The sequence below is a fragment of the Pinus tabuliformis genome, chromosome 7 (assembly GCF_031772625.1).
Source record: "Pinus tabuliformis cultivar Carrire ecotype Pingquan chromosome 7, CPIR1, whole genome shotgun sequence".
NCBI lineage: Eukaryota > Viridiplantae > Streptophyta > Pinopsida > Pinales > Pinaceae > Pinus > Pinus tabuliformis.
In genome coordinates this window covers 1,591,615,947-1,591,760,125 of record NC_142293.1, presented here as the reverse complement: position 1 = coordinate 1,591,760,125, position 144,179 = coordinate 1,591,615,947, and the positions used below count along the sequence as shown (strand labels likewise).

At 39.5% G+C, this 144,179-nt stretch overlaps 1 protein-coding gene across 1 annotated transcript; it reads left to right on the top strand.

Moving 5' to 3' along the window:
- Positions 1 to 37,503: 37,503 nt before the first annotated feature.
- LOC149254190 (uncharacterized) lies at positions 37,504 to 100,404 on the top strand. The gene is made up of 4 exons (XM_089460074.1): positions 37,504 to 37,893; positions 99,306 to 99,423; positions 99,688 to 99,922; positions 100,034 to 100,404. The coding sequence occupies exons 1-4, from the start codon at positions 37,742 to 37,744 to the stop codon at positions 100,060 to 100,062; spliced, it is 534 nt and encodes a 177-aa protein (XP_089316200.1). The 5' UTR covers positions 37,504 to 37,741; the 3' UTR covers positions 100,063 to 100,404.
- Positions 100,405 to 144,179: the final 43,775 nt, after the last annotated feature.

The following is a 144,179-nucleotide window of genomic DNA, read 5'->3' as shown; positions in this document are numbered from 1 at the left end:
GAGCTCCTCTTCAACTATTGCTAGCTAATCACAGAGTTCAGTAATCTTCATCAAGTAGACAACATTGGTATCTATCTCACTCATCCACATGGCTCTAGGCTCACTCAACCACATCTTTTGATTGATGTTCTCTCTCCGATAGAGTCATTAGAGCATCAAACATGTCCTTTCTCATGGTCTTCTTTGTAATATGATGGATCAAATGATCCTTCTCAAAGTCAAGGATGATTCGCTTAACCTTTGTTAGAATTTCAAGCCCTAGGTGACTAATGTCCTTATGATCTCAATTAAATAAATAAATCATTGAATTTAATAAACACAGATTTATTAAATTTCATACCATACCATCAATCATACATAGCTAGAAGTTAAATAACATAAGCATAAAAATTAATTTCTCACACACATAGGTAATTACTCCTTAAAATCATCGTTTGTTCCTTCGAAAATTTACAAGGAAACCTCCACACATTGCCCAAGAAAAATAACATGCACAGTTACCAAAGTTGCCTTCAAATTGAGCTTGTACAACTTGTCGAAAAACCTAAAAACAACATAAAACTTCCATAAGACCTGCATGACACCCTATATGGTATGTTTGTATGACTGTACAAACTTTTTCGTACCAATGTACAAAATTGTACGGATTGTTGTCTCGAAGAATGCCTCTTCTTTGGCTTCCTTCTCTCTCCCTTGTGCTCAATTGCACAAGTGTATGTGTAAAAGGCTTTACCTTTCCCTAGCTTTATAGGTTTAGCAGAGAATCTATTTTTAAGATAACTCGTAGTCTAAATACAATTTTAGACTCAACTGCTAAAAATAACTTTCATGCTTTTATTAAACTGAGTTACAAAATAAATTTTTCCTTCTAAAAATAGAATTACTTTTCGAAAATGTTTTTTTGAACATATCTCGAACTAATTATCTCATGTTCACACTAAACATATGTGGAAGTTCTTATCCGAGCTATAATTCTCAACACCACCTCCGAGGGAGGAATGAAATTTGCCCCAATCCAAATTTGTCTTTGAAAACCTCAAACTTCCCTTTTCTAAGGGCTTGGTCAGAATATCAACTACTTGCTAATTCGTGGAAATATGTTGGAGCTTCATTGCTTTCATTTGAATCTTGTCTTGTATGAAGCTATCTCTGGCAGTTACTGAGCTAAGTGCCACAAAAGTCTGCTTCTTGCTAAACCTGGATACCATCATTGATCCCAAGCTAAAGCAACAGCTTGAGGTGCTCTTCCTGTCTGCTACATTGCTTGCCACTTTATCATCCCCAAAATCTCAAAGGCCATACTCCTTCATGCCTCTTAATTTTGGAGTGAACCATTGAGGTCTTTTGTTAGAAGTTAGAACTCCCCCTCTTTACTTGAAGGCTGTTGTACTGCCCTGACAATCACTAACGACCTTGGCTCAACCTTCAGAGCTTCCTACTCCTCATTCTTTGCCACTAGGTCTATTGTCTCCTTAGACCTATCCTTGTTGCTTGTGAAAGCAACTTTGGCATGGTTGCTAAGCATGCATCCTCTACATACACATTGTTGCTCAATACTAAACTCTAAAAGATCTATGACTATCTCCCTCAAAATATGCATCACCTTGTGATGAAGGTGCTACATTCTTTTGTGCCACAACTTGCACAAGCTCTCACTTTTATGCATCAAGGCTCCAATGGGTTTGCCTTGCAACTTGTACACATTGCCTTCTCTAACCCCTATTATCTGAGCTGTATGTGGGCTGGAATTTTTTGACTTGATGAAGACTTGTTGGTTCTTGAACTCCATTGCAAAGTCCTTATCCTCCGTGTCCGACATTGAAGCAAATTCTTCTTGAGACCTAGAACAAACAAGACTTTGTCAAAATCTAAAAAGTTACTTGACTTGAGTTGGAAGGGAGTAACACTAACTTTTGCCACTAGGTACTTGGCATCATCACCAAGCTCAACTTATGTTCTTGAGTCTTGCTTCTTTAGACTAGAGAACAACTTCCGAGTTGATGTCATATGTTGAGATGCCCCACTTTCCACATACCATGCATTCTTCAAAATCGTGTTGGTAGAAAGGCAAAATGCCCATGAGAAATATTTCTCGAACTTGGCTTCAAAGTCGTTCACTGTCCACATACCATGCATTCGTCGAAGTCATCCTAGTAGAAAGGCAAAATACCCATGAGAAGTCTTTCTCAAACTTGGCTGCAAAGTCATTCATCTGAGTTTCTGCAAAGGTTGCTACCCGCTTATGTTGCTGCTACCACACCCCCGCCCTTCTTCTTCTATGGACATCGTAATATGTATTGATTGTGCTTGTGACAAATTAAACACTTGATTTTACTCAAGTCGTTCTTCCTTGATTGTGAGGCTGACTCTTCACTCTTTCCCTTAGCCTTGCTGGGGTCCTTTACCTCCGCTCTTATTTGATCGACCAAATAGAGCTAGGTTCTCATCACCATCCTCCTTGCTAGCCTTCGATTCCATTTGAGTCTCCTCTTGGATACAGTAAGCCTCTCAAAGTTGGAAAGGTTTTCTTGAGCACAAATACCTTTGACAATTGATTATTGTTATTGTAAAATCTAGTACCTTAGTGCAAATCCTCACTAAGCAACCTAAATTGAGAGCGATAGTGCGAGTTTTACCACTGTCACCTTTCCAACAACTCCCCTCATTTTAGTGATGGATACAATCCACCACAAGGGAGGCTTCTCCCGTAGATCTTAGGGATCATGTAACCCAATTTGACTTAAGCTAAATGCCCCCTAAGGGTTTTACAACAAGATCTCACCTAGGAATAAGTATGCAATCGCTAGGGTTTTGGTAGATTAAGGAATAATTCCAAGAAAGTGAGTTCAAAGGTTGATATGGCTCAATCTAGAGGCTTAGGTCAACAAATAGAGGCTCAAAAAGTTCCCATCCATAAACAATCAGGAAATTATACTTGGCTGCCATAAACTAGGGTTTCAAACCAGAAGTTGCAGCCAAAGATCTCTAGGTGATAAAATAGGTCTTGGTTATGAAGGCACATCTTCAAGCAAGGAAGACACAAGCTCCAAGCCTTTGAAGGAGGAAATTAAAAGGGAATTTAGAAATGGTTCTACTTCAAGAAGTTCTGCTAATGTTTCTAGGAACATCCAAGATCAACAATGGATTGAACCACCTCCAAGATAGAACAACTTCAAAAGATCATCCTACTCTCCTAGGTATGAAAATATTTTTTGTGGACATTTTTACTCCTGCGAAAATTTTGGGCATAAAGCAATCCATTGTAAAATCAATACAAGATACAATTATGCAAGAAGCATGAATGATTTTGGAAGGAACAAATCAAAAAATGTTCCTGGATCTATCAATAGAAACTACATTCCATTTGAACCACTAATGAATTAGAATATTGTGTGCTGCAAATGCAATAATCTTGGTCATAAGGCATAGGATTACAAGCTTGGAAATGCTCCAATCATAAAGACAAAATAGCCAACTATGAAATGGGAAAGGAAAAATAAGGAAGATTGCAACTTAGCATAGATTGTTGAAGATAAAGAAGATGAATGGTACATAAATAGTGGATGCTTGACACATATGACTAGAGATCAAAACAAATTTGTCAGCTTAAAATAAAAGAGTGGCAATGTTGCATTTGGAGATAACTCTTTTGTTAAGATACTTGGAAAAGGTGTAGCAAGTCTTGGAAGTGAACATATGAAGGCACAAAATGTTTTGCTAGTTAAGGATTTGAAGCACAATCTTCTCAGTGTTGGAAAGATGTGTGATCAAGGGTATAATCTCTTGTTTGACTCTCGGAAGTGCGAAATCAAAGAAGAAGACTCAGGAAGATTGGTTGCAACAGCCACAAGAAGACCAAACAACATATACATTCTAGACCAAGCAGAGTGGAAGAAAATTGCAGCCAAGCAAAAGAGTCGTAAGAATGACAAAGAAGGAAAGGATAAGAAGACAAAAGTCATGCTGAGTGCCATATGTTCAAGGGGAGCAACCCCAAATACATGAGTCACCCTTTGCCATTGATGTCAAAGGGGGAGAGAAAAGGAAGTGCAACATGGAGATGAAGGAAATGAAGCATGGAGATAGGGGGAGCATGATGATAGGGGAAGCATGCATGTTAACATCAATGACAAAGGGGGAGATTGTTGGAAAAATTGTCATTGATGTCAAAGGGTGAATGGGCCAACATTCGTTTGATGATTTGCGTGCACAAATCAAGTGAATTTGGTTGCAAGGACCTCCTAGTTTGGTAGCCCTTGTCAAGCCATTTCGTTTGATAGGTGGCACATTTTGTGGGTCCTCTTGGTTGGAGAGATATTAATTTTTAAAGATTGATGCCCCAATCAATGGGTTTCACACCAACACATTTTCCCCAAGGGTTTTTGGCCTTAACATTCATTGCTGCCCTAAAAGGAAGGTCAAAATTTATAAATTAAGAAGCCTAAATTCATTGGTTCAAATCTGCCTTGAAAGGAGATTATAAGAAAGGAAAAATTTGATTTTTTAAGTGTTCTAAAGCCTCCTTGTATAGGTCAGCTTGATAAGAGTTCAAGTTGGCTCCAAGAACAATCATGTCCATTCATAAAAATATTATTATGTGCTCAAGTCAACCTTAGTTAGGCCAGCTATGGAGAACAAATGAATAGAAAATTCATGAATCTAAGGTAGAAAACCAAGAAGATACAGTTTGGGCCAGAGGAAAAAGTTATTGGTTCATATCTCATGAATCTTGAGGCAAAGTAAAGGAGAAAGCACTTGAATTTTTGGTTTCTTTTCTTGGGATATGGTTGTTGGTAATCTTTTGATGAGTTTGGTCATTGCCAATCCCAAGCTAAAGCTGTGACACACTTGACCACCAAGGTTAATTTATGGAGATGGGACATCAATTTTTTTTCCTTCCCACGACTATCTCATGCCACTTTTTTGAAGTCACCATTGACTTTTGCTTGTCGGGGGATTTCTAACGATAAATTTTACTTCATTTTGAATTTTGAGCACAAAGTTATGGCCCTCAAAAGATTTGCCAGTTCATGTCCTGTTAGTATTCTACGGTTGACATGTGCTAGTCCTGCCATGTATTACCACTATGCTACACCACGTCACTAAGTCATGTGGCTAACCTGTGGCGGTCACACGCCCACATGTAGCCACCTTATCTAGTCACCTTCGTAGGCAGGGCATGTCAGATACAATATCACATTCGAATCCATGCTTTTTGTAAAGGTGTCTTTTATAAAAGTTTTGCATTAACAAACTTCTTCAGAGGATGGGAAAACATAACGGGAATGGGAATTAGTGGATTCTAGATTCCCTGCTATTTGGAATTTCTCTGATGATGGGGAAGGTTTCTGGCTCCCAATGGTATGTTCAACTATTGGTCCCAATCCAATTTTTGTCAACATCTGGGTTTTTCCCAAAAATGCTTATTAATAGAAGTTTCGAGTTTCCGAACTTCTATTATGGTCAACAGGTCAAACTTTTGGATTCCAAGCGATGTGCGGATCATGCCACATCATCCAACTCTACCATGTTGCCATGTCAACATGCCACATCACTAGCGACACGTTAACCCACGTCATGAGCTACGTCACCTTCCCCAATGGCATCCGAATTTGGGTTTTTCAGAAAAAGGGTATTTTCCAAAGTTTTGAATTTTTAGATCTGGTTTTTATTAACATACGAAAAATATTGACAAAAGGGGACAACTATCGAATCTAGTATTGATAGACATTCGAATTTTGTTTGACAGCACGACAAGTTTCGTCAATAGTTAATCATCTGGATCAGGATAAATCTTGAAGTGTTTCTTTAGAGGAAAAGCTAGATTTTTTGATCTCCACCCCTTTATCCCTCTTTCGGCTATAAGCTCACGGCCCTGGCCTCGCTGGTCCATGTGACCTAGGTTTGGGCTAAAGACTTCCAAAATCTGAATTCAAAGAAAACCCATAAGTTTTCCTTATGAGGAAAAGCCAGATTCCCAAATCTCTCTTCTCGTTAACTGAGCCATCGGGAGATTGAGCCACTGAGAGAACCAAGCTATGATCCTTGTCCCTTTATTTGGTCGGGTTGATGGATGTCAACTAATGGGCACAACACTAAGGATTCTTCAATTGATGGTCTTGTTAACCAGGCTATGGGCCATCAAGAGAATTAAGAGAAGACCTCGATGACTTACGGTCGGTCCGATTAATTGACTTCGACATTTCATTCCGGCTTTGCAGCTAAGCCCTTGGTCTTGGCATCTACCATCCCATGTGACTATGGGCTGAGGCTAAAAACCTCAATCACCAAATTCCGAACTCAATCCTCGATTTTTACAAGATCTATAGATATTCACCTTAAGGATAGCTAATTGAAGAAGTCCTTAAAGGCATCCCAGACTCTTGAGTTTAAGCCATTACTCAAACATTTTTCTTGGAGATAAGAAAGGCCACAAGCCACTTGTTTGTTTTTGCACCCTAAGTAAATATTTTTTCCCACTCAAGCTTCATCAGGTGTACACAAAGTTCCAACCCCTTACAATATCAACTAAGGACAACATTATAATCTATCTTTTGGAGGTTCTACCTTCATGGTTTCTTTGTGCACCTTTTCAAGCATAATTATAGGAAACATCCTAGTCTTCCTAGAGTAAGCTCTATAGGTTGCTTCTTAGGGAACACTATGTCCTCAACCTATGATTAGTTGTTAATTCAATTATAAATGCTTACTTATGCATCAATTCTATGCAAGCTAATACTTTTGGGCCTTACACATGGGTTTATCTTAAGCGCAATGGTTGAAGCTAGCCAAGGTATTTACCCCAATCCCCCAAGGCCTCCTTTGGGGAATGCCTCCACGTATTTTCATCCCCAAGGGACACATCATAATTGCTCAATGACACAACAATTCCAGGTGGAATCCTGAAGTTTTTCATCTTTTGAAAGGACTATAGGCATATTCACTAAGAGTTCAATACTCATGATTACCCTACACCATTATCCATGATATGTATCATTTAGTTTGCTTAGATTAGTCTCACCAGCAAGCATAAAAACATATATGTATGACAACATATACAGATCCGAATGTATTCAACATTCAATAGAATAATTTAATAATGATATATATATATATATATATATATATATATTCAACATTAAACACAAGTAATTTATAGAAGACATACATAACAAGTGTACACAACTATAAGTGACATACATGATTTAATCACATAATTGAGGAGAGCATTTCTTCTTTAATTATCACCAACTGGTTGCAAACCTAAGATGTTTCTCCCAACCATAGACCACATTGCTTTATGACTCTCAACAGTGGGTCACGCCCAAGATGGGGCCATAACTGTAAAAGGGTAAAGGCTCACCTAGAGCCAACTACAACATTCAGTCAGTACTGTACAAGCACTGGGCCAAGTGCTGACTTCAACAACTTACCTAATCATAGTCCCGCCTCCCCCACCTTACACACTTAAGATAAGGCACCCTTTTATTGCCTTTGCATTCATTCAAGCTGTGCTAATACTCCTCTTGGGCTTCAAGTGCAAAATGGTCAGTGATTCTCAAAAAACTGTGGCTTTGGGTGTTTCGGTTGCCTTTGGAAGTCTCTCAGGCACTCCTACATCCTTATGCCGAGAAATTCTAGCCAACATTTTCCTTTCCAAGCTCCAGCCTTACCCCAAGCAAGCAAGCAACCTTGACCATGGCATTATATCAAGGTTTTTCACGTTTGATTACCAGGTCATAGGGAGTGTCTAGGGTGGACTCTTACCTTCAGGATTGTAATTTGATCTTGTAGCACGAATCATAGATTCCCCCATGTACACCTTTCTTCCTTAGACAAAGAGCTTCAGTTGTAGACAATATGGGTCGAATGGGACATGGTTTGATGGTTAGAACAAGGGAAGGACACTTTTTTGTATGCATGTGTGAAACCCTCCTAGTGTCAAATAGAAATCTCCCCTCCCCATCACGTGAATACTTTTGCTTCTCCTGTATCTACCTAACCTAAGTTTTATGTGCATAAGTCACTTTTGGAATGTCATTGTGTGAACACTTTCTTGGGTTCCAATCCTCCCTGCCTTTCCTCTTGTGGAGTTCTAGCACCACATTACTCATGTTTGACTAGTTTTGTAGCAGTGGTATATTTATTATTCGTGAAATGATTTACAATATACCCTTATCCTCATTGGCCTTAATCTCATAGGAAATCTGGCCTCAAAGCACATACATAGGTATGTAGGCCAAAAATAATGTATTCACATGGGCACACAAGCCCAATGATACTTGACTCACCAACCTGATGGAAGTATTTATAACACAATACAGGGTATTCTTGGGGTGTTACAAAAGTAATGCCATGAGGTGCTTTTCTTCCATGTTGCACTACCTACCCAATTTGAGTTTGACTACCCCTACAACTTCACTTCACCATCTCCAAGTTATCTTCAGACCATACTCCACTGTGCCCCTCAAGTATTTGAGCACATGTTATTTTGCAACCCAATTCTCTTGCCTTGGCTCCACCATGAATTGACTCAAGGTGTTCATTGTTAAACATATATCTAATTTGGTGTTGACCGAATACATCAAGGAACCTAACCATTGCCTGTATAATGTGGGATCCACCAACTTCGAATTTGAAGTTGACACCTTCTTCATGTTAGTGATCATGGGTGTGGCCATAGGTTTGTAGTGCTTCATCCTATCTTTAGGATGTCAATTGCATACTTATCTTTCCAAGGAAGAATCTCCCCTTGTATTTGGTAAACCTCCAAGCCCAAGAAGTAATGCATCATGCCAATGTTCTTCATCTCAAGCTCAGTTGCCATGTCTACTTTGAACCCTGTAATGAGCATCTCTACACTTATAGGGAACAAATCATCTACATACAATACCAAAACAAATAGATCTATCCCAACAAATAAATAATATATATCAATATTTGCTTCACTTTTGGTGAAGCCCATACTTTACAAATATCCATGTATCCTGGAATACCATGCTCTCGTTGCTTGCTTGAGTCCATACAAGCTTTTCTGTAGTTTGCAAACATGGGACTCCTTCCCATTTACCTCAACTTCAAAGTCTTGAAGTTTCTCTATGTACATTTCTTCCTCATTGATCCCATTAAGGAAAGTTGTCTTCACATCCATTTGATTTATCCTCTATCCCATAAATGAAACTAAGGACATTATTGCTTTAATGGAAGTGAACTTGGCAACTGAAGCTAATGCCTTATCATAGTCCACTCCCTTTTTCTGGGAGAACCCTCTCGCCAAGAACACTGCCTTGAACTTCTCAATGTTGCCATCTGCTATAAGATTGATCTTGTAGAGCCACTTGGAACTCACTATTGACATCCCCTTCAATGTTGACACTATGTCTTGAACATCATTCTTCATGATGGAGGTGTACTCCACCATGGCATCTCGCCATACTTGTTGGTCTGTTGCCTCCCAAAAGCTATAAGGCTTAGAATATATGATGTTGCTTAGTAATTCCATGTTGTCTGGAAATTTCTTCTTAGATTTGTTCTCTCTAAATGTGCTCCTAGGAGCCTCAACATACTCTTGAGCATCCATTAATGTTTGAGTGAACCATCAAGTTCTCCCTACAAAAGTGAAAGGGGATACTGCCTCCTCCTCTTTGCTTGAAGGTTGCCATATTGTTGTTGAAGTCACAGGTGATGCAAGCTCAACCTTTAGAGCTTCTAGCTCCTCATCCTCTGTTGTTGGAATATGCTCATGGGACTTCCTGGATGCAAATTATTCCTCAAAGTTTGCATTCCTGTTGTGGTTTGTATGAAACAATTAGCTCCATCTTGATTTCGCTTCCTTGTAGAAACCCCCAAATTCCTTGGAGATATGCTCACCCCCATTGTTTGATCTTTAGACTTCAATCTTCTTTCCTGTTTGGTTTCCAACTAGAGCTTTGAACTCTTAAAACTTGCTAAAGACCTCATCGTTGGTCTTTACTAAGTAGATCCAAGTTTTGTGTGAGATGTCACCAATGAAGGAAACATAACACATGCTTCCGAAAATTGATTCTACTAACATTGGTCACAAACATTTAAATCCACTAGGTCTAGAATCTCCTTATACCTACGCTCACTACTTGGGAAAGGAGCCTTGATCCAAGTTTTGTGTGAGATGTCACTAGTGGAGGAAACATAACACATGCTTCCTAAAATTGATTCTACTAACATTGGTCACAAACATTTAAATCCACTAGGTCTAGAATCTCCTTATACCTACGCTCACTACTTGGGAAAGGAGCCTTGGCATGCTCACATGCACCATGCTGTTTAATATTGAACTTTGGTAGATTTATGACTGTCTCCCTTAGAATAGATAGTGCTCTATGATGTAGGTGCCCCATTTTCTCATGCCACAACTTGCACACTTGTCATTGTGATGAACTAGGGCTTGAACATGTTCACCTTGCAAGCTATAACTATTTTTTTCTCTAACCCCTATTACCTAATCTGCATTTGGGCTAGATTCCTTTCGTTTGATGAGGACCTACTGGTTCCTGAACTCAAGTGCATAGCCCTTATCCTCCATCATTGAAATTGAAAGCGTGTTCTTTATGAGACCTAGAACATACAAGATATCATCAAAATCTAAAGAGTCACTTGATTAACTCTTGCTATTGGGATAGCGGGAACTTAGAATCACCATCAAGCTCAACTTGTTCTCTCGAGTCTTGCTTTGTTAGACTAGAAAATAACTATCAAGTTGATGTCATATAATGAGATGCCCTACTACCCACATACCATGCATTCTTAGGAACCATGTGGGTAGAAAGAGACAAGATACTGTTGAGAAATCCTTCTAGAACATTTTTGTCTACTTTTAAAGTAGCTAGTGTAGACATTCTTTGGAGTAGGGTATTGCATACTAGATGCAAACTCGAGTGACATTTTTGGAAGCCATTACTTGTGCAAGACTTTGTGAAGACTAGAACCAGACTTTGAAGAAATCTTTGGAAACATTTTTGGAGTAGATAAAAATTCATATTTTGAGAAGTCTAGAAGCATTTGTCAAAGACATCTTACAACAATGTTTTGAAGGCATCTTATGAAGAAATTTTGAGGACAATTTGGGCTATGCTTGGTACATCTTGAAGAGAAGCATTACCAAAGCATTGTCAAAGTCACATTGAGAAGTTGACTTGAAGGCATTAGTAAAGATCATGATTCATTGTTGAAGGCTCTCATGGAGTGAAATTAAAGGGACTTATATTGGGTATCATGAAGAGCTTTGAAGACTCTTTCAGTGATTGGTAAAGTTGTCATTGATGAACAAAGGGTTATTGAAGACTAAGTGAAGACATTATAGAAGGCATTCTTATAGAAATCATCAAGGCTTGTTGCGGAAGAAATTGGAGGCCTTGAAGGACCTATTGAATCCATATTGAAGATCTAAAGTAGTGGGTTGGAGCCCTAGAGGATTGGAGTCCTCAAGAAGACTAGGTTGGAGCCTGAACCAGCTAAGAGGGTTGGAGCCCTAGAGGATTGGAGTCCTTAAGAAGACCAAGTTGGTGCTTGGTGCCTGGTAGATTGAAGATTGGAGTCTTCATTAAGGGTTGGAGCCTTGAAGCAATATTGTACTTGATTCGTTGTAAAGAGGATTAGAGTCCTTGTCAATCTTATTAGTAAAATTATGTATTTTTATTGTTCATTTTGTGTTCTGTTTTATAAGTGATCTCAATTGGCATAAAAAATAACAATTGTAAAAGAAACACTGATTCACCCCCCCCCCCTCCTCAATGTTTCCAACAATTGTTATCAGAGCCAATAACTTCACAAACAACCTAACAACTAGAAGGTAGAATACAAATGGAAAAGCCAAGGAAGAAAGCCTCCAATCCTTCTAAAGATGTCTCTTCTTCAACCGTGAAAATAGAAGCAAATCAAGTTGGGAAAGCTCCATTGTTCGATGGGACAAACTATGAGTCATGGGGATAAAGAATGAAATTCTTTTTGATGGCTCAAGGACTTGAAATCTAGGAATCAGTGATTATCAGAAGCACAATGGAAGAGGAGTCCAAGGAATATAATGCAAGAGCAATTAAGGCAATCTTGAGTAGTCTACCATATCCTATAAAAGTCAAAATGGAGAAATATTCGTCAGCGAAAGAGCTTTGGGAGAATCATCAAGATCCTCACTCAAAAATTTTGTTTGTCGTGACCTATGGTTAAGAAGAGAATGGGATAAATCTCAAAGATGAACTAGAGAAGACAATTGAAAGCAAATATGAGAGCACCAATTGCATAAAGGAAGATGATGAAGAGATCTCTAAAGTTGAAATTGAAATAAATCTCAAGACAAAGCTTGTAGCTGCCCTAGAATAAATAAGCATTTTGAAAAAGGAAAATGAGGAAGTCAAGAAGCAAGTACAAGATGTTGATCATGATCTTGACAAGACAAAAAAGGAAGTTGTCCTTTTAAGGCATCGAATACAAGAAAGGGATGAGGATCTCAACAAGCTTAAGGAAGAATTGTAGGAAAACAAGAAGAAACATCATGAAGAAGTCATATCCATGACAAATCAATCAGACAAAGCAAAAAGAAAGGAAGACAATTTGGCAAATCATCGTAAACAAAGGTCTGAAGAATTGAGCAAAGCTGAAGTAGAAATTGGCCAGTATAATGAAGAAGTTGCTTCCCTTAAACCTCAGCTAGAAGAAGCGAAGAAACAAGCACAAGGAGCTGCAAATATAATGGAAATTTTGGTCCTCCTGGAAGGACAAATTGATGAAGTAGAAAAGGAAAGAAATGTCATGGCATGCCCACTAGAAGAAAAAGATGAAGAGATCTTCAAATTGAAATTAGATGTCATCTCTCTCTAAGTCCAAACATGTGAAGCAACAAGGATGAAGAAGAAATGGAGAACCAACTAGCAAAGAAAGATGAAGAATGTGAGAAGATGAAAGAAGTTGACTAGCTGAGCAAAAATCTAAAGAGTTCTCAAACCTTGGATGACATCCTAAGTCGCCAGAGATCCCTCCTTGACAAATCTGGTCTTGGATATGTAGGTGAGTCTTCTAGCAAAAGTGATGCAAACCCTAACGCATCAAAGGACAAGAACATGGAGAAGCTTCAAAGTTGTTGTATTCCCCTCAGCTCCAACAGAAGCAAGAAAAGGAGTCAACATAACATTGGAAGATCCTTTGCCCCAAGAAATGTTGATGTTTCAGGTAGCAATAAATATCATCAAAGAACCTCAAGGCAAAAATGTTTCAGAGAAGCACAAAGGAAATCCTCAGTTTCCAAGTATCAAACTATATTTTTTGGTTATTGTTACTCTTGTTCAAATTTTGGGCACATGGCAAACAATTGCATGACATATAATAAGGACATTTATGAGGACTCCAATCAGTTCCCTAGAAGTAAAGTTGCAAGAAGATACTTCAATAGAAATTATGTTCCATCATTCATGTACGTAACTGAATGCTTCAAATGCCATAATGTTGGACATATAGCTCGAGATTGGAAATTGAAGTGGGTTCCCAAACAATCTGAAGAGTTGTCAACCAAGAAAGGAAAAAGAGTCACAAAGGATTGGAGAAGAATGCAGGTTACACCAGAACAACATATTGAATGTGTCTTGAATGCTCAAGACATCAATACTTCTTGTTGATTAATTTAAGGGCATCAAAAAGAAGATCACGCATACTATTAGGGGGAGCATATGTCAAACATTATGATAGCAAAAGCAACTCTATGACATGACGACCAACATATTGTTAGGGGGAGTTGTCCTTGATAAAGATAGGGGGAGCAACCTAATGAAAAATCAAGGATGATGACAAGAGGAGCAACAAATGACGGGGGGAGCACCTTATGAAGAAGTTTCCATTGATGTCAAAAGGGGAGAGAATGCTGAAGGAAGGAGAGTATTGCCATCAATGACAAAGGGAGAGATTGTTGGACAAAGTTGTCATTGATGTCAATGCATTGGAGCATTGTTGAAGATTACAAAACCCTAACACTAAGTGCAAACCCTAATGGATGTTGAAAATCCTAATACTTTGCTACCCTAAACCCTAAAAGGATCATATATCTTAAGTGCACAAATGAAGCACTTAGTCGTAAATGATCAAGCCCTAAAACATAGATGCTTATATGATGCCCTAGTTGTGTTGAAGCAAGACCTAATGTATTAAAGATGCCCTAGCTCTAATATGCATTGATGGATAAATAAAGAAACCTAGGTCTATGCCCTAGCATGATGAAACCCTAAAAGATGCCTATATTGACCTAAGCTATGTATACTGCCTATGTTTACCTAAGCTATGTATACATGAATGAAGCCCTAAAACTAATTCTATTACCCTAATCCCAAGGAGCTCTAATTCAAAAGACCATGCCATAAAACTCTAAAAAGGCTGTCATAAAAGAATTTCCTTAAAAGAAAATTATTATTCTTGGCATTAGAGGTGACATCTTGAAAATGTCTTTACACCAGCTTATAGAAGACTTTATGATCTTTCAAATGAGTGCTCATACACCTCCTAATTCCTTGTCATTGAAGAAAAAATAATTTTTGAAGACAAAACATAAAAGACTGCTAGCCGACCTAAGGAGGCTCACATGATCAGATGTGCCCCTTCAAAAGTTGTGTCCCTTCACTTCATGTTGAAACAACTATAAATACAAGTATGGGCAGTTCGATCAAGGGTGAGTTTCAGTTGAGATAAGCAGAGATATAACGCAGAACAAGGAGACAAAAAAGAAATCGCAGAACAAAGAGACAAAGAAGGACGAAAATTTGAAGATAATTGCCTTGGACAAATTCTGTTTGCTTTCTTCTGTTCAGGTGTTCTGTGGTGATTTTTTTGTTTGGAAAAGTGTTTGTTCAGACCTCAGTATCCTCAAACCTGAAGAGGATAAATCTCAGACCTATATAGCTCAGATCAATTGACTTACAATTCAGTAAAAGACAGAGAGATAAGCACGGATCTGAGCCTATATTGATGTAAAGTCTCTGAAGAAGGAGCTTCATCCTGAACCTGTGGTAACTATTTCTAGACCTGTGATAATTACTTGGTCCTATAGCGTAAATCTGTAGCTCAGATCAGTGCATAAACATTACAGACCTGTGATACTTAGTTTGGAGTTTGTAGCATCATTTGAGAAGAAGCCTTTGAGCATTGTTCTTGAGAGCTTTTGAGAGCAGCTTATTGGGCACTGTTTAGAGCAGACATGGAGCAACTGTTAAGTGTTTTTTGAAGACAGTTCTAGAAGGTGATTTTGAAAGTATCTGAAGCTGTATTTAAAACAATTTTTGAAACAAAATTGAAGTAGTTTGGGCAGTTTGTGGAAATCCCCTTTTGGAGCAGTTTATAAAGCGTATTTGAGACATTTTTGTCTACTTCTAAAGCAGCTGGTGTAGAGATTCTTTGGATTAGGGTATTGCAGACTAGACGCAAACTTGAGCGACAATTTTGGAAGCCCTGAAGACAAGAACCGGACTTTGAAGAAATCTTTGGAAACATTTTTGGAGCAGATCAAAAAGCATCTTTTGAGCAGTCTAGAAACATTTGTCAAATACATCTTACAGCAGTGTTCTGACGACATCTTATGAAGAAATTTTGAGGACAGTTTGGGATATGCTTGGTACATCTTGAAGAGAAGCATTACCAAAGCATTGTTAAAGTCACGTTGAGAAGCTGACTTGGGGGCATCAGTGAAGATCATGATTCATCGTTGAAGGCTCTCATGGAGTGAAATTGAAGGAACTTATATTGGGTGTCATGAAGAGCTTTGAAGACTCTTTCAGTAATTGGTAACGTTTTCATTGATTAACAAAGGGTTATTAAAGACTAAGTGAAGACATTGTAGAAGGCATTCTTAGAGAAGTCATCAAGGCTTGTTGCAGAAGAAATTGGAGGCCTTGAAGGACATATTGAATCCATATTGAAGATCTAAAGTAGTGGGTTGGAGCCCTAGAGGATTGGCATCCTTAAGAAGATCAGGTTGGAGCACTAGAGGATTGGAGTCCTCAAGAAGACCAAGTTGGTGCTTGGTGCAAAGTACAAGTTGGTGCTTAGTAGATTGAAGATTGGAGTCTTCATCTAGGGTTGGAGCCTTGAAGCAATATTGTACTTGATTCGTTGTAAAGAGGATTGGAGTCCTTGTCAATCTTATTAATAAAATTATTTATTTTTATTGTTCATTTTGTGTTCTGTTTTATAAGTGATCTTAACTGGCATAAAAAATAACACTTGTAAAAGAAATACTGATTCACCACCCTCTCAGTATTTATTTTTATTGTTCATTTTGTGTTCTGTTTTATAAGTGATCTTAACTGGCATAAAAAATAACACTTGTAAAATAAATACTGATTCACCCCCCTCTCAGTATTTCCAACACATCTTTGATCAGCCTAGGTCCTTTTGCCAAAACATGATGGTAAACCTCATCTCTCCACAAAGAATTGAAGGTTGACAAAGAGCTAGACTCTCGAGCAAAAACAAACTTACACATGGTTTCCACAGAATAAACAAATTGATATCCAAAGACAATGCCAAATCCCGATTCAAGTATCTCGGACAAGAGAGTGGCAATCACCAAACGAAGTAGCACATCATTGATATTTACTCTGAAGTAAGACAGAATGCTGATCCTCAAAGGAACTTCAACAATTCTTGGTGATCTGGAACCTTTAGAAGAAATGCTTGATAGTTTTTGTGCACTAGCAAACAAGACAAAAGCGATTTAAGAGACCAGTCTTGGCCAACTCGGCCTTGGATAAAATCCCTTGACTGATCACCAATTGATCAAAAACTCTTAGCTTATGAGACAACCAAACATACCAAACATTGTGAAGACAACAAACCCAATGCTTCTTTGAATCCTTGGATACCAATGAGCATTAAGGATCAGAGAGAGGATGTCTATGAGAAAATCTGAGTACTACAACGAAAGTCATATTGAAGATGTAGATGACCAAAACTCCACCTTGAATCCCTCCAAATCTGCCCAAGCATAGTAATATTTATGTTAAATAACTCGATCTTCGGAACAAGGGCTTGCAACTTCATAATTGAGAAATAGTTAGAGACAAGGAGACCATACTCCTAGGCAAGAAGGTGCCACTCTTAGAAGTGAGTACTGGGATCCCCGAAATCTCTATAGAAGAAGATGACCTTCTTGCTCAGCCTGCATGTTTGGAGGCTGTTGAATTTTGTTTAACTAAGTGAGAAATTTCCCTAGAAAAACACTCTATGAGTTAACCCCTCTCACCCTTGAAGCGATATTTCTAAAGAGCAAATAATTTTTATAAGTGCAAAAGTTATTTCAAAATTGTTTTATAAAGTTATTTTGACATGTGCAAAATAAAATCACTTAAGTGATCTAATTCGACATGTGCAAAAATGGATCACTCTAGGAGCTTCCAAAAACCTAATTCGAGTTAGGGATTTTGTCTCAAAGATTCCTATATATTGAAGAGAAGCCTTCATTTGCAACACATAGAGTTTTCTCTCTCTTGCTTTGGTGATCTAGCTCTCGAATTGGTGATTAAGTCCTCACATCAGTAATTCATCTCTCTTATTGTTAGTAGATCTATTATAGATTTGCAAGTCTCTGATTATCAGTGGAAAATCTTTTATCATCATTGGCAAATCTCTTATTATGAGTGGCAGATCTCTGATTATCAGTAGCAGATCTGTTATCATCTGTTGACACCTAATCCTTGTGATTGAGTAAATATATGTAAATAAATAAATGAGAAATATAAACAGTCATTGGGAGATGAACTGAACAGTCTCTCCCTCATGTATATAATAGACCTACCTGATGGAATAGAATATACGAATCAGTTTTTGCTTTGTGGAGTTACTGCCTGGCCTGACATGGTATTAGAGCCAGCTCCTTTTTTTAGCTTTTAATGCCCTTTGTAACTCCCTATTCTGCTCCTCTGCTCCTCTGCTCTCCATTCAAAAATGCTGCCTGTTCATAAATGTGGTAGCCTGCTCCACACTGTCACCTGAACGCTGCTGCCTGACACTGCCTGCGCCCTCTGTCTACCATATTCCATATTTACAGTCCTGACCCCTGCATTACCTGCGCTCTCTGGACTGTCAACATAATGTTTTTTGCCATAACGTGAAACATCTCTGCGAGCATGCCATGAACCACTTGTCATTCTTTATGGTCTTAATCAGCTGAGTCTATCGAGAAAACTTTTCCACTGTTTGTTGGATTTCTCAAATTCCAGGCCTGGTTCACTGTAATACATTGTCACAGCAGCGTAATTAATCTGCACCACGCAGAAGGACCGCCTTAAATTCTGTCATTGTCCCCAAAGTTTCTACTGTTCTCTGTGTCGTGTCAAAGTCTGGATGGCATTCATTGTAAGATCCAGCGCCATCTCTAAGCATTGATGGGTGGATACGGGAATCCATATCATCGATACCAATGACCAACATAAAGAAAACTAAGCTGCGTACGCTGTCGTTCTGATGTTCGCTCTCTTTGGCATCGCAAAGGTTGCTGAAGCACCGTCTCCTAGCCCCATTACTGGTGCGGGTTCCATGAACTTCGTTCCTTCTGTCAGCGCTTCTTTTGTGGCTTCCGTTGTTGTGTTCTTGGCTTACATGTTCTTCTGAGAGCCATATTTTCATATGATATACCTGGAGATGTAGTCTGATACTTTAAACGGGTTTTGTTATTTCATTCATTGTTCTGTGGCTCGCCTGTTTACATTTTTTTGTACAGAAATTGGTCTTGTGACTGACGGACTGGAAACTTCTTTGCTCAAGGCTCATCCTTCAATGGCGATATTGACATTTGATTGTATTAAGCAGAGAGTCGTTGTCACGTGAATGGCCGTAAGTGATATATGGTATGCTTGAAGACGGTGTTCCATTAGTGTCATTTTAAAAGGAGGCACATATATTTTATGAAGACCATGTTCCATTATTGAGTCTTTTATAATAAAAATAAGGCATATAATGTATGGTAAAAAAAAATGGTGAATGGTATATTGAATAGCACCAGTAAGTGGCCGCTCATTAATTGGCAACGTGATTTTCATGGTAACGCTTGGTGATTTGAGATCAGTCTCTGTCTTGTACTTCTCAATTCCTATAGCTGGGAGATGAGCATACTTGTCAAGCTTTTAGTTCTAAGAGGCTGGTATTGTGGTATATTAAAGCTGCTGTCTTTGAAGTTCCTGGCATTATATTAACAATAGTCTTATTGAACGGTGAAAATTTTTGGCCATACGTTGAAGTTTTTTTGGCCAAGCGTGGTATACAAGTTGACTTTGCTATCCCATCATATCAAATGTATATTGTTTCCCATTAAGAGTAAAATTTTGCAGCAAAAGTATTTTTTTGTTACAGTATGCATTCAAGAGGAAGAGGAAGATATTTCAGAGGCAGGGGGGCAGACATTCTCAAAGAGAAAAGGCAGATTTGCACTGCATTCTTTGCAAAAGAAATGGATCACATGATGCCTCTACATGCAAGCTACCATGGGACAAAATTGAGCAGAAAACAAACCAACAGAAAAGTAAAACTAATGATACAGACAAAGGTAAAGCACCTGAATCCGTTCACTATGTTGTGGCACAATGTAACATTGGAGTAAATGAAGATTTATTTAATGCTTCACTTGCTTCTTGGAAAAATGATTGGTTGCTTGATTCAGGAGCAACCTGCCACATGACTCATAGAAAAGATTTTTTTGAAGATTTCACTGACAATGTTGATGGAACAGTATACTTTGCTGATCAATCAAAAATCAAGCCATCAGGGCTTGGCACAATCAAGCTTAAACTGCCTGGTCTTCCAGACTTTCTTCTGCATCATGTTCTATATCTCCCACAGCTCAAGAGAAACTTGCTGTCCTTGGTCCACATCCGCTAGCAAGGTCACTCCATTTATATGTTTGATGGCAAGCTTGAGGTAAGAAAAGCATCTGACCACTCACTTGTCATGAGGGGAATAGAAGAAGAAAGGCTTATCAAGCTGCAAGGAACCTCTGCTCATGCACAACATTTCTCATACAATTCTCATCATGAAGAAGGTACATTTCCATCAAGTTTATTATGGCATGCTAGATTTGGACATTTGAACTATGACAGTCTCCGCTTATTGAAGAAAAATGGTGTTGCTGGTTTGCCTACAATTCCTAGGAAACTTAAGCAATGCGATGCTTGCATTCTAGGAAAGCATAGCAAACAGTCTTTTCATGATTCACATTCAAGAGCACATAGAAAACTTGAACTCATTCATTCAGATTTATGTGGTCCAATGCCTATTCCTTCTGCAAATGGAAATAAATATATCATGACATTTATTGATGACTACACCAGAATGTGTTGGGTTTATTTATTGAAGAACAAATCTGATGCTTTTCAAACATTCAAGAATTTTCATAAATGGATTGAAAACGATGCACAATCTCATATTGGATCTATTCGCACTGATAATGGAAAAGAATACACATCAAATGAATTTGAAAACTATCTTCGCCAACATGGGATCAAACATCAAACAACTGTGTCTTATAATCCCCAACAGAATGGTGTAGCTGAAAGAATGAATAGGACAATCTTAAATATGGTACGGTCCATGCTCTTCTTAAAAAATGTAAAGATAATATTTTGGGCTGATGCTGTTCTATGTGCTGCATATATAAAGAATAGATGTCCATCTAATGCTATAAGAAACAAGACTCCATATTAAATGTGGTATGGACATGTTCCTTTGGTAAAGCATCTCAGTGTCTTTGGTTCCACCTATTATGCCTTGATACCAAAGGTACATAGAAACAAACTTTGTGCTAGAAGTCGTAAGTGTATCTTTCTGGGGTATTCAAACAATTCCAAAGCATACCGCCTCTATGATGAAGTAAATAAGAAATTTGTTGTATCTAGAGATGTAATTTTCCTTGAATCAGCCAAAACTGACAATGTTGTTGAGCGGCAACTTGATTGCTTGGATAGATTCGCAAAAGCAAAATCATTTCAAGAATTTGATAATCAGATTCCACATCTTGAAGGGGGGATTCCTATACTAGATCAACATGTGGAATCTTCTTCTGAAGAACACTCTCCCCCGCATGAAACTCCAACAACGGATGATGCTTTAAGTGATGTAATTGATAGAATTGGGAGACTCAATCTTGATTCAGTCCCAACTCAATCAACAGAGCAGCCTGGACCATCTGAGAAAGGTCCCCCAAAGTGGCTGACAAAGACACTTGAAAGTGTTCATCCTGATGAAGTTGGAAAGACAGGAACCAGAAATTCAAACCGGCAAAATGGAGGTGATGTAGATGACTCTAATTCACTTGTTGATATGGATGTTTCTTATGATTGTGAATTGAACTTGTCTACAGATTTTGAACCAACTTCCTTCAAAGAAGCTGCTTCTCATGATGAATGGAAAGAAGCGATGCAAAAGGAGTATGATGCCCTCATAAAGAACGACACTTGGAAGCTGGTTGATCCTCCATTAGGAACCAAACCAATTGGCTGCAAGTGGGTCTACAAGAACAAGTTGTTGAAATTTGGTACCGGAGGACAGGTGGTTCCCTAAGGCTTTGATCTTTGGCCTAGGGAAAAGTGTCCAAAAGAATTTAATTTTTCTCCTGAAGTAACTTTATAATTTTTTATAAAGTTAAATCTAATTTGAAAGTGACTTTAAGTGATAAAGTTACTAAGTCTAATTTTAAAGTGACTTTTATAAAGTCAATGAAAAATTAGAAAGGAAAAGTGACTTTGGAAATAAATGACTAAGTGGGTCTTTATTAAAGTGGGGTGAATTAAAAAAATAGAAAGTGAGATTTAAATGAGCATTTAATCTCAGCCATTGATCTAAATCTATTTCAGCCATTGGATTTAGGGATCACCCAAAAGTCATTTAGGGTTGGGTTAAGGGAGGAAAATGAGGAAAAGATCATTCATTCTTTCATGAGCAGATTGGGAGAAGGAGAGCAAGAGAGCAAAGGAGATTTCTGGACAAGGAGGAGAAAGAGGCAGCAGTTTGGCACACATACCAAGGCAGCACTTCAGCAAATCCGTACAGCTCAAAGAACAAGCAGAAAAAGGCAGATTTAGTGAGCAAAACAGTGAAAAAATTGATTTTCAGCACGAATATCGAGGAGGCGATTTTCTGCACGAATTTCGAGGTCTGTCCGTACAGTCCGCACGGACGTTCGTACGGTCCGTACGTCCGTACGGTCCGTACAGCTCGTACAGCCATTTTCCAGATTGTCTGTTAGCTGAAAAACAGATAAGTTTGCTTGCTGGAAAAATTTCTGTTTTGCTGAAAAATTTTCTCTGTAAAAGGCATTTTCCAGAAATAAAGAAGAGCTCTCAAACTGGTTTTCCCCAAGAGTTGTAGGGGGTTTTTCCAGGGTCAAGTTGACCAAAAATCACTGAGTTTAAATGTGTTTTTATGGCTGTTTTTAATTGCTGATTTTTATTTCTGCAATTTCCAGCATTCTGAAAATTTTCCAGAATTTGTGTTTTCAGCAATATTTATTTTTTTCAGTCTGTTAAATGTATGGTTATGGGAATGGGCATTTAACTACATGGGAGAAATAAGGAGAAACTGAAAACCGGGGTGGGAAAATAGAAATTTTTACATGGTATCAGAGCTTGAGTGCTGAAGGGCAGTTTGGGACAGCAAAAGGAAAAATACAGCTGCTGATTTTTTCACTCAGAAAATTCCAGCAAGCTGATTTTTTCATAAACAACAGTTTTATCTTTACCACAGCAGTGCTATTTTTCAGTTTTAGGACAGCAAGATGTCATTGGAATTGAGGGTGGAGGATAGGTTGGATGGGCATACAAATTACAGCGTTTGGAAGGAGAGAATGCAGAGTATCTTTGAGGAGGCAGAAGTCTGGGATATCATGGTGCATACAACACAGTACCCTATTGTTGTGCCTACTGATGCTACTCAGTTGGCAGCTTATAATAGAAAGAACAGCAAGGGTAAGAGGCTGATTCTAGACGGAATCAAAGACCATTGCATTCCTCATGTGAGAGGAAAGAGCAATGCCCATGAGATGTGGACAGCATTGTCCAATCTCTACCAGAGTACCAATGAGAACCGGAAGATGGTCCTGAAGGAGAAGCTGAAGAACATTAAGATGGGGAATGATAGTGCAGTTGGATATCTCACAAAGATTACCAATGTGAGAGATGAGTTGGCAGCGATTGGAGAGGCCATTCCATCCACTGAGTTGGTGCGTATTGCAGTGAATGGCCTCCCCCGTTCATGGTTGAACTTTGCTGATGGGGTTTGTGCACGTGAGACCCTTCCCACATGGGAGAGGTTTTGGGATGATTGTATTCAGACAGAGATCAGGAAAGGACAGCTTGGGGCAGCCAAGCCAGTTGAGCAGGATGAGGACGTAGCACTGGTGGCAGGAGGCAAGAAAGGCAAAGGGAAGAAGCAGGCTTCCACAAGCGGTGGTGGAGGCAAAGGCAAAGGTAAAGGTAAACAGGGTAACTCACAGAAGGACTATTCCAAAGTGAAGTGTTGGAATTGTCAGAAGATGGGACACTATGCAGTTGTGTGTCTGGAGAAGAAGAAGAAGAAGGGGAAGAACCAGGATGTGGCAGCTTCAGCTGAGATTGAGGACTTTGCAGGTCGTTTTGACCGGGAGTTTGCGTTCATTACATGTGAGTCCTCTAGTGCAGGATCACCTGCCACACAGGTTCAGAGGGAGCATGCTTTTCCCTCGATTAGCGGAGCATCTACAGGTATCTGGTATGTGGACAGTGGGGCTTCACGTCACATGACAGGAGTCCGGGAGTACTTCTCAGAGCTTTCAGAGAGTGGCACTGATATTGAGGTAGTACTCGGTGATGACAGAGTTGTTAGAGCAGTCGGGGTGGGTACACTGACATTTCAGAGGGAGTCCAGACCTCCCTTGAAAGTGTCAGATGTTCTTTATGTGCCAGGGATGAGGAAGAACCTCATATCCGTCTCAGCTTTGGAGGACAGAGGATATGAGGTACTGTTCAGGGAGGACAGGTGTTGATGTATCCCAGGGGCACTCCAGCTGATTCAGCTAGAGTGATAGGTGTACGCCATGCAAAGGTGTACAAGTTTGCATTCCAGCCCCTTTTGGCATTGAGCAGTAGTACCGACAGCAGAGCTAGCAGTTCTGAGCTGTGTGAGATTTGGCACCGCAGGATGGGACACATGTATCATGGAGCCTTGAGGACATTGCGGGAGATCACTACAGGTGTGCCAGATTTCAGTACTGATCACTTTGATACTTGCAGAGGTTGTGCGATGGGCAAGTTTGCCAAATCCCCTTTTCCCAGCAGTGACAGCAGAGCGACGGGGATACTTGATTTGATTCATTCTGATGTGAGCGGTCGGATGTCTCATGTTTCCTTGAGTGGATATGAGTACTATGTGTTATTCATTGATGATCACTCCAGGAGGACCTGGATTTATTTTTTGAAGACCAAGAGTGAGGTCTTCAAGCGGTTTCAGGAGTTCAGAGCTCTTGTGGAGACTCAGACAGGTCGAAAGATCAAGTCCTTGAGGTCGGACAATGGAGGAGAGTACACCCTTGGAGAGTTTGTTGACTATTGTGCGGAGGCAGGCATTAGGAGGGAGTTCACTGTTCCTTACAACCCCCAGCAGAACGGAGTTGCAGAGAGGAAGAACAGATCCATCATAGGGGCTGCTAAAGCCATGTTACATGATCAGGGGTTGCCATTGTTCTTGTGGGCAGAGGCCTGCAACACAGCTGTTTACTTGCAGAACAGGAGTCCGCATCGTGCCTTGGGGCACATGACTCCGGAGGAGGCTTTCTCTGGGAAGAAGCCTGATCTTGGTCATATTCATATCTTTGGATGCATTACATACTCCTATATACCCAAGGAGAAGAGGACCAAACTAGAGCCCACCGCAGAGAAGGGTATCTTTGTGGGCTACAGTGAGACCTCAAAGGCTTTTCGGATTTACATTCCTGCACAGAGGAGAGTTGTTGTCAGACGGGATGTGAAGTTCGAGGAGGACAGGGCCTTTAGGAGGTCACGGGAGTTAGAGTATCTGGATCAGCCAGACCCTCAGCAGCAGTTGAGTCAGTCGCAGGGATCCAGTGGGCAGGGATCAGGAGGATCCGGAGGTACATCTATGAGGATGTCAGGTCCATCAGTGAGCAGTGGCTCGCCGAGCCAAAGGGGTGGTGCTCCGGGCAGCATGCAGAGCAGTTCACTAGGGAGTTCACTGATGGACAGTTCACACGGTACCTCAGCTTCTACAGGTTCAGGTGCAGGCAGGAGGACAGCAGACAGACAGTCAGGAGTTCAGGCTATTGATGGTGATGAGGAGGAGGAGTTTCATTCTCCTATGGGAGAAGCATGCTCAGGGAAGAGGAAGCCCAAGTGGCTTCAGGACACCTTGAGAGATGCCACATCTGTTGCTGAGCCGAAGAGGCCGGTCAGAGAGAGTAGACCACCTGAGAGGTTTTGTAGTTATATGGTGATGGTTACCAGCATCCTTGACTCTGAGCCTTCTAGCTATGAGGAGGCAGCTAGCCAGCAGGTCTGGAGAGAGGCCATGCAGGAGGAGTATTCTTCTATCATGAAGAATGATGTTTGGGAGGTGGTGCCGAGGCCTGAGGGCAAATCCGTGGTTACTTCCAGATGGCTTTACAAGGTAAAGCATGCTGCAGATGGCAGCATTGAGAAATTCAAAGCGAGGTTTGTGGCTAGAGGGTTCTCCCAGGTAGAGGGAGTTGATTATGAGGAGACCTTCGCTCCCGTGGCTCGATATACTTCGATCCGCTCCATTATATCGATAGCAGCAGAGATGGGTTGGAAGATCCACCAGATGGATGTGAAGACCGCATTTCTCAATGGCTTCATACAGGAGGAGGTGTACATTGAGCAGCCACAGGGCTTTGAGGTGCATGGGAAGGAGTCCCATGTGTGCAGATTGAAGAAGGCCCTTTATGGCCTGAAGCAAGCTCCCAGAGCTTGGTACTCCAGGATAGATGCATACTTGCAGGGGATGGGTTTCACAAAGAGTGAGGCAGATCCAAACCTTTACTTTATTGTGATTGGTGAGGAGCCTCTCATTCTGGTGCTGTATGTGGATGACTTGATCATTACAGGTGCAGAGAGACTCATAGAGCACTGCAAGAGAGATCTTGCGGCGGAGTTTGAGATGAAGGACATCGGCTTGATGCATTACTTTTTGGGTTTGGAGGTGTGGCAGGAGGAGGGGCATTTCTTCCTGGGGCAGGGGAAGTATATTGTGGACATCCTTAGCAGATTCCACATGGAGGATTGTAGACCCATGTCGACACCGATGATCACCAACTGGAAGAAGCTTCATGCTTCGGATTCCGAGTTGGTGGATCCCACATTGTACAGGCAGCTGATTGGTTCCTTGATGTATTTGGTCAACACTAGACCAGATATCTGTTTTGCAGTCAACACGATGAGTCAGTTTATGTGTGAGCCTAGGAAGGTTCACTGGGTGGCTGCAAAACACATTTTGCGGTACTTGCAGGGGACAGTGGATTATGGTCTGGACTACAGGCAGAGAGATGGAGTGAGATTGGCAGGATACACTGATTCTGATTGGGCAGGTTGTGCTTCTGATAGGAAGAGCACTTCAGGGTGTTGTTTTGGGTTGGGTTCAGCAGTAGTGTCATGGTTCAGCCGGAAGCAGCAGTCAGTAGCACTGAGTTCAGCGGAAGCAGAGTATATGGCAGCCAGTCTAGCTAGTTGTGAGGCTATCTGGCTTCGCAAGATGTTGTTTGGCTTATTTGGTCAGCCGTTGAGACCTTCAGTGATTTACTGTGATAATCAGAGTTGCATTAAACTCACGGAGAATCCAGTATTTCATGACAGGTCAAAGCATATCGGGATCAAATATCATTTCATCAGAGACTATGTTCAGAAGGGAGCTGTGAAGCTTGAGTATATTTCCACTGATGAGCAGGTTGCAGATATTCTTACCAAAGCCTTACCACGGGGCAAGCATGTCTACTTCAGAGACAAGATGGGTGTGGTGAGGAACACCTTCCTCGGTAAGAGGGAGTGTTGAAATTTGGTACCGGAGGACAGGTGGTTCCCTAAGGCTTTGATCTTTGGCCTAGGGAAAAGTGTCCAAAAGAATTTAATTTTTCTCCTGAAGTAACTTTATAATTTTTTATAAAGTTAAATCTAATTTGAAAGTGACTTTAAGTGATAAAGTTACTAAGTCTAATTTTAAAGTGACTTTTATAAAGTCAATGAAAAATTAGAAAGGAAAAGTGACTTTGGAAATAAATGACTAAGTGGGTCTTTATTAAAGTGGGGTGAATTAAAAAAATAGAAAGTGAGATTTAAATGAGCATTTAATCTCAGCCATTGATCTAAATCTATTTCAGCCATTGGATTTAGGGATCACCCAAAAGTCATTTAGGGTTGGGTTAAGGGAGGAAAAAGAGGAAAAGATCATTCATTCTTTCATGAGCAGATTGGGAGAAGGAGAGCAAGAGAGCAAAGGAGATTTCTGGACAAGGAGGAGAAAGAGGCAGCAGTTTGGCACACATACCAAGGCAGCACTTCAGCAAATCCGTACAGCTCAAAGAACAAGCAGAAAAAGGCAGATTTAGTGAGCAAAACAGTGAAAAAATTGATTTTCAGCACGAATATCGAGGAGGCGATTTTCTGCACGAATTTCGAGGTCTGTCCGTACAGCCCGCACGGCCGTACATCCGTACGGTCCGTACAGCTCGTACAGCCATTTTCCAGATTGTCTGTTAGCTGAAAAACAGATAAGTTTGCTTGCTGGAAAAATTTCTGTTTTGCTGATTTTTTTGCTGAAAAATTTTCTCTGTAAAAGGCATTTTCCAGAAATAAAGAAGAGCTCTCAAACTGGTTTTCCCCAAGAGTTGTAGGGGGTTTTTCCAGGGTCAAGTTGACCAAAAATCACTGAGTTTAAATGTGTTTTTATGGCTGTTTTTAATTGCTGATTTTTATTTCTGCAATTTCCAGCATTCTGAAAATTTTCCAGAATTTGTGTTTTCAGCAATATTTATTTTTTTCAGTCTGTTAAATGTATGGTTATGGGAATGGGCATTTAACTACATGGGAGAAATAAGGAGAAACTGAAAACCGGGGTGGGAAAACAGAATTTTTTACACAAGTATAAAGCTGATGGCTTACTTGACAAGCACAAAGCTAGGCTTGTGGCAAAAGGTTTTGCATAGAAGGAAGGGGTTGATTATGAGGAGACTTTTGCCCCCACAGCAAAATGGGCTACCATCCGGACACTCTTTGCATTAGCAGCTCAGAACGGTTGGAAAGTCCACCAAATGGACGTAAAAACTGCTTTCTTAAATGGAAATTTAAAAGAGAATGTTTTTATCATTTATGTCCCAGCCTGAAGGATTTGCTGTGAAAATAAAGTATGCAAACTTGTGAAGTCCTTGTATGGCCTCAAACAAGCACCGCGAGCCTGGTATGAAAAACTAACTGAGCATCTTCTGAAACTCAATTTCAAACATTTTGATCTTGATGATGCAACTTTATTTGTCAAGAAAGTTGGCAAAACAGTTGTATATCTTGTGGTATATGTAGATGATCTTTTGATGACAGGGAACAATGAAAGCTACATTGCATCCATAAAGAAGGAATTGGGGAAAAGTTTTGAAATGACTGATTTGGGCTATGTTTATTACTATCTTGGCATTGAAGTAACCCAACATCCAAAGTCCATATTTCTTTCTCAAAAGAAATACATTGGAGATCTGTTGAACAGGTTTGGCATGACAGAGTGCAATCCTCTTACTACTCCAATGGAACAAAACTTAAAGCTCACATCTATTGAAGGAAAAGAATTTGAGAATGCAACAAAGTATAGACAGCTTGTAGGAAGTCTCAACTACCTAACTACTACCAGACCAGACATTTCGTTTGCTGTTGGAATCCTCTCTAGGTTTATGCAAAAGCCTTGTGAGGGACATTGGTCTGCTGCAAAAAGAGTTCTAAGGTACTTGAAGGGAACTCAAGACTTTGGAATCAAATATACACAGGTGGACGACTTCAGCTTGATTGGATACTCTGATTCAGACTTCGATGGAGACAAAGAAACTGGGGTATCAACTTCATGATATGCTATGAGTCTTGGATCAGGAGCTGTCTCCTGGAGATCACGCAAACAATCAGTTCCAGCAGATTCCATAACAGAAGCATAATACGTGGCAGCAGCTGAAGCAACAAAAGAAATTGTGTGGCTCAGGAAAATTCTTGAAGATTTGCAGGTAAAGCAAGTACAATCAACTACACTCATGATTGACAATACCTCTGCAATAAAGTTGGCCAAGAACCCAAAGTTCCATGATCGAACGAAGCACATCAATACTAAATATCATCTGATTCGACACCATGTTGAGGCCAAAACAATCCATCTCTGTCATTGTTCCACAAATGAGCAAATTGCAGACATCTTCACCAAAGTGCTTGGAAGAGAAAAGCTTGAACGATTCAGAATGATGCTTGGACTCACCAACATCCCTTCAGATTAAGGGGGGGAATGTTGACACCTAATCCTTGCGATTGGGTAAATATATGTAAATAAATAAATGAGAAATATGAACAGTCATCAGGAGATGAACTGAACAGTCTCTCTCTCATGTATATAATAGACCTACCTGATGGAATAGAATATACGAATCAGTTTTTGCTTTGTGGAGTTACTGCCTGGCCTGACATCATCATTGGTGATCTTTTTCGCATTGGTGATAAAGCCCTTGCATCAGTATTTTATCTGTCTCATTGTTAGCAGATTTATTGGAAGCCTGTTATTTTGTTTCATCATTGGCAGATCTAGTGGAGATTTCTCTCTCGCATTTTTGGAGATTTCTTTCTTGCATTATTGTTTGGCAGATTTTGTATTATTGGCAAGATCTCTATCTTGTATTATCATTGTGGTAGATCTCCCTTGTATCAGTTTTTGCAGATCTCATCCTCTCACACCTGGAGGATATTTACTTATTATTTGTGGCCAGATCATCTTATTGTGAAGGCGTATTGTCTTGGATTTCTAGCACGCATCTAGAGACTTGTCTATCTCATTCGTGAAAGCTAATCTTCTTCTTGCACTTGCAATTTTGAAGCTGATTTTCAATTCATTAACACTCATCTTGAAGCACGATCTTTGGAAGATATTTTTCTCATATCTGTGGCTAGATCACTTTGCACTAAAGGCTTGTTTTCTTTTGGTTCGCATTGAGGCTTATTTGTCATCTGCTGGCAGACCTATTGTAGATCTCCTATGCGCACTTGTAATCTTTGCTGAAGGATTGAAGGATTTTTTATTCTACATTTGTGATCAGATCTCACACTTCAGAAGATCTGTCCTAGTTTGAAAAGGGGTAATGTTGCTGTCATTGAGAAAAGGGTTTTGTACTCTACTTATGTATCTCTGTTGAACATTTGATGAAGATCTAATAGAAGAATATTCTTAAAGGGTTTTCCCCCACAGTGGGGCTTTCCCTACATTGGGGTTTTTCCTTAGTCTTGGACCAAATCTGCTGTCTTATTGTTCATTGACTGTCTTTGATATGGTTATTGGCTACTATCTGCACTTAAAGGTTGAAGATCTAAGATAATTAATTTAAAAATTGCAAAATTTAACATGCTATCAGAGTTGTGGTGAAGATAAGCTCAAGAACAGTAAGTTGAAGGCAATTATCTGCTGAAAGACCTTATTTGCTGCTCAAAATACAACAGTAGATCAGTTCAGATGGCTACATCCTTCTTCAAGGACAGCGAGAAATTGACAGGGGCTTCAAATTATGTTGCTTGGAAACTCAGGCTGGACACCAACTTGGATGGAGAAGATGTTCTAGAGTATGTCCAAGGAGGTGTACCCCAGCCTCCTGAAAATGCCCCTGCTGCTGCTAAAGCAAGATACAAGAAAGGTGAGATCAAAGCCCGCAAAATTATCATTGATTCTTTGAAAGATCATCTTCTTACCTGTATCTCCAAACTGAAGACATCTAAGGAAATGTATGACAAGATTGACATGTTCGAAGTTCAAAATTTGAATCGCGTTTTTGAATTGATGAAACATCAAAGATATCAAATTGAATAACGAAGATTCTATTCAGTCTTATTTTATAAGGATTATTGAATTCGAGGACCAAATTTTGTCTGTTGGTGAGCCCCTGTCTGATAGGGAATTGGTACACACAGCCCTTGATGGACTTCCTGTAGCTTGGGAAGTATTCATTATTACTATCAACAATAACAATGTTCTACCAATTTTTGATGAATTGATCGGAAGATGCAAGCAAAAAGAATCAAGGATGATTTCAAGGGGCAAAATTCAGAGACATGAAGGAGAACCATCTGCCTTCGCTGCACAAGAAAAGAAGAAGAAAGGAAAGGGAAAATCTTCTAATCCAAAGTCCAAGCCCAAGATTTTCAAGAAGAGCGTGAGGAATGTTGAATGTTTTAACTGTCACAAGTATGGGCACTATGCTCAAGATTGTCCAGAAAGAAGATCCTCTTATAATCAAAGGAGTAGCAACAACTACAATAATCGGTCTCTTGATCGAAAAAGGAGGAATTATGGAGGAAGAAGATATGAAGGAAGAAGCAATGTTCACAGTGATCATGATCAAGAGCCTCGTCCTCAAAAGAGATACAAAAATATAAGGTATGAAAATACTGTCGCTGCTTCTCAATCTGAGTACTTTCTGATTTCAGCTTTTGTCTAGTGCTTCTCCTAGAGATTCTTTAGACAACTGGTTAGTGGATAGTGATGCCTCTAGGCACTTCTTTGGTTATAAAGAAGTCCACTCTAATTTGGTTGAGAGGGAGACTGGTTTAAACATTATCCTTGGAGATAACACTACATACCTTGTAAAAGGGTTTGGTCCAATTTCGTTTCATTTGGATCTTGGAGAAACTATTTACCTTCAAGATGTTTTATATGTACTTGGTCTAAAGAAAAATCTTGTATCTATATTTGCTCTAGAAGATAAAGGAATGAAGGTGGCTTTTATAAAAGGAAAGTTGTTAACCTTGCTAGAGAAAACAAACATGAAAAATGCTTTTACTCTTGGATTGATAGTCGAAGGGCTTTACAAGGTCATTGGGAGACCTATTAAATCTATGGCCCAAGAATGCAATTTCAATCAGATCGAGTTATGGCACCGTAGATTTGCTCATCTTCATTATAAGGCACTAGCCAAAGTAAAGAAGATGGTTTATGGAATGCCAGAAATCCAATCAAAACATGATGGTGTTTGCCCTGGTTGTGAAAGTGGAAAGAAAATGAGAGGGCCTTTCCCCTCTAGCAGTACTAAAACTCATGACATCTTGCAGCTAATTCATTCTGATTTGTGTGGACCTATGCCAGTGGCATCCATAGGTGGATATTTGTATTATATCACCTTTGTGGATGATTTCTTTAGAAAAACACGGATATACTTTCTAAGGCACAAAGATGAAGCCTTTGATATGTTTAAACATTTCAAAGCATTGATTGAAAATCAAATTGGATAGAAAATCAAAGTCGTCAGATCAGATAATGGAGGAGAATTGATTTCAAATGAATTCATTGACTTTTGCAGAGAAGCCGTTATCAAGAAAGAGACTGTTGTACCATATAATCCTGAACATAATGGTGTGGTAGAAAGAAACAATAGAACTATCATGGAGGTTGCTCGTGCCATGCCAGATGATCAGAATGTGCCAAGGTTCTTATGGGGAGAAGCTGCCAACATTGTCGTATATGTACAAGATAGGACTCCTCATCGACCATTATATGACAAGACTCCTGAAGAAGTATTCACAAGCAAGAAACTTGATGTCAGTCATTTAAGGATCTTTGGCTGTCCTGTTTATTTTCATGTACCAAAAGAAAAGAGGAACAAGCTTGAGGGTTCAAGTAAGAAAGGTATGTTTGTGGGCTATTGTGAAGATTCTAAAGCATTTAGAATTTATATACCTGGTCAAAGAACAATAGACTTCAACAGAGATGTAACGTTTCATGAAGATGCAGTTCCTTGAAAAAGTAAGAATTAGTCCTCCTATCTCTTCTAAAGAAACAAATGATGATGTGGATCCCTCTACTCATGAACCTGATCATGAGGACCTAGATGAACCTGTTGAAGGTTTCTTTGTCTTTGGGAGCTTGTGTTGTATCGGTTTCTGCTTCCTTCCGAATCAGAGGACAATCTCTCATCAGATGCCCATGTTCATGACATTTGCGACAACGGAAGGGAATCTGTTCATAATCTATGGCCTGAAAATAATCCTTGTCCCTGTATTCCAGCCAGAGCCCCTCATGCAGTGCCCCGGAAACATCCATTTCAACACAAATTCTGGCATAGGATGTATATCTCTTTTGCAATGTTGCTTCTGAGGCCTTGATAAATGTTCCCAACTGGTCACCTATTTGTTTCAAGGCATTTAGACCCCAATAATCTATAGGGAGAGAGAACAATCGTATCCAAACTGGGACTTGGGTGAAAGACTCTTTTTCTGGGGTGAAGTTTGGTTTCCATGGTCGCATATACAGACCAGTTGAAGCCAGAAAGTAAGGACCACCCTCAAAAATTCTATCCTTATCTTCTAGGCTGGAGAAAACAACTGTGAAGAAGCCCTTGGCTCCCAAATGAAGCTTAACATCCCCTCTCGGCTTCCATTGTTGTCTGATCCAATGACAAAGAGTCCTTTCAGATGGCCAAATACCCATAAATTTACAAATGACAGCATGCTCTGCCATATGCTCTCTGTAAGCTGAATCTCTGGGTCAGTAATTACTACCCTAAGGTTATTGGTCTTTTTGGGTTTGCAGGCCCCAGTTGAAGCAGAGGTTATATTGGGTCTTGTGCTTGTCTCCCCTTCTTTTTCCGGCATTCCTTGCCTATTGTCAGTTTGCTCCCTGTCTTCTTCTGCTGGTCGCTCCTCGTTTTCTGATGATTTAATTATTGAGGTTACTTTGTATTTTGTTCCTGTCAGGCTTTCACCCACTGTGCCATTGCCTTCCGTTGTGCGGTCTGGCTTGTCAGTTTCTCCTTGTATTTTCTCCTTGTTTCTTCTGCCATTCGGCTTGTTATTATCAAGCCCTGAGATTCTTACCCCTTCATACTTCTTTGGTCTTTGCTTCTGCATAATTATCTGTTTGAAAGTAGGGGTCCCACTGGACCCCTCTGCCCCCATTCGGTCAGTCAGCTCTTGACCTTTGCGATACAGTGCTGAGAGTCGATAGGTGATTGCTTCCAGCCCTGCACAGTAGTCAGCACATAGGAAACCCTAAAATCGCCCTTGGATGCCACCAGATTTCTCCATCTACACAATAAGGAATTTTCCTGTCTCCTAATCTATAGGATTTACTGTACATCTCGCCATACTATGGTCAAGGATCCCTAGGCCATATCAAGATTCCATCTCTAGGCTTTACCGTATATCCTGCCATTCACTGACCAAGGATTCTTAGGCTTGATCAAGGGCACACACCTCTAGGCTTTACCGTATATCTCGCCATTCATCGGTCAAGGATTCCTAGGCCCATTGAGGTACACAAAATCCAGCTTTTCCACAATCCAGAGTCCGATTCAGGGATTACTAGGCCATGTGTTCTTTCTTTCAGAGACCACCTCACTAAGTTTCAAATCCACCCGACAATCTAGCTCAAGTAAAATAAGAGAATCCCATCACACCATGGCTATTCAGAAATGGAAAGGAAAGGCTGAAAAACATTGTCACACTTGGAAAACCCCATGCCAATGACAACAAGAGAACCAAAACCACACATGCATGTACCATGCATGCCAAATCTAGCAAGGAAATCACACATGCAAATTGATACTTGCAAGTAAACCCATTGTAGCTACTTGATCCTGCTCTTCCTTGCTTGATTTTTGCTTCCTCTTGCCTTCTTTGTCCTTGTTTAGCCTTTATCCAATGCTGGAGTGCTCCAAGAATGCTCTAAGTGTCCAAGAGTGTCTGTGAGATAGAGAGAATAGAGAGAGAGCTCCAAAATTGAATTGACAAAAGGTTACACTGACAAAAGGTACCAGCTGAGCCTGAGAAGCCTTTTTATTAATGAGGCCTCTATTTTCTCCATTTTCTATTATTTTCCTCCTCACATGCAACCCATGGCTCTTCATCTTCCTTTTCTCCTATTTTCCATTATTTTCATAAACAAAATGTCAATTAATGCCTCGTTTCTTTCCAAAGCCTTTGCCATAATAAATCGAAATAAACACCCACAATATGATGTTCTGCCCAACATTCAACTTGGAATAAGTGTCCCATAACCATGGTTATTATATTTGCCTTTATTAACTTTATTACATGAAGTTTTTAACTCGGGGCTATTACAAGAATCCTCCAATTCAAGCATTCCTCTTCATCCATATTGAAATCGTAGCCCTCATCGACCTCTTTTCGTTGCACTAGTTCTTTCTCATTGACTGATTGTAATATATCCACCACTTATCGAAAAATTTAGGGAAGACACTGCATGATTCCATCAAAGACTACTTATATCCACCGAATGAAATTTGTTGCTTATGCAGAACCAATTTTCCTATGCATTTCTGAAATTGCAATTGGAGGGTTGCATTTGAATATGAACAATTAATTAATAACAATGGTAATTAGAATTTGACGAATATCATAACAAAAAAAATTGCATATAGAAAAGAATTTTCTCCCCATTTAAGTATTTACCTCTCTCAAGTGAATGGATCACCAATATTATTATAAGAAGAAGAAGGGCGCATATCATGAAACTCCGGTGTCTCGAACTAATTGCGTTGTGCATCTTCGCCATTTCTGCAAGTCATGAGATTATAAAACAAACATTTCCGATGCCATTCAATTAATTCATCACATTTTGAGGTATTCGAACAAAGAAATTGCAACGACATTCATCTGTGTAAGTTGTATTAATATGGTTAGGTCGCCAAAAGATGATCCAAATTGAATGTTGAAAGCGGATTACGAATCTGTTGTTTGCTAGGGTTGATGATTGCAAGTGGATCCGTGCATGGTTGCAATTGAAAAACACATCATTTGGGAGCAAACAGAATGGGTTAATGTCCCGATTGTAACATGGAACGACAACTGAAGTGAATGCATAATGTGGCCACCTCGGGGAGACGAAGCACCACCCTGTGTTTCGCTCCATGCACGAGGACTACTAAATGTTTCAAATATATTATTAAAATATTTATTAAATCCTTTTGTAATGCAGAAGACGAAGCAGGTCACAGAAATCACAACCGTGGAAGGCTCTACCAAACAAAGAATATTCCATTGACATGAAATCTAGTCCATTCATTAAAAAATTAAATTAAATTCTACACGCCTACATCCACCGTGAGTTGAAATAGATACGCCTATCGGCCTAATTAATTTATATCTAATTAAAAAAATAAAAAAAATCTTAAAAACATTTCTTCGTATTATATAAAAACAGTATTTATAGGAAGCTCATCAACATAAATTTTTGTTTGTTTGTTATGTGGTTTGAGTTGATCAAAGATTACATCAGGCTTGACATGTGGCTTGAGAAACCATGATCCAAGGGCATCTATGCCATCAAAATCATCTGGGGATCGCACGTGGCGTGGGGCACACTAGCTCTTAACATGGCTGGATTTTTGCCCACATGGCTGGATTTTTGCCCACAGAGTTTTGAACCGATAACTTTCACATCGCATTGTGACTTAACAATACACCCATCACCATCTATTTTACGCCCCGAGGGCAACTCATCATCATAAATGATTTTTATTTCAAAAAATAAAAAACCTTAGAAACATTTATTTGTATCATAAATAATATCTATAAAAAACTCAACATCATAAATTAGAGAAAACTTATTATAATTGGTTTTTTTAGAGCATTTTTCGAGTTAATTTTAATTAAAATTCAACAATTTTTTTTTAAGAACTTGAATAAATTGTTTAATACCATTTCAATCTGTAAATCAAATGAAATTAAACTATGCCTAAATTAATGCCTTTATATATTTTTTGAGAAGAGTTTTTGGCGAAAATCACATCACAATTCATTTGTGGATGTATTTTGAACCATACTTGTTGGTTCGAAACGCGTTGACAAATGAATTGTTATGCGATTTTTGCCAAAAACTCTTTTTAAGACATGTTTTGAATCACACTTGTTGGTTCGAAATGCGTTGACAAAATGAATTGTTATGCAATTTTAATTTTCAAAAAACTTGATATGAATCACAAAAGCCTAAATTCAACCTTTATATATTTTAAACTTACCAAAAGCCTAAATTCAACCTTTATATATTTTAAACTTCCACTTGGTAAGTGAAAGTACGCTTAAATTAATACACTTATATATTTTATAATTTTCAATTAGTAAAATGGGCCTGTTTACTCAACATATCAATGGCCCTTCGTTTTCTTAAATATTATAACCTGGCAAATCCCGTGAGACTGGTTTTAATCAAGGGTTCATTTAAAAAATTAGGCAAATTGTATTAATCTGCCCATAGATATATTGGTTAACGCGAAAACAGGTATCCATTAATTTTAGACGGTTTAAACCAAACAGTACTTCATCTACAGAAAAAAGCCAGGCAGGAGGAAAATAATACATGATGCAGACATCTGTTAGAGCGAGAGAGCCATTGTAATAAGGTGAAGAGTACGCTCTCACAAGCATCACTGGAATTTGTGCAAATCACGGAGAAGAAATACATTCGAGAGGAAAATTGATCACAAAATCACCCAAAATAAACGGAAAAAATGGTCAGGGAAGTATCTGAGAGTTGCGTGGACAGCGTGACAATGGAGATGGTGGCTGCTTACTGTGGCAGATTCTATGCCAACAAACAAGAGCTTGCTGCCAGGTGGATCGAAGCCATTGGATATCAAGTTGGCCTCCAACTTGCTGAACGGTAAGAATTTTCAATCGTCAACCCCAAAATAATCTTGTTTTCATGCACTGTTTGCTATCTCCGGGGTTATAGTAGCGTCTGAATCCTATATTGACTCTTTTTTGTATCCGTCGAACTTGTCTGTGATTTGGGTCATGTTCTGTTCATTTTAATAGAAATGATTCCGATGTTAAATTGGAAGAATTATGTGCCCTTTAAAGTGGGTGTTCAAGACGGACATGCTCTGTTTTGGGATTTCTTATACAAAATTTTAATTATTTGGAGTGCGATTCTGCATTCAGCGGGAGAATTGGATACAACAAAATATAGGGCATTGAGTCGGAGAAACATTTTTTTGGCCTGTACAGTATCTTCATAGGCGATAGCCATAATCCCCAACAATTGATACTTTGCCTTTTAGTAATAAGATTGCAATTAAGAATACATTACACATATAAGAATCACAAGGAAGGGTAAAACACACAGCATACAGACACCAGAATGGAATTCAGGAAATAAGATCACCCGCATAAGAAATTCAGAAGGAAAAAGGAAAGTGATACTACGAGAGGACATACATAAATCGATTAAGAGTAAAGAGATTAAATCCAAAATGAAACTCAAAATCTCTATCATGCTCCATGGGACATCGTCTATCTGTTAAATAGAACACCTTGCTTGCTTTCGCCAGAATCCGGCTGATCATAGATCTGCAAATTCTGAGAGATACATTGTTCGATTTGCGATTTTGATGATCTGGGGCGATTCATGGCCCCCGAAACCCCTTAAATTGTGGTTAAGGATCAATGAAATTGCAACTTCGATTTGGTGGGATTGCAGTTTCAGATTAGCGGTCAAGAATATGCGGGAAGAATCACCTGAAAGGACAAAGAAATGGCCGGGATGTGGGGAGTTTTAGATAACGCTTAGTCCATGCAGCTCTATGGAGCTTTCCTCTTTTCCATACACTTTTTTATAATAGGATAATGACTTAGTGACATGCATGTTCACCATTAGTTACTAAAATATTTGTGAATGCATGTTCTATGTCAAGGATTCATGCATGTTCCCATGAAAGTTTTAGTTCGAGATCCTAACCAAGCTTTTTATGTTTTTCAGCAAGCAACTCCAATAATTTTTTCCTTTGTTCTTAACAAGGAATTCACACCTCACGGTTAGTCTAAAATAGCCTGATTTTCCATTTATTGCATTTTGTGGACAGCATCAAAGCACGGGCTACATCTTTATTCCAACACTTCCATTGACAGAATACTTAAAATTCCTTCATAAACTGATGAATATTTCTAACACATGCAAACAGATTTTGCTCCTACCGGAAACTAACAAGTCTGAATTTAAAGGCCAATAAAAACTGCCATCTGAATCTCTCCAGAATCTATAAACACACATAGTTAGAAAACATGCAACAGAACATGTAGATCACTGTCAAAAATCTCTGTTACTGCTATTCCATTACAGCTGAATAAAATCTGCCACAGGAAAAATTGCTAGACAGAATTTTATGTGTAATAAATAAAATTTAAAACTCTGTGCAGATCTGTACCCTCTCCCATATCTTATAATCTGAGATGAGTCGCCTAGGGTTGCAAAAATATATCTGCATGCAAAATAAGGTAAAACTGTAAGACTGTAACATCGGACATGAACTTCCGCACAAGTCTAAGTGTCTAAACGTGTGGAAGTTGTCCAAAGCCCTCAACCTTAGCAAATTCACTTTAATTAAAGGATTAATTAAAGTGAAGTGTTTTTTTTTTTATAAAAAGTGAGTTCATTCTAATGAAATGCAAATGTTTTTGCATTATTGAATTAGATGTATTTAACCATTTGGCATTGACAAGTTAGGTGAGATCTAATTTCAGTTTTCAATCACTTTCAAGATTAGGTTTAGGGATTTGGTCAATAACTCAAGATTATAAAAGCAAGGCTAGCTGAAGAAGAAAGAAAAAATTAGAGACATTAATTGATTTACGGAGGACAGTGTTTCAAGAACATCACAAGGGTGATAAAGGATCTTCATCTAATGTTCATGCCAATGGAGGAAAGGAAACATTTCAGCAGTGAGGATAATCCCAGCAGCAGAAAAACAGGTGGAGGCTGTACAGCACAAATGGAGGCTGTACCATATCTCTGAGCACAAATTGCAGGAGCTGAAGGGTACTGTACTCAGCTGTACAATTAGCAGCATGCAGCAACAACTGAGAGGAAGGTTGTATGCGGGATATACCAGGTCATATGCAGGTTGAGAAGCTGAACACGGGCCGTACAAGGCAATATGCGGTAGGGAGAGTCTGTACTCTGGTTGAGGAGACCATACATGGGCTGCGGGGTTGCTGGAAGTTTTTACTAGACCATACGAAGGCCGAGGGAGCAGTATAGGTGTAGATTGGATATCTTCAGGATCAGATTTGCCAGGTTCTAAATTGCTATAATTTCCAGTTTTCTCCGTGGGCCATTTTCTCAGTAAGGGAGCCTTTAACAGCAGATTTGAAGGGCAGAAAATTTATGTGTATTTGTGTAAAATTGGTTTCGTTTGTTTCCACCGTAATTTTTATTTTCTAGTTAAAATTTTAATAGTGCATTTTATTCAGTAAGTTGCAATTTAATTAATTTATAGTAAGTAAATTACTATGAAATAACTTGCCAGTTGCTGGGGTTAAGGAAATTTAACATGGTACTAAAGCTTTCACTCTTAAGAGGAAGGCTGAATTTAATGTTGCATAACAGATCAATCAGTAGTCAGACTGGTGGAGGCTGTACGCTTTAGAGGAAGAGAGGGAGGCTGTACCAGTCATTTCATTTGGTAGCAGTAAAATTTTTGTGGGTGTTTAAAGGGCCAAACACAGATCCACAATAGTTTTCCGATCTATTAGATTTGCGAAGAGATCTTAGCAGATCTATAAACCAACAATAGTAAAAGTCTTGTGGTTGCTTGAAAGAATAAACACAGGTAGTAGCTAGAAATGGTAGTAGCTAGTCTTAGGTCTGAAGACAGGCCGGATGTGCTTTAAACTTCTTTCCTCAGTTGGCAAGGGTTACCTTGCTATTGAAGGAAAATGATCTCTGGGAGATTGTGGATAAGGTAATTCCTTCATTGATAGACCCGGTGCAGTTCGCAGCTTATGAAAAGGATATTGGAGCTTAGTGGATTATTATGGATGTCGTGAAGGATCATTTGATCCGTCACTTGGTGGAGAAGAAGTCAGCTAGGGAGATGTTTAAGGCTCTTGTGGATTTGTTCTAGAGTGACAACTTGAATAGGAAGATGATCTTGAAGAACAAGCTAAGATCCATGCAAATGTCAAGATTTGGCAGTGTTATTGGCTACCTCATAAAGATCACAAAGATACATGATCAACTTGCAGTGATTGGAGAAAAGGTGGATGATGCAGAAGTAGTAAATATGGCACTGAATGGTTTCACCAAGTCGTAGGAACCATTTGTCAAGGGGATTTGTGCTTGGGAGCATCTTCTCAATGGGGAGAGGCTTTGGGATGATTGCATTTGGGAAGAGGCTCGGAGGAGTATAAAGCCAACAAGCAAGGGAATTGAGATAAGAACTTGACCTTGGTTAGTTAGGCCAAGAAGGGCAAAGGAAAGGGTTCCAAGGGTAATATTAAGGGGTCAAACTCACAATCAGGGAAGAAGAAAGACTTGAGCAAGATCAAGTGTTTCATATGCCACAAGAATGGGCACTAGCATCTCAGTGTCTGGAGAAGCGGATGGGGAAACAACAATAGATAACAACATTAACAAAGATCCACCTAGATGAGTTTGCGACAAAGTTTGAGGACTTCTCACTAGTCTCTTGCCTTTCTACCAACATCATCACCAGGAGTGCATGGTACTTGGACAATGGTGCATCATGTCACATGACAGAGGCATAGGAGCTATTTAGTAGTCTTATGGAGAAAGATTCAGGGGTTCATGTGGAGCTTGGTGATGATGCCAAATATGTAGTGAGGCCAGAGGGAACTATCTTTTTCCAACTCAAGTAGGGAGGATCATTAGAATCCAAGGATGTGCTATATGTACTAGGACCGAGGAAGAATCTGTTCTCAGTCTCAGTTGCGGAGGATAGGGGCTTTGCCATCATGTTTTAGAAATGGCCAGTACTCATTTGTCCCAAGGGATCAACACAACAGTGGTCATTGGGGACAAAGAGGGCAATTTATACAAGTTGCAGTGTAAGCCAATTCAAACCTTAGTACATGACAATGACAACCTATGTGAGTTATGGCATAAGAGGATGGGAAACCTACAATACAGGACGCTGCGGATTTTGAGGGAGATTGTCATTGGTCTCCTAGATTTCAGTATTGAGAAGCATGGCATGTGCAAAGGTTGTGAACTTGGCAAGAATGCCAAGGTTGATTTTCTAAGCAACGAGAGTAGGTCCAAGGGGATCTTGGATCTTATACATTAGGATGTATGTGGACCGATGCTAGTGGCATCTGTGCAAGTTGCATTGTATTATGCGATGTTCATTGATGACTACTCCAGGAAGACATGGATTTACTTCATGAAGACCAAGGATGAGGCCTTCAGTCGGTTTCGAGAGTTCAAGGCTCTCGCGGATAACTAGATAGGAAGTAAGATCAAGGTCTTGAGGTCCAACAATGGGGTTGAGTAACTTCCATTGACCACACATTTCTACAGGGAGGCAGGGATAAAGAGGGAGGTGATAGTGTTGTACAACCCTTAATAGAATGGGTTTGCATACAAAGAGAACCGATCCATCATCAATTCTACCAAGGCTATGATACATGATAAGGAATTGCCAATATTTCTTTGGGTAAAGGCATGTAACGCGACAACATATGTGCAGAACATGAATCCTCATAGGCTATTGGGGGACAAGACTCCAAAAGAAGCTTTCATTGGGGTGAAGTTAGAGACAAGACATTTAAGGATCTTTCATTGTCCATTATACATCCATGTGCCTTGGAGAAGGGGATGAAACTGGATCCTTCAAGAGAGAAGGGCATATTTGTGGAGTACAACGAGACTTCAAAGGCTTATAGGATCTTCCTTCCAACAAGGAGGAAAATAGTTGTGAGCAGAGATGTGAAGTTCGAGGAACACTTAGCATCTAGGAAATCTCATGAACCACTACCAGTGATAGAGGAAGAGGATCTTAGGAACACATTCAAGGAGAGTAAGTCTCTGAAGAAGTTTTCGAACTATATGGCACTAACGAGTAGCATCATTGAAGAGGCAATAAACGAATGGGTTTGGAGGAATGCCATGTTGAAGGATGATGCATGGGATATTGTGCCAGGATCGAAGGGAAAGGCAGTTCCAGGTGGCTCTTTAAGAAAATTTTTCCTCGCTAAGAGGGAGTGTTGATGACTATAGCATTAGATAGGAACTTCGACACAGGTCCAAGTGTCTACACATGTGGAAGTCATCCAAAGCCTTCAACCTTAACAAGTTCTCTTTTATTAAAGGATTAATTAAAATGAAGTGCTTTTTATAAAAAGCGAGTTTAGTCTAATGAAATGAAAAGGTTTTTGCATTAGTGAATTAGTTGAATCTCAAGTGAGGTGAGATATAACCTCAACTATCAATTTGTTTGGAGATTAGGGTTATGGATTTGGTCAATATCTCCAGATTATAAAAGCAAGGCTAGGTGAAGGACAAAGATAACAAAGAGACATTGAGTCATAAAGGACAATGATTCATGAAGAACACAACAAGGGTAATGAAGGATATTCTTCTGTTGTTTAGGCTAAGGGAGGAAAGGAAACAAGGAAACAATGAGGATAATTCCAGCTACAGAAAATTAGGTGGAGGCTGTACAACAAAAGTGGAGGCTGTACCTTATTTTTGAGCACAAATTACAGGAGTTGAAGGGTACCGTACTTAGTCGTATAGGTAACAACATGCAACAACAACTGAGGAAGGCTATACGTGGGACGTACCACATTTTATGCAAGCCAAGAAGTTGAACATGAGCCCTACCAGGACATATGCAACAAAGGTAGGCCGTATTTGGGTTGAGGAGACCATACACAGGCCATGTGGTTGCTAAAAGTTTTTACTAGACTGTATGAGGGCTATATGGAGCATCATAGGTGTAACTTGGATATCTTTAGGGGCAGATTTGCTAGGTTCTAAATTGCTGTAGTTATTTCCAATTTTCTCTGTGGGCCATTTTTCCAATAAGGGAGCCCTTGTATGTTGAGATATTATTTTGATGAACAACAAATTTCTTTGTTTGTGTGAAATTGGTTTTATTTGCTTCCACCATTATTTTTATTTACTAGTTAAAATCGTAGTACTACATTTTATTAAGACAGTTGCAATTTAATTAATTTATAGCAAGTAAATTTATAGGAAATAACTTGCTAGTTGCCGGGGTTAAGGAAATTTAACAAAAGCGTCACCACCTTGGAATTTGTGCCTTATCTATCTTCTACACAACATAAATTATGGTGTTGCTGAAAAGGACAATACCTAGGATAGTCTCATGTTTGTTGATGGAAAATATTTCTTCGAGGTACACTCTCTAACACTCCTTCTACTATGGAAAGTGTTCTCAACTAATCCAAGTAGCTTTCTAAGAATCTTGAGCTTCCCTTTGGCTAAGGGTTGAGTCAAAATATCCACAATTTGTTGGAATGTACTAAAGAGCCCCAACTTCCTTCTGAACCCTGTCTTTGATGAAATGGTATCTGATTGCGATATGCTTGGAGCGATCATGAAATGTTGGATTTTCAGCGAGTTTAATATAACTTTGCTTGGTACAAACAATAAATCACAATAGTGTCCAAAATTTGATATATCAACACTGCTAGTAACTTGCCAAGCTAGATGGCTTCACAACAACATAATTGGCTTCCATATATTCTGCCTTTGCCAAATTGGGTGTTATAGAAGTTTGTTTCTCATTGAATAAAAAATCCTACATGAACCTAAACTGAAAAAACACCCTAACATGCTCTTCTTGTCACCAACACTACTTGCCTAATCAAAATCTGAAATACCTTGCAGTGCCACCTCCCCACCACCAACATATCTCAATCCAAAATGCATTATGCCCTTCAAGTAGTAAAGCACATGTTTTGCAACAACCCAATGAACTTGCTTGGGCTGCACCATGTACTGAATCAAAATGTTGAGTACCAAAAATATGTTAGGCCTTGTTTACTAAATACATGAGGGAACCTATCAATTTCTTGTACACAGATGGATCAATCAAATTTCAATTAGGATCAACAAAGGACTTCAAATTTACTATTGCAGGAGTACTAGTAGCCATGGGCTTGCAGTCCATCATTTGAAATCTCTTTAGAATCTCGATTGCATACTTACCTTGTCTAAGGAAAACTTCACTTGGACTTTGCCATACCTCTAGACCTAGTCAAGCCAATGTCCTTCATGTCAAATTTTCTCACCACCTCTACCTTGCACCATTCTATGAGTTTCTCCGAACTTCTTGTAAGTATAAGTTTGTCTACATGTAATACTAAAACAAGCAAATTAGAATGATCAACCAAATTGTAAAGATTAGAATCTACATTTGACTTCATGAAACCCAAACCTGGAAGATACCCATGGATTATGGAGTACCATGCATGTGGTGCTTTTTTCAACCCATAAAGGGCCACCTTCAACTTCCAAAGACAAGTCTCGTGTCCATGCACCTCAAAGCCTATATCAACCCATCAAGAAATGTTGTTTTACATGCATTTGATATAAACTCCAATCAAACACTGCTACGAAAGACATAACAAATTCGATATAGGTAATACCTAGTAATAGGAACAATTGTCCTCTTCATATTCAACTCCCTCTTTTTGGGAGAACCCTCTAGCTGCAAACTGAGCTTTGTATTTCTCTATGTTGCCATTTTTCGCACACTTAACCTTGTACAACCACCTAGCGTTAATCACTCACTTCCCATTTACTTTAGGCACCATCTCCCACACATCATTCGTCATGACAAAGTTGTACTTCCGTTGTGGCATTCTGCCATACTTGCTTCCTTGTTGCCACCTCATAATTGGAAAGTTTTGTGTCAATAATGGAAGACATTAGTGCAACATAAGTAGGAGGATGGATTACTTGAAAGGAAGTAGATGGAGCACCAACTTGCTTTGTTGCCTCTTGCAATGTCTAGGTTAGCCATCTAGGTCTTCCGATTGAATTGAAAGGTAAAGAGGCACCCCCTCACATTCGGAAGCTTGTTGATCTAAATATGTTTTTCTCGATTTTTTTGATTTTTGCAGATCTATTCTTGGGACAACAAGCTCTTCTACCTCCATGGTCACTGTTGGAGGTTCTTGAGACTAAGAGGATCATGCATCTTCATCAAAATTTACATCTCTGCTCACAATTGCCCTCCATTGAGATGGAATGTAGACTCTGTAAGCTTGTGAGGTCTCATTGTAACCTACAAAGATACTCTTCAAACTAGAAGGTTCTAACTTTGTCCTTTTCTCATTAGTAATATGATTGTAGACATGACAACTAAAAACACGAAGATGTGAGACCTGAGGCTTCTCACTTGTGAATGCCTCCTCTCTTGTCTTGTCCTTCAAAACTCTCTTAGAACACCTGTTCAGAATTTATATAGTTGTCGGACATGTTTCTTCAGAGAGGCATATGGGCAGACTAGATCATGAATCATGGATTTGGTTGTTTCTGCAATAGATCTATCTTTCATCTTTGCAATGTAATTTCACTGAGGGTTGCATAGAATTGTTAGTTCCCTCTTATTTCCTGCTCTCTTGCAAAAGATATCAAACTCCTTGGAGGTATACTCTCCTCCATTTTCAAACCTCAACACCTTAATCTTTTTACATGTTTGATTTTTCTATAAGAGCCTTAAACTCTTGAAACTCCCCAAGACCTCATCCTTGGTCCTCATGAAATAGATTTAGGACTTCCTAGGAAATAATCAATAAAAGGTACATAGTAAATGTTACTTGATAAAGAAGCTAAAGACATGGGTCCACATGCATTTGAGTGGGTTAGGTCAAGAATCTCTCTTGACCTATGCTTATTGCTAGGAAAATCAACTTTCACAATCTTGCCAAGTGCACAACCATTGCACACTCCTTTCTTCTCAACCTTGAAGTTTGGCAATTCCTGCACCATGTTCTTCAAGACTAGTAACACTCCATAGTGTAGGTGACTTAGTCTCTTGTGCCAATTTCCAAATCTCACAAACGTTGTCAATTTATTGCACTATAGCTCTCGTAGGATTCACTTGCAATTTGTATAGACCACCCTAAGAAACACCTCCGGTCAACACCTGACCAAGATCCGAGCATCTATTATGAATGAGGACTTGTTGATTGTCAAACTCAACCATATATGTGAGATTTGTCATCATTGAAATTGAAAGGAGATTTTTGTTAATCTAGGTACACACAAAACATTGATAAGTTCAAGGATATCACCCGATGGTATTTGGAATGAAATGGAGTCGACTCTTGCAACTAGATACATGGCATCATTACCAAGTTCCATTTGTATGCTTGTTTTCTGCTCTTGAAGTTTTCTGGAGGTCTTCTTGTTAGAGGTCATACATTTGGAGGTTTAATTGCCCACATACTAGTTGAAACTTGACACCCAAAACAGTGTTAGATGATAGGCATGAGATCATAGAGAAATGTATCTCAAGCTTGGATGGAAGCTCATCCACTTTAGCTGATGCTTTTGCACTCCTTGTAAAATACTTTTGCTACTACAAATAAGTGTGTCTCAAGCTTGGATTGAAGCTCATCTACTTTAGCTGATGCTTTTGCACTCTTTGTAAACTGCTTCTGTTACTGTTGCTTTCCCTTCTTCTCATAATATTGAGAAGCAAAGTGCCCAAACTTTTGACACTTGAAGCACTTGATATGGCTCAAGTCCTTTCCTTGGTTAGAGGAACTTGAACCTAAATCCTCTTTCTTCTCTTCTCGACCCTTTCCAAGTCCTCCTTTCCTGTTGCCCTTCTTCATCTCCCTGATGATTGCAGGATTCTACTCTTCCTCTTTTATATTTGCATTAGTCTCTAATCTCGTCTCCTCTTGGATGAAGTCATCCTATAGCCTCTCAAAAGTGGGAAGGTTTTTTTGGGCATAGACAAAAGGTTGTCAAGAAGTGTTACTAGAATTGAATTGATTTTTCCAAATTAGCTGGTTTAATTGGTTTACAATGGTTGTCAATAAAAATCAAGGATCTAATTTTGAAATGCCCAATTTTGTATTGAACTGGTTGATTTTTGATGGAATTGATTGGCTATATATAGAATCAACCTTAAATGTCTAAATTGGTTGGTTTCATATAGAAGTTGTTGGTTCCATACTAATCCATATGTGGGCATGTGGGATGACAAAAATAGCCCCCCTTCCCCCAAGAAAGAAAATGAAAGAAAAAAAGGAAAAAGAAAAGCAAAACCCTAGTAATTAGTGGTAATATTAAATTCTTATAGTAAAAGTTGACATTCTCCTTTATCTTTCCTTTTCTATCCTTTTACTTATTTTTAAGATTACCTTTAAATGTTTCAATATGCTTGAGAGTGGTTCGAACCTCATTGGACTTCATATGGAGATAGTAGAATTTTAGATCCCATTCAAAATTCAATGGACTTAACAATTTCTAGGATTTTAGGATTGCTACGATTGCAACATTTCCATCGGATTCTATGATGTATAAGGGTATGGAAGTGACATTTAATCAAGAACAGGAAGCCCTCTATGTACCTTGATACTGGTGCTATAGATTGTTTAACTCCTTTGTCATGACCTTAATAAAAATGTACCCTTCAGTCAAGCAATTAGGTAGGTTATTATGTTTTTACCTTATTTTGATGCTTAGAGGGTGATATTGAAGATGAGGATTCCAATATAGGCAATGATTTCAATGATATGTAGTTATTTGTTGTATAATTTTTTGGACTCTAGAGGCCATTTAGAGCCTCTTTGTTAATGTATTTTGGTTTATATATGGATTGCATTCAATGTTATTTTCGTTATATACACCCTTGCTATATACATGAGAACTTTACATATTTGTTTCTAATGGTTTGGATTCAAAAGGACACACACACACATACACAAACACAGACACAGACACACATACGTAGATGATCAATATTTTTTGGTCATCCATTTTTTCCTTGTGTTTCCTGTTTTGATTTAGGTTTCTAGTTTTAGGGGTCCATCAGTTCTATGATTGATTGGTTCTTATAACATTGTTGCCAAGTAGAAGAGAACCCATTTAATGTGATTGGTACTAGATCTTCACCCTCGAGCTCCTCTTCAACTATTGCTAGCTAATCACAGAGTTCAGTAATCTTCATCAAGTAGACAACATTGGTATCTATCTCACTCATCCACATGGCTCTAGGCTCACTCAACCACATCTTTTGATTGATGTTCTCTCTCCGATAGAGTCATTAGAGCATCAAACATGTCCTTTCTCATGGTCTTCTTTGCAATATGATGGATCAAATGATCCTTCTCAAAGTCAAGGATGATTCGCTTAACCTTTGTTAGAATTTCAAGCCCTAGGTGACTAATGTCCTTATGATCTCAATTAAATAAATAAATCATTGAATTTAATAAACACAGATTTATTAAATTTCATACCATACCATCAATCATACATAGCTAGAAGTTAAATAACATAAGCATAAAAATTAATTTCTCACACACATAGGTAATTACTCCTTAAAATCATCGTTTGTTCCTTCGAAAATTTACAAGGAAACCTCCACACATTGCCCAAGAAAAATAACATGCACAGTTACCAAAGTTGCCTTCAAATTGAGCTTGTACAACTTGTCGAAAAACCTAAAAACAACATAAAACTTCTATAAGACCTGCATGACACCCTATATGGTATGTTTGTATGACTGTACAAACTTTTTCGTACCAATGTACAAAATTGTACGGATTGTTGTCTCGAAGAATGCCTCTTCTTTGGCTTCCTTCTCTCTCCCTTGTGCTCAATTGCACAAGTGTATGTGTAAAAGGCTTTACCTTTCCCTAGCTTTATAGGTTTAGCAGAGAATCTATTTTTAAGATAACTCGTAGTCTAAATACAATTTTAGACTCAACTGCTAAAAATAACTTTCATGCTTTTATTAAACTGAGTTACAAAATAAATTTTTCCTTCTAAAAATAGAATTACTTTTCGAAAATGTTTTTTTGAACATATCTCGAACTAATTATCTCATGTTCACACTAAACATATGTGGAAGTTCTTATCCGAGCTATAATTCTCAACACCACCTCCGAGGGAGGAATGAAATTTGCCCCAATCCAAATTTGTCTTTGAAAACCTCAAACTTCCCTTTTCTAAGGGCTTGGTCAGAATATCAACTACTTGCTAATTCGTGGAAATATGTTGGAGCTTCATTGCTTTCATTTGAATCTTGTCTTGTATGAAGCTATCTCTGGCAGTTACTGAGCTAAGTGCCACAAAAGTCTGCTTCTTGCTAAACCTGGATACCATCATTGATCCCAAGCTAAAGCAACAGCTTGAGGTGCTCTTCCTGTCTGCTACATTGCTTGCCACTTTATCATCCCCAAAATCTCAAAGGCCATACTCCTTCATGCCTCTTAATTTTGGAGTGAACCATTGAGGTCTTTTGTTAGAAGTTAGAACTCCCCCTCTTTACTTGAAGGCTGTTGTACTGCCCTGACAATCACTAACGACCTTGGCTCAACCTTCAGAGCTTCCTACTCCTCATTCTTTGCCACTAGGTCTATTGTCTCCTTAGACCTATCCTTGTTGCTTGTGAAAGCAACTTTGGCATGGTTGCTAAGCATGCATCCTCTACATACACATTGTTGCTCAATACTAAACTCTAAAAGATCTATGACTATCTCCCTCAAAATATGCATCACCTTGTGATGAAGGTGCTACATTCTTTTGTGCCACAACTTGCACAAGCTCTCACTTTTATGCATCAAGGCTCCAATGGGTTTGCCTTGCAACTTGTACACATTGCCTTCTCTAACCCCTATTATCTGAGCTGTATGTGGGCTGGAATTTTTTGACTTGATGAAGACTTGTTGGTTCTTGAACTCCATTGCAAAGTCCTTATCCTCCGTGTCCGACATTGAAGCAAATTCTTCTTGAGACCTAGAACAAACAAGACTTTGTCAAAATCTAAAAAGTTACTTGACTTGAGTTGGAAGGGAGTAACACTAACTTTTGCCACTAGGTACTTGGCATCATCACCAAGCTCAACTTATGTTCTTGAGTCTTGCTTCTTTAGACTAGAGAACAACTTCCGAGTTGATGTCATATGTTGAGATGCCCCACTTTCCACATACCATGCATTCTTCAAAATCGTGTTGGTAGAAAGGCAAAATGCCCATGAGAAATATTTCTCGAACTTGGCTTCAAAGTCGTTCACTGTCCACATACCATGCATTCGTCGAAGTCATCCTAGTAGAAAGGCAAAATACCCATGAGAAGTCTTTCTCAAACTTGGCTGCAAAGTCATTCATCTGAGTTTCTGCAAAGGTTGCTACCCGCTTATGTTGCTGCTACCACACCCCCGCCCTTCTTCTTCTATGGACATCGTAATATGTATTGATTGTGCTTGTGACAAATTAAACACTTGATTTTACTCAAGTCGTTCTTCCTTGATTGTGAGGCTGACTCTTCACTCTTTCCCTTAGCCTTGCTGGGGTCCTTTACCTCCGCTCTTATTTGATCGACCAAATAGAGCTAGGTTCTCATCACCATCCTCCTTGCTAGCCTTCGATTCCATTTGAGTCTCCTCTTGGATACAGTAAGCCTCTCAAAGTTGGAAAGGTTTTCTTGAGCACAAATACCTTTGACAATTGATTATTGTTATTGTAAAATCTAGTACCTTAGTGCAAATCCTCACTAAGCAACCTAAATTGAGAGCGATAGTGCGAGTTTTACCACTGTCACCTTTCCAACAACTCCCCTCATTTTAGTGATGGATACAATCCACCACAAGGGAGGCTTCTCCCGTAGATCTTAGGGATCATGTAACCCAATTTGACTTAAGCTAAATGCCCCCTAAGGGTTTTACAACAAGATCTCACCTAGGAATAAGTATGCAATCGCTAGGGTTTTGGTAGATTAAGGAATAATTCCAAGAAAGTGAGTTCAAAGGTTGATATGGCTCAATCTAGAGGCTTAGGTCAACAAATAGAGGCTCAAAAAGTTCCCATCCATAAACAATCAGGAAATTATACTTGGCTGCCATAAACTAGGGTTTCAAACCAGAAGTTGCAGCAAGCAATCATTTACAACAACAATAAGAAAAAATGTAGCATGCAAATAGTTTACAACAACAATAAGAAAAAGCGTTGGAATCTATGTTAAAGCAATGCAAAATTAGAGCTAATTAAAGAGTAAACAAGAGAGTATATTACAACAAATTTTCTGTGGTTAAAATAAGTGTAACAACACAATAAACCCTAGATATCAGCCCTAAATAATGGCTGAAAAATGCATGCAAATTGATATTTTTACTTTTCCAATCAAAATGCAAATAAGGCCTAACCGTAGGACAATGACATCCAAGACAAATAATGCTGAAAATGTATGATTTTGCTATAATAAAGTTCTACTTTAACCTCAAATCAATAAAAGGATTTATTTTTTTTATTTTTTTTATTGGTTTTAAAAGATTGACACGAGATAAGTCTAGTGCCTTTCTCAATCTAGGGCTAATGGAGTAGAGGAGTAAAAATCCTTGGAAGGAAAGAGATGGTTGTGGATTCAAAGAAATTGAGGGAGACAAACATGTGTCACTCAACTCGTCCTTCTATCTTCTTGGAGTTTGAAAAGAAGGGGGTTAAACCTAGGTCTCCTCAAGAGAAACTTGATGAAAATCTGGTACACAGAAATTTTAGAGCCATAAAATATCAACAAAACCTTGATAATTTTTTTATTAAACCCTAAATTATCAACAAGATCAAGATGGAAGAAGATAATTTACATTTATATAGTACATATCAAAGATTCACCAATAATCAGTTGGAAAAATTGTCATTGATGTCAAATGGTGAATGGGCTAACATTTGTTTGATGATTTGTGTGCACAAATCAAGTGAATTTGATTGCAAGGACCTCCTAGTTTGGGAGCCCTTGTCAAGCCATTTCATTTGATAGGTGACACATTTGGTGGGTCCTCTTTTGTCCTTAACATTCATTGCTGCCCTAAAAGGAAGGCCAAAAATTCATAAATTAAGAAGCCTAAATTCATAAGTTTAAATCTGCCTTGAAAGGAGATTATAAGAAAGGGAAAATTTGATTTTTTAAATGTCCTAAAGCCTACTTGTATAGGTTGGCTTGATAAGATTTCATAGGTTGGCTTGATCAGAGTTTAGGTCGGTGCCAAGAACAATCATGTCCATTCATAAAATTATCATTATGTGTTCAAGTCGGGCCCAGTTTTTTTTGAAGAAAAGATACCAGTATCTTCATTATAATATAAGTAAAATACATTCTGCAAATACACAACAAAATGTGCATTCAATGCGGCTCAGAGCCGATCCATCTATGTTCTAATATTGAAAACCCAAATACGTATTACGTGGTATACTTTCAGTCTAGAACAATAAAAACAAAATAGATACTTGTTTTGTACAATCATAGTATCATGTTCATCTAAATGTCATATGAGCATGCAAAAAATATATATAGCATTGTCATATAAAATGGCTGCTAAGCAACATATATAGTATATAAATATGCAAGAGAAAATAAAAAAAGGGGTCCCTCTCCAAAGGGCCGAAGTTGATACTAGAGCTGATTTGAACCACGAAACTCAACCACCGTCCAAAGACCCTGATCCAAGAAGAGGCCTTCTTTAGAAAGGCGATCAGCGGTCCTGTTTCGCTGCTTGTAAACATGGCAGCATGTGAAAGATGAAAAATATAAAATGATACGATGAGTGTCCTCCACAATATCAACAAGTAATAAATTTTTGCACATTTGAATCTTGTTGAGGTAGTTAACTACAATCATAGAGTCCCCAAAGCACTGAAGATGTGTAACCCCCCTCTCAACAACAAAGGATATAAGAGCACGACAAGCATTTATCTCAACCCAATTATTTGATCCCTGACCCAAACCCATCCAAACATGATAATAATGATGATCATTTAGGTGTAGAACAAAGCTGCCACCACAAATGGGATCGTCTCCCTGTGATGAGTCATCAAAGAAACCCCAAGGTCGTGAAGGATCCAGATCTACGTGAACAACATTTCGAGCAGAGTGAGGAGACATCCCCTTTGAAAAATGAGCAAGAATCGCAAGGCTCTCAACTGCAACGATATCTGAGTTTGTTTGGCAATCAAAGAAAATTGTTTTGTTCCGAGCAATCTAAATGCCCCAACTAAGGATTAAGGGAAGAGCACAAATCCCTTTAGTGAGTCGATCCTTAGTCCATACCCGCCAAGCTACAGAGAAATATAAGTCATCCCATTGACATATAGGCCCCAAAGAAGCCTTATAAGAGTCCTACACCCGAATGGAAAAAGGGAAATGGATAAATAGATGATCAATTGATTCCCCATTTGACATGCACAAAGAGCACCAGCCAGGCCCGAATTTGAATCGACACTGAATAACATCCCAAGTAGGCACCTTGCCCACCATAATAGCCCATACCAACAACTTTGATTTTGTTGGACATCTGGACTTCCACAGACACCCCCACCACCATTCCAGAGCTTGGGATTGAACAACCGCATTAAGACAGAGATAACCAAGTTTTGTAGTGTAAATGCCATGAGGGGAAAAAGCCCAAACTAGTTCATCCTCGCGCTCGCAAATACGGATAGGTGTAGATCTCAAAGCATTTATAAATCGATGCCATTCTACCTGTAGAAAGTGGAAATAATACATCACGAGTACCTTTCCACCCCTGCCTCTATAGCGTAGTATGTTCAGGAGTTGCGAAAGGTCCAATTCCCTTAAGTAAGCAATAAGTGGAGGGGAGAGAACATGTTCTTGAAGACAACCAGGCCACAGATCATATCTGATACGCAGCGATGACCATTTCCCACCCGCCATACTAAACCTGACAACACCAGATCAAATGAATGAAGAACAACCCTCCAGATCACTGAAATATTATGGCGCAACTTGATAGGAAATCTGATCCAATCCTCCATTGTCAGGGGGCTAATATACTTCCGATAGGCAACCTGTGTCCATAAACTCTGAGAAGAGATAAGCCTCCAAGCACTCTTAGCAACCAAAGCCTTTGAAAATAGAAAGATATTCTTGAGGCCCCAACCCCAAGAAGTTTTAGAACAACTAACTTGTTCCAACATACCCATGGAAGAACAAATTGATCCATTGATCCAACCCATCAGAATCTGAGGTACAACCTCCTCATTTTTGACCAGAACCAATCGGCCTCAAGCTTCAACAATTTAATAATATGAAGGCCCTCTTTTGCCACCTCAATGGCCTCATGGATTTGATGCCCCTCCAAAAACCCAATTTGTTCTTGAGATATAACCCTTGATAGGATAGGCTTTATTCAACAAGCAATAACCTTTGATATGACTTTGTAAACACAATTACAGAGGGATATAAGACGAAAATCATCAAAGGATGTTGGTTTGTCTACGTTTGGGATAAGAGCGATGAAGGTAGAATTAAAAGAGGTCAATATCCCATCAAGACAAGTTTCATTCACCACTTGAAGGAGATTAGGTCCCAAAAGATCAAAGGAAGTTGTGAAAAATTCCGTTGACCAACCATCAAGTCCCAGACTCTTATCTTTCTGAAAGCTGGAAATAGCAGATTTTAACTGAGATTCCAAAACCTCTGCCATCAACCCCTGATTACCGCCATCCTCAACAAAGTGAAGAAAGAATTGAGCCACCCGAATTATCTCAACAATATTGATCCCTAGAGTTTCCTGAAAGATGCCACTAAAATGGTGCACTCCTAGATTAGGAAGCCCGTCAAAAGTAGATACCTCGCGATCCCCCTCATCCAACTCCCGCCATATGGTGTTTTGAAATTTCCTGCCTTTTGCATAGGCATGATTTTTTTTTTTTTGTGTGTTTTCATCACCATCGTCCAACCACATGGTCCTGCTTGTAAGTCACCATGTCTCCTCCTGCTTTGCCAACAAGACCACCTTTCTGGACACAAGACTATGATAAGAATCACACGACTCTTGTGATTGAAAGCCCTCAATCCCCAAGGCAGAGAAGGCCTCTAACCCATCTTCAAACTCCAATAAATCCTAAAACTCCTTCCACTTCAAAGACACAACCCAATCCTTGACCACCCTTTGATATGCTTAAGATTTTGTGCAAAATGTCCTACAATAGAAACACCTACATGACCCGCATAACGCTGCTAGTTTTGGTCCTTTGATATGTTTAAGATTTTGTGCAAAATGTCCTGTAGTAGAAACACCCACATAACCCGCATAAGGATGCCAGTTTTGTTTAACCAAATCATGGAAAGACCCATTAACTAACAAGTGGGCATTCATCTTGAATGGATTGGCCGGTTTACGACCAACCCCTTTGATCTCCAACTAAATCGGACAATGATCTAATATACCCCCCGACCCTACCCATTGACGAATGAGTGGGAGAGAGTGAATAGTATGCTCATGCAACAAAAATCCATCAATCCTTTTAGCAATATGATCCAAGCCCACTTTCATATTGTTCCATGTAGGCTTCAATCAGATAGGAGGAAAATCAACCAATGCACACGATAATAATTTTTGTGAAAAAAACGCTGAAAGGCCATCCAGACGCGCCTGCAAGACCCAAGACTCTGCATCCCCCATGGAAAAGTTTAAATCCCCACACAACAGTAGTTGGTCAGAGGCCAAAAGGGAATTCCTGAGCAGAGAGTCCTAGAATGTGACTCGTTCCTCATGAGGACCATAAATATTTACAAAGGTAAAGATTTGATCTAATTCCAATGAATACCCTTCCAACCCCAGGCTAGACAGAAAGATCTAGACCTTTTGTGATCGAATCTTTCTACCATCCCAACCCAAAGCCAGGCTGCCTGATTGGCCCCACACATTGCTCACAATAAAATGGTAGGAGGGCAACATAGATTCGAGTGTGTGAACCACATCAACCCTTGAGCCCAAGGTTTTGTGTAGATAAATGACATCGAGACAATCAATAAAGATAAGCTTCTTTAAAGCCAATTTCTTGGGCAGACTGGCCAACCCACAACAATTTAGGGAAATTATTTTCATAATGGAAACCCCTGAAGGGCCTTCACTGCTTTAAGTGCCTCATCCAACGATGATTGACGCCCCAACATCACTTCAATACATGCCTTAGTCTTTGGTAAGGATATATGAGATTTTTGCCCGTGCCCTTTCCCAGAGGATTCCGGTAAGGCAACAAGCCCCAAACGCCCAGGGGAAACCCTCGGTCTCGAAATCACCAATCTAGACCTCAAATTATGAAGAATATCCCCCTCACTCGACTCATATGAACTCCTAGATAGGACAAAAGCACAGAGAGAGGAATAACCGAAAAACCTAAGGGTAAAGTGCAGGGAGCACATTTTAATGGAGGCAAAATTGCAACAATTGATCTAGACTCAGAAACCAAACCCATACAAGAAGAAGGAACAAAGCTAATAGCATGAAAACAAGAGCTACTGAGCGTATTATTGAAAGGGATAGGATCTGAATTACCAGGGCTCGACGAGATCAATTGAGAATGGTCCTCGGAGCTGCTGCCAAAGGTGGAGAAGACATTGAAACAAGCCCCAAGCTTGTAACCATCACTGAGCTAGGAATGACCAATACATTAGTCACCACATCTTGAGCCCAATCTCTGCCCATAGAAGTATCAACAAGAACAACCCCCAATCCGGTCTCCTTCGTTTGCTGCTTCTTTGAGGATTGACCCTCATGTGAATTACCCTAGAAAGACAAGCTGCATGAGTCCACCAGGTGATCGATTGTGTGACATCGACGACAATGAAAAGGTAATCCTTCATAGTCCAAATCTTGGAGCCGCGAAACCCCTTTGCTAATGTCCATTGTAGCATGTAAATGCTTACGCAAATCCAGATAGACCAACTGCAACACCTAGGCAATAAATTTATCCCTTGTTGTCATGAAAGAATAATCAACATCCAGGAAGCGACCCAACGAATTTGCCAAATTCATGAAACTCTCAGCATTCCACATATTTGAGGGAAGACCCGGAAAACACACCCACACCAGAATCTCATCCATCCTTTCCTTGCGGGCATCAAAAAGTGGAGTCCAACATTTGAAAATCACTGGCATAAAATCAATAGACCAGACTTCCTTTGCAACCCTATTTGCATCCTTTTTTTCCTTAAAGGATAATTGCAACCAACCCATAGTATAAAAACTTTAGGTACCTCAGTAACCACAGGTGTGATGAACATGTCTCGCCTCTCCAGAATAGTGCCCAAAGCAAATTTTCTCCCATGTCCACGACCCACAAGGGAGAACTTAGCTAGAACTGCCACAACGACCATTTCCACCTCGTCCCCCTCACATAGGCTATAAGGAACTGACTTGAGATCGCCTTTCATAACCCTCTCCTTCTTCTTTGCATTGAAGGGCATGCCTGTAATCCCATCTGCTTGATTTGGATCACCATTGTACTTGTGGTGAACTACCTCTGACCTAGGAGCTATAGGGGGGTTTATTGCAGGAACAAACTAATTTACAAATGTTTGTGGAACCCCCCCATTTGTCGAATGAATCTTAGCCACATTAAATGTGACCGAGACAAAACCCTCATCATGTCCACGACAATTCACCCGCTAGGGCATAAAGAAAGTGGAAGAACCCCCACTCGAACTGGGATACAAAAAACCCCCACCCTTAAAGCCCCCAAGTTTCGGTCGAGACATATCAAAGAAACCCTCACTTGAGAAGCATGGAAAAGATCGAGAGATACCCCCAACTGTTGTGAGATGTGGAAAAACGCTCAAGGTCGTGAACACAACACATGTCGAAACAGGTCCATTAACCAGACAAGTGGCAGCCGCTTTGCATTCCCTAGAAACTAGAAGATTTGGGCACCAAGATAACCCAAAGTTCGGGTTCGAACCCTTGACCACCACCCTAGGCGATGGCTAAAAGCCCCCACAACTGACGACGACAACATTAGTGGCAAAAATGAACCCGTTGATGGGGCTAGTCATAATTGACAACCCCCGCATATTCCATTAGATCCCCAGACAAAACCTGATAATGCCTCGACAAAACCCAACAACAGCCACAAGAAAACACAGAATAAACAAAACCTCCACGAAAAAGCTCCCCAGGATAAAACTGACAAACCCGTGAAAACAAAGCGAAAATGATGGGGCATGAGAGCAAAGAGGTACAAACATTACCACAACCTTGCACCCAGAGAAGATAGAGGAAATAAACAAGCCACTCAACGAGGTCAATATGGATAGGAACCCCTCAGAGAGAAGAGCAACAAAGGATTAAATCTGCCCCAACAACCGCCCAAATCTGGAGAAAGGAACCAATCTGTGAAGTGCCGCCATCGTCTCCCGAGCTTTGGCCATAGTTAAGGGCCCCTCCAAATCATATATATATATATATAGGTCAACCATGGAGCACAAATGAACATAAAATTTGTGGATTTGAGGTAGCAAACCAAGAAGATGCATTTCAGGCCTGAGGAAAAGGTTATTGGTTCATATTTGATGAAATTTGAGGCAAAGTAAAGGAGAAAGCACTTGAATTTTTGGTTTTTGTTCTTGGGTTATGGTTATTGGTAATCTTTTGATCAGGTTTTTGGGAAAATCGTGTGAATCTTTGGAGCAGACTTTGACCTCTCTTACGTTAAATCATTCAACTAGCGGCCAAATTCCACTTTGGACAACTCATTTGATGGAGATAATCATTGCATTGAATTCCTCTTTTTGAGAGGAACAAAATTGACTTTTGAAGCACTCAATTCGGATAAGGAAAAGTGGATTTTTGAGGTCAAGCCCACAAATACAAAATTGTCAAGGTCGGCCTTGGGTCAAATGACACATCTCATGGACAAAATGGCACCCCTCAAGTTGCATATAAATACAAGTGCCCTCTTGCCTCATTTGGTTATCACAACACACATTCTTCTTCTCTCTTCAATTGTTTGGTTCGTACAGGTTAAAGGCAGCTCTATTCTTCTTCACATGTGCGAGGGTTTGGAGGCATCTTTGACTTCTCTCTTTGGCATCTTTGACTTTTGATGATTGGGCATTTGGTTTGGCTTGGTTTTCTTGGGTTTTGGATTTGATTAAGGAGGCCGAATTCAGTGAGGAAGGAAGGACGAAATTCTGAAGCAGCTAGACCACCTTTGACCAGCATTGACTTTTTTGCAGTTGAAGTTTGACCAGCGTTGACCAAGGGTCAAAAGGAGACTTTTGACTTCGATTTTCTTGGAGAAGGTTTGTCCCATCAGGCCACATTTTTGGGCTCTAAAACCAAGGCATTTTGAGGAGTTTGATTACTGTTGATCGCAAAATAGAGTTGTACTTTTTCTCTCTCCATTGACCAAGTTGGACCGAAGTTTTTGGAGCTGTTTTAATTGATCCTTGACTAGAAAAAGAGGCCGCATTGATTGGGGTTTGATCGAATTAAATTGAAGCATATTTGACCATGATTTGACTATTGATGACTTCACTAGTTAGGGCAGTCAACTGTTATTGACTTTTTCAATAGTTGACCGTATTTGACTCTTCCTCATTTGCAGTGGCATGATCCAGATTATCCACAGTTTCGTGTTCATTCTGTCGACGTTTTGACATTGGTATATTTATTTGACATAAGATTGATTGAATATTATATATTGGTTTTGGATATTGGCTAGTCAAAGTTTGACTTTGACTCTTGGATGATGTACTCTCTCTACTGAACATTTGAAGACAATCTAATAGAAGAAGATTTGCAAAGGGTTTTCTCCCTTGTGGGGTTTTTCCTTGGTCATTGACCAAATATTGTGTCTCTTGTCTCTTAGCTGTCTTTCATTGTGCATTTGAATAATTGTTCTATCTACTATTGTTCTACTGTCATTGGTTAAATTGAAGAAGTGGAAATTGTTAAATTGGATGCTATTGGATATTGTTGAAGTAATAGTTGCAGCATAGAACAATTGATGAAAAATTAACATCTTGTAGCTTGGATGTCAACCTACGTTTGAAGGACAAGACTTGCTCTTATTGAGATAGACCTTGGCCCTGTTGAAAAGATAGACCTTGACCCTGTTGAAATGACAGATCTCGGTCTTGAAGAAGGTACAAACCTCAGTCCTGTGAAAGGCACAAAATTCGGCCCGAGGAAGGACACTTCGGCATGTGAAAATTCGGCCTTGAGGCAAAGAATTTGGATCTACAATTTGGGCACCTGTAGTAGACTTGAGTTGGTTTGGGGGCAGTGCTTTTGAAGCATTGTTGAGGACTCTTGGAGCAACCTTTTTGAGTAGAACTTGAAGCCATTTTGTACCACACTTTCAAGACCCTTTGGAGCAACTTCTTGAAGTGTTGGAGTAGACTTGAGTTGACCTTGAATCATACTTGGAACAATCCTTTTGGAATAGACTTGCAACCACTTTGGAGCAGCTTTAGAAGATATCGTTGGCGCAGACTTGAGCCGACCTTGAAGCAACATTTGAAGCATCTTTGGAACAACATTTGGAGGCCTTTTTGGAGCAGGCTTGAAGTTACTTGGATGACATCTTGAAGCAGTGTTGTGTATTTCCAACAATGATTTGCAGCCGATTTATGTTAGTATGAAGTAGAAGGAATCTTGAAGCTGGCTGGGGTAAGAGCACATGTGTTTTGATGATCTAAGGTATGCAATTTATTGTTGAACTATCTACAGATTACACTTTGGCATGACAAGGGGTTGATTTGAAGTTGGAAAAGGATTATTGTTGTAGTATTTGGATGTTGTTGTAATTGGGCCATTGTTGCTGGTACGAGAGCCCAAGAAGATTTCTTTTATCTTTTATTCTCTAGGGTGGCAGGGTGGTGATAGGGAAGGGAGTTGTAGTTTCCTTCAGGAGGTTGTCGCCTCTTTCCAGTGGGAGTTGGTAAATCTTGTGGTTGTAGCCCCTCTAGTTGTAGCTGGTAAACGGGAACTTGTAGCTTCCCTTGTAATATAAAAATATTGTACATGTACATATCTTGTGTTCATTTAATGTGTTGTTATTGGTTAATTGTTTTGATACTTGAATTGTTGAAATTTTCAAAACACTGATTCACCCCCCCACAATATTTCCAACAATTGGTTTTAGAGTAGGTTACCCTCTAACAGTCTAATCATTGGAGGGAAGATTGTGAGCAAATATGGAAATGGAAGGCATCTCTTCAAGAACAATTCCGGTGTTTGATGGAAATGATTATCCACTATGGAGCAGTTGCATGGAAACCTACTTGAAGGCTTTAGGAGTGGATGTTTGGCTCTCCATCATAAATGGCTACAAAGTTCCTAAAAATCCTCCAATTGATCTTGATGAGAAGAAGTTGTTTAGCTACAATTCAAAAGCTCTTCATACCATCATGGGTGGTTTGTTAAGAACCATTAAGTCCAAGGTGATGTCCTGCACCATAACCAAAGAAGTTTGGGATAAACTTAAAACTCTGTATGAAGGTGATGATAAAGTCAAGCAAGTCAAACTTCAAAAGTATAGAGCTCAGTTTGAAAATATGAAAATGGATGAAAAAAAGATATTGCGACTTACTTACTCAGAGTAGATGAAGTTGTCAACTCCATTAGAGGATTAGGAGAAAAACTTGAAGATCCTTTGATTGTACAAAAGGTCCTAAGATCACTTCCCTTGAAATATGATGCCAAGGTATCTTCCATAGAAGAAACTAAGGACTTGACTAAGATGACAATTGAAGCATTACATAACACTCTTACAACCCCTACGAAATAAGAATAGATACAAAAGACAAACCATTAACCAAAGAAGCAACTTTTTAGGCCATAAGGAAGACAAGAAATAAAGAACTCAAGGTCAAATGAATTCCAGACGATGATTCAGATGTAGAAAAAGAAAATTTCATCAGGAAGTTAAAATGGGGAACCAAAAGACACGAAGGTAAGTTACCTTTTAAATGTTTCAAATGTGGAAGAATAGGTCATTATGCTAAGAGATGTCCTTTCAAGGAAAATAAAAGCTTTCACAAGAAAAATATTTATTCTAAAGAGGACAACAACTCTTCAAAAGAAAGTGATACAAAAGAGCCTGATGCAGGAGAAGTTCTCTTCACAGCCCAAGAGAATCAAGATAATGATCATGATGATGAAGAGGTCAATGATTCAGATGATGAAGAACCATATATGAGAATAGATTCTTTCCGGGGACTCAAGGGAGACTCAGAAATTGAAATGAAGATGAAGATCTTCAAGAAAAATTGAAGAATAGTGAAAAGGAAAATTCCTTGCTTAGAAATAAAAACAGAGAATTAAGAAAACTTCTTGAAAAGCGTGATGAAGAAATTATCTCTTTGAAGGTTCATCTTGAAGAAGCAAAAAGAATTGAGGAAGTGATGAAGAAGAATGAAGAAGAGTATAAGAAGCTTGAAGAGGAAGTTGGAACATTGAAGGCTAAAGTTGATAATCTTAATGAGAACTTGAACAACTCACTAGTGCTAGATAACATTCTTAGTCGTCAAAGATCTCTAGGTGATAAAATAGGTCTTGGTTATGAAGGCACATCTTCAAGCAAGGAAGACACAAGCTCCAAGCCTTTGAAGGAGGAAATTAAAAGGGAATTTAGAAATGGTTCTTCTTCAAGAAGTTCTGCTAATGTTTCTAGGAACATCCAAGATCAACAATGGATTGAACCACCTCCAAGATAGAACAACTTCAAAAGATCATCCTACTCTCCTAGGTATGAAAATATTTTTTGTGGTCATTTTTACTCCTGCGAAAATTTTGGGCATAAAGCAATCCATTGTAAAATCAATACAAGATACAATTATGCAAGAAGCATGAATGATTATGGAAGGAACAAATCAAGAAATGTTCATGGATCTACCAATAGAAACTACAATCCATTTGAACCACTAATGAATTAGAATATTGTGTGCTACAAATGCAATAATCTTGGTCATAAGGCATAGGATTACAAGCTTGAAAATGCTCCAATCATAAAGACAAAAAAGCCAACTATGAAATGGGAAAGGAAAAATAAGGAAGATTGCAACTTAGCATTGATTGTTGAAGATAAAGAAGATGAATGGTACATAAATAGTGGATGCTTGACACATATGACTAGAGATCAAAACAAATTTGTCAGCTTAAAAGAAAAGAGTGGCAATGTTGCATTTGGAGATAACTCTTTTGTCAAGATACTTGGAAAAGGTGTAGCAAGTCTTGGAAGTGAACATATGAAGGCACAAAATGTTTTGCTAGTTAAGGATTTGAAGCACAATCTTCTCAGTGTTGGAAAGATGTGTGATCAAGGGTATAATCTCTTGTTTGACTCTCGGAAGTGCGAAATCAAAGAAGAAGACTCAGGAAGATTGGTTGCAACAGCCACAAGAAGACCAAACAACATATACATTCTAGACCAAGCAGAGTGGAAGAAAATTGCAGCCAAGCAAAAGAGTCGTAAGAATGACAAAGAAGGAAAGGATAAGAAGACAAAAGTCATGTTGAGTGCCATATGTTCAAGGGGAGCAACCCCAAATACATGAGTCACCCTTTGCCATTGATGTCAAAGGGGGAGAGAAAAGGAAGTGCAACATGGAGATGAAGGAAGTGAAGCATGGAGATAGGGGGAGCATGATGATAGGGGGAGCATGCATGTTGACATCAATGACAAAGGGGGAGATTGTTGGAAAAATTGTCATTGATGTCAAAGGGTGAATGGGCCAACATTCGTTTGATGATTTGCGTGCACAAATCAAGTGAATTTGGTTGCAAGGACCTCCTAGTTTGGTAGCCCTTGTCATGCCATTTCGTTTGATAGGTGGCACATTTTGTGGGTCCTCTTGGTTGGAGAGATATTAATTTTTAAAGATTGATGCCCCAATCAATGGGTTTCACACCAACACATTTTCCCCAAGGGTTTTTGGCCTTAACATTCATTGCTGCCCTAAAAGGAAGGTCAAAATTTATAAATTAAGAAGCCTAAATTCATTGGTTCAAATCTGCCTTGAAAGGAGATTATAAGAAAGGAAAAATTTGATTTTTTAAGTGTTCTAAAGCCTCCTTGTATAGGTCAGCTTGATAAGAGTTCAAGTTGGCTCCAAGAACAATCATGTCCATTCATAAAAATATTATTATGTGCTCAAGTCAACCTTAGTTAGGCCAGCTATGGAGAACAAATGAATAGAAAATTCATGAATCTAAGGTAGAAAACCAAGAAGATACAGTTTGGGCCAGAGGAAAAAGTTATTGGTTCATATCTCATGAATCTTGAGGCAAAGTAAAGGAGAAAGCACTTGAATTTTTGGTTTCTTTTCTTGGGATATGGTTGTTGGTAATCTTTTGATGAGTTTGGTCATTGCCAATCCCAAGCTAAAGCTGTGACACACTTGACCACCAAGGTTAATTTATGGAGATGGGACATCAATTTTTTTTCCTTCCCACGACTATCTCATGCCACTTTTTTGAAGTCACCATTGACTTTTGCTTGTCGGGGGATTTCTAACGATAAATTTTACTTCATTTTGAATTTTGAGCACAAAGTTATGGCCCTCAAAAGATTTGCCAGTTCATGTCCTGTTAGTATTCTACGGTTGACATGTGCTAGTCCTGCCATGTATTACCACTATGCTACACCACGTCACTAAGTCATGTGGCTAACCTGTGGCGGTCACACGCCCACATGTAGCCACCTTATCTAGTCACCTTCGTAGGCAGGGCATGTCAGATACAATATCACATTCGAATCCATGCTTTTTGTAAAGGTGTCTTTTATAAAAGTTTTGCATTAACAAACTTCTTCAGAGGATGGGAAAACATAACGGGAATGGGAATTAGTGGATTCTAGATTCCCTGCTATTTGGAATTTCTCTGATGATGGGGAAGGTTTCTGGCTCCCAATGGTATGTTCAACTATTGGTCCCAATCCAATTTTTGTCAACATCTGGGTTTTTCCCAAAAATGCTTATTAATAGAAGTTTCGAGTTTCCGAACTTCTATTATGGTCAACAGGTCAAACTTTTGGATTCCAAGCGATGTGCGGATCATGCCACATCATCCAACTCTACCATGTTGCCATGTCAACATGCCACATCACTAGCGACACGTTAACCCACGTCATGAGCTACGTCACCTTCCCCAATGGCATCCGGATTTGGGTTTTTCAGAAAAAGGGTATTTTCCAAAGTTTTGAATTTTTAGATCTGGTTTTTATTAACATACGAAAAATATTGACAAAAGGGGACAACTATCGAATCTAGTATTGATAGACATTCGAATTTTGTTTGACAGCACGACAAGTTTCGTCAATAGTTAATCATCTGGATCAGGATAAATCTTGAAGTATTTCTTTAGAGGAAAAGCTAGATTTTTTGATCTCCACCCCTTTATCCCTCTTTCGGCTATAAGCTCACGGCCCTGGCCTCGCTGGTCCATGTGACCTAGGTTTGGGCTAAAGACTTCCAAAATCTGAATTCAAAGAAAACCCATAAGTTTTCCTTATGAGGAAAAGCCAGATTCCCAAATCTCTCTTCTCGTTAACTGAGCCATCGGGAGATTGAGCCACTGAGAGAACCAAGCTATGATCCTTGTCCCTTTATTTGGTCGGGTTGATGGATGTCAACTAATGGGCACAACACTAAGGATTCTTCAATTGATGGTCTTGTTAACCAGGCTATGGGCCATTAAGAGAATTAAGAGAAGACTTCGATGACTTACGGTCGGTCCGATTAATTGACTTCGACATTTCATTCCGGCTTTGCAGCTAAGCCCTTGGTCTTGGCATCTACCATCCCATGTGACTATGGGCTGAGGCTAAAAACCTCAATCACCAAATTCCGAACTCAATCCTCGATTTTTACAAGATCTATAGATATTCACCTTAAGGATAGCTAATTGAAGAAGTCCTTAAAGGCATCCCAGACTCTTGAGTTTAAGCCATTACTCAAACATTTTTCTTGGAGATAAGAAAGGCCACAAGCCACTTGTTTGTTTTTGCACCCTAAGTAAATATTTTTTCCCACTCAAGCTTCATCAGGTGTACACAAAGTTCCAACCCCTTACAATATCAACTAAGGACAACATTATAATCTATCTTTTGGAGGTTCTACCTTCATGGTTTCTTTGTGCACCTTTTCAAGCATAATTATAGGAAACATCCTAGTCTTCCTAGAGTAAGCTCTATAGGTTGCTTCTTAGGGAACACTATGTCCTCAACCTATGATTAGTTGTTAATTCAATTATAAATGCTTACTTATGCATCAATTCTATGCAAGCTAATACTTTTGGGCCTTACACATGGGTTTATCTTAAGCGCAATGGTTGAAGCTAGCCAAGGTATTTACCCCAATCCCCCAAGGCCTCCTTTGGGGAATGCCTCCACGTATTTTCATCCCCAAGGGACACATCATAATTGCTCAATGACACAACAATTCCAGGTGGAATCCTGAAGTTTTTCATCTTTTGAAAGGACTATAGGCATATTCACTAAGAGTTCAATACTCATGATTACCCTACACCATTATCCATGATATGTATCATTTAGTTTGCTTAGATTAGTCTCACCAGCAAGCATAAAAACATATATGTATGACAACATATACAGATCCGAATGTATTCAACATTCAATAGAATAATTTAATAATGATATATATATATATATATATATATATATTCAACATTAAACACAAGTAATTTATAGAAGACATACATAACAAGTGTACACAACTATAAGTGACATACATGATTTAATCACATAATTGAGGAGAGCATTTCTTCTTTAATTATCACCAACTGGTTGCAAACCTAAGATGTTTCTCCCAACCATAGACCACATTGCTTTATGACTCTCAACAGTGGGTCACGCCCAAGATGGGGCCATAACTGTAAAAGGGTAAAGGCTCACCTAGAGCCAACTACAACATTCAGTCAGTACTGTACAAGCACTGGGCCAAGTGCTGACTTCAACAACTTACCTAATCATAGTCCCGCCTCCCCCACCTTACACACTTAAGATAAGGCACCCTTTTATTGCCTTTGCATTCATTCAAGCTGTGCTAATACTCCTCTTGGGCTTCAAGTGCAAAATGGTCAGTGATTCTCAAAAAACTGTGGCTTTGGGTGTTTCGGTTGCCTTTGGAAGTCTCTCAGGCACTCCTACATCCTTATGCCGAGAAATTCTAGCCAACATTTTCCTTTCCAAGCTCCAGCCTTACCCCAAGCAAGCAAGCAACCTTGACCATGGCATTATATCAAGGTTTTTCACGTTTGATTACCAGGTCATAGGGAGTGTCTAGGGTGGACTCTTACCTTCAGGATTGTAATTTGATCTTGTAGCACGAATCATAGATTCCCCCATGTACACCTTTCTTCCTTAGACAAAGAGCTTCAGTTGTAGACAATATGGGTCGAATGGGACATGGTTTGATGGTTAGAACAAGGGAAGGACACTTTTTTGTATGCATGTGTGAAACCCTCCTAGTGTCAAATAGAAATCTCCCCTCCCCATCACGTGAATACTTTTGCTTCTCCTGTATCTACCTAACCTAAGTTTTATGTGCATAAGTCACTTTTGGAATGTCATTGTGTGAACACTTTCTTGGGTTCCAATCCTCCCTGCCTTTCCTCTTGTGGAGTTCTAGCACCACATTACTCATGTTTGACTAGTTTTGTAGCAGTGGTATATTTATTATTCGTGAAATGATTTACAATATACCCTTATCCTCATTGGCCTTAATCTCATAGGAAATCTGGCCTCAAAGCACATACATAGGTATGTAGGCCAAAAATAATGTATTCACATGGGCACACAAGCCCAATGATACTTGACTCACCAACCTGATGGAAGTATTTATAACACAATACAGGGTATTCTTGGGGTGTTACAAAAGTAATGCCATGAGGTGCTTTTCTTCCATGTTGCACTACCTACCCAATTTGAGTTTGACTACCCCTACAACTTCACTTCACCATCTCCAAGTTATCTTCAGACCATACTCCACTGTGCCCCTCAAGTATTTGAGCACATGTTATTTTGCAACCCAATTCTCTTGCCTTGGCTCCACCATGAATTGACTCAAGGTGTTCATTGTTAAACATATATCTAATTTGGTGTTGACCGAATACATCAAGGAACCTAACCATTGCCTGTATAATGTGGGATCCACCAACTTCGAATTTGAAGTTGACACCTTCTTCATGTTAGTGATCATGGGTGTGGCCATAGGTTTGTAGTGCTTCATCCTATCTTTAGGATGTCAATTGCATACTTATCTTTCCAAGGAAGAATCTCCCCTTGTATTTGGTAAACCTCCAAGCCCAAGAAGTAATGCATCATGCCAATGTTCTTCATCTCAAGCTCAGTTGCCATGTCTACTTTGAACCCTGTAATGAGCATCTCTACACTTATTGGGAACAAATCATCTACATACAATACCAAAACAAATAGATCGATCCCAACAAATAAATAATATATATCAATATTTGCTTCACTTTTGGTGAAGCCCATACTTTACAAATATCCATGTATCCTGGAATACCATGCTCTCGCTGCTTGCTTGAGTCCATACAAGGTTTTCTTTAGTTTGCAAACATGGGACTCCTTCCCATTTACCTCAACTTCAAAGCCTTGAAGTTTCTCTATGTACATTTCTTCCTCATTGATCCCATTAAGGAAAGTTGTCTTCACATCCATTTGATTTATCCTCTATCCCATAAATGAAACTAAGGACATTATTGCTTTAATGGAAGTGTACTTGGCAACTGAAGCTAATGCCTTATCATAGTCCACTCCCTTTTTCTGGGAAAACCCTCTCGCCAAGAACACTGCCTTGAACTTCTCAATGTTGCCATCTGCTATAGGATTGATCTTGTAGAGCCACTTGGAACTCACTATTGACATCCCCTTCAATGTTGACACTATGTCTTGAACATCATTCTTCATGATGGAGGTGTACTCCACCATGGCATCTCGCCATACTTGTTGGTCTGTTGCCTCCCAAAAGTTATAAGGCTTAGAATATATGATGTTGCTTAGTAATTCCATGTTGTCTGGAAATTTCTTCTTAGATTTGTTCTCTCTAAATGTGCTCCTAGGAGCCTCAACATACTCTTGAGCATCCATTAATGTTTGAGTGAACCATCAAGTTCTCCCTACAAAAGTGAAAGGGGATACTGCCTCCTCCTCTTTGCTTGAAGGTTGCCATATTGTTGTTGAAGTCACAGGTGATGCAAGCTCAACCTTTAGAGCTTCTAGCTCCTCATCCTCTGTTGTTGGAATATGCTCATGGGACTTCCTGGATGCAAATTATTCCTCAAAGTTTGCATTCCTGTTGTGGTTTGTATGAAACAATTAGCTCCATCTTGATTTCGCTTCCTTGTAGAAACCCCCAAATTCCTTGGAGATATGCTCACCCCCATTGTTTGATCTTTAGACTTCAATCTTCTTTCCTGTTTGGTTTCCAACTAGAGCTTTGAACTCTTAAAACTTGCTAAAGACCTCATCGTTGGTCTTTACTAAGTAGATCCAAGTTTTGTGTGAGATGTCACCAATGAAGGAAACATAACACATGCTTCCGAAAATTGATTCTACTAACATTGGTCACAAACATTTAAATCCACTAGGTCTAGAATCTCCTTATACCTACGCTCACTACTTGGGAAAGGAGCCTTGATCCAAGTTTTGTGTGAGATGTCACTAGTGGAGGAAACATAACACATGCTTCCTAAAATTGATTCTACTAACATTGGTCACAAACATTTAAATCCACTAGGTCTAGAATCTCCTTATACCTACGCTCACTACTTGGGAAAGGAGCCTTGGCATGCTCACATGCACCATGCTGTTTAATATTGAACTTTGGTAGATTTATGACTGTCTCCCTTAGAATAGATAGTGCTCTATGATGTAGGTGCCCCATTTTCTCATGCCACAACTTGCACACTTGTCATTGTGATGAACTAGGGCTTGAACATGTTCACCTTGCAAGCTATAACTATTTTTTTCTCTAACCCCTATTACCTAATCTGCATTTGGGCTAGATTCCTTTCGTTTGATGAGGACCTACTGGTTCCTGAACTCAAGTGCATAGCCCTTATCCTCCATCATTGAAATTGAAAGCGTGTTCTTTATGAGACCTAGAACATACAAGATATCATCAAAATCTAAAGAGTCACTTGATTAACTCTTGCTATTGGGATAGCGGGAACTTAGAATCACCATCAAGCTCAACTTGTTCTCTCGAGTCTTGCTTTGTTAGACTAGAAAATAACTATCAAGTTGATGTCATATAATGAGATGCCCTACTACCCACATACCATGCATTCTTAGGAACCATGTGGGTAGAAAGAGACAAGATACTGTTGAGAAATCCTTCTAGAACATTTTTGTCTACTTTTAAAGTAGCTAGTGTAGACATTCTTTGGAGTAGGGTATTGCATACTAGATGCAAACTCGAGTGACATTTTTGGAAGCCATTACTTGTGCAAGACTTTGTGAAGACTAGAACCAGACTTTGAAGAAATCTTTGGAAACATTTTTGGAGTAGATAAAAATTCATATTTTGAGAAGTCTAGAAGCATTTGTCAAAGACATCTTACAACAATGTTTTGAAGGCATCTTATGAAGAAATTTTGAGGACAATTTGGGCTATGCTTGGTACATCTTGAAGAGAAGCATTACCAAAGCATTGTCAAAGTCACATTGAGAAGTTGACTTGAAGGCATTAGTAAAGATCATGATTCATTGTTGAAGGCTCTCATGGAGTGAAATTAAAGGGACTTATATTGGGTATCATGAAGAGCTTTGAAGACTCTTTCAGTGATTGGTAAAGTTGTCATTGATGAACAAAGGGTTATTGAAGACTAAGTGAAGACATTATAGAAGGCATTCTTATAGAAATCATCAAGGCTTGTTGCGGAAGAAATTGGAGGCCTTGAAGGACCTATTGAATCCATATTGAAGATCTAAAGTAGTGGGTTGGAGCCCTAGAGGATTGGAGTCCTCAAGAAGACTAGGTTGGAGCCTGAACCAGCTAAGAGGGTTGGAGCCCTAGAGGATTGGAGTCCTTAAGAAGACCAAGTTGGTGCTTGGTGCCTGGTAGATTGAAGATTGGAGTCTTCATTAAGGGTTGGAGCCTTGAAGCAATATTGTACTTGATTCGTTGTAAAGAGGATTAGAGTCCTTGTCAATCTTATTAGTAAAATTATGTATTTTTATTGTTCATTTTGTGTTCTGTTTTATAAGTGATCTCAATTGGCATAAAAAATAACAATTGTAAAAGAAACACTGATTCACCCCCCCCCCCTCCTCAATGTTTCCAACAATTGTTATCAGAGCCAATAACTTCACAAACAACCTAACAACTAGAAGGTAGAATACAAATGGAAAAGCCAAGGAAGAAAGCCTCCAATCCTTCTAAAGATGTCTCTTCTTCAACCGTGAAAATAGAAGCAAATCAAGTTGGGAAAGCTCCATTGTTCGATGGGACAAACTATGAGTCATGGGGATAAAGAATGAAATTCTTTTTGATGGCTCAAGGACTTGAAATCTAGGAATCAGTGATTATCAGAAGCACAATGGAAGAGGAGTCCAAGGAATATAATGCAAAAGCAATTAAGGCAATCTTGAGTAGTCTACCATATCCTATAAAAGTCAAAATGGAGAAATGTTCGTCAGCGAAAGAGCTTTGGGAGAATCTTCAAGATCCTCACTCAAAAATATTGTTGGTCATGACCTATGATTAAGAAGATTGTGGAAAAAATCTCAAAGATGAACTAGAGAAGACAATTGAAAGCAAATATGAGGGCACCAATTGCATAAAGGAAGATGATGAAGAGATCTCTAAAGTTGAAATTGAAATAGATCTCAAGACAAAGCTTGTAGCTGCCCTAGAAGAAATAAGCAGTTTGAAAAAGGAAAATGAGGAACTCAAGAAGCAAGTACAAGATGTTGATCATGATCTTGACAAGACAAAGAAGGAAGTTGTCCTTTTAAGGCATCAAATACAAGAAAGGGATGAGGATCTCAACAAGCTTAAGGAAGAATTGTAGCAAAACAAGAAGAGACATCATGAAGAAGTCATATCCATGACAAATCAATTAGACAAAGCAAAAAGAAAGGAAGACAATTTGGCAAATCATCTTAAACAAAGGTCTGAAGAATTGAGCAAAGCTGAAGTAGAAATTGGCCAGTATAATGAAGAAGTCACTTCCCTTAAAGCTCAGCTAGAAGAAGCAAAGAAACAAGCACAAGGAGCTGCAAATATAATGGAAGGTTTGGTCCTCCTGGAAGGACAAATTGATGAAGCAGAAAAGGAAAGAAATGTCATGGCATGCCAACTAGAAGAAAAAGATGAAGAGATCTTCAAATTGAAATTAGATGTCATCTCTCTCAAAGTCCAAACATGTGAAGCAACAAGGATGAAGAAGAAATGGAGAACCAACTAGCAAAGAAAGATGAAGAATGTGAGAAGATGAAAGAAGTTGACTAGCTGAGCAAGAATCTAAAGAGTTCTCAAACCTTGGATGACATCCTAAGTCGCCAGAGATCCCTCCTTGACAAATCTGGTCTTGGATATGTAGGTGAGTCTTCTAGCAAAAGTGATGCAAACCCTAATGCATCAAAGGACAAGAACATGGAGAAGCTTCAAAGTTGTTCTATTCCCCTCAGCTCCAACAGAAGCAAGGAAAGGAGTCAACATAACATTGGAAGATCCTTTGCTCCAAGAAATGTTGATGTTTCAGGTAGCAATAAATATCATCAAAGAACCTCAAGGCAAAAATGTTTCAGAGAAGCACAAAGGAAATCCTCAGTTTCCAGGTATCAAACTATATTTTTTGGTTATTGTTACTCTTGTTCAAATTTTGGGCACATGGCAAACGATTGCATGACATATAATAAGGACATTTATGAGGACTCCAATCAGTTCCCTAGAAGTAAAGTTGCAAGAAGATACTTCAATAGAAATTATGTTCCATCATTCATGTACATAACTGAATGCTTCAAATGCCATAATGTTGGACATATAGCTCGAGATTGGAAATTGAAGTGGGTTCCCAAACAATCTGAAGAGTTGTCAACCAAGAAAGGAAAAAGAGTCACAAAGGATTGGAGAAGAATGCAGGTTACACCAGAACAACATATTGAATGTGTCTTGAATGCTCAAGACATCAATACTTCTTGTTGATTAATTTAAGGGCATCAAAAAGAAGATCACGCATACTATTAGGGGGAGCATATGTCAAACATTATGATAGCAAAAGCAACTCTATGACATGACGACCAACATATTGTTAGGGGGAGTTGTCCTTGATAAAGATAGGGGGAGCAACCTAATGAAAAATCAAGGATGATGACAAGAGGAGCAACAAATGACGGGGGGAGCACCTTATGAAGAAGTTTCCATTGATGTCAAAAGGGGAGAGAATGCTGAAAGGAGAGTATTGCCATCAATGACAAAGGGAGAGATTGTTGGACAAAGTTGTCATTGATGTCAATGCATTGGAGCATTGTTGAAGATTACAAAACCCTAACACTAAGTGCAAACCCTAATGGATGTTGAAAATCCTAATACTTTGCTACCCTAAGCCCCAAAAGGATCATATATCCTAAGTGCACAAATGAAGCACTTAGTCGTAAATGGTCAAGCCCTTAACCCTAGATGCTTATATGATGCCCTAGTTGTGTTGAAGCAAGACCTAATGTATTAAAGATGCCCTAGCTCTAATATGCATTGATGGATAAATAAAGAAACCTAGGTCTATGCCCTAGCATAATGAAACCCTAAAAGATTCCTGTATTGACCTAAGCTATGTATACTGCCTATGTTTACCTAAGCTATGTATACATGAATGAAGCCCTAAAACTAATTCTATTACCCTAATCCCGAGGAGCTTTAATTCAAATGACTGTGCCATAAAACACTAAAAAGGCTGTCATAAAAGAATTCCTTAAAAGAAAATTATTATTCTTGGCATTAGAGGTGACATCTTGGAAATGTCTTTACACCAGCTTATAGAAGACTTTGTGATCTTTCAAATGAGTGCTCATACACCTCCTAATTCCTTGTCATTTAAGAAAAAATAATTTTTGAAGACAAAACATAAAAGACTGCTAGCCGACCTAAGGAGGCTCACATGATCAGATGTGCCCCTTCAAAAGTTGTGTCCCTTCACTTCATGTTGAAACAACTATAAATACAAGTATGGGCAGTTCGATCAAGGGTGAGTTTCAGTTGAGATAAGCAGAGATATAACGCAGAACAAGGAGACAAAAAAGAAATCGCAGAACAAAGAGACAAAGAAGGACGAAAATTTGAAGATAATTGCCTTGGACAAATTCTGTTTGCTTTCTTCTGTTCAGGTGTTCTGTGGTGATTTTTTTGTTTGGAAAAGTGTTTGTTCAGACCTCAGTATCCTCAAACCTGAAGAGGATAAATCTCAGACCTATATAGCTCAGATCAATTGACTTACAATTCAGTAAAAGACAGAGAGATAAGCACGGATCTGAGCCTATATTGATGTAAAGTCTCTGAAGAAGGAGCTTCATCCTGAACCTGTGGTAACTATTTCTAGACCTGTGATAATTACTTGGTCCTATAGCGTAAATCTGTAGCTCAGATCAGTGCATAAACATTACAGACCTGTGATACTTAGTTTGGAGTTTGTAGCATCATTTGAGAAGAAGCCTTTGAGCATTGTTCTTGAGAGCTTTTGAGAGCAGCTTATTGGGCACTGTTTAGAGCAGACATGGAGCAACTGTTAAGTGTTTTTTGAAGACAGTTCTAGAAGGTGATTTTGAAAGTATCTGAAGCTGTATTTAAAACAATTTTTGAAACAAAATTGAAGTAGTTTGGGCAGTTTGTGGAAATCCCCTTTTGGAGCAGTTTATAAAGCGTATTTGAGACATTTTTGTCTACTTCTAAAGCAGCTGGTGTAGAGATTCTTTGGATTAGGGTATTGCAGACTAGACGCAAACTTGAGCGACAATTTTGGAAGCCCTGAAGACAAGAACCGGACTTTGAAGAAATCTTTGGAAACATTTTTGGAGCAGATCAAAAAGCATCTTTTGAGCAGTCTAGAAACATTTGTCAAATACATCTTACAGCAGTGTTCTGACGACATCTTATGAAGAAATTTTGAGGACAGTTTGGGATATGCTTGGTACATCTTGAAGAGAAGCATTACCAAAGCATTGTTAAAGTCACGTTGAGAAGCTGACTTGGGGGCATCAGTGAAGATCATGATTCATCGTTGAAGGCTCTCATGGAGTGAAATTGAAGGAACTTATATTGGGTGTCATGAAGAGCTTTGAAGACTCTTTCAGTAATTGGTAACGTTTTCATTGATTAACAAAGGGTTATTAAAGACTAAGTGAAGACATTGTAGAAGGCATTCTTAGAGAAGTCATCAAGGCTTGTTGCAGAAGAAATTGGAGGCCTTGAAGGACATATTGAATCCATATTGAAGATCTAAAGTAGTGGGTTGGAGCCCTAGAGGATTGGCATCCTTAAGAAGATCAGGTTGGAGCACTAGAGGATTGGAGTCCTCAAGAAGACCAAGTTGGTGCTTGGTGCAAAGTACAAGTTGGTGCTTAGTAGATTGAAGATTGGAGTCTTCATCTAGGGTTGGAGCCTTGAAGCAATATTGTACTTGATTCGTTGTAAAGAGGATTGGAGTCCTTGTCAATCTTATTAATAAAATTATTTATTTTTATTGTTCATTTTGTGTTCTGTTTTATAAGTGATCTTAACTGGCATAAAAAATAACACTTGTAAAAGAAATACTGATTCACCACCCTCTCAGTATTTATTTTTATTGTTCATTTTGTGTTCTGTTTTATAAGTGATCTTAACTGGCATAAAAAATAACACTTGTAAAATAAATACTGATTCACCCCCCTCTCAGTATTTCCAACACATCTTTGATCAGCCTAGGTCCTTTTGCCAAAACATGATGGTAAACCTCATCTCTCCACAAAGAATTGAAGGTTGACAAAGAGCTAGACTCTCGAGCAAAAACAAACTTACACATGGTTTCCACAGAATAAACAAATTGATATCCAAAGACAATGCCAAATCCCGATTCAAGTATCTCGGACAAGAGAGTGGCAATCACCAAACGAAGTAGCACATCATTGATATTTACTCTGAAGTAAGACAGAATGCTGATCCTCAAAGGAACTTCAACAATTCTTGGTGATCTGGAACCTTTAGAAGAAATGCTTGATAGTTTTTGTGCACTAGCAAACAAGACAAAAGCGATTTAAGAGACCAGTCTTGGCCAACTCGGCCTTGGATAAAATCCCTTGACTGATCACCAATTGATCAAAAACTCTTAGCTTATGAGACAACCAAACATACCAAACATTGTGAAGACAACAAACCCAATGCTTCTTTGAATCCTTGGATACCAATGAGCATTAAGGATCAGAGAGAGGATGTCTATGAGAAAATCTGAGTACTACAACAAAAGTCATATTGAAGATGTAGATGACCAAAACTCCACCTTGAATCCCTCCAAATCTGCCCAAGCATAGTAATATTTATGTTAAATAACTCAATCTTCGGAACAAGGGCTTGCAACTTCATAATTGAGAAATAGTTAGAGACAAGGAGACCATACTCCTAGGCAAGAAGGTGCCACTCTTAGAAGTGAGTACTGGGATCCCCGAAATCTCTATAGAAGAAGATGGCCTTCTTGCTCAGCCTGCATGTTTGGAGGCTGTTGAATTTTGTTCAACTAAGTGAGAAATTTCCCTAGAAAAACACTCTATGAGTTAACCCCTTTCACCCTTGAAGCGAATTATTTCTCAAGTGCAAATAATTTTTATAAGTGCAAAAGTTATTTCAAAATTGTTTTATAAAGTTATTTTGACATGTGCAAAATAAAATCACTTAAGTGATCTAATTCGACATGTGCAAAAATGGATCACTCTAGGAGCTTCCAAAAACCTAATTCGAGTTAGGGATTTTGTCTCAAAGATTCCTATATATTGAAGAGAAGCCTTCATTTGCAACACATTGAGTTCTCTCTCTCTTGCTTTGGTGATCTAGCTCTCGAATTGGTGATCAAGTCCTCACATCAGTAATTCATCTCTCTTATTGTTAGTAGATCTATTATAGATTTGCAGGTCTCTGATTATCAGTGGAAAATCTTTTATCATCATTGGCAAATCTCTTATTATGAGTGGCAGATCTCTGATTATCAGTAGCAGATCTGTTATCATCTGTTGACACCTAATCCTTGTGATTGAGTAAATATATGTAAATAAATAAATGAGAAATATAAACAGTCATTGGGAGATGAACTGAACAGTCTCTCCCTCATGTATATAATAGACCTACCTGATGGAATAGAATATACGAATCAGTTTTTGCTTTGTGGAGTTACTGCCTGGCCTGACATGGTATTAGAGCCAGCTCCTTTTTTTAGTTTTTAATGCCCTTTGTAACTCCCTATTCTGCTCCTTTGCTCCTCTGCTCTCCATTCAAAAATGCTGCCTGTTCATAAATGTGGTAGCCTACTCCACACTGTCACCTGAACGCTGCTGCCTGACACTGCCTGCGCCCTCCGTCTACCATATTCCATATTTACAGTCCTGACCCCTGCATTACCTGCGCTCTCTGGATTGTCAACATAATGTTTTTTGCCATAACGTGAAACATCTCTGTGACCATGCCATGAACCACTTGTCATTCTTTATGGTTTCAATCCGCTGAGTCTATCGAGCAAACTCTTCCACTGTTTGTTGGATTTCTCAAATTACAGGCCTGGTTCACTGTAATACATTGTCACAGCAGCGTAATTAATCTGCACCACGCAGAAGGACCGCCTTAAATTCTGTCATTGTCCCCAAAGTTTCTACTGTTCTCTGTGTCGTGTCAAAGTCTGGATGGCATTCATTGTAAGATCCAGCGCCATCTCTAAGCATTGACGGGTGGATACGGGAATCCATATCATCGATACCAATGACCAACATAAAGAAAACTAAGCTGCGTACGCTGTCGTTCTGATGTTCGCTCTCTTTGGCATCGCAAAGGTTGCTGAAGCACCGTCTCCTAGCCCCATTACTGGTGCGGGTTCCATGAACTTCGTTCCTTCTGTCAGCGCTTCTTTTGTGGCTTCCGTTGTTGTGTTCTTGGCTTACATGTTCTTCTGAGAGCCATATTTTCATATGATATACCTGGAGATGTAGTCTGATACTTTAAACGGGTTTTGTTATTTCATTCATTGTTCTGTGGCTCGCCTGTTTACATTTTTTTGTACAGAAATTGGTCTTGTGACTGACGGACTGGAAACTTCTTTGCTCAATGCTCACCCTTCAATGGCGATATTGATATTTGATTGTATTAAGCGAAGAGTCGTTGTCACGTGAATGGCCGTAAGTGATATATGGTATGCTTGAAGACGGTGTTCCATTAGTGTCATTTTAAAAGGAGGCACATATATTTTATGAAGACCATGTTCCATTATTGAGTCTTTTATAATAAAAATAAGGCATATAATGTATGGTAAAAAAAAATGGTGAATGGTATATTGAATAGCACCGGTAAGTGGCCGCTCATTAATTGGCAACGTGATTTTCATGGTAACGCTTGGTGATCTGAGATCAGTCTCAGTCTTGTACTTCTCAATTCCTATAGCTGGGAGATGAGCATACTTGTCAAGCTTTTAGTTCTAAGAGGCTGGTATTGTGGTATATTAAAGCTGCTGTCTTTGAAGTTCCTGGCATTATATTAACAATAGTCTTATTGAACGGTGAAATTTTTTGGCCATACGTTGAAGTTTTTTTGGCCAAGCGTGGTATACAAGTTGACTTTGCTGTCCCATCATATCAAATGTATATTGTTTCCCATTAAGAGTAAAATTTTGCAGCAGAAGTATTTTTTTGTTACAGTATGCATTCAAGAGGAAGAGGAAGATATTTCAGAGGCAGGGGGGCAGACATTCTCAAGGAGAAAAGGCAGATTTGCACTGCATTCTTTGCAAAAGAAATGGATCACATGATGCCTCTACATGCAAGCTACCATGGGACAAAATTGAGCAGAAAAGAAACCAACAGAAAAGTAAAACTAATGATACAGACAAAGGTAAAGCACCTGAATCCGTTCACTATGTTGTGGCACAATGTAACATTGGAGTAAATGAAGATTTATTTAATGCTTCACTTGCTTCTTGGAAAAATGATTGGTTGCTTGATTCAGGAGCAACCTGCCACATGACTCATAGAAAAGATTTTTTTGAAGATTTCACTGACAATGTTGATGGAGCAGTATACTTTGCAGATCAATCAAAAATCAAGCCATCAGGGCTTGGCACAATCAAGCTTAAACTGCCTGGTCTTCCAGACTTTCTTCTGCATCATGTTCTATATCTCCCACAGCTCAAGAGAAACTTGCTGTCCTTGGTCCACATCCGCTAGCAAGGTCACTCCATTTATATGTTTGATGGCAAGCTTGAGGTAAGAAAAGCATCTGACCACTCACTTGTCATGAGGGGAATAGAAGAAGAAAGGCTTATCAAGCTGCAAGGAACCTCTGCTCATGCACAACATTTCTCATACAATTCTCATCATGAAGAAGGTACACTTCCATCAAGTTTATTATGGCATGCTAGATTTGGACATTTGAACTATGACAGTCTCCGCTTATTGAAGAAAAATGGTGTTGCTGGTTTGCCTACAATTCCTAGGAAACTTAAGCAATGCGATGCTTGCATTCTAGGAAAGCATAGCAAACAGTCTTTTCATGATTCACATTCAAGAGCACATAGAAAACTTGAACTCATTCATTCAGATTTATGTGGTCCAATGCCTATTCCTTCTGCAAATGGAAATAAATATATCATGACATTTATTGATGACTACACCAGAATGTGTTGGGTTTATTTATTGAAGAACAAATCTGATGCTTTTCAAACATTCAAGAATTTTCATAAATGGATTGAAAACGATGCACAATCTCATATTGGATCTATTCGCACTGATAATGGAAAAGAATACACATCAAATGAATTTGAAAACTATCTTCGCCAACATGGGATCAAACATCAAACAACTGTGTCTTATAATCCCCAACAGAATGGTGTAGCTGAAAGAATGAATAGGACAATCTTAAATATGGTACGGTCCATGCTCTTCTTAAAAAATGTAAAGATAATATTTTGGGCTGATGCTGTTCTATGTGCTGCATATATAAAGAATAGATGTCCATCTAATGCTATAAGAAACAAGACTCCATATTAAATGTGGTATGGACATGTTCCTTTGGTAAAGCATCTCAGTGTCTTTGGTTCCACCTATTATGCCTTGATACCAAAGGTACATAGAAACAAACTTTGTGCTAGAAGTCGTAAGTGTATCTTTCTGGGGTATTCAAACAATTCCAAAGCATACCGCCTCTATGATGAAGTAAATAAGAAATTTGTTGTATCTAGAGATGTAATTTTCCTTGAATCAGCCAAAACTGACAATGTTGTTGAGCGGCAACTTGATTGCTTGGATAGATTCGCAAAAGCAAAATCATTTCAAGAATTTGATAATCAGATTCCACATCTTGAAGGGGGGATTCCTATACTAGATCAACATGTGGAATCTTCTTCTGAAGAACACTCTCCCCCGCATGAAACTCCAACAACGGATGATGCTTTAAGTGATGTAATTGATAGAATTGGGAGACTCAATCTTGATTCAGTCCCAACTCAATCAACAGAGCAGCCTGGACCATCTGAGAAAGGTCCCCCAAAGTGGCTGACAAAGACACTTGAAAGTGTTCATCCTGATGAAGTTGGAAAGACAGGAACCAGAAATTCAAACCGGCAAAATGGAGGTGATGTAGATGACTCTAATTCACTTGTTGATATGGATGTTTCTTATGATTGTGAATTGAACTTGTCTACAGATTTTGAACCAACTTCCTTCAAAGAAGCTGCTTCTCATGATGAATGGAAAGAAGCGATGCAAAAGGAGTATGATGCCCTCATAAAGAACGACACTTGGAAGCTGGTTGATCCTCCATTAGGAACCAAACCAATTGGCTGCAAGTGGGTCTACAAGAACAAGTTGTTGAAATTTGGTACCGGAGGACAGGTGGTTCCCTAAGGCTTTGATCTTTGGCCTAGGGAAAAGTGTCCAAAAGAATTTAATTTTTCTCCTGAAGTAACTTTATAATTTTTTATAAAGTTAAATCTAATTTGAAAGTGACTTTAAGTGATAAAGTTACTAAGTCTAATTTTAAAGTGACTTTTATAAAGTCAATGAAAAATTAGAAAGGAAAAGTGACTTTGGAAATAAATGACTAAGTGGGTCTTTATTAAAGTGGGGTGAATTAAAAAAATAGAAAGTGAGATTTAAATGAGCATTTAATCTCAGCCATTGATCTAAATCTATTTCAGCCATTGGATTTAGGGATCACCCAAAAGTCATTTAGGGTTGGGTTAAGGGAGGAAAATGAGGAAAAGATCATTCATTCTTTCATGAGCAGATTGGGAGAAGGAGAGCAAGAGAGCAAAGGAGATTTCTGGACAAGGAGGAGAAAGAGGCAGCAGTTTGGCACACATACCAAGGCAGCACTTCAGCAAATCCGTACAGCTCAAAGAACAAGCAGAAAAAGGCAGATTTAGTGAGCAAAACAGTGAAAAAATTGATTTTCAGCACGAATATCGAGGAGGCGATTTTCTGCACGAATTTCGAGGTCTGTCCGTACAGTCCGCACGGACGTTCGTACGGTCCGTACGTCCGTACGGTCCGTACAGCTCGTACAGCCATTTTCCAGATTGTCTGTTAGCTGAAAAACAGATAAGTTTGCTTGCTGGAAAAATTTCTGTTTTGCTGAAAAATTTTCTCTGTAAAAGGCATTTTCCAGAAATAAAGAAGAGCTCTCAAACTGGTTTTCCCCAAGAGTTGTAGGGGGTTTTTCCAGGGTCAAGTTGACCAAAAATCACTGAGTTTAAATGTGTTTTTATGGCTGTTTTTAATTGCTGATTTTTATTTCTGCAATTTCCAGCATTCTGAAAATTTTCCAGAATTTGTGTTTTCAGCAATATTTATTTTTTTCAGTCTGTTAAATGTATGGTTATGGGAATGGGCATTTAACTACATGGGAGAAATAAGGAGAAACTGAAAACCGGGGTGGGAAAATAGAAATTTTTACATGGTATCAGAGCTTGAGTGCTGAAGGGCAGTTTGGGACAGCAAAAGGAAAAATACAGCTGCTGATTTTTTCACTCAGAAAATTCCAGCAAGCTGATTTTTTCATAAACAACAGTTTTATCTTTACCACAGCAGTGCTATTTTTCAGTTTTAGGACAGCAAGATGTCATTGGAATTGAGGGTGGAGGATAGGTTGGATGGGCATACAAATTACAGCGTTTGGAAGGAGAGAATGCAGAGTATCTTTGAGGAGGCAGAAGTCTGGGATATCATGGTGCATACAACACAGTACCCTATTGTTGTGCCTACTGATGCTACTCAGTTGGCAGCTTATAATAGAAAGAACAGCAAGGGTAAGAGGCTGATTCTAGACGGAATCAAAGACCATTGCATTCCTCATGTGAGAGGAAAGAGCAATGCCCATGAGATGTGGACAGCATTGTCCAATCTCTACCAGAGTACCAATGAGAACCGGAAGATGGTCCTGAAGGAGAAGCTGAAGAACATTAAGATGGGGAATGATAGTGCAGTTGGATATCTCACAAAGATTACCAATGTGAGAGATGAGTTGGCAGCGATTGGAGAGGCCATTCCATCCACTGAGTTGGTGCGTATTGCAGTGAATGGCCTCCCCCGTTCATGGTTGAACTTTGCTGATGGGGTTTGTGCACGTGAGACCCTTCCCACATGGGAGAGGTTTTGGGATGATTGTATTCAGACAGAGATCAGGAAAGGACAGCTTGGGGCAGCCAAGCCAGTTGAGCAGGATGAGGACGTAGCACTGGTGGCAGGAGGCAAGAAAGGCAAAGGGAAGAAGCAGGCTTCCACAAGCGGTGGTGGAGGCAAAGGCAAAGGTAAAGGTAAACAGGGTAACTCACAGAAGGACTATTCCAAAGTGAAGTGTTGGAATTGTCAGAAGATGGGACACTATGCAGTTGTGTGTCTGGAGAAGAAGAAGAAGAAGGGGAAGAACCAGGATGTGGCAGCTTCAGCTGAGATTGAGGACTTTGCAGGTCGTTTTGACCGGGAGTTTGCGTTCATTACATGTGAGTCCTCTAGTGCAGGATCACCTGCCACACAGGTTCAGAGGGAGCATGCTTTTCCCTCGATTAGCGGAGCATCTACAGGTATCTGGTATGTGGACAGTGGGGCTTCACGTCACATGACAGGAGTCCGGGAGTACTTCTCAGAGCTTTCAGAGAGTGGCACTGATATTGAGGTAGTACTCGGTGATGACAGAGTTGTTAGAGCAGTCGGGGTGGGTACACTGACATTTCAGAGGGAGTCCAGACCTCCCTTGAAAGTGTCAGATGTTCTTTATGTGCCAGGGATGAGGAAGAACCTCATATCCGTCTCAGCTTTGGAGGACAGAGGATATGAGGTACTGTTCAGGGGAGGACAGGTGTTGATGTATCCCAGGGGCACTCCAGCTGATTCAGCTAGAGTGATAGGTGTACGCCATGCAAAGGTGTACAAGTTTGCATTCCAGCCCCTTTTGGCATTGAGCAGTAGTACCGACAGCAGAGCTAGCAGTTCTGAGCTGTGTGAGATTTGGCACCGCAGGATGGGACACATGTATCATGGAGCCTTGAGGACATTGCGGGAGATCACTACAGGTGTGCCAGATTTCAGTACTGATCACTTTGATACTTGCAGAGGTTGTGCGATGGGCAAGTTTGCCAAATCCCCTTTTCCCAGCAGTGACAGCAGAGCGACGGGGATACTTGATTTGATTCATTCTGATGTGAGCGGTCGGATGTCTCATGTTTCCTTGAGTGGATATGAGTACTATGTGTTATTCATTGATGATCACTCCAGGAGGACCTGGATTTATTTTTTGAAGACCAAGAGTGAGGTCTTCAAGCGGTTTCAGGAGTTCAGAGCTCTTGTGGAGACTCAGACAGGTCGAAAGATCAAGTCCTTGAGGTCGGACAATGGAGGAGAGTACACCCTTGGAGAGTTTGTTGACTATTGTGCGGAGGCAGGCATTAGGAGGGAGTTCACTGTTCCTTACAACCCCCAGCAGAACGGAGTTGCAGAGAGGAAGAACAGATCCATCATAGGGGCTGCTAAAGCCATGTTACATGATCAGGGGTTGCCATTGTTCTTGTGGGCAGAGGCCTGCAACACAGCTGTTTACTTGCAGAACAGGAGTCCGCATCGTGCCTTGGGGCACATGACTCCGGAGGAGGCTTTCTCTGGGAAGAAGCCTGATCTTGGTCATATTCATATCTTTGGATGCATTACATACTCCTATATACCCAAGGAGAAGAGGACCAAACTAGAGCCCACCGCAGAGAAGGGTATCTTTGTGGGCTACAGTGAGACCTCAAAGGCTTTTCGGATTTACATTCCTGCACAGAGGAGAGTTGTTGTCAGACGGGATGTGAAGTTCGAGGAGGACAGGGCCTTTAGGAGGTCACGGGAGTTAGAGTATCTGGATCAGCCAGACCCTCAGCAGCAGTTGAGTCAGTCGCAGGGATCCAGTGGGCAGGGATCAGGAGGATCCGGAGGTACATCTATGAGGATGTCAGGTCCATCAGTGAGCAGTGGCTCGCCGAGCCAAAGGGGTGGTGCTCCGGGCAGCATGCAGAGCAGTTCACTAGGGAGTTCACTGATGGACAGTTCACACGGTACCTCAGCTTCTACAGGTTCAGGTGCAGGCAGGAGGACAGCAGACAGACAGTCAGGAGTTCAGGCTATTGATGGTGATGAGGAGGAGGAGTTTCATTCTCCTATGGGAGAAGCATGCTCAGGGAAGAGGAAGCCCAAGTGGCTTCAGGACACCTTGAGAGATGCCACATCTGTTGCTGAGCCGAAGAGGCCGGTCAGAGAGAGTAGACCACCTGAGAGGTTTTGTAGTTATATGGTGATGGTTACCAGCATCCTTGACTCTGAGCCTTCTAGCTATGAGGAGGCAGCTAGCCAGCAGGTCTGGAGAGAGGCCATGCAGGAGGAGTATTCTTCTATCATGAAGAATGATGTTTGGGAGGTGGTGCCGAGGCCTGAGGGCAAATCCGTGGTTACTTCCAGATGGCTTTACAAGGTAAAGCATGCTGCAGATGGCAGCATTGAGAAATTCAAAGCGAGGTTTGTGGCTAGAGGGTTCTCCCAGGTAGAGGGAGTTGATTATGAGGAGACCTTCGCTCCCGTGGCTCGATATACTTCGATCCGCTCCATTATATCGATAGCAGCAGAGATGGGTTGGAAGATCCACCAGATGGATGTGAAGACCGCATTTCTCAATGGCTTCATACAGGAGGAGGTGTACATTGAGCAGCCACAGGGCTTTGAGGTGCATGGGAAGGAGTCCCATGTGTGCAGATTGAAGAAGGCCCTTTATGGCCTGAAGCAAGCTCCCAGAGCTTGGTACTCCAGGATAGATGCATACTTGCAGGGGATGGGTTTCACAAAGAGTGAGGCAGATCCAAACCTTTACTTTATTGTGATTGGTGAGGAGCCTCTCATTCTGGTGCTGTATGTGGATGACTTGATCATTACAGGTGCAGAGAGACTCATAGAGCACTGCAAGAGAGATCTTGCGGCGGAGTTTGAGATGAAGGACATCGGCTTGATGCATTACTTTTTGGGTTTGGAGGTGTGGCAGGAGGAGGGGCATTTCTTCCTGGGGCAGGGGAAGTATATTGTGGACATCCTTAGCAGATTCCACATGGAGGATTGTAGACCCATGTCGACACCGATGATCACCAACTGGAAGAAGCTTCATGCTTCGGATTCCGAGTTGGTGGATCCCACATTGTACAGGCAGCTGATTGGTTCCTTGATGTATTTGGTCAACACTAGACCAGATATCTGTTTTGCAGTCAACACGATGAGTCAGTTTATGTGTGAGCCTAGGAAGGTTCACTGGGTGGCTGCAAAACACATTTTGCGGTACTTGCAGGGGACAGTGGATTATGGTCTGGACTACAGGCAGAGAGATGGAGTGAGATTGGCAGGATACACTGATTCTGATTGGGCAGGTTGTGCTTCTGATAGGAAGAGCACTTCAGGGTGTTGTTTTGGGTTGGGTTCAGCAGTAGTGTCATGGTTCAGCCGGAAGCAGCAGTCAGTAGCACTGAGTTCAGCGGAAGCAGAGTATATGGCAGCCAGTCTAGCTAGTTGTGAGGCTATCTGGCTTCGCAAGATGTTGTTTGGCTTATTTGGTCAGCCGTTGAGACCTTCAGTGATTTACTGTGATAATCAGAGTTGCATTAAACTCACGGAGAATCCAGTATTTCATGACAGGTCAAAGCATATCGGGATCAAATATCATTTCATCAGAGACTATGTTCAGAAGGGAGCTGTGAAGCTTGAGTATATTTCCACTGATGAGCAGGTTGCAGATATTCTTACCAAAGCCTTACCACGGGGCAAGCATGTCTACTTCAGAGACAAGATGGGTGTGGTGAGGAACACCTTCCTCGGTAAGAGGGAGTGTTGAAATTTGGTACCGGAGGACAGGTGGTTCCCTAAGGCTTTGATCTTTGGCCTAGGGAAAAGTGTCCAAAAGAATTTAATTTTTCTCCTGAAGTAACTTTATAATTTTTTATAAAGTTAAATCTAATTTGAAAGTGACTTTAAGTGATAAAGTTACTAAGTCTAATTTTAAAGTGACTTTTATAAAGTCAATGAAAAATTAGAAAGGAAAAGTGACTTTGGAAATAAATGACTAAGTGGGTCTTTATTAAAGTGGGGTGAATTAAAAAAATAGAAAGTGAGATTTAAATGAGCATTTAATCTCAGCCATTGATCTAAATCTATTTCAGCCATTGGATTTAGGGATCACCCAAAAGTCATTTAGGGTTGGGTTAAGGGAGGAAAAAGAGGAAAAGATCATTCATTCTTTCATGAGCAGATTGGGAGAAGGAGAGCAAGAGAGCAAAGGAGATTTCTGGACAAGGAGGAGAAAGAGGCAGCAGTTTGGCACACATACCAAGGCAGCACTTCAGCAAATCCGTACAGCTCAAAGAACAAGCAGAAAAAGGCAGATTTAGTGAGCAAAACAGTGAAAAAATTGATTTTCAGCACGAATATCGAGGAGGCGATTTTCTGCACGAATTTCGAGGTCTGTCCGTACAGCCCGCACGGCCGTACATCCGTACGGTCCGTACAGCTCGTACAGCCATTTTCCAGATTGTCTGTTAGCTGAAAAACAGATAAGTTTGCTTGCTGGAAAAATTTCTGTTTTGCTGATTTTTTTGCTGAAAAATTTTCTCTGTAAAAGGCATTTTCCAGAAATAAAGAAGAGCTCTCAAACTGGTTTTCCCCAAGAGTTGTAGGGGGTTTTTCCAGGGTCAAGTTGACCAAAAATCACTGAGTTTAAATGTGTTTTTATGGCTGTTTTTAATTGCTGATTTTTATTTCTGCAATTTCCAGCATTCTGAAAATTTTCCAGAATTTGTGTTTTCAGCAATATTTATTTTTTTCAGTCTGTTAAATGTATGGTTATGGGAATGGGCATTTAACTACATGGGAGAAATAAGGAGAAACTGAAAACCGGGGTGGGAAAACAGAATTTTTTACACAAGTATAAAGCTGATGGCTTACTTGACAAGCACAAAGCTAGGCTTGTGGCAAAAGGTTTTGCATAGAAGGAAGGGGTCGATTATGAGGAGACTTTTGCCCCCACAGCAAAATGGGCTACCATCCGGACACTCTTTGCATTAGCAGCTCAGAACGGTTGGAAAGTCCACCAAATGGACGTAAAAACTGCTTTCTTAAATGGAGATTTAAAAGAGAATGTTTTTATGTCCCAGCCTGAAGGATTTGCTGTGAAAATAAAGTATGCAAACTTGTGAAGTCCTTGTATGGCCTCAAACAAGCACCGCGAGCCTGGTATGAAAAACTAACTGAGCATCTTCTGAAACTCAATTTCAAACATTTTGATCTTGATGATGCAACTTTATTTGTCAAGAAAGTTGGCAAAACAGTTGTATATCTTGTGGTATATGTAGATGATCTTTTGATGACAGGGAACAATGAAAGCTACATTGCATCCATAAAGAAGGAATTGGGGAAAAGTTTTGAAATGACTGATTTGGGCTATGTTTATTACTATCTTGGCATTGAAGTAACCCAACATCCAAAGTCCATATTTCTTTCTCAAAAGAAATACATTGGAGATCTGTTGAACATGTTTGGCATGACAGAGTGCAATCCTCTTACTACTCCAATGGAACAAAACTTAAAGCTCACATCTATTGAAGGAAAAGAATTTGAGAATGCAACAAAGTATAGACAGCTTGTAGGAAGTCTCAACTACCTAACTACTACCAGACCAGACATTTCGTTTGCTGTTGGAATCCTCTCTAGGTTTATGCAAAAGCCTTGTGAGGGACATTGGTCTGCTGCAAAAAGAGTTCTAAGGTACTTGAAGGGAACTCAAGACTTTGGAATCAAATATACACAGGTGGACGACTTCAGCTTGATTGGATACTCTGATTCAGACTTCGATGGAGACAAAGAAACTGGGGTATCAACTTCAGGATATGCTATGAGTCTTGGATCAGGAGCTGTCTCCTGGAGATCACGCAAACAATCAGTTCCAGCAGATTCCATAACAGAAGCATAATACGTGGCAGCAGCTGAAGCAACAAAAGAAATTGTGTGGCTCAGGAAAATTCTTGAAGATTTGCAGGTAAAACAAGTACAATCAACTACACTCATGATTGACAATACCTCTGCAATAAAGTTGGCCAAGAACCCAAAGTTCCATGATCGAACGAAGCACATCAATACTAAATATCATCTGATTCGACACCATGTTGAGGCCAAAACAATCCATCTCTGTCATTGTTCCACAAATGAGCAAATTGCAGACATCTTCACCAAAGTGCTTGGAAGAGAAAAGCTTGAACGATTCAGAATGATGCTTGGACTCACCAACATCCCTTCAGATTAAGGGGGGGAATGTTGACACCTAATCCTTGCGATTGGGTAAATATATGTAAATAAATAAATGAGAAATATGAACAGTCATCAGGAGATGAACTGAACAGTCTCTCTCTCATGTATATAATAGACCTACCTGATGGAATAGAATATACGAATCAGTTTTTGCTTTGTGGAGTTACTGCCTGGCCTGACATCATCACTGGTGATCTTTTTCGCATTGGTGATAAAGCCCTTGCATCAGTATTTTATCTGTCTCATTGTTAGCAGATTTATTGGAAGCCTGTTGTTTTGTTTCATCATTGGCAGATCTAGTGGAGATTTCTCTTTCGCATTTTTGGAGATTTCTTTCTTGCATTATTGTTTGGCAGATTTTGTATTATTGGCAAGATCTCTATCTTGTATTATCATTGTGGTAGATCTCCCTTGTATCAGTTTTTGCAGATCTCATCCTCTCACACCTGGAGGATATTTACTTATTATTTGTGGCCAATCATCTTATTGTGAAGGTGTATTGTCTTGGATTTCTAACACGCATCTAGAGACTTGTCTATCTCATTCGTGAAAGCTAATCTTCTTCTTGCACTTGCAATTTTGAAGCTGATTTTCAATTCATTAACACTCATCTTGAAGCATGATCTTTGGAAGATATTTTTCTCATATCTGTGGCTAGATCACTTTGCACTAAAGGCATGTTTTCTTTTGGTTCGCATTGAGGCTTATTTGTCATTTGCTGGCAGACCTATTGTAGATCTCCTATTCGCACTTGTAACCTTTGCTGAAGGATTGAAGGATTTTTTATTCTACATTTGTGATCAGATCTCACACTTCAGAAGATCTGTCCTAGTTTGAAAAGGGGTAATGTTGCTGTCATTGAGAAAAGGGTTTTGTACTCTACTTATGTATCTCTGTTGAACATTTGATGAAGATCTAATAGAAGAATATTCTTAAAGGGTTTTCCCCCACAGTGGGGCTTTCCCTACATTGGGGTTTTTCCTTAGTCTTGGACCAAATCTGCTGTCTTATTGTTCATTGACTGTCTTCTATATGGTTATTGGTTACTATCTGCACTTAAAGGTTGAAGATCTAAGATAATTAATTTAAAAATTGCAAAATTTAACATGGTATCAGAGTTGTGGTGAAGATAAGCTCAAGAACAGTAAGTTGAAGGCAATTATCTGCTGAAAGACCTTATTTGCTGCTCAAAATACAACAGTAGATCAGTTCAGATGGCTACATCCTTCTTCAAGGACAGCGAGAAATTGACGCGGGCTTCAAATTATGTTGCTTGGAAACTCAGGCTGGACACCAACTTGGATGGAGAAGATGTTCTGGAGTATGTCCAAGGAGGTGTACCCCAGCCTCCTGAAAATGCCCCTGCTGCTGCTAAAGCAAGACACAAGAAAGTTGAGATCAAAGCCCGCAATATTATCATTGATTCTTTGAAATATCATCTTCTTGCCTGTATCTCCAAACTGAAGACATCTAAGGAAATGTATGACAAGATTGACATGTTCGAAGTTCAAAATTTGAATCGCGTTTTTGAATTGATGAAACATCAAAGATATCAAATTGAATAACGAAGATTCTATTCAGTCTTATTTTATAAGGATTATTGAATTCGAGGACCAAATTTTGTCTGATGGTGAGCCCCTGTCTGATAGGGAATTGGTACACACAGCCCTTGATGGACTTCCTGTAGCTTGGGAAGTATTCATTATTACTATCAACAATAACAATGTTCTACCAATTTTTGATGAATTGATCGGAAGATGCAAGCAAAAAGAATCAAGGATGATTTCAAGGGGCAAAATTCAGAGACATGAAGGAGAACCATCTGCCTTCGCTGCACAAGAAAAGAAGAAGAAAGGAAAGGGAAAATCTTCTAATCCAAAGTCCAAGCCCAAGCTTTTCAAGAAGAGCATGAGGAATGTTGAATGCTTTAACTGTCACAAGTATGGGCACTATGCTCAAGATTGTCCAGAAAGAAGATCCTCTTATAATCAAAGGAGTAGCAACAACTACAATAATCAGTCTCTTGATCGAAAAAGGAGGAATTATGGAGGAAGAAGATATGATGGAAGAAGCAATGTTCACAGTGATCATGATCAAGAGCCTCGTCCTCAAAAGAGATACAAAAATATAAGGTATGAAAATAATGTTGCTGCTTCTCAATCTGAGTACTTTCTGATTTCAGCTTTGTCTAGTGCTTCTCCTAGAGATTCTTTAGACAACTGGTTAGTGGATAGTGATGCCTCTAGGCACTTCTTTGGTTATAAAGAAGTCCTCTCTAATTTGGTTGAGAGGGAGACTGGTTTAAACATTATCCTTGGAGATAACACTACATACCTTGTAAAAGGGTTTGGTCCAATTTCGTTTCATTTGGATCTTGGAGAAACTATTTACCTTCAAGATGTTTTATATGTACTTGGTCTAAAGAAAAATCTTGTATCTATATTTGCTCTAGAAGATAAAGGAATGAAGGTGGCTTTTATAAAAGGAAAGGTGTTAACCTTGCTAGAGAAAACAAACATGAAAAATGCTTTTACTCTTGGATTGAGAGTCGAAGGGCTTTACAAGGTCAATGGGAGACCTATTAAATCTATGGCCCAAGAATGCAATTTCAATCACATCGAGTTATGGCACCGTAGATTTGCTCATCTTCATTATAAGGCACTAGCCAAAGTAAAGAAGATGGTTTCTGGAATGCCAGAAATCCAATCAAAACATGATGGTGTTTGCCCTGGTTGTGAAAGTGGAAAGAAAATGAGAGGGCCTTTCCCCTCTAGCAGTACCAAAACTCATGACATCTTGCAGCTAATTCATTCAGATTTGTGTGGACCTATGCCAGTGGCATCCATAGGTGGATATTTGTATTATATCACCTTTGTGGATGATTTCTTTAGAAAAACACGGATATACTTTCTAAGGCACAAAGATGAAGCCTTTGATATGTTTAAACATTTCAAAGCATTGATTGAAAATCGAATTGGATAGAAAATCAAAGTCGTCAGATCAGATAATGGAGGAGAATTGATTTCAAATGAATTCATTGACTTTTGCAGAGAAGCCGTTATCAAGAAAGAGACTATTGTACCATATAATCCTGAACATAATGGTGTGGTAGAAAGAAAGAATAGAACTATCATGGAGGTTGCTCGTGCCATGCTAGATGATCAGAATGTGCCAAGGTTCCTATGGGGAGAAGCTGCCAACATTGTCGTATATGTACAAAACATGACTCCTCATCGAGCATTATATGACAAGACTCCTGAAGAAGTATTCACAGGCAAGAAACTTGATGTCAGTCATTTAAGGATCTTTGGCTGTCCTGTTTATTTTCATGTACCAAAAGAAAAGAGGAACAAGCTTGAGGCTTCAAGTAAGAAAGGTATGTTTGTGGGCTATTGTGAAGATTCTAAAGCATTTAGAATTTATATACCTGGTCAAAGAACAATAGACTTCAACAGAGATGTAACGTTTCATGAAGATGCAGTTCCTTGAAAAAGTAAGAATTAGTCCTCCTATCTCTTCTAAAGAAACAAATGATGATGTGGATCCCTCTACTCATGAACCTGATCATGAGGACCTAGATGAACCTGTTGAGCCTATGGATCCATTAGATCCTCCTCCATATAGGAAAAGGCCTCTATGGCTTCGTGATACTCTACAAGATGCTGAAAAACATACTGCTCCCAGGGGCACTTTTAGAGAAAGCAAGAAGCCCAGTCGATATCAAAACTATCTTGTTGCTATGAGTTCTATCATACAGAGTGAATCTCAATCATTTGAAGAAGCAATAAAGCACCAAGTATGGAAGGATGCCATGACAGAAGAATATGAATCCATTATGCAAAATGATGTATGGGAAGTTGTTCCTAGACCTCAGGGCAAATCAGTTGTGACTTCAAAGTGGTTGTTCAAAATAAAACATGGGATGGATGACAGTATTGAAAAATATAAAGCAGGATTTGTGGCTCAAGGATTCTCTCAGAAAGGGGGAATTGATTATGAAGACTTCTTTGCTCCCATTGTTCGCTATACCACCATTCACTCTATTATTGCTTTAGTTGTTAGTCAAGGGTGGAATTTCCATCAGATGGATGTCAAGACAACTTTTCTCCATGGTGCTCTTTAGGAGGAAGTAAATGTTGATGCCAAACATGTTTATTGCTTTGCAACCTCTATAAGCATCAATCCCACATGGCTACATGCATCACACCAAACCCAAAGGGGACGCCGAGATGCCAATTAATGATTCTGTGGCAAATATAAGTCCAAGTGGTAGGTATCCACTCAAGAGGGTAATCTAACTCAATAGGCAATACACTTGAAGCAGCACAGAAAGCATGTAGGCACACTAGAGCACCATCAACATAGTCCTGATTTGCAAGGACAAAGAGTAGAGAATCATCAACAAAATGGTTATTAACCATTTTTTGAACCATTTGGGAGTAAAATGTCTCTAACCTGCCCCACAATGTGAGCCACCTGCAACAGATAACCCAAGGGATCAGCAATCAACACATAAATATAGAGGCAGAGGACACCCCCTAGTGAATGGACCTATGAAGAGCAGTTTTTGGGGACAAAGCATTGTTGATAGAAACAAAAGCCAAGACATTGGTGAAAAGTGTTTTAACCATGGAAACACAACAAGGCCCAAAACCCAAACAAGTCAGCATCTCAGAGATGGACCAACGAACCCAAATTCCAATCATAAGCCTTATAAAAGTCAGTCTTCAACATAAGGCGCTATTTACTAGACTCCCTGGCCCACTCCATAGCCTTGCAAGCAGAAACCACAGTATCAAAGATTCAAGAATGAACCTTCGCTGCCCAAAATGAGTGTGCTCTTGCTGCACCACATTTAGATATTGAATGAATCCTCAGAGCCAATGTGGGACTCTATTGGTGATGACTTCCATTGTATGGTCCTAAAGTGTTTGCATTTGGTTACCTTTATGGGTTGGTGAATCTCATTCCAATGAATGCAACGAGAAATTCTATTAGGGTTTGGTGGCATATCACTTTGCTTACATTTGCTTACAAATTCCATATACTTAATGCCTATTCTTATAGGTTAACCTAGATTCCACATTTTGGATGATGCAATATAATCATAAACTTAGGAAAATGGAATTATATAGTATGTTTCTCAATCTTAGAAAATAATGGTGGAGTTAAGATTAGGGCCTCGAGAATCAGAGATGGGATTGGTGAAATAAAAGGTGTTGCCTGGGAAGCTTAGGGAAACAAATGAAACCAATCTGAGTACATACTAGAAATGTCTGTCTCTAGCATTATAACTGGCATTATTAATAGCCATGACTGGATTCCAAGGATCACTATCAAATGTATTGATCTTCACCTTTCCAAGCACCAACATGGCAGCATATATGATACATAATACTTATATGAGTCCTCCTAGTCATCCATATTGAAAGATTGATTCAGTACTACACCAAAACACTATTGACAACTAGCATGGATTTCATCATCACTTGACAGGAACACACAGTGATGAAGACAGTTTTAACTTTTTTGATAGTTTGCAATATTGAATTGATAATGTGATGCAGGAAATTGAATTCACTGAGGAACAGGTCCAGCTGTTGTCTTAATACATCGAGAAGCACTTTGATTAAGTCTCAGATCATTCCCTCGTTGCAGTGTCTTGTCATCATTACCAGATGACATGCCAGCTCATGTGCATGCAATGACTTTTTTTTGTTTTGTTTTTTGTATTTTTCATGCATGGTGGAAATCAAACCTTTTGATGATTCATTCCTGAAGCCTTTATTATGGATTTGAAGTCTTGCTTTCACTATAATTTCTAAGCAGTGTTTTAAAATTTGGCCTGTTGAAAATTTTTGTGACCCGACAGAAAAAACGGAACGGGAGGCCGAGTCATGACTGACTCGGTCAACTCGGCCGGTTCCGCAATAACTCAGCTGAGTCAATGAATGCGGCCTATAACCCCAAAAAAATTCCATTTTTCATATTTTTTAAATTTTTTAACTGTTAGCTGGTTAGTGGGGACTCCAAGGTGTTTTATAAATTAGTTAAATGCTATTTGGGGTCCATTCCCCTCTCCTAGTCTTGATATGCTATTCAAATTTCATGGTAATGTTAAATTCTTAAATTCTTAAAGTAAAAGTGAAATTCTCCTTAATCTTCATTTTCATCCTTTTACTTAAATTTTTAACGTTACCATGAAATGACTCAGGATGTTTGAGAGTGGTTCCGGCCTCATTGGATTTCATATGGAGAAAGTAGAATTTTAGATTTCATTCAAAATCCAGCAGACTTATCAGTTTTTCAGGATTTCAGGATTGGAGGATTGCAATGTTTCCATTGAATTTTGTCATGTATTAGGGTATGGAACTTGTATTTAATCAAGAGCACCAATCCCTCTGTGTACCTTGATGTTAGTGACATTGGTTGTCGAACTCCTCCGGGATTCGCTCTCAAACCAGGAGCTTTTGAAAATGTCGCTCCCGCTCCCGTTTTTGCTCTCGCTCCCCACTTTCGCTCCCGCTCTGGGCGCTCCCAAGTAACACTGAGCCATATGATGTTGGCAACTCTAGCAGTAGCCAGTAGTACTGGTCACAGACTTTTGTTCTAGAGGCCATTTATAGCCTCCTTGGTTATGTGTTTTTGTTTTGATATCTATATCATCATCGTGTATGTATTGGACATTGCACTGGGTGCCATTTTGATATAATGGATATATTCATGAGCCTACTTTGATCATATGTTGTCTTCTATCTATATTCTAATGCTGTGTGTTTGGAAACATGAATGAAAATCTTTAAAATTGTGTTTTTATAAAAAATAAATATTTAATGTATTTTTTGCAATGACCGAGTCATTGAAATCGAGCCGGCCGAGTCGATAGCAAGTCGGAGTTGACCCTTGGCCGAGTCGGAGTTTTAAAACATTGTTACTGACACAACCTGATTTAAGTGAATCATTATCTTGTTTATAACTTTTGCTACACTTCCTTTGAGTTTCACTCCTCACTGAGTTCATTTACAATGTGCTGTCTTGTGCTTCCATAAGCTTATCTGGGAAGATATGCTAATCTCTGTGTGCCTATGATCAAGTGAGGGTTTGAGACAATCAAATTGCTTTCACATTCTTGCTTGGCCCATTCCCCTCAGTGCCAATGGGTTTGGAAGCGGTGCTAGTTGACAAGAATGTGATCTCCACTTTGCAAGTGCCACCTATTAAATACTAAGTTATCAGGTAACTCTGCGTCCTTAAATGACACTGAACCTAGTGAAGTGATTAGCTTCATTTTCTGTTTTTTGCAACACGACATGCTAGCTAGGTTCAGTGATTAGCTTCATTTTCTGTTTTTTGCAACACGACATGCTAGATTCTTTTAAATTGTTTTCATAGGCAATTGTTGTATAATGCCTATAATTTTGTAATACAATTCAGATATTATTAGATCCCTTCTGTAAATTGTTAATTCTATATTCTATGGCATAGTGTAAGTGGTTTTGAAATATACTTATGGGAAGTGGTTGTACATCTCAAACAATTTTGTAATACAATTCAGATGTCATTGGAATCCTGAGAAGTTGAGGGTAAGTATTATTACCTGACAATAAGTATACATAGCCACTTTATTATTTTTCAAGCTTTGAATCAGCTAAGAATGCGAGGCCCTTCTAATTTTCTGAACTGCACTGCATTTTTTGTCTGATGTTTAAAAGTGATATAATTTAATTTAAATATTAATATCCAGAAGTGGCCAATGGCCACAAATTGTCTAGGGAATATAAAATGTACACATGACTAAACAGAGGAAATGCAAGGGCATCTCTGTAAGAACTGAAAAGGCGTAGTAGAACAGTACAAGGAGAATGCCAAGAAGTATCATTGAATCTGAATGAGCTGAAAAGAGTGAAATGGGTGAGGGTTCAATGGACATTGAGGAGCATGCACAAAACTAGCAATATGGTCAGCCATCAGCTTTTCTGAAACTTAATACAAGTTGACCAGAAATTGATTTAGATCAAGTTATCTAGGTCAAGTTGCTATTAACGAATGTCCTTAAACAAAATGTGGGAAGCACAAATTCCCATACCTCTACAAGGTTTGATTTGAATTTCGTTTGAATGCAAATGAGTATTTTAAGTTTGAAGCAGTGGCTGTTGTCTTATGAGTACTTGTAGTCATTGGGTAATCATTCTGGAAGGATTTACAAGGCTTGTTAGGCACTACAGAGGGCTGCAAATTTCCCGGATTTCGCCAGCAACATTCAATAATCAAAGGATAGTGTAAATGTTGAGTCTTGACAAGCTGAAATTACTCTAAATTAATGTTCCACAGGGGCATACCCCCTAGGGTGGGGGCTGTGTCCCCCATGTTTCCCACGCTTTGGGTGTGCCTGGGGAAACTTTTCCCTATGTCTCCCTTTTGGGGAAACACATGGAAACTGTTTCCCCAACGCGGGGGATGCATTTTCCTGAAGGGGAGCATTTGGGTGACCTCCACCCCCCAAAAAAAGAAGGTGCCAATTGATTTTATGTCCAACAACCCTTTAAGACACAACAAAGTTAGGTGATAGAGCTTTCAGGAGTTTGTGACCTAGGATAGAAACAGTAAGATAACGGAGAATGCCAATTTTTACTTAAAAGTAACTCTACCATTAATTGTTGTAGGATGTTTGAGAATACTACTTATGGAGAAAGTAGAATTTCATATCCCATTCAGAATTCAGCAGACCTAATAGTTTTAAGGATTATAGTGTTTCCACTGGATTTCACAATGATGAATTTGCATGGTTGAATTGTTTTTGTTGGGATCTTATCATTATTTATTTATTGTTTTTTATAATTTTAGAGACGGGTACCTCTATGCTAGGGTCCCAATGCCCTCCTGAATTTCTCTAAAATATGGGGGTGCTCCCGCACGTTCCCCACGTGTGTTTCCCCACTCCTGTGCTCCCCCATCTCCGAAACTTGGTGGAACATTGCTATAAATAGGATTTATGGTTTCATGTGTTTCCATACTTCCAAACTTTCCAGTCTGCTATGCAACAATCAAAACCTTTCTAGTAGAGGGAAAGGGACATCCTTATGGGTTGCACAAAGTTAGTGGAGGTGAATAGGAACTGCCTTGAGAGTTGCACAAAGTTATGTCCCATTGTTTTGTAACAATTTAAAATTTCACAAGTGATAAAGTGTTAATGCTTTAATCTTAGATTTGTATGTTTTATTTTTCAAGTATTGCTATACTTTATGTGATTTGTGTCAGATATACCAAGGAGCGACCTAGGTTTGCTGACCACCTGGAGGCAATCAAGTTTATCTGCAAGGACTTTTGGTCAGAGCTATTCAAAAAACAAATTGACAACTTGAAGACTAATCATCGTGTGAGTTTGTGTTTATCTCTAAAGTTGGACATACGTTAGAAGAGTAACTTGTAATGTTATTGATATGATAATTTCATAACAGAGAAAATTCAGAGAGATGATTAGGAAAATTTCCCCGAGGATGGGGAAGGTGAGTGGATTACTAGGTATCAGAGATTGCAGAAATGATGTCCTGTTAAATTGGAATGGTGGGTGGAATATTATGTATCTCAAAATAAAATGGAGATGATTTTTTGCTCTGCATCCCTTGTTTCTTGCATGCAGGGTACATTTGTATTGCAGGATAACCGTTTTCGATGGCTTACTCGTATATCTCTTGATAGCCCATTGCCAACTGCAAATGGCTCCCCAGAAGAGTCATCCACAACATCAAATGATGCAAAAGCTGCACAAGCTGCAGGCATGCACCTTTACTTTCCTTGTGGAATAATACGTGGAGCATTAACAAATCTTGGAGTTCCTTGTCAAGTTTCTGCTGAGGTGGCGAATCTTCCTGCATGTAAGTTTTGTGTCAGAAGAAAATGCTTTGGAAGCTACAGCTGACTGCACTTTGTAACTATCCATTTATTTTGCTTACCACTGGCTGTATATGTTTGTCTTTCACCTGCAGGTTCATTTGTTGTTCGCATCAAAGGTTGAAATTATGGAATTGATATATACTCTGCGAATTCATTCTATTTGTGAGAAGATATAGTTTGGGGTCCTCGAAAAGAACATGGAGAACTTGATGTAGACAACTTTATATCAAAAATATATAATGGATAATTGAAGGGATGATAGTTTGGTAAGCAAACTCTACATGTTCTATCTGATACAAGGGTGTTTCAAGTTTCAACTTTCTGATGAAAGTATTTGGTATATTGCTTTTCAGTTGTATGACATTCTGTTAGGTTTATTTAAGGGTTTTGATGAGGGCACCGAATCCATATTTCTTTTAAATTGAGGATGTCTGTCATTTATCCAAACAACATGTATTGCATACATGCGTCTTACCTTTTTGGAGTGAAAGTTGAAGTGCGGAAGTAGTCATTTCGGTAATGCTGACAACCGCCAGATCTTGCTTGTTAGTTGTTTGCTTTGGCCAGAGTTTTTTGTATGTGCACTAACTGCTTATTTAGTATGATATTTGAAGCTACAGAATTTTATTTGAAGACATAACTATTGAAAGATAATGGATGGCATTTGTGAAGTTGAATGATGCTAGAGCTATTTATTTGTTTGCAGTTCAGGTTTTTTATAGGGTCCTTCATCCATCCAAAAGTCTTTTATTTTTCTCTTGTTTTGGGAATGCTTCAAGAAATATGTCTGGAGGGGCTGGATTGCAAAGAGCAGACTGACTTCAGTATGAGGAGTATGTGCTCTGCCAAAATCAGTCGGGACTCACATCCAGTCTTATCCCTTTGAAATTTATGCCATACGTGTGGGATGAACCATAATAAGAATGGAAACTTGGTGGATAGCTACTCTCCATTGACCTAAACAGTGAACCAACACCTCTTTGGCAGTCGAGAGACTTTTAAAAAACTCAAAAGGCATGTATATCTATTGAGATACTATATGGCTAACAGCAGTGTCTTTACTTGATCAATGGTTCATTGATTTGATTCTTCCTATAGTATCAAGCAACAATGCCCCTTGTTACCGCCCAATTTGTACTTAATGATGAAAGCCCTGATTGACTAGGTACGACTCAAGGACAACTGCTAGGATGGTTACCTCTGGTCACCTCAATAATATTTCCTTTTCACTTTGGGCCAGCTCTCCTCTGGCTCAAAGGGGATCTCTCTAGTAGGATTACTAAGACAAGAAATGAGGCACAAGGTGAAGTTGAGAGTAGCCTTGGTAAAACAAAGTTACGAGGTTTTTATGGTTTTAAAATAGGTGATGGAAGGGAGTAGAGATCAGTGCCAAATCCAGCTAGAGCAATGTAGTCAAGGTGAATCAAATATCTAATGAGATCAAGAAGACACACTCCAAAGAACCACTGTTGCATGACTTGTACCCAGCAAATACTCGGCTGACATATCACTTGCCAACTCGGGAAGACTCGACAAATAGCAAAAAACTAAAAAATGTCTCATCCTTTTTGCATAAAAGATAAATTATTGGCATTTCCAACACATACAAGTTATAAAACCAATCTTTAAACAAGAATTCATAACAACTCATAAAATATGATCATATAAGTTATAACATAACACAATTGAGATTTGTATTCAAAATTTTTAAAAGCAAACTGAAAAATGATTTCATAAACAAAATCACATATGGTAGCAACTTGCAAGTTCTCCATGTATCATAACATAATTAGAAAACCAAAAATAGACAATGTCTCCATGTGCAATGTAATGTCTCATGCATCAACACGAGGACGTATAGAATAAGCCCTCGAGGAGCTAGTGCCAACATCAGTGGGTTCAAACAACAACTATGAGGTAGGTGTGTTTGGAGTTTCCATAGAGTTTTGGGCATTTACATTTAATCGTTCATGATTGTCATTATTCGTCACATTCGTAAATTGCTTTGGATAACTTGTTTTTACTTAATCTATGGTTAATCGAATATGAAGGCACTAGTCTATAATCATTTCTATCCTGTGGATGTGTCATGTGTTTTATCTATTCATCTCAGTTAGCTAAGATTTGTCCTAAATTCATCAGGTTTCCCATCTTCAAGTCTCCTAGACCCTGTGTTCCACAGGCTATTCTCATTTATTCACCTTAGGGACTACCCCCCTTGACTTGTCTAGGAGAGAGTCTGAACGAAGTGAGTACATATTAGAGTGACAACCCTTACTTTGAGCGTTGTCGCGGTGCCTAGACACTTTGTGTGACAACAGGTCCTATAGAGATTAGATAAGGACTTCGACCTAGTTTTTTTTTGAGACTTTCAACAGGGATTATTCTGAGGATATGATCAACCTCTTGGAGATAATTCAGATCTATGAGATAATTTTGATTAGAGGTTCAAAACATCGATTTTTTAATGAATAGAGGCTTTTCAGGCTACAAGTCCTGAGGCCATTCGGATCAAGCATGCTAAGGTTTGGCCTATTCAAGGCCTAAGGCATTTAGTACAAGATGAGGGCTTCAACCTTGTCATTGGATCAAGAATTAGTCAGTTCGTACATGAAAAGAAAGCTTTGAACTTTAGCTAGCGCTTTGACCTTCTTATAGACTTCGATCTTCTCCTATAATGAGATTCTTGAACTGAGGTATTGACAGATGAAGCCCTAGGAATAACTTCTTTTATATAACTGTTCTTTCACCATAGCTTTGATTCCATGTTGATTTTTCAAAGTGTATTTTTCACTTTCTTATGCATAAATCCATCATTAAGCAATTACATAGAAGACATCAACAATATTACATTTATTATAGTAGGATCATGAAGAGAGAGCCAAATAAAGACTATAAGAATTTTCCCTGGGAAAACCCACATGGGGGAAAAATCCAACAAGCTTTTTCTTAGAGAAATATTTAGCTCGACACAAGATACATTGAAGTCAAGCTCATGGTCAAACTAACCAGCAATATGTCACCTCAAGACAACCAGAAGATGCCGAGTCAAAAATGTCACAAAGATGTCTTCAACATGCTCCTCAACAACTCTGACTAGGTTTGTAATAGAGGCCGAAATTCGACTTGATCCTTTCCATAGAAAACTCAGACTACTCCATAGAAATCTTGGACTTGACCTCAGGAATACTCAGACCTGTAGTAGGAGTCTCTTCACATGTGCGAGGGGAATCTTCCTCTAGATGTCTTGGCTGGCTTCTTCTCCTTGTTCGCTTGGTAAGATCAAAAATACGCTTGATGAGATGAGATGCAAATCTACTTTGGAGGGATATCAAGTGATCTCTATATATAAACACTAGGGGGGTCAAATAAGTGCCTTTAGGGGCACGACCAACTTCTTCACTAGGAGGCCGACTTGGGCATCATGTGGTGTCCAAACTTAAATTTAAAATTTCATTTTCCCTCTTTTGATAAGGTCATGAAGAACATGCCTTATAATATTTTCTTTTGAATATAAAATCAATAAATATTTTTTCTTTTCTTGCTAGCATGAAGAACATGCTTCAAATAATTTTCTTTCATCACAAATATGATTTATATTTTATCATTACAAGTACAAATTGTACATTATCAAGACCGACCATAGCTACAAAATTCAATAGGAAGGTCATCTCATGCCAAGCGAACTTCTTGACAAATTTGGAGGAATTTGTTGACTGCTCCTCCCCTCCTGAACCTGAAGGTTGACTCCCTTTGAGTTGCTCAACCTTCGGAGCTACTTGCTCCTTGTTCTTTGTCACTGCTTTGCTTCTCCTTGTGCTAAGTCCTTTTAGCACCCTCAAGAAACCTAGTGGTTTATAGATCTACTAGATCTTCCTTGTGGATCTGTCTCGGTCCTTTGAGACATCCATGAATCTACAACCACCCTCAATTGTTACGCTCTCCCTCCCTCCCTTTGAGGGCCGACCTCTGCGAATCCTGCTGGCAAGCCCTGTTGATACTATCCTTCATACCATGTTATGTCGGCCATTACGTGTTCGTGCTTGTCGCGGTGGATCCCCTTCCCAACGATTTCTTGTTGGCCACTACACCCTATAGTTACTCAACCATGCCCAGTACCACATTCTTCTTGCAACATGATCCTCTGTGTTGTCTCCTTACAACACTCTTGGCACAATTCTCTACAACCATTCCTAACTGCTCTAGTTGGGCTACTATGGTCCATTGCCACTCTGCTGTTGTGCTGACTATCTCTGCCCTTACTACGCCCAATGACACTTTGTTGACATTGACTCATCTACCTTGTGCGCGTACCAATGGCTCGATTACTGCTCTTGACGACCTGCCTCGACTTAACACAACTATCATTGAAGTCTTGCCACACTCATTATATCTCAACCAACTGCGACCTTTTCTCTTGCACCTGTTGTTGGCTCTATTCGTGCTGAATTGTTCTTGTGTTGAGCCCCCAACAACTACTATAGCCACTCCTGCTTCGCCTGAACTAGCAGTCAGAGTGTCATCCCTAACATTGGCACGATTCGTACCTTACCTTAGTTGTCTGCATTTCCTTGCACTTTCTGCACCTTATTGCCGACTACCTACCTCATGCTGGCGACTCCTACTCATAGTGTCGCGACAAGTTCCATCCACTTTCATGCCTTGTGGTCTTATCGAATGGTTGATTTCGCGTCCAATGGCACACCCTTTGGTGACCCTTTGCCTTGCAACCACACGATTGATCCCTTCGGTGCTTGTGACCAGTGTTGTGAAAAGCGCGATGGGGATTAAATCGGCGCGGGGAACGAATCGGAAAAAATCGGGAAAAAATCGTTTGGTACAAAAATATTCATTTGTTTTTTCATTTTTTTTCAATTTTTTTAATATCTAAACCATCTACAACATAAAATAAATACATTGACACATAAATATGATAAAAAAACTAATATATAAGATGTTTAATATCATTTCTAGCACTAAAATCACACATAACATTGAATCATGTCCTGAATAGTAAGTCTTGACTCCTGAGTCCCAACTCAGCCTCAAAATATCAACAAAAAATATGATAATGTATCTCATCATGTCATAATGTCATATACAATAAAATGAAAGTCTAATCCTATTGTTTTCCTCTGCCCCTCTTGCAAGAAAATGCCACAGCTTTCCCTTTCCCTCTAGATGTAGATGTTGGTGCTTGTGCTGGTGGAGATGGCAGTGGAGTCTGATGTGCTCTTGAAGCTGAAGAACTAGAAGTAGGAGCTATAGGAGGTAGACCACGTCCTCTATTGGTGGCAGGGGTAGCCCGGGCAGGTGGTGTCACCTGGAAACATTACAATCTCCCAATCCTGAAAAACTGATAAGTCTGCTGGATTTTAAATGAAATCTAAAATTCTACTTTCTTCATATGAAATCCAATGAGGCTGGAACCACTCTCAAACATCCCGAGTCATTTCATGGTAATGTTAAAAATTTAAGTAAAAGGATGAAAATGAAGATTAAGGAGAATGTCACTTTTACTTTAAGAATTTAACATTACCATGAATAGCATATCCATACTAGGGCCTAGACTTGATCCCTCCGCGCGCGCCACTGTCCAAATGAGCAACTGAAAAACCAAAAAAAAGTTTATAAAATCGTGCTGCCCCGACCCCGCAAGATTTTTCCAGTAAAAATCACGATTTTTTGAAAAAAGCGCGATTTTTTCAGTAAAAATCGGCAAAAAAAAGAGTAGGCGATTTTTTCGTATAAAAATTGCAATTTGATCGGCAAGCTGAAAAAATCGCGATTTAATCGCGATTTTCACAACACTGCTTGTGACTATTGGCCTATTTTTTTGTCGGCGGCTGCTATCTACGGATGCCCAAACACTTGAGCCATCTGTCACTTGTCGGATTCCTTTGCAAGCTTGGCTCTGTTTGCTGTGGTTGTTCTTAATTGGTTGGTCAGCCTGGTCTTGACTCCGCCCAACAAACTTGTGGCCTAGTTCTACATCTTGTAACTCGATGTGTCATGCTGTTCCTCGAGTTGATGTCTCTGCATCCACTTGGCTTGACCCCTCTCGTTGTCTGCTGCTCCCTATGATGGATTTGACAAACCCTGCAACTGCCAATTGGGTGGGTCTAACAATTCACTTAGGGTTGTTGGCCTGCCCCACCCCACTTTCTATTTTATTTTTTTAATTTAACCTTTTAAAAAACAAAAAGAAAAAAATGAACTTCAACTGTTAAAATTTTTCTTTACCCAATTACTTTGTACGGATGTTCATCGATCCTTACGGTCAATTTTCTTTGGCCTGCTTTAAATTTTTTTCCACTTATACAATCACGACCAAACCTAGCTCCAGTGATCCTGTACGAACTTGACACTGGTTATTCAGAGAATGGTACTCTTCAGAGTTTTCACTCTAATATCATGTTAAAATTCCTGTAAACCTAGCACCCAACACTTAATTCCTAGCAGATTACAAATCTATTGATTAATTTCATATTGAGGTTCCTAACATAAATTCAGCGAAAACAAAATATACCAATCTCAATTACAATGACAAATGACGCAACAAATTCTTCCCAATCAAATCAATTCATCATTAATATGGTTCAGAACCTACTTGGGCTCTCGTCTCTGGATAATGGACCATTGAGGAAAATTACATGTATAACAACTAAATTTGATCTACTTGATCAAGCCCTCCTTGGATGATCTAGATCTCCTCGCCGCCCCCTTCCTCGGACCCAACACACTTAGAGTATAACACTCCTCACTGAGATGCCTCTCTCAGTCTTGTGCTGTTTTATGGTGTCTTCTCCTTCTCCTTAGCCTTTGCATTTATAACTTTATATTGAGCTAAATCCCTAACCCTAATCTCCAAAATGTTTGACGACTGAGATTATATCTCGCCTCAGTTGAGATCAGGGGTTGAGATAAAACCATAATGAATAAAGTAAATAATTTATTTTCCTAAGCTTACTTTAGCTTAATAAGCCAACATAACAATTATGTGCTTTTCCTAAGTTAAACTTAGGATAAGTTAGAAAAACAACTTGCTCACACCTAGACACTTAGGCTTGTGCAAAAGTACTTGCTCGAAGTACAAACATCAACCTATATGATATCTTGAATGAAAGTATATCTGGCCACTTGAGCAAATGTCTCCTCATAATCTATTCCCTCTTTCTAGGAGAACTGTCTCGCCACAAACCTCATCTTGAACTTCTTGATGCTACCATTTGCGTCACGCTTGATTATGAAGAGCCACATGGAACTCACTACTGACTTCCCCTTTGGTCTTAACACTATGTCCCATACAACATTCTTCATGGAGGAGTTATACTCCATGGCATCTCACAAAATTTACTGATTTGCTACTTCCTCAAAATTGGAGGTCTTAGAATCAATGATTCTACTTAGAAGCATCATATAGTCAGGGAACTTCCTTGGAGGCCTGCTCTCCCTAAATGTGCACCTAGGAGTCTCAACATGCACTTGAGCATTCTTCAATGGTTTGTGAACCATTGAGGTCTCTTAATAGAACTAGAAGGAACCACTGACTCCTCCCCACTTGAAGGTTGACTCCCTACACAAGAACCCTCTGAACTTTGTTCAACCTTTGGAGCATCCTGCTCCTCGTCCTATGTCATTGGTAGTGACTCGAGAATTCCTAGATGTGAAGTTCTCCTTGAACTTCACATCTCGATTCACAGTTGTCTTCCTTCGCACTGGAATGGGGATCCTATATGCTTTTGAAGCCTCGTTGTACCCCATAAGTATACCCTTCTTGCTTAAGGGCTCTAGCTTTATTCTCTTCTCCATAGGGACATGGATGTATATTGGAAAACCAAAGATGCAAAGATGCCCTATCTTTGGCTTCACTCTAGTAAATGCTTCCTTTGGAGTCTTGTCCCCGAAGATCCTGCAAGGACTCTTGTTTTCAGCATACATTGTGGTGTTACATGCCTTTGCCCAAAGAAACATAGGTAGATCTTGGTCATGAATCATAGCCTTGGCAACTCCGATGATGGACCTGTTCTTTATTTCCGCAACCCCATTCTGTTGTGGGTTGCATGAGACTATCAACTCCCTCTATGATCGTTACCTCCTTGCAGAAATCCTTTAAGTCATTAGAGGTGTACTCACCCACATTATTGGACCTCAAGTCCTTGATCTTTCTTTTAAGTGTTTTCTTGGATTTTCACTGGAGCCTTAAACTCTTGAAACTGATCAAAGACCTCATCTTTGGCATTCATAAAGTAGATCTAGGTTTTCCTAGAGACGTCATCAACGAATGTCACATAGTACAATGCTCTCTGTTTTGGTCGCTGACATCGGCCCACACACATCTGAATGAATTAGATCAAAGATCCTCTTTGACCTATGTTCCTTGCTTGGAAAAGCAACCTTGGCATTCTTGCCAAGTGCACATGCTTTGCACACTCCTTGTTGCTCAATGCTGAAATTTGGAAGAATAGTGAGAATCTCCCTTTGAATTAGCAATGCCCTGTAGTGCAGGTATCCCATCTTCTTGTACCATAACTGATGCAGGAACATTGACTCGAAACTATCATTGTATTTTAGTAGACATAGGGGGTCTTGTGTTTTCAAGGAAGTTGGATTCCTATGTATGTAATTATTAATGTTTTGAGTGGTTAAAGTAGGAATTAATTAGATAAGTGTGAGGATATTTGTAAATGGTCTCAAGTGTAGGAGAACATGAGTGATTAATGATGATGAGAGAGTTGGAAATCAATTGTAACTCTTATAGGTCTCATGATTCGAGGAACTAGAGAGGATTCTTAGGGATAAGTAGGAGTTAAAAGTGGATTTAGAAGATTTTTAGGAGTTAGTTCAGCAAATTAAGGATCTGAACTAGAATTAGTTCAATAGAACCTTTTTGTATAAAGGTAAGCCTAAAAGGATAAGAGCAAGTTAGTCAGTTAGTAGTTAGAGAGTTAGGAAACAAGGTTTGTCTGTAAGCCTACGGGCAGGTAGGAAAACAGAGGCCATTGATCATAAAATCAGGCCAGAGAGAGAGACTCTTGTGTAAATACTTGTTTATTAATACAAACAACTCGATTTGGAGTTCATGTGTGTGTATTGAGTAATTAAGATATAGATCGTGTATGATTTTGAGTTATTCTGCATAACTTAGGTTGCAGGTGCAGAATCAGAGGCGGAATACAGAGAAGAGTGACTAAGAGGTGTTATGGCTTTACACACACCGACAGTACAGGAGGAAGCATAAAGGCGTGAGTGGAGCTAAGTTAAGGAGGAAGTTGTGATGCAGAAGAGCTAAAGACCAGAACCCTGGAGAAAGCTGAAACCACAAAAGAACACTAAAGAACGACATAAAGCAAAGTAAAGAGGTGATTAGTAACCGCAGCGGGGATAGAAAGTACGGGATGCCTTGATCGCAGTTGAAGGCCCGCAATTGTTATTAGCCGTTGATCGCAAAATTCAGGTGCTTACGTCATAGTCAACTACGGGGCTTGAGAGCTTGATAGTCTGTGTACCAGTGGAAGGGCCGCAGACCGTAGGATTTGATTGATTCCGTTATCTAACGGATATCGGTCAATAAGATGATCGGACGATAATCTCTAAATGGACCCGAACTTTTATAGACCAAGGACTTATAATTCGTATCGGCTCCATGAGGTGGTTAAACGTCGTGCAAGTTTCCGATGCGATATCACTACAGACCGTCGGATCGAATGAGCTTTGATCTATGGCATAGGATCATCATGCAACTCTGTTGATCGGGGAAATATCAGCCGTTGGATTGAAGGTAAGATCGACGATGGAGTTTGAAGCCGGACTCGAGAAGGTTATAGGTGTGAGTTTATGTTATTTGAAGTCTGGTTGTGTTATCGCATATCGCATGCGAGAGGCGATGGAGTCACAGGTCAGTGGGATGCGATATTGCGACAACCGTTGATCTGGTGGATGAAATCAACGGTGGACAGGGCAATCGCATATCGCAGATCGGAAGTCCCGAATGCCAAGCTCTTAAGAGTCTTTGAATCCTGCGATTGCGATAAAGGTATGCATTAATAAATGTGCTGAGGCGAGGAAATGCGATAAAAGATAAGTTCACATATGTTTGTGGAAGATTTCTATTATATAAGGTTTATAATAGAAATAAAGCAATAAGAAGGTTTTATGGGTAAGTGCAAATATAACCAGGTTAAAGTGTGGGGATTGGTTATATGTGTGGGCATTAAGATTAATCAAAGTTTAATGATTGTGGAGTATAGAGTCCCGATGAAAGGATTGATTAAGGGACAGACTGGGTTAGTTAACAAATCATTCCGTAGAGATTTAATTAAGGGGCCTTGAACCTTAACTTATGAAGGTTTGACCAAGCAGGTCATTGAAATTCTTGGGATTGATGAGATTATGCATTTTATATGCATACTATGGGTATCACAGGATTTTCCTGCGTCAAAGTGGTATCAGAGCTAGTTAAAGCTCTTTTTAATTAAAGCAGAATTGTGCAGAATACAAGTGTGATTGCAAAAGAAAGAGGAGATCAGGTTATTTGAATCTGATAAGTAGAAGACATGACATAAGATGAGAGTAAGTGATATTCTTAAGAAGAGATTGCAGAAGCATAAGGAAAGCACAGTGATGTTTGTTTTCTTGAGGAAAGTGGAGGTTCACTCAAATGTGAAGAATGGATGGAGACTGCTTGTGAAGCCATGCAGGTATTATTTTATTTAACTCTGGTTTGAGTTTTGCAGGTTTAAGATAGAGTAAATATTGATAGAAGCAGATAGACAAGGAAAGCTGTATGTGTTCTAAAGAACAAAGTGAATGAAAAGTGGCAGTGAACCTGAAGAATCCAACTGAAGGTTGGACAAAGAGGATAAGAGTGTTCTTAGAAGGAAGTTGAGAAGCAAGCTTTTGAAAGCTTGGGAATGATCTTTGGTTTGAATAACATTGATATGTAGGTAACAACAGTTAGTGAAGCATCTTAGTAAGAAGATCACAGCCTGAAGAGCAGTGATGAAGGAAACCAGTAAAGGTTTCTGAGAGAGAGTGGCAGAACCTAATATTTCATTTGTGTTTGAAATACAAGAGGACAGTTGTGTTCTTAGAAGATGCAGATGAGTTGAAGCCTAGAAGGAGTAGAGAGAAGTGCTCAAAAGAGGTTCCAGAGATAGAGAACCAAGGGCTTGCCAAAAGACCAAGTACAGGGAAAAGCTTGGTGAGGTAAGAGGCAATAGGGAGGACTTGCTGTTGCAGAGGTTTTAATGCAGCTCATAGGGAATGAGTGAGGAACTCATAGAGATGGAGGAGGAAATGACTACTGATAGTCATAGCAGAGGTTCTGAGGAAGACCACAGCAGAAGAAAAGTGAAGAAGGAGGATGCCAAGGCAAATGGCAAGAGGATGAGTCAAGAGGAAATTGACAAGGAAATTGCCGAGATGAAAGAACAACTCATTGTGTTAATGATGATACTTGAGGAAAGCCAAAGATTAGGTTGGGTATTAAAGCAAAAACCAGTAAAGTGGTCTAAGTAACAGAGAAGACTACAACAAAGGCAAGTGAAGTGGCTGGTGGAAAAACTCAGAGAAGCTGAGTTGGAAATGGAAGTTTCCATTTGTGAACCAGAGCAGGGTGAAGTTCTGGGTGAAGATGAAGATGAAGACTTGAAGACTGAAACTTCAAGTGAGACCAAAGGGTCACATGATTTTAAATCTGATAATTTGTGTATGTTTGCAAATGAAACATGCGAAGAAGGACAATTTGCTGATATTGTCATAAAGGAGGAAGAAGACAGACAGAATCTAAATTCTGTTATGAAAGAAGAAGTAGAGAAGGATATCAAGCAATCAAGTGAAGGACTTGATGAGATTGAAGAGAAGACCATTGAAATATTTTTGAGTCATGTAGAGGACTTGGAACGACAGGAGGACTTGGTGATTGAATCATCAAATGAGATCATGAGGTCTTGTGGCTTTACAACTGACAAGTTGTGTGTGAATGCAGGTATTGCAGAAGACAAACCATCTTATGGAACTGTCTTGAATGAAGCTGAAATTTGCCAAGTAAAGTATGATGATGATTGTCTTTCAAATGAAGATCAAGTTGAGTTATTACAACAGAAGGAGTTCATAAATTCCTTGCTTAGTGGAAAAAATATCTTCAGTGAAGATGAGACAGTTATGTCTTATGATAAGGAATTTGCTATTGATGAGGACAAAGAGGAATTGATTTTCTTAAATGGCCAAAGGGAGAGTGATGGACAAACATCTGGAACTATCACAGAGATGGAGGATCAGAATTTTATTCTAATCAAGAATGAAGAAGTAGTGTCAACAAGAAGTTATACTTGTGATAGAGAAGAAGATAGTGAGGATTGTACAGAGCTTTTAGAAGAAATTCCAAGTGAGATGGCAAATTTATGGCATGAGTTAAGTCTTTTGGAGAAAAGGATAGAAAACCAAAAAGTAAGTGTTCAGGTTGTAAAATCAGAACTAAATGAGAATGAAGAAGTTTACTATAGTGGACAAGGACAGGAATACATTATTAAAACAAATGGTGTGGAGGAGAGACTAGCTAACAGTCTCATGAATTCTGTTGAGAATTCAAATCAACATACTGATGTGCTGACAGAGGAGGAAGAATCAGAGCAGCATACTGATGTGTTGCCAAAGGAAGAAAAGGCACAAAAGCCTTATGATTTTTATTTTTATAATTGTTTGGTGAGTGCAAGTTTAGTTGCAGATGCTGGAGAAAATTTGGCACAGATGAGCAACCAAATAAAAATGAAAGAGGAAGATTCTGTGGAAGTATTTAATCCATGGAACAAAGATGTTAAATTGTTGGAGAGAATGCTGGAAAGCCAGGATTCAATACAGAAAGAGATAATCATGAAAGAGGGTAAGGATGAAAGGGAGGCAGAACCAGTAAGAATGGCAGAACAAGTAAGAACGAGAGAACAAGTAAAAATAAGCGAAGAAGAAGTAAGCGTAGGAGAAAGAGTAAGTGATAGAATTCGACAACTTCAAAGAGAAGAACAACAGTTTGAAGAGCTAGTGGACAACAACAACAAACTGAAGCAAAGAGAAAGAGATAGCAGTAAGTGGCAGAGTATGGACCAACCCAAGGATGTGCTAGAGATGGAGATTGAAGAGTTATGGCAAATAATGATGAAGTAGTTTATATGGAGGAGATTGATAGCAGCAACAAGAATGATCAATCATAACTTGAACCTGATTGACAAGGAGAGGAAGATGAAACAAAAGACCACTGACATACAACAGTAGCAAAGGTGCAGAGCATTTAGACAACTACAAACTAAAGTTTGGGACCCTGGAGGTTTCCTATCAGAGATCATGAATGTTTTCTACTTTGGGAGTTTGATGTAGGAGCATTGACTCGAAACTATCATTTTATTTTAGTAGACATAGGGGGTCTTGTGTTTTCAAGGAAGTTGGATTCCTATGTATGTAATTATTAATGTTTTGAGTGGTTAAAGTAGGAATTAATTAGATAAGTGTGAGGATATTTGTAAATGGTCTCAAGTGTAGGAGAACATGAGTGATTAATGATGATGAGAGAGTTGGAAATCAATTGTAACTCTTATAGGTCTCATTCTTAGGGATAAGTAGGAGTTAAAAGTGGATTTAGAAGATTTTTAGGAGTTAGTTCAGCAAATTAAGGATCTGAACTAGAATTAGTTCAACAAAACCTTTTTGTATAAAGGTAAGCCTAAAAGGCTGAGAGCAAGTTAGTCAGTTAGTAGTTAGAGAGTTAGGAAACAGGGTTTGTCTGTAAGCCTACGGGCAGGTAGGAAAACAGAGGCCACTGATCAGAAAATCAGGCCAGAGAGAGAGACTCTTGTGTAAATACTTGTTTATTAATACAAACAACTCGATTTGGAGTTCATGTGTGTGTATTGAGTAATTAAGATATAGATCATGTATGATTTTGAGTTATTCTGCATAACTTAGGTTGCAGGTGTAGAATCAGAGGCGAAATACAGAGAAGAGTGACTGAGAGGTGTTATGGCTTTACACACACCGACAGTACAGGAGGAAGCATAAAGGTGCGAGTGGAGCTAAGTTAAGGAGGAAGTTGTGATGCAGAAGAGCTAAAGACCAGAACCCTGGAGAAAGCCGAAACCACAAAAGAACACTGAAGAATGACATAAAAGCAAAGTAAAGAGGTGATTAGTAACCGCAGCGGGGGTAGAAAGTACGGGATGCCTTGATCACAGTTGAAGGCCCGCAATTGTTATTAACCGCCGATCACAAAATTCAGGTGCTTACGTCATAGTCAACTATAGGGCTTGAGAGCTTGATAGTCTGTGTACCAGTGGAAGGGCCGCAGACCGTAGGATTTGATTGATTCCGTTATCTAACGGATATCAGTCATAAAGATGATCAGACGATAATCTCCGAACGGACCCGAACTTTTATAGACCAATGACTTATAATTCGTATCGGCTCCGTGAGGTAGTTAAATGCCGTGCAAGTTTCCAATGCGATATCACCACAGACCATCGGATCGAATGAGCTTTGATCTACGATGTAGGATCACCGAGCAACTCTGTTGATCGAGGAAGTATCAACTGTCCGATTGAAGGTAAGATCGACGGTGGAGTTTGAAGCCGGACACGAGAAGGTTATAGGTGCGGGTTTATGTTATTTGAAGTCCGGTTGTGTTATCGCATATCGCATGCGAGAGGTGATGGAGTCACAGGTCAATGGGATGCGATATTGCGACAGCCATTGATCTGGTGGACGAAATCAACGGTGGACAGGGCAATCGCATATCGCAGATCGGAAGTCCCGAATGCCAAGTTCTTAAGAGTCTTTGAATCCCACGATTGCGATAAAGGTATGCATTGATAAATGGGCAGAGGCGAGGAAATGCAATAAAAGGTAAGTTCACGTATGTTTGTGGAAGATTTCTATTATATGAGGTTTATAATAGAAATAAAGCAATAAGAAGGTTTTATGGGTAAGTGCAAATTTAACCTGGTTAAAGTGTAGGGGTTGGTTATATGTGCGGGCATTAAGATTAATCAAAGTTTAATGAAGGTGGAGTATAGAGTCCCAATGAAAGGATTGATTAAGGGACAGACTGGGTTAGTTAACAAATCATTCCGCAGAGATTTAATTAAGGGGCCTTGAACCTTAACTTATGAAGGTTTGACCAGGAAAGTCATTGAAATTCCTGGGATTGATGAGATTATGCATTTTATATGCATACTGTGGGTATCGCAGGATTTTCCTGCGTCAATAACTCACATAGGTTGTCATTGGTATGCACCAAGGATTGAATTGGCTTACCCTGTAACCTGTATAGAATGCACTTTCTAACCCCAATGACTTGCTGTGTCAGGGCAAGATCCCTCCGGACAAATGAGTACTGCTTCCAGTGCTTATTGCTTTCTTATAACAACTAAGGCACTTCCTGGAACAAAATATTCCCCACCCTTCTCACTTCATACTTGGCTTCATTACCAAGCTCCACATGAATATCTAAGTTCCTGTTTGTCAGATTGCTCAATAGCTCCTGTGCTGCTATCATGTGATGAGATGCACCACTGTCGAAGTACAATGCACTCCTTGTGATTGTGCTGGTAGAAAGGCAGGAGACTAGTGAGAAGTCCTTTTCAAACATCACAACAAACTCATCCAACTAAGTTCCCGGAGATGTTGCTATGCATTGCGATTTTCCCTTACCCTTCTTCTCTAGACACTGAGATGCATAATGTCCATTCTTTTGGCATATGAAGCACTTGATCTTGCTCAATCCATTTTCCTCAGCTGTAAGGTTGACCCTTCACCTTTACCCTCCTTTTTGGAACCTTTTCTTTTGCCCTTTTTCACTTGACAGACAAGGGCCAGGTTCTCATCTCCTTCTTTTCTGCTGGCTTTGGACTTCTTCGGAGTCTCTTCCTAGATGTAGTCATACCAAAGCCTCTGAAAACAGGGAAGTTTGTCCCGAGCACAAATACCCTTGACAAATGGCTCTCGAGCCTTTGAGAAACCATTCAGTGCGGTATTCACTAGTTCTGCATCGTCCACCTTCTCCTCTACTATTGCAAGCTGATCATGTATTTGAGTGATCCTCATGAGGTAGCTGGGAACATTGTCATATCTGGACATCTGCACAGATCTGAGCTTATTCTTCAATATCATTTTCCTGTCCATGTGATCGCTCTGAAAAAGATCCACTAGAATTTCAAACATCTCTTTGGCTGACTGTTTCGTGGGCAAGTGATGGATCAAATGATCCTTCACTGCATCTAAATCACCTGTTGGGCTCTGATATCCTTCTTTTTATGAGTTGCTAGCTGTTGCAGATCTGTGGGTGAAGGAATTACCTTGTCAACTATTTCCCAAAGGTCATTTTCCTTCAAAAGCAAAGTAACCCTTTCTTTCTAGGACAGGAAGTTTGATGCCCCATCCAATCTGTCTTCTAACCTGAGACTTGCTGCTGCCATTTTTCAGATTTGAACAAATTGCCATGAGATTGTGCTTTGTCCTTTAAATACCCACAAGATTTTACTGTTGATTTATAAATTGGCTGTTATCTGCAATTTTGACTTGGAAATCGGCCTCCTCTTTAGAGTGTAAGCTCTGATACCATGTTAAGTTTTCTAACCCTAGTAAATAGGGAAATGATTTCCTAGTAATTTCCTTGTTAAAAATTAATTTTAAATTTACCTTATTGAATAGCATACACCCACTGAGATTTTTAACTGGCAAAATAAAATTATAGCAGAAGCGAAATGAAACCAATTTTCACGACATAGCAAAATATTTCTGCCCTGCAAAACCGTTTCTCATTAATAATAATAACAAAGCTTACAAGGGCTCACTTATCTGGAAAATGGCCCACAGAGAACAATTACAAGCTACAGTAAAAATTTCAGAATTTCCAGAACCAACTCCTGACTGGCTGACCTGCTGTATGAACTTGCATGGCATGCTTTCCCTGCTGTACGGCTACATGTATGACTGCTATATAGCCCGTGCATGTGTGGGCTGCTGTGGCTGCTGTAGGGCCCACGTGTGTGGCCCTCCACCTGCAACTCTGCTGCTCTGTACAGCCTGCTGTGTGGGCTGATCACTCTGCTGCAAGTTTTACTTACTGTCTTCCCCAAACTGATTGCTGGATGAAGGTCCTTTACCATGCTTGCTGAGTTCTCCTTGAGTCACTGTCTTTTGTGTCTCAATCACTCAATGTCTTGTGTGTCTTTCTCCATCTAGCCTTACCTTTATAAATCTTGAGTTATTGACTGAATCAATTAACCATTGATGACTAAGTCTCCATAACCCTAATCTCTCAATGAGATTGACGGTTGAGATTAAGTCCCGATCAATGGTCTAGATTCATCTAATTCACTAATGTAAAAACCTTTACATTTCATTAAAGATTAAACTCACTTTTATAAAAATCACTTCACTTTAATAATTCCTTTAATTAAAGTGAATTTGCTAAGGTAAAGACTTTGGATGACTTCCACACATCTTGACACTTAGACTTGTGTGGAAGTACTTGTCCGAGCTACAAACATCAATAGTAATTGGAGCCCCCCCACATAAAACCCACAAAAACTCATAAAGGGTTTGGGCTAGATCCGCAAGTCACTGGTGACCCCAAAACTAAGTGTTTCTCCCTCTAGTCTGCAGGAATGCTACAAGAATTGCACCGCTGCAAAAATGCCCAAATTCTCCTCAATGAATCCTTCCCCAACTCCAGCGAATCTCTCCTCCTAGCCACCAAGTGATTCCTAGCTCCAAATTTTCCCAAAACTACTAGTCTCAGTGACTGCAGAAGATGCCCATTAAACCCTTGTGCAGGCCCAACTTGGAGCAAAGCAACTCTCCAAAATTCCACATCCTCAACCCTGCAAATTACCAAAGGAAGCACGCTCTTCTTGTGGGCAATTTTGTTGCAAAAACTCCGGTCAAGCAACCCCTTTTTGCTAGCTCCACTCAGCCCCACAAATTTCTCTTATGCGCCCAAGGAGAAGCACACACTAAATGAAATGATCTGCGTTGTGGCTCTGGAAAAGCTCGGGATGGACTTCTCTCTACTCTCCTAGGGTGACACTCGAAGTTCACCGAAGGTAGAGGTGGAATTTCTGCTTGGGAATTCCTTTTGCTAAACAACATTGATTGACTTGGCTAAACAACTCAAGAAAACTTGTGTTCAGAAGTAAAATTGTCAAAAGATCCAAATGAAAGCCTCCACTCCTTATTTATATCTGCTGGCCTCTCTTCTCTCCCTTGGTGGCCCCAACTCTCTCAGTCCCCCCTAATTTGCACCCATTTTCTTGGTAGCCCCCACTCTCTCCAAATTTGCACCCCTTCTCGCTCCTCCTCTACTCACTAGTGCACATTGCCTCCTTTGGGTGGCCCCATATTTCACTAAAACTTCAATTCTCCTTTTTTCTTAAGTCCCATATGCCAAAATTCTCTCCAACTCCCATAATTGAAGAATTGTGACATGCCTAAGAAATTTGTGAAATTTGGGATATCACAGTCCTCCCTACCAAAAAATGCTTGTCCTTAAGTAATGCATGAACAAGCGCCCCCACTATTTGCTGGCCCAAACGGTCACTGCAAACAATATCGGGGTCCCAAATGTGCCATTGAGTCATCCCTGTCCCATACAGTATTCTGTCATAAGGAATCCCTTGATACGAGGATCTTAGGCCATCCTTAACATGAAGCACCCCCTGTTCCACCCAGTGTCCAACCAGATATAAGCTCTAGTATCCCTCCTCATACCGCCCATGAGTAGTGCATCACAGTAATATAAAGTCTTGATCAGCTCCTCGTGAAGTTGCTGTATTGAGTAGTCAATATCGTGCACTTCAAGAGTAGGCTCCTGAAGATACAATCCAACCCCGGTGGAGATTAATCCTCACCCACATGAGCTCCCCCTAATCTCCTCCTGCTGATCATCCAATGATGCTAGTGAAGTCCCCCACACCAACAACAAGCCACTAAAACCCAATGGAAGATTTGAATGATCTTCCCTTGTAGGAACAAACTCATCCCGAGGGGTAACTGAACTGCTGAGTCCTCTGATGCCAGGATCCCATGGTCGTTGCTGAATGAAACCATCTTGCTGGTACCGCAACACCTCGGTCATGAATCACTGCCCAACATGCTCGTACTGGAGCCTCCTCTCCTGTAACTCTCAGTCACAATTTCGATAATGATCGAAGTTCTGCTCGACCTGCCAAGGCAACTCAACAATGCCAGAGCCTACCACTCCATGGCTAGCCCGAATCATGAGCAACAACTTGCCTCGCCATATGATGAAAGCCTTAGCGGTCCCCCATGTGCCAACTAGAGTATGCGCTGGATCTCTGGCTATCATGGCCGTACTAACCAATAAGTGGAGTGTCCCACCAATCCATTGAATCCCTAGATCCCATAGCCACATTGGTGGTCCACAACTCCCAAACCTTGCTGCCTGTTTTTGTGACCTACTGCTAGCTCTTGGGACCCCTCTGTGCCTTGTCTTTGACCCCTATATGTATCCAATAGATGGGCACTAGGCATCAAGAATCCATCCTGCGCATGCCAAACTGCAATGCTCTTGCTAGACCACACAGGGAAATCTACTACCCCAATTCTTGATGATGCACCCAATCACTGCCTGGAGCTTGGATACCTTCCTGTAGACGAAGTCTACCATCCCTTGTACCTCATGCCCGTATAACGCCTCAGGCTGTCCTGTTGAAAGTGTGCCATGCAATGCCCTCATGGTCACCTCCCTAAGTGTGAACTTAGGGGTGGAGCATATGCTATGTCTACAACAAACCACACACTCCCCAAGCATGTTCCTGTCAACTCATGCCTTGACCAAATGCCACCGCTGAGAAGTCTCTCTCTAGATACTTTGTGTCTCAACTAACTGTCTCAAGTGAGCATCCGGCGTCCTGCTGCTCACGATGAAGGCATCAAGGGACAACATCCAACTCCGTTGTGCTTACAAACAATGTGGAAGTGAGACACGCGTTCAAATCCCCATGGATATCATCAAATGATGCTCATCTGTGTCCTTGTCAATCATGGGTGAGCTATACCCATTGTCATTCTTATTGTCCCTATCAAGTGGTCTCCTTGGAGGTAATGCTCCAAAATCCCAATGGGTAGTGTCACACATCACTACATGCAACCAAACATCCCCGAGCTCCCCTGCATACAAACATGTATCTCTGTGCCCCTTGGTACACGATTACACCTAGTTGCACCCCTCTATACATTGCTGGATGCCACTACCGACTACCATATCATCTTGAATCAGCTGGCATCCGTCTCGTGTCGAAGCTACTGTCGCTCCATGTGGAAACTCAACGTGGTGTGAGTCGCTCCTACTCCACAGGGCAAGCCCACACATCACGACACACCACCATACACCTTTGTGCTCCCATTGGACACCACTGCCTATTGTCGTACCACCTTGCATCATAAGGCATCCTGCATATGCCAATGTGTCTGCTACTTTGATAGTGAACCCACCATGACGCATCATATCTCCTCCTTTGTCCTGGAAGACGTGAGCAACCTAACTCCACACATGCTAGGGGGAATATCACTACTGTGCCAATCCTCGGTGGTTCCTGTGCCCAATACATCATTGGGAGAGCATCATCTCCATACAGTGCCCTGTCTGGTGGCCTACCCATGCCACCACCTCCAACAAGCTCCTGCCAAAGTATGTTGATCATCCTGCGACTCCATACGCAACCAACAAGCCAAAATAATCCATGGAGTCTACTCACAAACGGACTGGCCACTAGTACTGATTGGAACTCCCATAGAGAACGCGTGCACTCAATTGGTGGGTCAACTATACCTCAATTGTTGTAGTCATCTTGCATCTCTAGTATATGATAGGAAGCGCCACCTCTATCCCAATGCCAATCCGAGCCTCCAACATCTCCAATGTATGAAAGCTCCTGTTGAGCTTCACTTCAGACTACAATCATCTCTATAAGCCTAGTCCACTCCATTGGGTACCAACTCAAAATCTCTCGCCATCCAACCCCAAGGGTAGGATTGAATGCATGTGTGCCTGCACATGCAACAACCTCAACATGTGAATACTGCACCCTGCACAACTTATGTCACCTCATCTCACTGTCCTGGTCATTACATAAGATCTGACTAGGTAACTTTGCCTCCTTCTCTCCAATGTGCAAAGATAACCTAATAGTACTGCGAGCCCCATCTATATATGCCTGAAGAGGGTTGCTCCAATGCCCAATGTGTACTCCTCCAACTGTACCATTAGGGAATCAACCATTCTCGTACGCGAGTTAGTTTGGCCACTAACTTGACACAAACTGCTCTCATGCCCTCGAGCTCCTTGTTTTACTGCAGAATGGTCTTTTGGACTGTTGTGGACTTCTTTTTCAATGCTAGAAGGCCAACTTGGAGCTAATGAAACTGCTGTGGGCGGCTAACATCTGTAAACTCTGTCACAACTCTGGGTACCTCTATGTCTCCTGACACCTCATCAGTGGTGGGTATCTCTGTGTCTCCTGGCACCTCACCAATCTATTGTGGGTTGCTATTACCTGAAAAATGAGACGCGACCCTAGACACCTCATCAATGGATATCTCAATGGATGGCACCTCATCAACGGTGGACACCTTTGTGTCTCCTAGCACCTTGCCAATGGACGGCCGTACGGGTGTATGCTCTACTCTCTCCCCCAAGGTGTCGACTGGAAATATCAAAGGAATCTCCAACAAAGGTGATTCCTGCGTCACTCTAGGTATATCTACGTGCTCCTCCTACATGCCATCAACCTCATGCTCAACCTCCTCCTCAGGCTCTTGATATCTAAATCTAGGTCTCCACCAGTAGAAGCGCCTCTTGGTCTCACCCTCTAACTGTCCTTGTCCTGTACACTCCTTTTGAGGAGGTTCGGTGCCCTGATTCTGTTAAATTTCCACACATAGTGTAAATGGCTTCACCCTCGTGGCATACACACCCCTAGTGTATTGGTCCATCACCTTCCTCAACTAGGCTAACATCTCATCATTCCTGCGGATCCCGTCCCAGATCTCCTGCATACTCTCTCGCGTCATAGGTTTGTCTATGGCTCCACCAGTCACTATACATGCATGCCCAACACCTTCATGATCCTGCTAGTTCCCCCACAATTGGTCAAGATCATGCTTTGATACCACTGTAATGTTCCAAACTAGGAAAATACAACAAATAACAGATACATGAACTAAGATACAACAAATAAAATTTACCACTCATGTATCAATTAATAAAACACAGGAAATAGGGTGAATAACTGAGCCATTTTATTAGTGTGGAGAACTGAGTACGTAAGCTGATAAGAAAGATAGAACCTGGGCTTACTACTGCAAGCTACGCAAAACTCAAGTGAGAGTACAATGCTCAAGTGCTGAAGTGGTTCTCCACAAAATTGCGCCCTACCAAGGAAGTTGTTCCTGACGATTGTTGAATGGAACTGGAATATCTTCCCTAATGAGTGCCATAATGAATTGAAACTTTGCGGATGGCCTCCTCACTAGAAACCCAACAAAACCTAGAAATATCTCACGGACCTAAGTGTTAGAATGGCTTGCCCCTAATAACTACACCCTGCTTTGGAAATACCGCTGCCACTGCTGGAATGGAATTGGGATTTCAGCCCTCAAATCTGCTCAGAAAATTTTGCAGAATGAACTGGAGCCTCCCCACATAAAACCCACAAAAACCCAGAAAGGGTTTGGGCTAGACCCACAAGTCACTGGTGACCCCAAATCTACGTGTTGCTCCCTCTAGTATGCCAAGAATGCTACAAGAATCACACAACTACGAAAATTCCCAAATTTTCCTCAATGAATCCCTCCCAACTCGAATCACTCCTCCTAGCCACCAAGTGATTCCTAGCTAGAAATTTTTTGAAAACTACTAGTCTCAGTGACTGTGCAGAAGATGCCCAATAAACCTTTGCACAAGCCCAAATTGGAGCAAATCAACTCTCCAAAATACCATGCCCTCAACACTGAAAATTACCAAAGAAAGCATGCTCTTCTTGTGGACAATTTTGCTGCAAAAACTCTGGTCAAGCAACCCCTTTTTGCTAGCTCCACTCAGCCCCACAAATTTCTCTTCTGTGCCCAAGGAGAAGTACACACCAACTGAAATGATCTGCATTATGGCTCTGGAAAATCCCAGGAATGAATTTCTCTCTACTCGTCTAGGGTGACACTCACCGAAGGTAGAGGTGGAATTTCTATTTGGGAATTCCTTATGCTAAACAAAACTGGTTGACTCGACTAAACCATAGCTTTAAAAACCGGAACCGGTGACTGGGTTTCAAACTGGAACTGGTCAAATCGGGACTGGTTAGATCTAAATGTACCGGTCTTTAAAAAAATACATGAAATAATTAGTTTTTAATAAAAAAGCTATTTTTAAGATTTAAAACCATGATTCCAAACCAATAGAGACAAAATATGCAAGGTTTGGTCATCTATATAGCATGTAAAGGTGAATATATCAAAATGGCATCGAGCGCAATACATATTAGCAACAAAATACATAATCAGTGAGGCTCTAAATGGCCTCTAGAGTTCGAAAACAATGCTCTAAACTAAACAGATGGAGCAATTTTTCGATCTCAATAATGTGCAAAACACACAAAAGGTACGTATTGCAACTTTATATTTAGAACAAAATCAGTTTGTATGTTATCAATGGATTTGCTCTCATAAACAAAATATCACTTGGGCAATTTTTACGGAAGAATTGACAACACATTATAAGGATACAAAAAGCAACACTTTTTTTAGCCTATTGATAAGTCTCAAACAAAAGGGTTAAATAATGGAGCGCATTGAGGAGTTCCAAAAATTGAACATAAGGGTAAAAAATATTCCAGAGGAGCATAGGATTGATGTGTTCATAGGGACTTTAAAGGATAATATTCAACATGATGTTCGCCTTTGGGAACCTGATTCATTAGAGAAGGCATTCAGGTTAGCAAGAAAATGGAAGGCAAAATTATGGCAACCAGGAAGGATAACACTAACAACTATAAGGATGGAAGTGTTGTTGCCCCTAGTCTTCCACAACCTATAAGATTGACACCACAACAATTGTAAGAAAAAAGAGCAAAATGGCTTTGTTACAGTTGTGATAGCAAATACACTAAAGGTCATAAGTGTGCTGAGAAGAAATTATTCTACATATATTGTGAAGAGGAAGAAGAAAAGGAGCAATAAAGGTCAAAAGAAGAGGATATACTCTAGGAACAAAAACTAGATAAAGAAGAAATGAATCCGACCATATCTTGTAATGCATTGGCTGGAATTACCACTCCTTAAACCATCAAGATATAAGGACAAATCAAGAAGAAAAAGGTAATAGTGTTGATTGATTCAGGAAGTACCCACAATTTTATTCATTGTAAGGTAGCAAAAGAATTGAATTGCTTCCTATATCCAGCACCAGAGTGTCAAGTGATGGTTGAAAATGGAGGGACAATAAATTGCTCTGGAAAGTGCCGTAATATCAAGCTATCCATGGGAGAATATGTATTGAAAAAAGTTTAGAGGCAGTTGATATTTTTGTTGGATTTCTCTCTCTGAGAGGTGTAGGATTGATCTAAAGATCATCCCATTCTGACATGTACAAATGGAATTACGAATTTATTTTGATTATGGACAAATTGGCAAGGTCGATCAACCATCTAATTTGCACCCTCAAGCCCACACTGTTGCATATAAATACAAGGAACCTCCTCATTTTGGCTTCTTGCTCACACTCATTCTTCTCTGTCTCCTTCATTGATTGGGTAAGAATTTAAGAGGCAACTCTCCACACATGCGAAGAAGGACTGTACTTTTCTGTTCCAGCTGTTGACCGTCGTTGACCGAAATCATAGGAGGTTGTTTTGACTTGTGTTGACCAAAGCTGACCTATTTTGACTATGGTTTTGTGTGGGAGATATCTGTTTGGTTAGGCTGCATTTTTGGGCACAAAAATCGAGGTTGTTTGACCATTGTTTGACCCACGTTGACTGCAGAAGGCTTTGCTGTAGCATTGACTTTTGTTGACCATATTTGACTAGAATTTTTCAGACTGTTTTTGGGCTGATTTGACTCGCTGTTGGAGGCTGAGTTGACCGAGTTTGACCAAGCTGTTTTGGAGGTCAAAATATGCCCTGTTGACCAACGTTGACTTTCTGATTAGGGCTTTATGTTACTGCTGTTTGACTGGTCGATTTAACTTTGATTGAGAAAGTGAAAATTAAATATTGTACTCTCTCTTTGCTAAACTTTTGAAGAATTATAGGAAGAATTGATCAAGGGTTTCCTCACATTGGGGTTTGTCCCTGAATGGTGCCATATCTTGTGTGCTCTTGTCTTGGCTTGTCTTCTACTATTATTGTTTATGTTCTATCTGCATTTTACTATTTGATTTGGGCTAATAAGAAAATTGAAGTAAAATTGCTCTTAAGCATAGAACATACACTTGTTATCTAAAATTAACATGGAATCAGAGTTGAGGTGAAGACAAAGCCCAAGCAGGAGTGAGAAGAGCAATCCCTAAGAGGAGCAATCATTGATCAAGGACAAGATTCAATGGCCTCCACATCCTACTTCATGTCTGATGACAAGATTCATGGTAAGTCTAATTATCATGCATGAAAGATGTATCTTGATTTGACTTTAGAAGAGCAAGATGTTATGGATTATGTGTAGGGAAAGATTTCAAAACCTCCTTCAAATGCACTGACTGTTGCTAAGACAAAGTAAAAGAAGGGTGAAGTCAAAGTAAAGAAGATCATAAGGGATTCTATTCATAAGCATTTAGTTTCTTACATCTTCGATTTGAAGACATGGAAGGAGATATATGACATGTTGGTTGGCATGTTCAAATATAGCAATGCAAACCAAGTTCTTTTCTTCAAGAACAAGCTGAAGGATATAAAGAAGGTAAGAATGAAGACATTCAATCCTACTTCATGAGGATTATTGAGATAAAAAATGATCTTCTTTCTATTGGAGAAGCTATTGCTGATAGGGAGCTTACTATCACTTCCCTTGGAGGACTCCCTCGTGAATGACACGTGTTCAACACCACTATTCTTAACAATGACATGATTCTAGGTTTTGAAGAATTCCTAACTAGATGTTCTTAAGAAGAAACAAGGATCCTGGAACTAGATATGCCTTCAAATAGGAATGATCCTACTGCATTCCCCGCTCATGCTAAAAACAAGAACAATGCAGGTTCAAAGAAGCAATGTCAAGGAAGGTTGAGTCTTAAAAATAGAAGGGAAGATGCTTCATTTGGAATAAGTTTGGCCACTATGCTAAGGAGTGTCCTAATAGAAGGGATACACCTCATGATGATGACAACCACAACAACAACACTTTTAGGGGCAACAACAATCAAAGGAATGGTAGATTCAAAAACCAAGGAAAAAGGAATGCTCCTGCTCCTCATCAAGGAAATGGTCACCCTCCCAAGAGATCTAGAAACATTAGGTATGATGTATCTAATGTTGTTGATAACAAGCAATTTTTTTGTTATTATCTTATATCTGCCCTCTATAGTGCATCTCCTTTGGACACTTTAGGAAATTGGTTGATTGATAGTGGTGCCTCAAGGCACTTCACTAGGTATAAGGAAGCTCTTTCAAATATGATTGAAAAGGATACAAATTTGGAAATTATCCTTGGAGACAATGCCACCTATCCTATGAAGGGAGTTGGGAAGGTTACTCTTCAATTGAATCAAGGTAACACCATTCATCTACAAGAAGTACTATATGTACCCGATCTAAAGAAGAACCTGGTATCTATCTCGGTGATGGAGGACAAAGGATTCAAGGTGGAATTCATCGATGGAAAGGTACATGTGTGGAATACAAAGTTCAAATATGGATTTAAACTTGGATTCAGGGTTAATAGCCTATATCAAGTTGGAGGAAGTACATTGGGAGCTATGTCTTGCAACACATCACTTCAATCTGAATTATGGCACCGGAGGTTTGCTCATCTACATTATAAGGCTTTACCTGATGTGAGGAATATGGTGACAGGTATGCCTGAACTTAAAGTAGAACATGAATGCGTTTGTCAGGGGTGTGCCGAAGGAAAGCATACAAGGGGACCATTCCCTCAAGTGATAACAAGACTACCGACATATTGCAATTGGTTCATTCTGATCTATCTGGTGTGATGCCTATGAACTCATTTGGAGGATATTCATATTATGCTATATTTATGGATGATTTCTCTCGCAAGACTTGGATATATTTCTTGAAGAAGAAGGACGAAGTATTCTCATGGTTCCATTCTTTCAAAGCTTTGGTTGAAAATAAAACCGGGAAGAAGATCAAAATATTAAGGACCAATAATGGAACCGAATATGAATCAAATGAGTTCATTAATTATTATAGAGAAGCTGACATTAAGAGGGAGACTACTACCACATATACTCAGTGAAATGGTGTTGCTGAAAGGAAGAATTGTTCTATCGTAGAAGCTACTCATGCCATGCTTCATGATTAAAGCCTTCCGAAGTTCTTATGGGCCAAAGCTACAAACACTGTCATGTATGTTCAAGATATATTCCCTCATCAAGTGTTGGAATCCAAAACCCTCGAAGAAGTTTTCACCGGTAAGAAACCCAATGTTTCTTACTTTATAATTTTTGGTAGTCCCGTATATTTTCATGTGCCGAGAGAAAAGAGAAGCAATTTGGATGCCTCTGGGAAGAAATGAACATCTGTGGGCTACAATGAAACTTCTAAGGCATATAGAATCTATGTGCCTGGCCAAAGAGAAGTGGAGATGAGTCATGATGTCATCTTCGATGAGGATGATGCCCTTGGGAAGATTAGTAACCTTCCTCTTCCAAGGAAGGACAAAGAAGCAGATTCAAGAAAGCAGGGAGAATCATAGGATGAGCCGATACATGATGCTGAAGGACCAATGGATCCCATTGATCCACCCCCTCATGAGCCCTCCTCCTAAAAAAGGAGACCCTCATGGCTTAGGGAGACTCTCGAAGATGTTGAGAGACATGTTGCACTTAGGGGGGAATTTCATGAAAGCAAGAAGCCGAATAGGTAGCAAGGGTACTTAACTGTAATGACCACCATTTTTAAATACGAGCCTTGCACATTCGAAGAAGCTGCTAAGCACCAAGTTTGGAAGGATGCAATGAAACGAAGAATATGAGTTGATTATGAAGAATGATGTTTGGGATGTGGTCCCTAGACCCAAGGAAAAATCTGTTGTCACCTCGAAATGGCTCTACAAGATCAAGCATGGCGTTGATGGAAGTGCTGAAAAGTTCAAGGCCAGATTTGTTGTACACTGGCTTCTCTCAAAAGGAAGGTGTAGATTATGATGAGATATTTGCACCAATTTCCCGCTACACCACCATCCATTCGATTATAGTGCTTGCTGCCTCACAAGGATGGAATCTACACCAGATGGATGCTAAGACTACCTTCTTGCATGGTTCACTTAAGGGGGAAGTCTATGTAGAACAAACTGAGGGGTTCGAAGTTCAAGATCGTCAGACACATGTATGTAGGTTGAAGAAAGCCCTCTATGGGTTGAAGCAAGCACCCCAGGTTTGGTATCAGAGGATTGATAGCTATTTAATGAAGTTGGGATTTACAAGAAGTGAAGCTGATCTGAACCTTTACTTTAAGGTTGAGAATGATATACCTCTCATCTTGGTACTCTATGTGGACGATCTCTTTTTTGACATGTGCAGATCCTCTTATTCATTAATGTAAGAGGGAGTTGGCTTCAGAATTCGAGGTGAAGGACCTAGGATTGATGCACTACTTCCTAGGGTATGTGGACGATCTCTTTTTTGACATGTGCAGATCCTCTTATTCATTAATGTAAGAGGGAGTTGGCTTCAGAATTCGAGGTGAAGGACCTAGGATTGATGCACTACCTCCTAGGGTTGGAGGTCTGGCAAAGGCCAAGTGGGATTTTCCTTTCTTTAGGAAAATACATCGTGAAGCTAGAAATATTTGGGATTGTGGACTGCAAGACCGTGACTACTCCAATGGAACTTAACTTCAAGAAGTTATGCAGAAGTGCTGCTGGGCCCGATTTGGGAAATCCTTCTGAGTATCATCAACTGGTGGGGGCCCTGATGTTCTTAGTGAACTCCTGTCCGGGCATATGTTTTGCAGTGAATACATAGAGTCAGTTTATGGTTGAGCTTCATCACATACATTGGATTGCTGCCAAGAATCTCTTAAGATATCTCCGGGGCACAATCACTTATGGACTGATATACACTACCGAGTGATCTGAAAATGAGATCTTAAACAATTATTAAGGTATTACAGACTCATGTGCATGGATTTGCCTATGTTATTTTGTGCAATGGATCGATAATATTGCGAAATACACAGACAATGACGTAGTAAAGAAGCATAATAGACAACACACATAAACACAACAAGTTTAATAAGGAGTTCACCCAATACTCCTGGGCTACATGTCCTGGTCAAACCTTTAGTGGTGACCTCTCTATTATGTCTTCAGAACAGAGTTTTACAAAAGTATGAGCTCAACGCGAGTCTCAACACACAACAGATACAAGATCAAGAGTTTTTCTTAAACCTCTCAAGCCTCTCTGAGTACACAGACTCTCTCTATCATTCTTTGTCTTTGTCTTTGCTCTGTCTCAACGCTGCCTGCCTCTGTCTGCTGTTTTCTATGGCTTTAAAGCCAATTTGCGCTGCCTGTTCATTTCCTCTTCTTGGCTTTCTGTCTCCCAACCTATGTCCGCTCAAATCCCCCTTTTGAGCATTAATAATCACTACATAACGTCTTTAGGGGAGGTGGCCACCTATTTCGCAACGGATGAGTGCATGGGGCCTTTGAAATCCTAGAAACGACCATTCTCTCTTTACACAGAGAAATGTGTTCAAACACAGGAAAAACCCCCCAAACATTGTTCACCCAGACTTCAAATATTCATAAATGCGTCCCATTCTCCTATCGGGTCCGCCTATAAGTCGCTATCACATGTCGCAATGCCCCTCTCCATGGCTTCCCTTTGTATTTTGAAAATATGAAAAAAACACTAAAAATCCTGTAAAAATGGCTTTGGGTGGATTTGAAATATTATTCCTTTTCATTTCCAAACCCCTTCGGGTCTGGGTTTCATTGCATCACATAATATATATATATATATATATCACACACACACACACACACAGATATATATATATATATATATATATATATAGCCCCGCTCCGTTGTGTTTTCTGATTGTGATATTGTGATGCGATTGATCGCAATCGCATATCGTGATAACCCTGACCCATTTGGTGAGCACTCTATTCATATTTGCCGACTGCGATTCTGCGATGCAACGTGGGCCATTGATCTTCGCGCTTGATCGACGATCTTTGTTGACTCTGCCGATCACCATCGCAATTTTTATGTGGTGCGCTCTGATTTCCTCCGCCTATCACCGCTGATTTACGATTTTCCGATCGGATCTGGACCGTTGATAGGCCAGATCCGATGGCTCCTGTGCATTCACTGTTCAAGTCGTTGATAGCTTTGTTTTCACTGTTTTCTTGGTGTTTTTGGGTCCCGATAATGTTTTCTGCTATTTTATGAAGATTTTCTCATGTGATCGTTTTGATCTTTTCAGCGATTTTGAAGACTTAGAGAGTTCTTGGATCCATTTTGGATCACGCCTTCCCATCGAAAAGGCTTTTGGACCACCAAAAGTTGGTTTTTAAGCATCAATCAAGTGAGGATACAACTTCCTCACTTGCCCAATCTCTATCCATTTTGCACTGCTGGATTTTGAACCTTTGAGTCCAATTCTGAGGTACTCAATATCCCCTTTGCGCGTAGTTCTCACCTTCCTGTCGAGAACTGTATCTTCCTGCAATTCATTGAGGTATTCAGGGAACAGATCATCAATGGAAGGCAATTGACTTTGCTCTTCGGGATCTTCAACCAATGAAGGTTCAAATAGTCTTAAATTTTCTGCATTTACCACTGAATAGATGTGCATGTACGTTGGCAAACCAAGGCGGAAAGCGTTTTCACCAATTTTCTCAAGTATCTTGAAAGGCCCATATCTTATTGGCTTCAGCTTCTTTCCTTCACCTTGCATTCTGTCTTTGCTGATGTATAGCCAGACTTGATCACCAACTTGGAAGCTATGCTCAATTCGATGCTTATCATGCCTTGCCTTGTACTTGGCTTGGCTCCTTTCCAGCTGTTCCTGCACTGCGTAGTGAATTTATTAGATCTGTTCAATGAACTTAGTTGTTTTGTCCACATCACTGTTTCCATTAACTGCTATGTCTTTACTAAAGACAAAATCCAAGGGGGACCTTCGTATGAAACCAAAACAAGTCTCAAAAGGAGATCTCTGTGTAGAAGAATGTTTAGCACGGTTGTAAGCATGTTGCACATAACACAAATGTTCATCCCAAAGCTTGGGATTCTTGCTGCAATAACCTCGAAGCAATTGGATCACTGTCTTGTTGATCACCTCTGTTTGGCCATCTGTTTTTGGATGAAAGGCTGTGCTTTTCTTTAGTCTGGTGTCCATCAATTCCCACAAACTTGACCAAAACTTCCCAACAAATCGAGAATCTCGATCAGATACTATGGAAGTGGGTAACCCAAAATGCACCCAGACATGCTGAAAGAACAACTTCGCTGTTTGTTCAACTGTAATTTGTTTGTTACAAGGTATTAAAATACACATTTTGCTGAACCTGTCCACAATAACATATAAATAGTCATGACCTTTTCTAGATTTTGGCAATCCCCCAACAAAGTCCATGGAAACACTTTCCCAAGGATGAGAAGGAACTGGAAGTGGAGTGTACAAGCCTAGTTTTCTATTGCTAGGCTTGCTTTTAGCACACATGGTACACCCTTTAATATATCTAGAAACTGTTTCATGCATTCTTGGCCAATAACAAAATCTTTGCAGCTGTGCAACTGTTTTACTTACCCCAAAATGACCTGATATTAGAGAAGTGTGTGCTTCTCGGATTATATTAACTCTTTTAGTTTGTGGAATGCATAGCTTTCCCAAATGATACAAGAGTTGGTCCTTAATATGATAATCCAATTCTTCTACTTGTTTGCCATGACTTAAAGTTGCATATACATCTTGAGCATATTGTTCAATGTAGCTTTCATGCAATACTGAATTATGCTTAAGTATAGTAGATGCATTTATGATTGGTCTAGACAACATATCTGCAACTTTATCGTGTATGCCTTTCTTATATCTGATGACTAGATGAAACTGTTGTGGAAAACCCATCCACCTATAGTGTCGTGATTGTTGCAACTTAGTTTGTGAATGTAAATATTGAAGTGGTTGATGATCAGTATGTATAATTGTTTCTTTGCCCAACAGGTAATTTTTCCACTTTTCCACGCTCTACAATAATGCATACAATTCTTTATCATGTGGGATAATTAACTACCGCAGAATTAAATGTCTCAGAATGATAACATATGGGTTTACCATGTTGCATCAACACTGCTCCCATGGCATAGTCACTGGAATATGTTTCAATCTCAAATGGTCTTTGAATATTTGGCAATGCTAGTACTGGTGATGTACTAATCTTTTCTTTCAATGTGTTGAAGGCATTCTGCTGTTTGCCTCCCCACTGAAACACCTTGTTCAATCCTGTCAAAACATGTAAGGGAGCTGCAATTAAGGAAAATTTAGCAATAAACTTTCTCCAATATTGTGCTGCCCCTAGGAAGCTCCTAACTTTTGTAACAAATTTGGGTTTAGGCCAGTTTACAATGACCTCAACCTTAAAGGGATCTATCTTCAATTCACCACCCCCTACTATATGACACAAATAATTCAAAGATGTTTTGCCAAATTCACATTTTGATAACTTAACATAGAGATTTTCTTTTTTCAAAACATCTAGATTCTGCTTCACATACTTCAAATGTTCTTCCCATGTTTTACTGAAAACAAGAATGTCATCTAAATATAACTAACCATTCATACAACCCTTGATTCATTTTGAAAGCAGTCTTCCATGCATCTTGCTCTGCAACTCTGACCTGATGGTGGCCACTACGCAAGTCCAACTTGGAAAAGTAAACACCTTCTTTCAATTGATCCAATAGATCATCAATGCGAGGAAGGGGATAATGATTCTTGATCATTATTTTATTTAACGCTCTGTAATCAATGCACATCCTCCACGAACCATCTTTATTTCTCACTAATACGATTGGAGCCCTGCATGGTGGCGTGCTTGGCCTTATGAACCCTTTGTTGAGCAGCTCCTGTACCTGCTTCTTGATCTTTGCATTCTCTAAAGCAGATAACCTGTACATTCTGATGTTAGGCAATGGAGCATCTTGCTGCGAATGAATATCATGTACAATTTCCCTTTTGGGTGGCAGACCTTTAGGTTCTTGAAATAGGATATCATATTCTGAAACAACTTTTTCTAAATTAGCTTTCTGTTTAGCATCACAACCCTCAAATACATTGGTTTTATCAGGTTTCTTTTCCTTTACAACCATTAGTAAAAATTGCTTGCATGAATTTACAATTCTTTTCATCTGCCCTGAGTTTATGAGAGTGTAATTATCTTTGAGCTCATGAGCTCTTACAGTATATTAGATTCCCTCTTTTGTGAGTTGATACTTATTTTCAACTCTATAGAAAATGGCTTTTCTATCATACAAGTAAGGACTTCCTAAAACAATACCACATATATCCAAGGGAACTATGTCCAACTCAACCTCATCTACAAACGTTGACCCAAAAGCAAACCTAAGTTTACATTGTTTAGTCACTTGTAGCTTTGCTTTATCACATACCCAACATAATGGACATGGATTTTTGTGAAGCGTGGTCAGTAGTCCTAACTTCTTTACAATTGCTTCAAAAATCAAGTTTACTTGTGAACCACTATCAAATAAAGTATCAAACTTTTGATGCTTGGAAATAACTCTAATATGAAAAATCTCATGCCTTTTCCTCTCATTTTCTTCATTATCAATAAATTGTGCAGAATTACTAGTTGATGCTTAAGAATTTTTACCTTTTATACCTATGGCTGTGATTGTTGTTTCATCACCTGAGCTTGACCCCAAATCTTTCTGAATAGCAGCAAAAATCTTTTTCTTCTTGCCATCGAACTTCTTGGGTTTCAGCCCCGGATGCAAAGACCAACAATGCTCATCATCATGTCCAACCTTCTTGCAGTGAGTGCATGAAGGTTTGTCTTTCTGTACAGCATTTTCCTTCCTCTCTTTCCATTTTTGCTTCCTCTTTTCCTTGTTCTTGCTTGTAGTGGGTTTTGATGATCCCCTAATCTCTGGGTTTACATTCTTGCCTCTAGCCTCTAGATATCTAGCCTGAACTGATACCTCATCTATGCTAGTAGGGTTAAACATGAGAATGGTGTGCCTCAAATAACTGTGTAGACCACCTATATACTTCAAAAAAGTTTCAAGTGAGTCTAGAGAAATGCCTAGAATTAAAGCTTTTTTTCTAAATTCCTGGGTATAGCTTTGTATACTTTGCCCCTTTAATTGGCGAAGAGTTTGCCAACTCATCATGGCCTGCTACATATAAGCTAGTGGATAGAATTGTTTTTTAATGGTAGAAACAAATTCACTCCAGGTAGAAATTTTTTTACCATGCTTCTTCAAATCAGCTTGGGTCCTGCCTTCCCACCATACTAGGGCGGTTCCTCCAAGGCGAATGCTGGCAAGCTGAATCTTTCTCCTTTCTGAATCGATGTTCTGCACTCTGCAATATACATCCATCTGTCTAATCCAATTATCTAGCTTTTCTGCATTTAATTCTCCATCATATATTGGCAAATCAAATTTTACATCTAATTTAATCAAAGGGCTAGAAGGAGGTGTTGTTAGAGGAGGCTTTTCTCCTTTCCCTTTGCCTTCAGAATGGCCATCTAGAAGAGGTTCTTCTATTCCTTTGTCTTCTTTGGAGGTTGAAGTATCTTCACCTCTACCTTTCTTAAATTCTCGATACATCTCTTCTACCATGGCTCTCATGGTCATGAAACTGTCCATGAATTGAGAGTCTGATTCTGAGGGAATTTCTTTTGCCATTTTCTTCCTAGGATAGACTCTTCCTATTTCTGGGTTAGTCTCAACCAGTTCACCTTCTCCTAATTTGAGCTTTGACCTAGTTAGCATTAAACAATCCAGCACAAGCTTGTCCAACCTTAGCAAACCTAAAGCTCTGATACCACTTGATCTAAAAATGAGATCTTAAACAATTATTAAGGTATTACAGACTCATGTGCATGGATTTGCCTATGTTATTTTGTGCAATGGATCGATAAGATCGCGAAATACATAGACAATGAAGTAGTAAAGAAGCATAATAGACAACACACATAAACACAACAAGTTTAATAAGGAGTTCACCCAATACTCCTGGGCTACATCTCCTGGTTCAGCGTTCAGTGGCGACCTCTCTATTATGTCTTCAGAAAAACGTTTTACAAAAGTATGAGCTCAACGTGAGTCTCAACACACAACAGATACAAAAACAAGAGTTTTGCTTGAACCTCTCAAGCCTCTCTGAGTACACAAACTCTCTCTATCACTCTCTGTCTCTGTCTTTGCTCTGTCTCAGCACTGCCTACCTCTGTCTTCTGTTTTCTATGGCTTTAAAGCCAATCTGCGCTGTTGGTTCGTTTCCTCTTCTCGAATTTCTGTCTCCCAGCCTTTGTCCACTCAAATCCCCCTTCTGAGCATTAATAATCACTACATAACGTCTTTAGGGGATGTGGCCACCTATTCCGCAACGGATGAGTTCATTGGGCCTTTGAAATCCTGGAAATGGCCATTCTCTGTTTACATAGAGAAATGCGTTCAAACATAGGGAAAACCACCAAAACATTGTTCACCTGGACTTCAAATATTCATAAATGCATCCTATTCTCCTATCGGGTCCACCTATAAGTCGCTATCGCATGTCGCAATGCCCCTCTCCATGGCTTCCCTTTGTATTTTGAAAATACGAAAAAAACACTAAAAATCCCGTAAAAATGGCTTTGGGTGGATTTGAAATATTATTCCTTTTCATTCCCAAACCCCTTCGAGTCTAGGTTTCATTGCATTGCATATATATATGTGCATATAGCCCCGCTCCATTGTGTTTGCCGATTGCGATATCACGATGCGATTGATCGCAATCGCATATCGCGATAACCCTGGCCCATTTGGTGAGCGCTCTATTCGTATTTGCCGACTGCGATTCTGCCATGCAACATGGGTCGTCGATCTGCACGCTTGATTGACGGTCTTCATTGACTCCGCCGATCGTCATCGCAAGTTTTATGTGGTGCGCTCCGATTTCCTCCACATGTCACCGCTGATTTGTGATTTGCCGATCAGATTTGGACCGTTGATCGGCCAGATCCGACGACTCCTGTGCATTCACTGTTCAAGCTGCCGATAGCTCTGTTTTCACTATTTTCTTGGTGTTTTTGGGTCCCGATAGTGTTTTCCGTTGTTTTATGAAGATTTTATCATGCGATTGTTTTGATCTTTTAAGCGACTTTGAAGACTTAAAGAGTTCTTAGATCCATTTTGGATCACCGAGAATGTGAGGCTCCATGGTTACCCTAATGCAGACTAGGCTGGAAATGTGGTGGATCGTAAAAGCACATCTGGATGTTTCTTCTCTCTAGGTTCTGCTTTGATATCATGGATGAGTAGGAAGCAGAAGTCGGTTGCCTTGAGCACCACTAAGGCTGAATGCATTGCTGCTAGTATGGCCTGTGAAGCTGTTTGGGCGAGGAAGCTCTTTAGTGAGCTGTTTGGACATGTACTGGATACCACCTTGATCTTCTGTGACAACTAGAGTGGGATTTGTCTTTCTGAGAATCTCGTGTTTCATGACCGCTCCAAGCATGTTGATATCAGGTACTACTTTATCCAGGGTGTGGTACAACGAGGAGCAATAAGGCTCCAATACATTGGGACTGATGATCAGGTCGCTGATATTCTTACGAAGCCCCTGGGGAAGGTAAAATTCTTAACCTTCCATGAGCGACTTGGAGTCGTGGAGAGATCCTCTTATGAGGGTCTCGTATGAGATGGATGTTGAGCTCTAGGAGCTCCGGGGGACTTGGGGTACTTCTTGGAGTGATGAGCGAACATAGGGTGAGTGGTTCACCTTCCCCTAGTGGTGCGCAATGTACAGGGTGAGTGGTTCACCTTTCCCTGTGATACCCCATGTTGAGATATGCATAGGATTAGTGGCTTACGTTCTCCTATGGCACATGAGTAGGATGAGTGGTTCACCTTCTCTTGCCGACACATCCTACCCATGTAGTTCGAGACTCATGGGAAGTACCTCTCGTCTGGTCAATGAGTAGGGAAATAAGGATAGGGACCATAGTACTACTGATGGACGCATCGTGTACTATTGTACTCCCTATGCTAGGATGTTGATATTGATATGGGATCAATGGAAACTGACTTCGGGTCAGTTAAGAGTGGTATGACACACTCTCTATTATTGGAGACTGACTTCGGGTCAGTGGAGAATGGTATGATACATTCTTGACCATTTCTTTCTTCATGGTTCAGTAGAGCAGAGCAGAGACAGGGATGGTACAGATTGTCAGACAGTTTGGCAGGTGAAGTTCTCCCTAGTTGAGAGGGAGTGTTAAATTTGGCAACTAGGGCCAAACTTCACCTTGGACAACTCATATGAGGCAACTGATATTTTTATTGGATTCCTCTCTTCGAGAGGTGTAGGATTGATCTAAAGATCATCCCATTCTAACATGTACAAATGGAATTATGAATTTATTTTGATTATGGACAAATTGTCAAGGTCGGCTAGCCATCTAATTTGCACCCTCAAGCCCACAACATTGCATATAAATACAAGGAGCCTCCTCCTCATTTTGGCATCTCACTCACACTCATTCTTCTCTCTCTCCTTCGTTGATTGGGTACGAATTTCAGAGGCATCTCTCCACACGTGTGAAGCACTGTACTTTTCTGTTCGAGCTGTTGACTAGCGTTGATCGAAATTGCAAGACGCTGTTTTGACTTGCGTTGACCAAATTTGACTTGTTTTGATTGTGGTTTTGTGTGGGAGATCAAAATTTGGGTAGGCCACATTTCAGGGCACATAAATCAAGGCTATTTGACCACTGTTTGACCAACATTGATTGTAGAAGGGTTTGATGCAACGTTGACTTTTGTTGACCAGATTTGACTCGACTTTTTGGACTATTTTTGGGTTGAATTGACTAGTTGTTGGAGGCCGATTTGACTGAGTTTGACCAAGATGTTTTGGAGGTCAAAATCTGCTCTATTGACCAACGTTGACTTTTTAGTTAGGGATTTTTGTTATTGTCATTAGACTGGTCGATTTCACTTTGATTGGGCAAGTGAAAATTATATATTGTACTCTCTATCTCTGTTGAAATCTTGAAGAATTATAAGGATAATTGATCAAGGGTTTCCCCACATCAGGGTTTGTTCGTGGCTGGTGCCATATCTTGTGTCCTCTTGCCTTGGTTTTTCTTCTACTGTTATTGTTTATGTTCTATCTGCATTTTACTATCATGTTGATGTGAATGCTAAATTGGATATTGATATTGGACTAATAAGAAAATTGAAGTAAAATTGCTCTTAAGCATTAGAACATACCATTGTTATCTAAAATTAACAATCAAAGACCAACAAATACACAAAATTGAAGAAGTCCAATCAACAACAACATCTGGAAGCAAAATAAAATAAAATTATGCAAACACTGAGTAATCAAGGATTAAGATCAACAAGAATTGAGTTTGATGGATTACACAATACCTATGGAAAAAATAAAGAAATAATATAATGAGCTCCTATTACTTGGTTTCATGATATGTAACCCCCTTAATTGCAAAGATTTGAATACAAAACTTTTTGAAAGATGGCACTATGATATGACTGCAATGAGGGTACTTATAAAGTTAAATGTATATAAACGACCCCAAGGAGTGTGTATATGTGGTCAAATGTACATGTAATGCGGTAAATTTATATGTAATTGTGGTCGACCTAGTAAGGCACCACTTGAGCAATGTGTGAATAAGTATATATAGAGACCACATAGTCATTATTGAGGAAGCATGTGATTTGGATGTATGAATGTATTGCGATATGTGGATTATGTTCTCCTTTTATTTAAGTATTTATTGTGTAACTCATCTCTATTATCTATCTTGGAGTTGTGCTTCACTCATATTTGCTATACATGGTGTGTACTATGGTTTCTTATGATATTTCATAGTTTTGGAGTGTAACACTAGTTGTTAAGTACATCAAAATTATTAACTACACCATCTTTTCCAAACATTTCAAATGCCACCATCTTAAACTTCCTTCCTTCTTTTTCAAATGATTACATCCATCTTGTTTATCCTTATAAGTAAGGGATATCTTACTTGTGAATTTAAAAATATTGACTTTTCTATATTCAAGGCTCATTTTCTCTCCATGGATTATAGAAAGTGAATGAATTCGTCTAATGTTTGTAATAACATCATCATGCATATATATGTAACACTTTGAATTTATCTCCTTCTTGGAGTTTATGTTGACCTTTTTACAAAAACAACAAAAAATGTTACAACTATAATTATATTCTAAATATACTTTTGGAATAAAAGTGAATGCTCTCAACAAGTTAACATTTATAATATCATTGCCTAGCACCAATATTGATTAGAAAACCTCAAGTTCAATATCATTTAGTTATTCAACTGTGATGATATGGTATCTTCCTTTGATGTGTTACATGTGGCTTCATCATGAAAAAATCAAATAAATTTTGATAACAACTTTGTTGAATTTTTTTTATAGTTCACCCATAAATAAAAATGAAACTACACTAAGAGTTCAAATAATCATATAAAGGAATAATTATAAGATAATTGACCCAAAGGGCATAAAAAAATAAAAATGAAACTACATTAAGAGTTCAAATAATCATATAAAGGAATAATTATAAGATAATTGACCTCAAAGGGCATAAAAAAAACACTATCTTATGTGAAGTTGTTAACAAGACACTTAGAAATAGAGAGTACAAATAGGTAAGGAATAGGCAAGAAACTATTAACATAACCAAGTTAAGTGTTGTTGGAGATTTCTACTGGTTATCAAACCTAATGATCATTGAGGAATCATCATAATTGGAATGGTTATAGTAATATTGAAGGGCCTCTCGACGATTATATATGAAAAAACACATAGTGAAACTACCATCTTTGTTTTTGGTGGCTACAAGGCCTCCATAAAATAATATCTTTGTCCAACTCCATCAAATTTCCTAATATCATGCATACACATTGATGCTTGGGCCTAACTCACAATGGCTAAAAACCCTATTCCATATTAGAGATGAATATTTGTGGTTAAGATTTGAAATACTCACATGTCAGGGCTGAATACTGTGATAAGTAAGGCTTGCATACTTCTTTATAGACATTCCCTGTTTCCATCAATAAAATAAACTATATAAAATTATTAATTTGGTTATTCCCATAATAAAAATAAAATGGCCATGAACATGACCTTACTTAAATATTTCAAAAAAATCCACTTAATTTTCTAATCATTACATCCTTGCAACAATTGACTAGATCTTAAGTTTATGAAACCTAATTATATCTTTATATAAGTATCTTTTAGTGAAGTGAAATGAACTTGAAGCAACCAATCACGTTAAGAAAGATATAATAAAATAAGGGATACCTTAAAAAATTTGCAAACTACTTTGAAAACATAAACATTTGGAGATTGCCACTACAAAGTTGCAAATAATTTAGTGAAATATTAAGTGAATACAAAATAATTTATCCACCCATGCCCAAAACTTTGACAAATAATATATTAGAGAACACAATACGAATATATCACTTTACATAAATTTATTTCGTGGTTTTATGCATTATTTTTTTTCTAAAAAACATTTAGGCAAATCCACCTAAAGGGATCACATTTTTTCGGCTTATTAGCAAGAGTCTAACTTTAAAGTCGTCAAAGAAAATTGACCCCGTAACCTCTTATTAAAAAAGTGTTTTAGCAATGAAAACTCGACTAAATAAACTAATCCTAAAGTTTTAGTATTATGTACTATACACATTAACTACATATATATATATATATATATATATTTTTTTTTTTTATATCACCACATATTGTTAACTTCTCCCATATTTGTGAAACAAACATTTTATCTCAAAGACGATATCTAAATCTCTCAAGCTATTTTGAGAGGGTTGATTGCAACAATCCAAAACCATACATATTTTCTTAGTAACTTTACTAAAATTATGTACCGTTTTAATTTAATTTAATTTATTTATTTTATGGTGATATAAATGGGATTTTGTGAAGTTTCAATTTTTACACTTAAATTATTTGATAAATGTTAAATTGATTTGACTGAAACCTTTTTTTCTACATGTTATATGTTATTGTACTTTTAGATTATTTGTGTTTAAGATATGAGAGTTGGTTGTATGATGCCACTTAATAAGATCCAGATGTTTTACTCTTTACGTTGATTAGATATTTTTGGTCATAAAAGATTGAAAAATTGAATTCAATCACAAAGAGCCTATTAAGATTAGGATGTTTTACTCTTTAATTTAGTTAGATATTGTTGGGTCCCTATAATACTAGTGATTACCCCATTACTATTGTAGTTGTATTCCTTATTAATATTGTTGTGCCCCTTATTGTCCCCATATTGTTATTACTGTGCCCCATAGAATCCCTCTATTGTTATTTTTGTGGCTTTATATTATTATTGTTAGGTCGACTGGGTTATATTGTGACTCCTTAGACTCCTATATATAGAAAGGAGGTTTTGTCATTTGAATCATCCAAGAATTGTTCATTTGTGTAATGTAAAGGAGGTTGTCTCCTCGAAGAGGCTGAATTCTAAGGCATTGATCTCTCTTTTCTATCTTTTTGTGAGCTGGTTTCATAACATTTGGTATCAAGGCTTTGGATTCTAGGGTTTCGTTGCTCCAAACAGGTCATCGTGGCATTTTCGCTATCATTTTTTTTTTGCGACATTTCAGAAGCTAAAAAAAAACCCATTTGAGAAGAAATCGCGCTGAATTTCGGGTCTGAATTTCAGAGCTTTTCGCGCTATATTTGCAGAGATATGATCTGAGGAAGTTGGGCTTTTTGCAGACCCCTGAATTACATTCAAAACAGGCGACCTGGGGAAAATTGTCATAACTTTCTCTCTGAGCATCGGATTGAAATTTCGTAAAAAGGTACAGAAAGAGGACGGACTGTAGTTTCTTGTAGATATTTTTCAGAGCCAAAGGTTGAAACAGTGACTCGTGGCACGTCGTACAAGTTCGCTCTACTGAACTAGTCTATAATCAGGTCATCTTGGGAGATTGTGCATAACTCTTCCTTGGAGAATCCAATTTGGATCAGATTGGTGGCATTGGAAAGAGGACACAGAGGGTTACTACAGGTCGCAATTTTAAAACTGGTGGTGGGCTCCAGTATTGTAGCAATAATGCTACAACTCCTGGGGCTCCCTATCTCTAATTTTATCAACTCGGTAGTTCGTACAAACTTGGAAGCGACGGTGCTGTATGCACAAGTACTAGCTCTTGTCGCAGCTGTCACTTGGTCAGCTGGCACAAGTCCGCTAGGGCTCAAGCCAACTTCTATATGCTCTCAGAAGAAGCTTTCTAAATGATGGACGAAGGCTATCTCAGGGGAAATTGATCTACTTTGCAAAAATGAACTGAAAGCCAACCAAAGCATGGAAACCCTAGTAAACCCTAATCTGACTAGTTTAACCTCTATGATGCAATAGTGAGAGTGCAAATGTCTAAAAATGATGCCATTACTTCTAATGCATGAACTCAAACTACTTCCATTAAAAAGAACATTGTTTTTGTATTTTTGCTTAAGTGGTTGGAGTGATTACGGTTTTGTTTCTTATTAGGGTTTGGCTGTGCAGAGGTGGTGCGAAGGGAGAGAAAGCTTGGGAAAGGTCAGGAGGGCTAGGAGAGGTCCCAGAGGATCCCTAGCATCAGTCCACAGAAGTCCACAACGTTCAGGTGCTCGGCAACCAAGTTTGCAGGCTTCTACAGGATGTCTGCAGGGGATCCTACAGGAAACTCAGGGATTTCTACAGGATGTTCTGAAAAGAGGATTTTGGAGAATGGATGGAGGGAAAAAGGTGGAGGAACGAGTATGGAGGTGAAATAGGGGTGTGAAGAGGTCTAGGACTTGGAGGTTGGAGTTGAGGAGAAGGTGTAGATGGTGAGATTTGTTCAAGGAGGGATGAAACGATGTTGGACAAGAAGATGAGAATCATGGCAAAGTAAACGAATGAGGTAAATGTAAGGTAAGGGTTCTGAGTGAAGGATGAAACAGGTAGGTTGGATGGAGTATGTGCAGGTAAGGAAGGGTAATAGGTACTCAGCAAGTGGTTTTCCAAACTGAACAATCAAAGACATGCAAGAAAACAAAGATCTAGTTATGCTACCCTAATATGATCTAGCTAACAGTAACAAGAATGGACATCAGCTTTATTTGCAAGGAAACCATGTACAACACGTGAGCAAGAACATTCAAAAAGATCTAAATGCATGACAAACTCCTACCAATCGATTCTAACCATAAAAAGCTACTTTAACCATCACAAACAACCAAAATAACAAAGCAAGATCTAAGAGCAGATTTCATTTTAAGAACGCAACAAACACATAAAGATAAACAAGGGAGGTACTGAGCGCTTGAGATGGGCCCAACCCCAAGAGCTACAGCCTCCCAAGAGAGATTTAGAGCTGGTGCAAAGCTGGATTCATCTTTATTAATCAAGAATGAAGAGTTACATCAAAACTGTCCACAAGGAGAACTTGAAAATGAGTTGACAACAAAACTAATCTATGGCCTAAAAATCGAACTACAAAATGACTACAACAAGACTATGAAATGACTAACTATTGGCTACAAAAATTACTAACCACTAGCTAACCAAAATGAGGCCCTAAGCCTTCTTATTTATACAATTTGAGGACCCAACAATCCTCCTAAAATTTAGGGACTTGGCTGCCCAAGACTTGTAGTTAACAGCAGTCCTACTTGACTTGCTTGGCTGCCCTTGTGCTCATTGATTTGATGGCCTTTGAACTCCGAGCTGATGGTGGAGAATTCGA

Excerpts from the sequence above, each read along its gene's own strand:
- LOC149254190 (XM_089460074.1), top strand. The coding sequence starts at position 37,742 with ATGGTCAGGGAAGTATCTGAGAGTTGCGTGGACAGCGTGACAATGGAG. Across the intron at positions 99,424-99,687 it reads ACTTGAAGACTAATCATCGT|GGTACATTTGTATTGCAGGA; the intron begins GTGAGTTTGTGT and ends TCTTGCATGCAG. Across the intron at positions 99,923-100,033 it reads GGTGGCGAATCTTCCTGCAT|GTTCATTTGTTGTTCGCATC; the intron begins GTAAGTTTTGTG and ends TTTCACCTGCAG.